The 144,179-nt window shown below is 43.4% G+C and overlaps 1 protein-coding gene and 1 long non-coding RNA gene across 2 annotated transcripts; one reads left to right on the forward strand and one right to left on the reverse strand.

Moving 5' to 3' along the window:
* Positions 1-7,036: 7,036 nt before the first annotated feature.
* LOC130363137 (calpain-14-like) lies at positions 7,037-61,439 on the forward strand. Its single transcript, XM_056568537.1, has 23 exons — positions 7,037-7,394; positions 16,614-16,967; positions 19,268-19,337; positions 20,585-20,703; positions 23,529-23,665; positions 26,965-27,139; positions 29,131-29,196; positions 29,314-29,399; positions 29,893-29,967; positions 31,381-31,541; positions 31,632-31,795; positions 33,565-33,576; positions 35,054-35,259; positions 36,255-36,294; positions 39,108-39,164; positions 39,630-39,687; positions 41,232-41,296; positions 43,138-43,206; positions 45,086-45,164; positions 51,226-51,342; positions 55,436-55,491; positions 56,791-57,098; positions 61,186-61,439. The coding sequence occupies exons 2-22, from the start codon at positions 16,734-16,736 to the stop codon at positions 56,815-56,817; spliced, it is 2,073 nt and encodes a 690-aa protein (XP_056424512.1). The 5' UTR covers positions 7,037-7,394; positions 16,614-16,733; the 3' UTR covers positions 56,818-57,098; positions 61,186-61,439.
* A 47,254-nt stretch (positions 61,440-108,693) lies between these two features.
* On the reverse strand, positions 108,694-119,867 carry LOC130363139 (uncharacterized). The gene is made up of 3 exons (XR_008891737.1): positions 119,763-119,867; positions 111,448-111,607; positions 108,694-108,825 (listed from the first exon to the last, which is right to left on the reverse strand). It is a non-coding gene; the product is annotated as an uncharacterized LOC130363139 (long non-coding RNA).
* Positions 119,868-144,179: the final 24,312 nt, after the last annotated feature.

Consider the following 144,179-nt stretch of genomic DNA (forward strand, 5'->3'; position numbering starts at 1 on the left):
TCGTGAAACACCTGTGGGGTATAAAGGTTCACTTAACCCCTTGTTACGTTCCCCGAGGGGTCTAGTTTCCAAAATGGTATGCCATGTGGTTTTTTTTTTTGCTGTTCTGGCACCATAGGGGCTTCCTAAATGCGGCATGCCCCCAGAGCAAAATTTGCTTTAAAAAAGCCAAATGTGACTCCTTCTCTTCTGAGACCTGTCGTGCACCAGCAGAGCACTTTTCACCCCCATATAGGGTGTTTTCTGAATCGGGAGAAATTGGTCTTCAAATTTTGGGGGGAATTTTTCTGCTATTACCCTTTTCAAAAATGTAAACATTTTGGTAAACCAAGCATTTTAGGTAAAAAAAAAAAAAATTTTCACATATGCAAAAGTCGTGAAACACCTGTAGGGTATTAAGGTTCACATTACCCCTTGTTACGTTCCCTGAGGGGTCTAGTTTCCAAAATGGTATGCCATGTGGTTTTTTTTTTTGCTGTTCTGGCACCATAGGGGCTTCCTAAAGGTGACATGCCCCCCAAAAACCATTTGTCGCTCCTTCCCTTCTGAGCCCTCTACTGCGCCCGCTGAACAATTTACAATTTACATAGACATATGAGGTATGTGCTTACTCGAGAGAAATTGGGTTTCAAATACAAGTAAAAATTTTCTCCTTTTTACCCCTTGCAAAAATTAAAAAATTGGGTCTACAAGAACATGCGAGTGTAAAAATGAAGATTTTGAATTTTCTCCTTCACTTTGCTGCTATTCCTGTGAAACACCTAAAGGGTTAATACACTTACTGAATGTCATTTTGAATACTTTGGGGGGTGTAGTTTTTATAATGGGGTCTTTAATGGGGTATTTCTAATATGAAGACCCTTCAAATCCACTTCAAAACTGAACTGGTCCCTGAAAAATAGTGAGTTTGAAAATTTTGTGAAAAATTTCAAAATTGCTGCAGAACTTTGAAGCCCTCTGGTGTCATCCAAAAGTAAAAACTCATAAATTTTATGATGCAAACATAAAGTAGACATATTGTATATGTGAACCCCAAAATTTTTTTTCTGAATATCCATTTTCCTTACAAGCAGAGAGCTTCAAAGTTAGAAAAATGCAAAAATTTCATTTTTTTCATCAAATTTGGGGATTTTTCACCAAGAAAGGATGCAAGTTACCACAAAATTTTGCCACTAAGTTAAAGTAGAATATGTCACGAAAAAACAACTCGGAATCAGAATGATAACTAAAAGCATTCCAGAGTTATTAATGTTTAAAGTGACAGTGGTCAGATTTGCAAAAAACGCTCTGGTCCTTAAGGTGTAAAATGTCCTGGTCCTTAAGGGGTTAAGATGCAGAACACACACGAGCATAGGCGCTCTAGTGCAAAGATCATTGCAGCTTTGATGTAGGTTAAGGAAATATTCTATATGTGATCACTCAGAGCGCGTACAGTACTGTAAGTGACTATCACTTTATGGCATTTTTTATTTTATTGCTTATGATATCTATATTTATTTACCTATACATATTAGTGATATAAAATTATTATCAATATTATACTTTTACTGTAATTCTATTACAATTTTTGTTTTTTACTATTTTGTTGTATTGCTAATGATATCTATATTTCGGTAAATAAATACAGATATCATAGGAAATACAACAAAATAGTTTAAAAAAAATTGTAATAGAATTACAGTAAAAGTATAATATTGATAATAATTTTATAATATTACAGTAATTACAGTAAAAAAATGTAATATTGATAATAATTTAATATCACTAATATATAGGTAAATAAATATAGATATCAACAAAATAGTAAAAAAATAGTAATAGAATTAGAGTAAAAAAATATAATATTGATAATAATTTAATATCACTAATATATAGGTAAATAAATATAGATATCAACAAAATAGTAAAAAAAAATAGTAATAGAATTACAATTTTTTTATCATTTCATACAATTTTTTTTATATCTATGATAATTTTATATCTATCTATCTATCTATCTATCTATATATATATATATATATATATATATATATATGTGTATGTATTGGCAGTTGTAATCCTTAAGAGACACATAATTATTTACTTGAGTTATTATATCTTAGCATATATTTTGCTATATTATAATATTCTTTTTTATATGTGCCTATATATTTTATAAATATAAAATATATATAAATTAATTGAATATTATATTTACTACTATACTACTATTACTTTTTTCTTACCATTTTATACTTATCACTTTTTTTTGCTTGTGTTATTAGTGTGATAAATTAGTATTGGTTTTTATTTTATTTTTATTATCATTTTATGAATTTTTTACAATTGAATTTTTATTATTTCATGCTTAGCTACTGTTACGCCGAGCGCTCCGGGTCCCCGCTCCTCCCCGGAGCGCTCGCTTCTCTCTCGCTACCGCAGCGCTCCGGGCAGCTCCACTGACCCGGTGCGCTGCGATACCGTCTCCAGCCGGGATGCGATTCGCGATGCGGGTAGCGCCCGCTCGCGATGCGCATCCCGGCTCCCGTACCTGACTCGCTCTCCGTCTGTCCTGTCCCGGCGCGCGCGGCCCCGCTCCCTAGGGCGCGCGCGCGCCGGGTCTCTGCGATTTAAAGGGCCACTGCGCCGCTGATTGGCGCAGTGGTTCCAATTAGTGTGTTCACCTGTGCACTCCCTATTTATACCTCACTTCCCCTTCACTCCCTCGCCGGATCTTGTTGCCATCGTGCCAGTGAAAGCGTTTCCTTGTATGTTCCTAGCCTGTGTTCCAGACCTCCTGCCGTTGCCCCCGACTACGATCCTTGCTGCCTGCCCCGACCTTCTGCTACGTCCGACCTTGCTTCTGTCTACTCCCTTGTACCGCGCCTATCTTCAGCAGTCAGAGAGGTTGAGCCGTTGCTAGTGGATACGACCTGGTCACTACCGCCGCAGCAAGACCATCCCGCTTTGCGGCGGGCTCTGGTGAAAACCAGTAGTGACTTAGAACCGATCCACTAGCACGGTCCACGCCAATCCCTCTCTGGCACAGAGGATCCACTACCTGCCAGCCGGCATCGTGACAGCTACCTTTTTTATATTCATTTCTATATTACTTTTTTTTTTATATTTTCTTCAGTATATGTGTGTGTGTGTGTATATATATATATATATATATATATATATATATATATATGTACACTGCTCAAAAAAATAAAGTGAACACTTAAACAACACAATATAACTCCAAGTCAATGACCCTTCTGTGAAATCCCACTGTCCACTCAGGAAGAACACTGCTTGACAATCAATTTCACATGGAACAGACAACAGGTGGAAATTATAGGCAATTAGCAAGACACCTGCAATAAAGGAGTGGCTCTGCAGGTGGTGACCACAGACCATTTCTCAGTTCCTATGCTTCCTGGCTGATGTTTTGGTCACTTTTGAATGCTGGTGGTGCTTTCACTCTAGTGGTAGCATGAGACAGAGTCTACAACCCACACAAGGGGCTCAGGTAGTGCAGCTCATCCAGGATGGCACATCAATGTGAGCTGTGGCAAGAAGGTTTGCTGTGTCTGTCAGCGTAGTGTCCAGAGCATGGAGGCGCTACAAGGAGACAGGCCAGTACATCAGGAGACATAGAGGAGGCCATAGGAGGGCAACAACCCAGCAGCAAGACCGCTACCTCCGCCTTTGTGCAAGGGGGAGCAGGAGGAGCACTGCCAGAGCCCTGCAAAATGACCTCCAGCAGGCCACAAATGTGAATGTGTCCACTCAAACGGTCAGAAACAGACTCCATGAGGGTGGTATGAGGGCCCGACGTCCACAGGTGGGGGTTGTGCTTACAGCCTAACACCGAGCAGGACGTTTAACATTTGCCAGAGATCACCAAGATTGGAAAATTCCCCACTGGCGCCCTGTGCTCTTCACAGATGAAAACAGGTTCACACTGAGCACATGACAGACTTGAGAGATGCTGTGGAGAACGTTCTGCTGCCTGCAACATCCTCCAGCATTACCGGTTTGGCGGTGGGTCAGTAATGGTGTGGGGTGGCATTTGGGGGCCGCACAGCCCTCCATGTGCTTGCCAGAGGTAGCCTGACTGCCATTAGGTACCGAGATGAGATCCTCAGACCCCTTGTGAGACCATATGCTGGTGCGGTTGGCCCTGGGTTCCTCCTAATACAAGACAGTGCTAGACCTCATGTGGCTGGAGGGTGTCAGCAGTTCCTACAAGAGGAAGGCATTGATGCTATGGATTGGCCGCCCGTTCCCCTGAATCCGATTGAGCACATCTGGAACGTCTCGCTCCATCCACCACAGACTGTCCAGGAGTTGGCGGATGCTTTAGTCCAGGTCTGGGAGGACATCCCTCAGGAGACCATCCTCCACCTCATCAGGAGCATGCCCAGGCGTTGTAGGGAGGTCATACGGGCACGTGGAGGCCACACACACTACTGAGCCTCATTGGGACTTGTTTTAAGGACATTACATAAAGTTGGATCAGCCTGTAATGTGGTTTTCCACTGTGATTTTGAGTGTGACTCCATATCCCGACCTCCATGGGTTGATACATTTGATTTCCATTGATAATTTTTGTGTGATTTTGTTGTCAGCGCATTCAACTATGTAAAGACGAAAGTATTTTATACGATTAGTTCATTCAGATCTAGAATGTGTTATCTTAGCGTTCCCTTTATTTTTTTGAACAGTATGTATATCTATATATATATCTATATATATAAAACTCAACGTGTATGTGTGTATGTATGTATATATGTATATATGTGTGTGTATGTATATATGTATATATGTGTGTATGTATATATGTATATATGTATGTATATATGTGTGTATGTATGTATGTATGTATGTATATATGTGTGTATGTATATATGTATGTATGTATATATGTGTGTATGTATATATGTATGTATGTATATATGTGTGTATGTATATATGTATGTATGTATGTATATATGTATGTATATATGTATATATGTATGTATGTATATATGTATGTATGTATGTATATATGTATGTATGTATGTATATATGTATGTATATATGTATGTATGTATGTATATATGTATGTATATATGTATATATGTATGTATGTATGTATATATGTATGTATATATGTATATATGTATGTATATATGTATATATGTGTGTATGTATGTGTGCATGTTCCACAAAAACTTTCAAACGGCTAAAGATATTAACATGAAACTTGGCCACATGTTACTTATATGTCACCAAAAAACATAGGATAGGTAATTTAACCCTTACTCACCCCTATTTGCCAGGGTCGGGGTTTATGTTTAAAGTCCCATACAAGTCTATGGGAAATATATGTTACTGCATAACTTCCAAACGGCTGGAGATATTTCGATAATACTTGGTCACATGTTACTTATATGTCCACTTAAAATATAGGATAGTTAATTTAACCCTTAACTACCCCCATTTGTGAGGGTCAGGTTTTTTGTTTAAAGTCCCATGCAAATCAATGGGAAATGTATGTTCCCACATAACTTCTGTACGGCTGGAGATATTTCAATACCTGGCACACATATTACAGGTCAGGATATGAGGACGGGATAGGAGGTTGGGATAGGTGGTCGAGATATAAGGTCGCGATAGGAGGTTAGGATGGTTGGGTAGGAGGACGGGATAGGAGGACGGGATAGGAGGACGGGATAGGAGGTCTGGATAGGAGGTTTGGATAGGAGGACAGGATAGGAGGTCAAGATAGGAGGTCGAGATATGAGGACGGGAAAGGAGGACGGCAAAGGAGGTCGGGATAGGAGGACGGGATAGGAGGTTGAGATAGGAGGTCAAGAAAGGAGGATTGGATAGGAGGTCGGGATAGGAGGTCAGGATAGGAGCTCGAGATTGGAGGACGGGATAGGAGGTCGGGATAGGAGCTCGAGATAGGAGGACGGGATAGGAGGATGGGATAGGAGGACGAGATAGGAGGACGAGATAGGAGGTCGGGATAGGAGGACAGGATAGGAGGAGGGGATAGGAGGACGGGATAGGAGGACGGGATAGGAGGTCGGGATAGGAGGTTGGGATAGGAGGACGGTATAGGAGGATGGTATAGGAGGTCGGGACAGGAGGTCGAGATATGAGGACGAGATAGGAGGTCGGGATGTGGGGTCGGGATATGACAACAATATATGAGGACGGGATATGAAGTCAAAAGCTTCCTCCTTTGTTTATTTTCCTCCCCAACAAGGATTAGGAAGGAAAAACCGGGAAACGCCGGATACTCAGCTAGTCTGTTTTAAAGAGTGTCTTCACATCTGTATCCACACCAAAATATAAAATCTGACACATGGGAATAGACCCTAAGGAATTGCAAGGAATTCTGCACAGATCCTGCCTTGCAGCACAATAACATTAATTCTAATGGGATTTTGTTGTCCAAGCATGCTGGGAGATGTAGTTTTGCAACATCTGGAGGACCACAGTTTGGAGACCACTGGTCTACATGAAAAGATCTGTTATGTATGGATGCCAAACACAAATACTTACCTAGTCATATTAAGTTCAATGTATAAATCTAAATGTTCATAGCTCCCCCTGGTGGTGGCTGCAGGCAGACAGAATTTTAGCATTTACAGTAGCTCTATGCAGGGGATTTAGAACTTTAAGAAATTTCATAAACACAAAAAGCAGAGATTCACTTTAAAGGGGTTTATCCAGGACTGGGGGAAAAAACCATAGCTTACTTTCTTGCACAAACAGCACCACCCTTGTCCTCAGGTTGTGTGTGGTATAGCAGCTCATTTCTTTTGAAGTGAACGGAGCTGAGTTGTAATACCCCACACAACCTGAGGACAGGCGTGGCGCTGTTTTTGGAAAAAATAGCTCTTTCACTATAATGGATTTGAGCTGTAATACCACACACAACCTGAGGACAGAAGTGGCGCTGTTTTTGAAAAAAAAAACAACAACTGGTTTTCTAATCTTGGCTACTTACCATATAGTGGGATGTTGCACTTATTTTTGCTGATAGTTGTTGCCGAAATCTTCTGCACTCCTTAATTGCAGGTAACAGTATGGCGGTATGTACCAATGCATAACTCGCCAAACACCTGAACAGTAAAGCTGCACTATGATCTAATCAGATATCTGGTATGTCCAATGAAAGTGATGCTGTGAGTACTGTGTGTCCCGCAGGTTGAAGCATGCTACAGAACAGGGCGGCCTGTCAGCACCGGGGGGCGGGTTTATACCTGTACCTGACTGTCAGGAAGAAGCAGCATTCTGAGCAGGTGACTGACAGCAGAGGTGGAGCCGCCGCACGTCACCGGATCCTTATAAGCTGTGACTAAGGGATAGGGAGCAATTCACTGCCAGAGACACCAGGACTTAGCTGAGAGGACGACAACTTCACACTGCAGGTCTGTGACTACTCCTGACGTCCTAGACATGGACGATATTATAGAACGGACATTATTAGCCATATTATATTGTATTTTGTAATGTTATTGATATTATTATTTATTTTTATTATATTATTATTTGGTTTATATTATATTAAAGCATATATTTTATTAATATTATTATAATAATTATTTAATTTATATTATATTTAACACATTTAATGTATGTTCTCCTGATGTCCTAGACATGGATGATATTATAGAATGGACATTATTAGTTTATATTGTATTTTGTAATGTTATTGATATTATTATTATTATTTATTTTTATTATATTATTATTTGGTTTATATTATATGAAAGCAGATATTTTATTAATATTATTATAATAATTATTTAATTTATATTATATTTAACACATTTAATGTATGTTCTCCTGATGTCCTAGACATGGACGATATTATAGAACGGACATTATTAGTTTATATTGTATTTTGTAATGTTATTGATATTATTATTATTATTTATTTTTATTATATTATTATTTGGTTTATATTATATCAAAGCAGATATTTTATTAATATTATTATAATAATTATTTAATTTATATTATATTTAACACATTTAATGTATGTTCTCCTGATGTCCTAGACATGGACGATATTATAGAACGGACATTATTAGTTTATATTGTATTTTGTAATGTTATTGATATTATTATTATTATTATTAATTTTTATTATATTATTATTTGGTTTATATTATATTAAAGCAGATATTTTATTAATATTATTATAATAATTATTTAATTAATATTATATTTAATACATTTAATGTATGTTCTCCTGATGTCCTAGACATGGACGATATTATAGAACGGAGATTATTAGCCATATTATATTGTATTTTGTAATGTTATTGATATTATTGTAGCGGCAAATAAGCAGGGTACTCGGCACCACTTTATGTTCCGGACTGGTAGATGGCTTGAAAGTGTGTATGTCCCCTTTAACTGCTATGAGAGCTGTATATGTGGTGCTTACATGCTGGGAGTATAGCAAGTCACAATGTATCATAGAAGATAAAAGAATGCGGAGCACTCACCCAAGCTTCTTCTGCAGTGGTAGTTTATTGCAAAACTTACAACATCGGGGTACACGGGTAGGGGAGCTGTGTAGGAGGACGCGGGGGTATCGTCTCGGTGACGGACCGTTGCGCGCTTCTGCGCTTCGTCACACCGGGAATATTGATATTTATTGATAATTATTGATATTATTATTTATTTATTTTTATTACATTATTATTTGGTTTATATTATATGAAAGCATATATTTTATTATTATTTATTTTATATTATATTTAATATATTTAATGTATGTTCTCCTGATGTACTAGACATGGACGATATTATAGAACGGAGATTATTAGCCATATTATATTGTCTTTTGTGATGTTATTGTATCCTGTATCCTCTGCTACATAGATATATTATCATTATTATTTATTTATTTATTTATTTATTTAATTAATGAATTAATTTATTTTATTACATTATTATTTGGTTTATATTATATTAAAGCATATATTTCATTATTATTAATTTTATATTATATTTAATACATTTAATGTACATGAAGTTATTATATAAATTTAATTTTACATTATTATTATTACTATTTTATATATATATATATATATAATATTTAACTCTGTATTTTTTTTAAGATTATATTTACATTTTTAGTATTACTCTATTGATCTTATTCAAAAAACATAGATATTTATCTATATAGTTTTATTTATATTAAATAATAATGATTATATTTATTACTTTACTACTATTGTGATCATTTTTTAACCATTTTGTTTTGTTAATTGCTATGATTTTTTTTATTAGTATTATAAATTTGTGATATTTTATTTTATTTTTTACTATTTATTCTATTTGATTTATTTGTTTATATTATATATATATATATATATATATATATATATATATATATATATATATATTTAGTATTTCATGCTTAGGCTATGTTCACATCAGCATTGTGGAGCTCTGTTACAACTACTGATAATGTGGCTGGGATGGAGGTTCTGACACCGGACACCAATGGAACCCGACAGGTCCATGTACTCGGAATTGGGCCGGTCAGGTTTCTGTTAGGTGGCGTTATGTTTTTTATGATTTTATTGGAGAAAAAAAATTCAGCGCCACCCCTGTCCTCAGGCTGTGTGTGGTATTGCAACTCAGTTCCATTGAAGTGAATGGAGCGAAGTTGTAATACCGACCCCACTCTAAGAACAGGGGTGGTGCTGTTTTCGAAAGAAATTAGCTGTTTTTCTATCCCCTGGATAACCGCCTTTACATATGACATCATTATGTGTTGATGTTTTATGACCATTGACCGCCAATGTGGTTGATAGTGGTATGATATGGGGCATTATTGTTGCTAGCGTTACAGACTTGCGGGGGGTATTACTGTGTTAAAGGGGTTATACACGATTAGAAAAACAGAGCTGATTTCTTCCAAAAACAGCGCCACCCAAGTCTTCAGGTTGTGTGTGGTATTGCAGCTCAGTTCCAAGTGAATGGAGCCAAGTTGTAATTCCACACACTACCTCAGGACAGGGGTGGCACTGTTTTTGGAAGAAATTAGCTCTGTTTTACTATTCCTGGACAACCCATGGATTAGGTTTATTAACAACAACATGCCCATGCACAGGGAGGGGGGGGGGGGGACTACAACCCCTAGCATGCTGAGAGTTGTAGTTCTTCAATCTCTCGAAAGCTATTGGCTGGAGACGTTAAACAGAGCAGCGTTCCCTAATCTGTGGCTGTCCAGCTGTTGCAAAACTTTAACTCCCATCATGCCCTGACAGCCTTCGGCTGTCAGGGCATGATAGGAGTTAAAGTTTTGCAACAGATGAAGAGCTACAACTGGGGAACACTTTACTTAAAGATGCTCTGATACAAATCCAACACATGATGGGAGTTGTATTTTTGCAACAGCTGGAGTAACGTAGGTTGGGGGACACTTTACTAGAGGATACATTGTCACCAAACCAACACATGATGGGAGTTGTAGTTTTGCCACAGCTGAAGAGCCATAAGTTGAGGAGCACTTTACTTGAAGATACTCTGTTACAAATGCAATGAATGATGGGAGTTGTAGTTTTGAAACAGCTGGAGAGCTGCAGGTTTGGGAACACTTACTAGAGGATAGGCTGGCATAAATACAACACATGATGAGAGTTGTAGTTTTGCAACAGCTGGAGAGCCAAAGGTTGGGAAACACTTTGCTAGAAGATACTCTGGCACAAATCCAAAACATAATGGGAGTTGTAGTTTAGCAGCAGCTGGTGAACCATAGTTTGAGAACACTTTACTAGAGGATACACTGTCACAAATCCAACACCTGATGGGAGTTGTAGTTTAACAACAGCTGAAGAACCACAGGTTGGGAAACACTTTATTAGCGGATACATTAAAACAAATCAAACACATGATGGGAGTTGTAGTTTTACAACAGCTGAAGAGCCATAGGTTGGGGAGCACTTTACTTGAAGATACTCTATTACAAATGCAATGAATGATGGGAGTTGTAGTTTTGAAAGAGCTGGAGAGCTGCAGGTTTGGGAACACTTACTAGAGGATAGGCTGGCATAAATACAACACCTGATGGGAGTTGTAGTTTTACAACAGCTGAAGAGCCACAGGTTGGGGAGCACATTACTTGAAGATACTCTATTAACAATCCAAAGAATGATGGGAGTTGTAGTTTTGAAAGAGCTGGAGAGCTGCAGGTTTGGGAACACTTACTAGAGGATACATCGGCATAAATCCAACACATGATGGGAGTTGTAGTGTAGTAACAGCTGGAGAACAACAGGTTGGAAAACACTTTATTAGAGGATACACTAAACAAATCCAACATCTGATGGGAGTTGTAGTTGAGCAACATCTGGAGAACCATGGGTTTGGTAACACTTTACTACAGGATTCGCTGGCAAAAATCCAACACATGATGAGAGTTGTAGTTTTGGAACAGCTGGAGAACAACCGGCTGGGAAACACTTTACTAGAGGATACTTTGAAAAAATCCAATGAATGATGGGAGTTGTAGATTTCAAACAACTGGAGAGCCGCAGGTTTAGAAACACTGTACTAGAAGATATGCTGGCATAAATCCACCACATGATGGGAGTTGTAGTTTAGCAATGGCTGCGTGATGATACGGAAATATACGGACTATGTACAATAATGTATCAACAAGGTTACTATGTATCATAATATTGAGACAGACATTTACAGCTCTGAAATAACTGTGCAGACCGCTAATCCGTCTATTACTCTGCTCTTTATGGTTTTCTGTCATTGTTGTTTTCACAGACAGATTGGTTATTAGTCATGTGACGGCTCCAACCAAACAGGATCCCAAATTAACCATTAAATAAAAAATCCCTGCTCTACAGCACCACTGCTGGCTGCTATGTGGTACTGCGTGGGCTGACCCAGATATGTGTAATTATCAAAACACAGAGAGAGCATTTCTAGAACGCCAAGTCTCACATTACCGCCGTAACTATGCATTCTGTGAAAAAACTGGTACAGCACCATATCCTGGGACTTGTGGTTCTTTCCTTGTTTTCTTTTTTAAACTATAATACACTTGTTTACCATTCATCCTGGTGCACGTCGCGCAGATGATTGACCGCAATTATCAGAGGCCAAATTATAATTTATAGCCTCACCTTTCCTCTTGGAATCTTTCCACAGGGCAGCGATCCAAGTAGTTCACCCACAGGCTGGCACGATAGTAGTTCCAAAACTACAACTCCCAGCATGCTAAGCAGCAGGTGTCAAAGTCTGGGCAGTGGATGGGAGACCAACGGCAATGCTCAGAGCAGTGTTTCCTAACCAGTGTGCCTCCAGCTGTTGCAAAACTACATCTCCCAGCATGCTAAGCAACAGATATGATGGTCTCAGCAATGGATGGGAGACCTACAGCAATGCTCAGAGCAGTGTTTCCCAACCAGTGTGCCTCCAGCTCTTGCAAAACTACATCTCCCAGCATGCTAAGCAGCAGATATCATGGTCTGGGCAGTGGATGGGAGAGCAACAAGAATGCTCAGAGCAGGGTTTCCTAACCAGAGTGCCTCCAGCTGTTGCAAAACTACATCTCCCAGCATGCTAAGCAGCAGGTATCATGATCTGGGCAGTGGGTGGGAGCCCGTTAGCAATACGCAGAGCAGTGTTTCCCAACCAGTGTGCCTCCAGCTGTTGCAAAACTACATCTCCAAACATGCTAAGTGGCAGGTATCAAGGTCTGGGCAGTGGATGGGAGACCAACAACAATGCTTAGAGCAGGGTTTCCACACCAGTGTGCCTCCAGCTGTTGTAAAACTACAACTCCCAGCATGCTAAGCGGCAGGTATCAAGGTCTGGGCAGTGGATGGGAGACCAACAGCAATGTTCAGAGCAGTGTTTCCCAACCAGTGTGCCTCCAGCTGTTGTAAAACTACATCTGCCAACATGCTAAGCGGCAGGTATCAAGGTCTGGGCAGTGCATGGGAGACCAACAACAATGCTCAGAGCAGTGTTTTCCAAACCAGTGCGCCTCCAACTGTTGTAAAACTACAACTCCCAGCATTCCCGGACAGCCAACGGCTGTCCGGGCATGCTGGGAGTTGTAGCTTTGCAACTACATTGTCACCAGATATTTAGGGACTTTAGATGTGAGGCGCCTTATACCTCTCGCCTCACCTTGTTTCACGTCGATAGGGACATGAAAGTAACCTGACACGTGACGCTCATGTGAGTTTACAGTAAGATTAGAACAATGTTATGACATGGACAATTATGTACAGGAGGAACTTACCGTATTAAGCTTCATGTAATCCAGATTACTAATACATGTCTGTTTTCTGCCAAATATGTATCAGAGCAAGGAAACAAGTGAGGGCGCAGGGCGGACACAGGGAGGCGATACATGACCCCAACAGAGCTGCCAGGGCCGGGACATTCCACAAGGAGAGTGAAAGAAGGAAATGATATTAATAGGATTATAGGAGTGAAGAAAGAATGGATAGAAGTGGGGTATAGAATTCTCATCATATTCCTGCCCAAATGGAGCAGTATTATAATAGTTATATTCTTGTATATAGGAGGCAGTATTATAGTAGTTATATTCTTGTATATAGGAGACAGTATTATAGTAGTTATATTCTTGTATATAGGAGCAGTATTATAGTAGTTATATTCTTGTATATAGGAGGCAGTATTATAGTAGTTATATTCTTGTATATAGGAGACAGTATTATAGTAGTTATATTCTTGTATATAGGAGCAGTATTATAGTAGTTATATTCTTGTATATAGGAGCAATATTATAGTAGTTATATTGTTGTATATAGGAGCAGTATTATAGTAGTTATATTCTTGTATATAGGGACAGTATTATAGTAGTTATATTCTTGTATATAGGAGGCAGTATTATAGTAGTTATATTCTTGTATATAGGAGAAGTATTATAGTAGTTATATTCTTGTATATAGGAGAAGTATTATAGTAGTTATATTCTTGTATATAGGAGCAGTATTATAGTAGTTATATTCTTGTATATAGGAGCAGTATTATAGTAGTTATATTCTTGTATATAGGAGCAGTATTATAGTAGTTATATTCTTGTATATAGGAGAAGTATTATAGTAGTTATATTGTATATAGGAACAGTATTATAGTAGTTATATTCTTGTATATAGGAGAAGTATTATAGTAGTTATATTCTTGTATATAGGAGCAGTATTATAGTAGATATATTCCTGTATATAGGATCAGTATTATAGTAGTTATATTCTTGTATATAGGAAGCAGTATTATAGTAGTTATATTCTTGTATATAGGAGGCAGTATTATAGTAGTTACATTCTTGTATATAGGAGCAGTATTATAGTAGTTATATTCTTGTATATAGGAGGCAGTATTATAGTAGTTATATTCTTGTATATAGGAGGCAGTATTATAGTAGTTATATTCTTGTATATAGGAGCAGTATTATAGTAGTTATATTCTTGTATATAGGAGCAGTATTATAGTAGTTATATTCTTGTATATAGGAGGCAGTATTATAGTAGTTATATTCTTGTATATAGCAGCAGTATTATAGTAGTTATATTCTTGTATATAGGAGCAGTATTATAGTAGTTATATTCTTGTATATAGGAACAGTATTATAGTAGTTATATTCTTGTATATAGGAACAGTATTATAGTAGTTACCGTATATTCTTGTATATAGGTGCAGTATTATAGGACATAGTCTATAGTGTAATTTTTGTCATTCATTGGGAAAACATAGTCGTTGTACAAGCCGTTAGTTACTGTACCTAGTATGACATAAGTATGTGCCCCCTCTGACCTCGGTTGACACCTGATGAGTCATTTATTTTGCTGTCTTACTTTTTGTTGGATTAGTTGGTGACGTCAGGTGAAGTATGGGTAAATATGGGTAAATCTGCCGTGCCACCTCATGTGACCACATAAACACTGGCACGGCCGCCAGGTACACGTGAGTGAACTCTCTGTATTAGGTAGAATAGTGACTAACAGGGCTGGAATCTGCTGCTGTGAGTCCTGACTCATCCCGCATAACAACCGTCCTCGGCATTCCTCTCCGCTCTTCAGTATTAGGATTTCTTACCAACTTCTTATACAGGATCATCCCACCTTGTAAGAGCGAGAATGGAGCCAACCTGAACCTTTAAAGAGAACCTGTCATGATCTTGTTAAATCTTATAATCCTCCCAGGTCACTGCCCCCATCATGATAAACCACCCCCTGCCTTTATTTTTTTATTATTTTTTAGTTTTCTACCTTGATATTACTCTGTATTTTCTGCTCAGTCTCAGTCAGAGTCACAGACTGGGAAGGGGCGTTCCCCAGCAGGTGTGACATCATCTGAAGCCATACAGGGGAGAACTTCCTCCCTCACTCTGCTACACACAGCCCAGAGCAGTTCAGTGTGAGATGAGCTATGATTGGCTAAGGCTGCACACACCCACCTCAGCACTCCAGACTGCATTTCCTGATTTTGGACTTCTGCCAGGTCAGCAGGAGTCCAAATTTCGCACAAGAGATGGGGGGAAAATGTGCTCTGGACAAGTAGGGAGACACCTAGTGGCAGCTTTTTTAAACACAAATAAAAAACAGAAAACATAATTTTTTACATTTATAAACAAAGTACATTAGAAAGATTTTTTATTTACCATAAGGAGTGCAATAGCAAAAATTTGTTTTTATGATAGTGCCCATTTAACTTTGCAGCCATGATGTGATTATCTCTGGGAGAGACAGAAGGAGCTGCTGCACTCGAGATCTGGACACAAAGTAGGAAATCTTGGCACCAACCACATCGAAGCACCAAATCCCACAATGCTTTGCTTTTATAACCCCCTTGGAAGGAGTTAGCCAGGATTAGAAAAACAGAGCTAATTTCTTTCAGCTCCACAGTGCCACACCTGTCCTCAGGAAGTGTGTGGTACTGCAGCTCGTTGCAATACCACACACAACCTGCAGCCAATTCGCAATACCACACACAACCTGAGGACAAGTGTGGCGCTGTTTTTGCAAGAAATTAGCTCTGTTTTTTTTTTTTTATTCCACTTTAAAGTTGAATTTTACTAGTATATGCACGTAATAGATCGTAGTGACTGAGTGTTGTGCGATTTACAAGGTCCTGTAAGCAAATGATGGTGACGGTCAGGGAATTATTTGTGACAGATTTTATAAGAATACAATCATTTTACATCATCTACAAAGTTTACGGGGCTCATGTGATGATGCTTCCATGCATTAAGAAATGTTACGTTCTTAAAGCAACATTCTAAGATATAACATTGCTAGTTGTGTCTCTTACATTAGGACAGTGTTTCCCAACCAGTGTGCCTCCAGCTGTTGCAAAACAACAACTCCTAGCATGCCCGGACAGCCTTTGGCTCTCTGGGCATGCTGGGAGTTGTAGTTTTGCAACAGCTGGAGTCATCTGGTTGGGAAACACTGCTCTGAGCATTGCTGTTGGTCTCCCATCCACTGCCCAGACCATGATACCTGCTGCTTAGCATGTTGGGAGTAGTAGCTTTGCAACAGCTGGAGGCACACTGGTTGGAAAACAGTGCATTAAGAAGTTGTGATGTCCGCCATCTTGGTTGTCGTATTAACATGGATATGTATTTGCAGGAAACTTTAAGAAATTCTACGGATTATCGTCTTGAAGATCCAACTCTCCCAGCCCATTGTTATTGATAGATCCTGATCCCGGTCATTGGAGGTACAAGACCTCGACCGAACCTCTTCAAGATGCCTCGTCTTTCCTTCAGTAGAGGGGGGAAGAAGGCGAAACAAATGCTACGTACTGGAACATTGAGGAAGCCTCGGAAGCTCCAGAGTCAGGATTACCAGACCCTGCTGGAGAAATGTGTGAAGAGCAAGCAGCTGTTCGTGGATGAGGCCTTCCCGGCCAAGATTAGCTCCATCGGCTGCGGGGACCTCTTACGAAAACTCCCCTCCTGTGTGGAATGGAAGAGGCCACAGGTTAGCAACATTGTTTTCTTTACTGTAACAAAGTTTCAGTTAATTGTAATAGTCGCAGTGTCTCGCACAAGTTTACAGGACTCATGTGATGATGTTTTCATGCATTAAGAAATGTTACATACTTTCACCCTGGTTAGGAAACACTGCTCTGAACATTGCTGTTGGTCTCCCATCCACTGCCCAGACCATGACACCTGCTGCTTAGCATGCTGGGAGTTGTAGTTTTGCAACAGCTGGAGGCACCCTGGTTGGGAAACACTGCTCTGAGCATTGCTGTTGGTCTCCCATCCACTGCCTAGACCATGACACCTGCTGCTTAGCATGCTGGGAGTTGTTGTTTTGCAACAGCTGGAGACTCACTGGTTGGGAAACATTGCTTTGCAGGCTAAACAAACTGAAACATAGATTGATACATTGTAACAAACTATCTCTTTGTATTTGTTGTTGGAACTTGCTGACTGGATACATTACTAACAAGAAACTGTAATGTCTAGTGCACACTGAAGGAGTTCAGGCGCCACCATCAGGGTGAATTCTGTCTGGAATGGGTTCAGTGGGATTTCTGTGACTCTGTTCATACAAAGTTGTTTCACTACATGTCAATTCATGGGGTGAAATACGCAAGTAAAATCCCATAAGGTCAATGGGACTTTGTATTTCTGCTTCAAAGTGACCTGTCTGCCTCAAGCAACCTTTTTTGCCTATATCAAGCACATTCACCATCACTAGTCCTACAGCTCTATCTGTTTTATTCCAGCACAGCTGCATCCATGTGTTGCATCACTGTAACTGAGTTATGTGATCAGCAGCCTAAACCCACAGAAAATGTCAGAAGAAGTCATCACTTCTGGATCAGCTGGCTCACAGACTCCTCACTTCTAAGCTCTATCTGTATACTGCTGCTGCCATCTCTATAGGATCAGGATATATAGTAGTTATACCCCTTCCCTCCAGCTCTATCTGTATACTGCTGCTGCTATATCTATGGGATCAGGATATATAGTAGTTATACCCCTTCCCTCCAGCTCTATCTGTATACTGCTGCTATCTCTATGAGATCAGGATATATTGTAGTTACACCCCTCTCCTCCAGCTCTATCTGTATACTGCTGCTATCTCTATGGGATCAGGATGTATTGTAGTTATACACCTCCCCTCCAGCTCTATCTGTATACTGCTGCTATCTCTATGGGATAAGGATATATAGTAGTTATACATCTCCCCTCCAGCTCTATCTGTATAATGCTGCTATCTCTATGGGATCAGGATATACAGTAGTTATACATCTCCCCTCCAGCTCTATCTGCATACTGCTGCTATCTCTATGGGATAAGGATATATAGTAGTTATACACCTCCCCTCCAGCTCTATCTGTATAATGCTGCTATCTCTATGGGATCAGGATATACAGTAGTTATACATCTCCCCTCCAGCTCTATCTGTATAATGCTGCTATCTCTATGGGATCAGGATATACAGTAGTTATACATCTCCCCTCCAGCTCTATCTGTATAATGCTGCTATCTCTATGGGATCAGAATATACAGTAGTTATACATCTCCCCTCCAGCTCTATCTGTATACTGCTGCTGTCTCTATGGGATCAGAATATACAGTAGTTATACTCTTCCCCTCCAGCTCTATCTTTATACTGCTGCCATCTCTATGTGATCAGGATATATAGTAGTTTTACACCTCCCCTCCATCTCTCTCTGTATACTGCTGCTATCACTATGGGATAAGGATATATAGTAGTTATACATCTCCCCTACTGTGTTCACACATTGAGTTTTTTTCTGTGATTTTCCCAAAATGTTAAGGAAGTGCACGTTAAGCATTTATTTATATATTAGTGCAAATGCTCCACATCTACAGGACACAGTGTCATGCATTTGCCTTGTGACATAGTCAATAGTTGAGCCCGGGTTCACAGCCCTGAATGATGCTGTTCCTATCATCCTATAGTTGTACAGTATAAGGAAAGTTCCAACAAGTTTTAGTTCCACTTTTCATTAAATATTCTGTAATATTTTGTATAAATGTTCCAGCTCCGCAGCCTCGGAGGAATGAGTCAGCGTCGGCCGCACAGTTTTTAATATTTACGGCTTTCATTTTTTTCCCCTCACTCTGTACAACCATATACTTAATTAAGGGACTGGCTGTAATTATTGCTGCGAGGACGGAACTCGCATTTATTATGTCAGACCATAAAACTGCGCCGCATCTCTACCGGGCGAAAAAATATCAAAAAAGATAATGAGGAAAATGAAACACTGAGCCGTAATCTCTTCTCTTCCGCAGGAGCTGGTGAAGAATCCGCAGTTCTTCGCTGCAAATGCCAGTCGCTTTGATTTGCACCAGGGACTCACAGGTACTGTCATATTAGGCCTATGTGTTATTTGTCATGTAGTGGTTTGTTTAAATGTCGCAAAACAACAACTCCCAGCATGCCCGGACAGCCTTTGGCTGTCCGGGCATGCTGGGAATTGTAGTTTTGGAACAGCTGGAGGTGCACTGGTTTGGAAATACTGCTTTGAGCATTGCTGTTGGTCTCCCATGCACTGCCTAGACCATGATACCTGCTGCTTAGCATTCTGGGAGTTGTAGTTTTGCAACAGCTGGAGGCACACTGGTTGGGAAATTTAGCTCTGAGCATTGCTGTTGGTCTCCCATGCACTGCACAGACCACGATGGCTGCTGCTTAGCATTCTGGGAGTTGTAGTTTTGCAACAGCTGGGTGCACCCTGGTTGGGAAACACTGGTCTATTGCTTGCTCAGCACTATATCCCTTTGGTTCTACATTTATTACATCATGCTATCAACATAAGTGCAATATATATATATTACACTGTATAAACTGTGATCGAGTGCCCTTTTTAAAGGGAAAGTCCCCTGTATTTCCCCTTTTTTTTTTTTTTTTTTTTTTAAAGTGTTTAGACATATGCTTTACACTTAAACAACAATAGACAAGACCTGTTCCATTCACATGAATTGGAAATGTTACGGGGCATTAACCAGTGCAGAGGTTATTCCATAGTGAGGGGGAGGCTGATCTGTGAGCAATATCTATTTGTATGTACCTCTGTTATCTATACACTAGTTTCACCTATCACTGTAATCTGATGTGTGATGATAAGGAGGAGACCTTTGGGAAATAATCTGTAGTGAATAGGATGTTTTAGCTTTGTTTTAGGCCTAGTCGCCAAAATGGGAACTGCAAGTGTTTTATGATTATTTTTAAAACATAGTGAATCTGAAAATTAATAACAAATTGTGAAAAATTCTAAAAAATATATGGGTAACATAAAAACTTAATTTAAAGACATTTCTGATCACACTTTCTCTTTAACTTCAAATAAACTAAAATATCTACCATATAACTGTTCCTCGGGGGCGGTCCTTTCACAACCTTTACATGTGTTTTAGTTTTTGTACCTTATTTGCCAGAGCGCAGTAAACATATTAAAATTAGTAGTCTTGCCTTATTCTTGCTCATAGATACGGGGCTGGTGTATGACTTTGTACATAAAGTATGTTTGGGGATATGACCATGGCAGATGGGGTGTCACATGACTTCCCAGGGCTTTGGAGGAACTGATCATTTTTACTTTCTTTTAGAAAATTGCTGGTTCCTGGCCGCCCTCGCCTCCGTCACTTTCCACAAAAAGCTACTGAGCATCGTGGTGCCCCGTAACCAGAGTTATGACAAGAACTATGCTGGAATCTTCCACTTCCGAGTGAGTATCACACACATGAGTGTATCAGTCAAGGTGTTATGCCCAATGCAGGGCCCTAGGGGGCAAGGCATGATAGGGTGCCATACCCCTCCCACTTACATTACAGAATATATCAGTTTCTCTTAGCAGGGATCTGAAACATTTCTGTTGTCTAAATGGGATAAATCACCAAAAATCCACTTGTTTTGGGAGTCTTAATCGTGTACTTCCTGGATGAACAGTTGGTCTGTTTTACAATTCCCAGAATGCATTGCTTCTCCTAATCTCTCCATTTAAGCCCTCCCACCCTGCCCACTACCTTCCCACAGCACTCCTGTCAGTTTCCCCCCCAGAGCTGCTGCAGAACATGTCATTTCACAGCAGGCTTTTGCACGGTGTGGCTGCAGCATCAGCTGTGTTCATTCCCTGTCTGCTCCTCTGCCTGTGGCATTGCTCAGTACAAGTCAGCATGCTGTAACCACACGTCATTCTCCCCTATATGTCCCAATAAAGATATTTTATGTATATGTGTATATGACAGGAAGAGGGTGATGTAGCTGTTGGGGCTAGTCAGAGGTGGTGACATCATTCAGGGGGCGGGGCTAGAGCTCAGAGACAAGATGCAGCCATGCCACCTGAAACAGCAGAGAATGATGTTTTGTGTAGAGATGCAAGGCGCTAGGAAGGTGCTTAGACAACACGACACTGACAAAGAGAGGACTTCACAACTTAATGTCAGGAGCTGCAGACAACATCACTCTGACGTTGACGGGGCTACACAACTTCCTGTCTGGGAGGAAGCACACAAAAACATGCTGAAGCCAGTACAATTTTTGATGACACTATATCAGAAAGTTATATGTCTTTGAGTGATAGTCTTATTTAAATACAGTTTTCTGAAACTGGAGTACCTATATATATATATATATTTAAATCAACTGGTTCCAGAAAGTTAAACAGATTTGTAAATGACTTCTATTAAAATATTTTAATCCTTCCAGTACTTATCTGCTGCTGTTAGGATCCACAGGAAATTCTTTTCTTTTTGAATTTCCTTTCTGCCTGACCACAGTGCTCTCTGCTGACACCTCTGTCCATTCTAGGAACTGTCCAGAGTAGGAGCAAATCCCCAGAGAAAATCTATCCTGCTATGGACAGTTCCTAAAATGGACAGAGGTGTCAGCAAAGAGCACTATGGTCAGGCAGAAAGGGAATTCAAAAAGAAAAGAACTTCCTGTACATCATAACAGCAGCTGAGGGAGCACAGTGCTCTCTGCTGACATCACAAGCACAGTGCTCTCTTCTGACATCTCTGTCCATTTTAGGAACTGACCAGAGAAGCATATGTTTGCTCTGGGGATTTTCTCCTACTCTGGACAGTTCTTAAAATGGACAGAGATGTCAGCAGAGAGCACTGTGGTCATGATGTCAGCAGAGAGCTCTGTGCTTGTGATGTCAGCAGAGAGCACTGTGGTCGTGATGTCAGCAGAGAGCACTGTGGTCGTGATGTCAGCAGAGAGCTCTGTGTTCCAAAAAGAAAAGAATTTCCTCTGTAGTGTTCAGCAGCTAATAAGTACTGGAAGGATTAAGATTTTTTAATAGAAGTAATTTACAAATCTGTTTAACTTTCCGGCACCAGTTGATTTAATAAAAAATAAAAAAATAAAAATATATGTTTTCCAGTGGAGTACCCCTTTAAAGCTGTATCCCTTTCTTCCTCTTTTTTGTATATATATATTTTTTTCGTATTTCCAATATAGTGGAGCATACAACCAGCCTGTGTAAAATGTACTTGTTCTTATAGTACAGTGGTCTCCAAACTGTGGACCTCCAGATATTGCAAAACTACAACTCCCAGCATGCCCGGACAGCCATCGGCTGTCCGGGCATGCCGGGGGTTGTAGTTTTGCAACAGCTGGAGGTCTACTGTTTAGAGACCACTGCTATAGAAATCCCCTCTGTGTTTTTCCTCCTATTTTGTTGCCATTGTTGTTTTTTGGCCATTTTTCAGCATTTCTGCCAATTTGGGTGGTGACGGCGCCATCATCATACTCTCCTTGTAGCGCTCTGCTTTATGGCGCTGTCAGTCCCCTCTCCCCGGCGCGGCATCCCATGGCAATCTCTTGGCGTGCAGCAATGTTAATATTTATTTACTGCTCGTCATTACACCGCGTATTACTCAGCGCCAGCCGCTACCTGTTAATAGCCGAGAGCAGGCGGACCGTAAAACGTAATAAGCGTTCATTACCGGGGGTTGTGCGCGACACTAATGGCGCTCTGCGGAGGTGCGAGGCTCTTCGGCGGCTCTGCTCCATTTACTCCCAGCTCTAGTTCTACCGTACCTCACTCCAATAAATAACACCACAATATAGAGGACGCCGATCCCAGCGAATTCTACATCCACATCTCCCGGGTCGCTACTGATGGAGCAAAATTTGGTGTCCCGGGGTGAATATTCCAAATTTATTTTGGGATAAGTGTGAAATTCTACAAATACAGTCATCTGATTGTCATGGAATAAGGCAATTAAATATATATATATATATATATATATATATATATATATATAAATATTATTTATTGTATAATTTATATATCATTATATTTTTATTTTTTTATTGTTTAACTTTTATTTTATTATTATTATTATTAATAATAATAATAATAATAATTATTATTATTATTATAATAATACTTGTTATTATTATTATCATTATTAATAATATTTAATAATTTAAATAATATATATATATATATATATATATATATATATATATATATATATTTATATATAGATATATTCATCATATATTAGTTGTAATATAATCCACTGTTAACCCCTACAGTTCTGGCGCTTCGGTGAGTGGGTGGACGTGGTCGTGGACGATCGCCTGCCTGTGGATAGTGATGGGAAGCTCCTGTTTGTCTCATCCGCAACTAAGAATCTGTTTTGGGGAGCCCTCCTGGAGAAAGCCTATGCTAAGTAAGTGTTGTATTGGTTATGATGTAGCAGAGCTGAGTTTGTCATTGGGACTACAGGGGGGGGGGGGGGGGGGGAAGGTAAAGTTTGTAATTGTTCATTAGATTGTTTTATCCAGTAAAAGGAGCCGCGTCTTCTCCCTGGCACATAGTAGATGAAAGATGACTGGCGGCCTAAGTGCCAGGGCCTGAGTCCTATTTATTACTACATTTACGCAGAGAGTGAAGAGAGAAACTGAAAGGGCTCCTTAAAAGATCACTATTCCTCCAGCGCCGTCTGTTTTACTCCAGCACAGCTGTATCCATGCAGTTTGTTAAAGTGGTCAATCCTGGGTCATCTGACTTTTTGTGAACAACAGGATAATATAATCATCTATCAGATCCCTCCTGCTAGCTCCCAGACCCCTCCCCTCCCAGCTCTATATATATATACTGCTGCTATCTCTATGGGATCAGGATATATGGTAGTTATACACCTCCCCTCCCAGCTCTATCTGTATACTGTTGCTGCTATCTCTGTTAGATCATTATATATATATATATATATATATATATATATATATATATAGTAGTTATACACCTCCCCCTCCTAGCTCTAACTGTATACTGCAGCTATCTCTATTAGATCAGGATATATTGTAGTTATACACCTTCCCCCAGTTCTATCTGTATACTGTTGCTATCTCTATGGGATCAGGATATGTAGTAGTTAAACACCTCCCCTCCAGCTCTATCTGTATACTGCTGCTATTTCTGTGGGATCAGGATATATAGTAGTTAAACACCTCCCTTCCCGCTCTGTCGGTATACTGCTGCAATCTCTATAAGATCAGGATATATATAGTAGTTAAAAACCTACCCTCCAGCTCTATCTGTATACTGCTGCTCCAGTCCCTATGGGATCAGGATATATAGTAGTTATACACCTCCCCTCCATCTCTTTCTGTATACTGCTGCTGCAGTCCCTATGGGATCAGGTTATATAGTAGTTATACACCTCCCCTCCAGCTCTATCTGTATACTGCTGCTATCTCTATGGGATCAGGATATATAGTAGTTATACACCTTCCCTCCAGCTCTATCGCTATACTGCTGCTATCTCTATGGGATCAGGATATATAGTAGTTATACACCTTCCCTCCAGCTCTATCGCTATACTGCTGCTATCTCTATGGGATCAGGATATATAGTAGTTATACACCTCCCCTCCAGCTTTATCTGTACACTGCTGCTATCTCTATGGGATCAGGATATATAGTAGTTATACACCTCCCTTCCCGCTCTGTCGGTATACTGCTGCAATCTCTATGCCAACGGCTGTCCGGGCATGCTGGGAGTTGTAGTTTTGTAACATCTGGAGGGCCGCAGTTTGAAGACCACTGCTGTACTGTATAAGAGAGAAGAAAAAAAATTCTTGGAGTGTTTCTTTAAATGTCATGTTCTGCTCAGCTCTGCTACATCCTATGTCAACATAAGGCTAATTATAGATTTTCCATTAAATTCTCATTACTGTATAGAATGGAGAAGCAGTCAGGCTAAGTGAGAATTGATAACGCGTCCGATTTACGTGTCGGAGAACATGAATTCCCGTTGTGCCTTTGAGGCATCATACACCGGAGAACACGTTCTACAAGATGCAATATTTCATAAAGGATTTTAGGAAGATGCGCGGTCACCAGAGCTGGGGATGGGGAATAGGTGCATATGTGGCTTCCCACAATTCTATGCAATTGAGGGTCCATATATGTCTGGTGATAAGCGCTATTGGTTAATTAGAAGGATATATATATATATATATATATATATATATATATATCAGTGTTTCCCAACCAGGGTGCCTCCAGCTGTTGCAAAACTACAACTCCCAGCATGCCCGGACAGCCAAAGGCTGTCCGGGCATGCTGGGAGTTGTAGTTTTACAACAGCTGGAGGCACCCTGGTTGGGAAACACTGATATATGTATATGAAAAAATAAATTAATTAATTAATTAAATAAAATAAAAAAATAAAAAATAAAATATATATATATATATATTCTGACACAGAAAGACAATGCAAGCAAGAATATCAGTAATTTCATTCTGCCATTTTAATTTAGAATTATGTATTTTTTTTATGCTATATAAGGACTTTCAATACCAAAATACCAAAGTCAATACCAAATTAGCTGCAGTTCAATCATTTGTCCACCAGATGTCAGTAGTGTAACATCTTTCCTATCTCAACCGGTTTGGTTTTATATACCCAAAGCTAAATAAAGTTTACTGTCTCTTAAAGGGGTACTCCGGTGGAAAACTTTTTTTTTTTTATCAACTGGTGCCAGAAAGTTAAACAGATTATGTAAATTACTTCTATTAAAAAAAATCTTAATCCTTCCAGTACTTATTAGCTGCTGAATACTACAGAGGAAATGCTTTTCTTTTTGGGACACAGAGCTCTCTGCTGACATCATGACCACAGTTCTCTCTGCTGACATCACGAGCACAGTGCTCTCTGCTGACATCTCTGTCACTTTTAAGAACTTTCCAGAGTAGGAGAAAATCCCCATGGCAAACATACGCTGCTCTGGACAGGTCCTAAAATGGACAGAGGTGTCAGCAGAGAGCACTGTGCTCCTGATGTCAGCAGAGAGCTCTGTGTCCATGATGTCAGCAGAGAGCTCTGTGTTCCAAAAAGGAAATAATTTCCTCTGTAGTATTCAGCAGCTAATAAGTACTGGAAGGATTAAGATTTTTTAATAGAAGTAATTTATCAATCTATTTAACTTTCTGGCACCAATTGATTTAAAAAAAATTTAAAAAAAGTTTTCCACCGAGTACCCCTTTAAGAGTTGACAATTTTTAACACCCCCCAGAGGGTTTTGCAGCCACTCCTGTGATGCAGCCGCTTAATACAACAGGAAAATTGGTCTGGCAGGAAATCCTCAATTTAGAGTGGTCTCCTATCAATCATGGCATGAATTACCCCTGGCACTGGTAGCCAGATATTGTTTTTTTTTTCGGTTTTAATCAGCGGCATTAAAAATAAAAAATGAAAATAAAAAACATTGGGGCATAATTAGAAACAAGTTTTATTCAGTTTTGAGTTGTTTTAATAATAAAATAGTAATGATAGTAATAGTAATATTACAATTATTTGTATTAGTTTTTGTTGTTCAATAAACGATGAAAGGGGTCTACATAAAAAAGTCACAAAAATTTAAAGGGCACCTGATTCCAATTTCTGCACAAACATCTTTACAAGTCTTTATTGCTCTCTGATGACCCCTGGTGGCCAGATTTACATGACATTCTTCTCTCACAGGCTCTGCGGTTCTTATGAAGACTTACAGATCGGACAGGTGTCTGAAGCCCTGGTAGATTTCACCGGCGGCGTCAACATGACCATCAAGTTAGAGCAGGCACCTCCCGATCTATGGCAGATCATGGTTAGAGCGGCGTACAGCGGCTGTCTGATGGGATGTCAGACCCGATCAGGGGTAAGTCCAATCTCTTCTGGTATACTGATATATTAACAGAATAATTTGTCCTGAAAAAAATAAATAAATAAATAAAATAAAAATAAAATATATATATATATATATATATATATATATATAGTCCTGAATTATATATATATATATATATATATATACATATATATACACGCACATACATATATATACACATACATACATATACACATACATACATATGTATATATATATATATGTGTATATATATATATATATATATATATATATATATATATACATATATATATATGGAACTGGGCTAGAAAAGGTATTAGCTTTGTAGAAACAACTCCCAAAAGTGCAGATTTTTGGGGGGTGGAGCTTAAACATCCTGATTTGACTTAAAGGGGTACTCCTGTGGAAATTTTTTTTTTTTAATTTTAAATGAACTGGTGGCAGAAAGTTAAACAGATTTGTAACTTACTTTTATTTAAAAACTGTAATCCTTTCAGAGGAAATTCTTTTCTTTTTTAATTTCTTTTTTTTTAAATCTTGTCCACAGTGCTCTCTGCTCACACCTCTGTCCATGTCAGGAACTGTCCAGAGCAGCATAGGTTTGCTATGGGGATTTTCTCCTGCTCAGGACAGTTCCTGATACGGGCATCAGGTGTCAGCAGAGAGCATTGTGAGAAATTCAAAAAGAAAAGAATTTCCTCTGTAGCATACAGCTGCTAAAAAGTACTGGAAGGATAAAGATTTTTTAATAGAAGTAATTTACAAATCTATTTAACTTTCTGGCATTAGTTGATTAAAAAAAAAATGTTTTCCATGGGAGTACCCCTTTAATATTCCTGCAGTTTGATTTCTATCATATTTGCCAGTAGTCCCAATTTTAGCAGGAAAATATTGGGAATTGAGCTGCAAAAAGTAAGGGGTTTAGGGAAGTTTTTATTTGGAGTGTTCCTCAGGGGCGGGGTTTAAATATCTAAATTATTACTTTTCTAATGATTGAAAGTATGTAATATTCATGAGGCCTGATAAATATTATACTTGTCAGCCGTTCCAATTTTAGATGGGCAGTCTCCGGAATGGGGCTGCAAAAATATCTAAATATCCCTAGTTCATAGTTTTTTCTGCGTGTTTCTTGGGGGTGGGGCTTAAACATCCTGATTCTGGCTTTTTTTTTAAATGTTGCCAAGTATGTAAGGCCTGGGTTGTTTTTGGAGGTGTTCCTCAGGGGCAGGGACATATTTGTAAAGCCTAATCAATATTCATGTAGCCTGATTAAGATCATACTTGCCAACAGTACGAATTTTGGAAGGACCATCCTGGGAATCTGTGAGGGGTTTAGGCAAGCTTGGGTTTGGGGGAGTTTCTATTTAGTGTGGGGGTGTTCCTCAGGGGTGGGATATAAATATCCCTTTTTTGTCTTTTCTAATGTTGGGGAGTATACAGCATATTTAAAACCTGATCAACATTCATGGGGCCATAGCAAAAATTCCTTAGGCCTCCCAAAGGGGCACTCCGCCCCTAGACATCTTATCCCCTGTAAACCGCTGGGACCCCGGCAATCTCTGAGCAGCACCCTGGCATTCGTTCAGTGGTCATGATATCATGCCACGCCCCCTCCATGCATGTCTATGGGAGGGGGCGTCACACCCCCTCCCATAGACTTGCATTGAAGGGGCGGGGTGTGACATCATGATGGGGGCGGGGCTATGACATCACGAGCTACCCGCGCCGGCTCCAGCGTTCGGAACAGTTTTTTCCAAACGCTGAGCAGCGGAGTAACCCTTTAAATATACATGGAGAATGACCGTCATAAGGATCAACCAATATACACGATGCCTAATTTTTTATTCAGTTATTTTGCTTAATATTTATGAAGTTTATTTATAGAAAGATATTAATTGCAGAATAAAAATTTACAATATTTTTGTTTCTTTTATTTTATTGTATCCTCGTCATTTATTGGCTATTGAGTGATTAAAATTATCTCCGATTAATTGTTTTAGCCCGAGCGGGTCCTGGAGAATGGATTAGTGGCGGGACACGCGTACACTGTGACCGGAATCAGAACGGTAAAATCCGCTTTACCGCGCGCCTGCCCCCCACTCTCTCTCTTTCTCTCCTCTATAAAGTGGCTCTCGCTGTTTGTGTTGCATAAATGAGTAAATTCTTCCATCACTTCTCTCCAGGTGACCTGCAAATCTGGAACAGAAAATTTAGTCAGGCTGAGAAACCCATGGGGAAAGATTGAATGGAAAGGAAATTGGAGTGACAGGTAGGCGAAAAAAAAAAAAATTCTATCTTTATTAACAATTCACAATACTATACTGCTCCCTAGAGGCAAGATGTGACATTACACATTTTATATTTTGTTTTAATTATAATTTAATTAACTAACAATATGATTTTGGAATTCTAGCTAAATAACAAAAAGTAAAATCTGACATAATTCCAACGGGTTAAACTTGTAAAAAAATAAAAAAAATAAAAATAAAATAATTTTCTATGAAAATAATAATAAATAATATTCTTCTTTATTTTCCACTTACATTTCATGTTGATTTATTACATTACCTCCTGCAGCTAAAACGCAGAAATCCGAATTTTTTTTTTGGTGACTGTAAAACAAAATCCCAGCATGTAACTAATTTGAGGCAAGCGAAGCACGGAATCCATTTTTCATGCTTATCCCTGCTGTAATCTGCATAATACATCTCTGTGTCTTCTTTCATTGCATTTATTTCCTTTTATTTATTTTTTTTAACCAGTTCCTCAAAATGGGAACAACTGAGCCTCAAGGAAAGACTACTACTGCGGAAGACCCGAGAAGATGGAGAATTCTGGTATGAAAAACATTGAAAAGTTTTTAAAATGAGCAAATACCTTTATCATTACTATTTCTAGTTCCACAGCATTAGACGTAGAGTTTCTGGCTTCCTGCAGTCACCTCTAGGTGGAGCTCAGGAGTTTTCTGTGATATTATTGAGTTCTTTAATTCTGGCTTCCTGCAGTCACCTCTAGGTGGAGCTCAGGAGTTTTCTATGATGTTATTGAGTTCTATGATTCTGTTTTCCTGCAGTCACCTCTAGGTGGGGCTCAGGAGTTTACTGTGATATTATTGAGTTCTATAATTCTGGCTTCCTGCAGTCACCTCTAGGTGGAGCTCAGGAGTTTACTGTGATATTATTGAGTTCTAAAATTCTGGTTTCCTGCAGTCACCTCTAGGTGGTGCTCAGGAGTTTACTGTGATATTATTGAGTTCTATGATTCTGGCTTTCTGCAGTCACCTCTAGGTGGAGCTCAGGAGTTTACTGTGATATTATTGAGTTCTATGATTCTGGCTTCCTGCAGTCACCTCTAGGTGGCACTCAGGCGTTTACTGTGATATTATTGAGTTCTATAATTCTGGTTTCCTGCAGTCACCTCTAGGTGGAGCTCAGGCGTTTACTGTGATATTATTGAGTTCAATGATTCTGGCTTCCTGCAGTCACCTCTAGGTGGAGCTCAGGCGTTTACTGTGATATTATTGAGTTTTATGATTCTGGTTTCCTGCAGTCACCTCTAGGTGGAGCTCAGGAGTTTACTGTGAGATTATTGAGTTCTATAATTCTGGTTTCCTGCAGTCACCTCTAGGTGGAGCTCAGGAGTTTACTGTGAGATTATTGAGTTCTATAATTCTGGCTTCCTGCAGTCACCTCTAGTTGGAGCTCAGGAGTTTACTGTGATATTATTGAGTTCTATAATTCTGGTTTCCTGCAGTCACCTCTAGGTGGAGCTCAGGAGTTTACTGTGAGATTATTGAGATCTATGATTCTGGTTTCCTGCAGTCACCTCTAGGTGGAGCTCAGGAGCTTCCTGCATACTGTGTGATCATTGAATACATTTTATCCAGTAAAATTAAAATTTAAAATTTTAAGCTATTCCGATGGACTCTGTTGCCTCATGTGATGTGTTCAGTTAAAGGGATTCTCCTCCGTCAGTTCCGAACGCTGTTTTTGCGCTGCGAGGGTCGGCCACGCCCCTCGTGACATCATGGTCACGCCCCCTCAATGCAAGTCTATGGGAGGGGGCGTGACGAAGTCACGCCCCCTCCCATAGACTTGCATTGAGGGGGCGTGACCGTGACGTCACGAGGGGCATGCCCGACCCCCGCAGCGCAAAAACAGTGAACGCTGGCCAGTGGAGTACCCCTTTAAGCCACCACAAAGCTAGAATATGGAAAATAAAGTGAATTTATTTATTATTTTTGGGCACAGGATGTCTATTGAAGACTTTGAGGCTCATTTCGTGGAGCTGGTCATCTGCAAGCTGACCCCTGACCTGATGAGCCATGAGAACGGCAAGGAATGGACGCTGTCAATGCAGATAGGGAAATGGGTGGAGGGCAGCACGGCGGGCGGCAGGATGACCTTCACAGGTATTGTATCTATGACCTATGAGCTGTCATTGGGGATGTCCACCTGACACCAGGCATTGATACATTGTATCCTCATATATATATATGCAGAGTCCTACTGGAAAAACCCTCAGTACCGGCTGAAGATCCTGGTGGGAGACAACATGGAGAAGTACACCAATTCCTGCAACGTCCTAGTGTCGCTGCTTCAGAAACAGAACCATAAACACAGGAACCAGTCCCCTCCCTTCTACATTGGGATGTCAGTCTTCAAGGTGAGAATGTGATGGGTCTTATACTCCAGTCACATCCAGAGCTGCAATCACAATTCTCCTGGCCGTCCTCTCATTATCAACTAAAGGAGTACTCCACTGGAAAACATATTTTTTTTTTTTAAAGGGGTATTCCAGGAAAAAACTTTTTTTTTAAATTATAAATCAACTGGCTCCAGAAAGTTAAACAAGATTTGTCTAACTTCTATTAAAAAATAATCTTAATCCTTTCAGTACTTATGAGCTGCTGAAGTTTAGTTGTTCTTTTCTGTCTAAGTGCTCTCTGATGACACCTGTCTCGGGAACTGTCCAGAGTAGAAGCAAATCCCCATAGCAAACCTCTTTTGTCCATTTTAGGAACTGTCCAGGCAGGAGAAAATCCCCATAGCAAACATATGCTGCTCTGAACAGTTCCTAAAATGGACAGAGATGTCAGCAGAGAGCACTGTGGACATGATGTCAGAGGAAATGCATTTCTTTTTTGGATTTCTCTTTAGTATACAGCCCCTAAAAAGTACTGGAAGGATTAAGATTTTTTTTTTTTAATAGAAGTGATTTACAAATCTGTTTAACTTTCTGGCACCAGTTGATTTAAAAGAAAAAGTTTTCCACGGGAGTACCAGTTTAATGCAGTTCCCCCTGTTGCATTGCATTCTGGGAGATGTGGTTTTCTACATCAGATTACTGTTCAGCGCCTCCTGCTGCATTGTATTCTGGGAGATGTGGTTTTCTACATCAGATTACTGTTCAGCGCCTCCTGCTGCATTGTATTCTGGGAGATGTGGTTTTCTACATCAGATTACTGTTCAGCGCCTCCTGCTGCATTGTATTCTGGGAGATGTGGTTTTCTACATCAGATTACTGTTCAGCGCCTCCTGCTGCATTGTATTCTGGGAGATGTGGTTTTCTACATCAGATTACTGTTCAGCGCCTCCTGCTGCATTGTATTCTGGGAGATGTGGTTTTCTACATCAGATTACTGTTCAGCGCCTCCTGCTGCATTGCATTCTGGGAGATGTGGTTTTCTACATCAGATTACTGTTCAGCGCCTCCTGCTGCATTGCATTCTGGGAGAAGTGGTTTTCTACATCAGATTACTGTTCAGCGCCTCCTGCTGCATTGCATTCTGGGAGATGTGGTTTTCTACATCAGATTACTGTTCAGCGCCTCCTGCTGCATTGTATTCTGGGAGATGGATGTGGTTTTCTACATCAGATTACTGTTCAGAGCCTCCTGCTGCATTGCATTCTGGGAGAAGTGGTTTTCTACATCAGATTACTGTTCAGCGCCTCCTGCTGCATTGTATTCTGGGAGATGTGGTTTTCTACATCAGATTACTGTTCAGCGCCTCCAGCAAACATTACAAGTCCAGGGCTGTAGAAAGAATATTAGGCTGCAGAATTGTGATTGCAGCTCTGGGAGTCAATGGAGTTTGGCTAAATGGGGGCATTTACAATGATGTAGTGCAGTGTTTCCCAACCAGGGTGTCTCCAGATGTTGCAAAACTACAAATCCCAGCATGCCTGGACAGCCTTCGGCTGTCCAGGCATGCTAGGAGTTGTAGTTTTGCAACACCTGGAGACTTTCTGGTTAGAAAACACTGATGAAGTGCAAAATGATGTGCTATACACTCTTACAACCTGTTGGGGGCAGTGTTCCTACCCACTTCCATGAACACTGATCTGAGCTCCAGTGATCTGACTGTGCTGCATTGCATTCTGGGAGATGTACATTTTCTATTATTCATTACATTTTCCTCTTTTGTCTTCCAGGTGCCGCTTGAGGTGAGTGACAACAATGTATCCATTGGAAGAGTTTATTGATACAATGTAGAGCTCTGGCAATAAATCGGCCTCTTATTAGTACACCGCCCCTTTAAGACAAAGGTCGGGATTCTCAAATTAGTAAAGGCCGCTGAGCCGCCGTATTCAACAAATCCTCGCTGCGCTGTGGGCGAGAAGGTTCGCGGAAAAAAGGCTCCGAATAGACGATGAGTTTAACACTTTGTCTTAATTTAATATTCATAATAATAATAATAATAATTATCTGTAATTGTACGGCCGGCTGAGAGTGGAGCGGGGAGGGGGGGAACGGGGCCGAAGAGCGCGACAAAAGAAATCACTGCGAGCCGGGAGGTCAAATGCAGGTTTTATCGAACGGGAAGATTAATGCTGCAGGTTGTGGAGCCGCCACCGCTGCCAGGAACGCCGAGGATAATAAATCCTCATATTGACTGCAACCTACAGCCACGGAATATTCTAAACCCCGGGCGCCAACCAAGGGAGAATATACATCAAGAAATAGATATGAAATAGATAGATATGAGATATAGATATGAGATAGATATGAGATAGATAGATATGAGATAGATAGATATGAGATAGATGGATAAATAGATATGAGAGACAGATAGATATGAGATAGATAGATAGATAGATACATAGATATGAGATAGATAGATAGATACTGGGCTAAATATACAGCAACAGGAGAATACAGCAGCACACTGCTAGCACAAAGATATAGATAAAACATGAGTATATAGATACAACATGAGAAGCTATTCAGCTATGGTGCAGTAATGAAATAGTGAGATACTTAGCTTGCAATTTGGCGGCCAAATAGCTTGAACCGTCCCACCACGGTAAGGTGATCTCATTGGGACGGACCCTACACTATGAATATGCCTCTGTGTGAACAGTACAGCAGGCATTGCAGGATCTGGAACATCCAAATCACCTTATATACACCTGATAGAGGTGGGTGGGGTGCAAGAGCCAACATGGAGGTAGCCACTCCCCTGTATGTGTAATACAAACAAAGAATAAGTTGGCCATCACTATTGATTCCAAACTATTATACGGACCTGGCTTACAGGTGCAGGCTGCTGGGCTAAATATACAGCTAAGTATCTCACTATTTCATTACTGCACCATAGCTGAATAGCTTCTCATGTTGTACCTATATACTCATGTTTTATCTATATCTTTGTGCTAGCAGTGTGCTGCTGTATTCTCCTGTTGCTAGATAGATAGATAGATATGAGATAGATAGATAGATATGGGATAGATATGAGAGATAGATAGATAGATATATAGATAGATATGAGATAGATATGAGATAGATATGAGATAGATATGAGATAGATATATAGATATGAGGTAGATAGATAGATAGATATGAGATAGATAGATGGGAGACGATATTTACTGATAAAGTGACTACCTTGTATATATATATATGTATCTCTCCCATATACAGTATCAGAGTGTGAGGTGTCGGCTGCCACAAGAATTCTTTCTGAACCACCGTCCGGTGAACAATAAGTGCGTGTTCATCAATGAGCGGGAGGTGACCCAGGACTTCCACCTGTACCCAGGGTCCTACGTCATCGTCCCCTCCACCGCAGACCCCGGACAGGAATGTGACTTCATCCTTCGTGTCTTCTCCAGAAAACACATCCTAGAGTAAGTGTAACCTTCTATTACTAGATGATCCATGTCTCCTACTGATACCGCGGATGTATCACTGACCATCGTATATACCGCAGATGTATCACTGACTATCGTATATACCGCAGATGTATCACTGACTATTGTATATACCGCAGATGTATCACTGACTATCGTATATACCGCAGATGTATCACTGACCATCGTATATACCGCAGATGTATCACTGACCATCGTATATACTGCAGATGTATCACTGACTATCGTATATACCGCAGATGTATCACTGACTATCGTATATACCGCAGATGTATCACTGACCATCATATATACCGCAGATGTATCACTGACCATCATATATACCGCAGATGTATCACTGACCATCATATATACCGCAGATGTATCACTGACCATCGTATATACTGCAGATGTATCACTGACCATCATATATACCGCAGATGTATCACTGAACATCATATATACCGCAGATGTATCACTGACCATCATATATACCGCAGATGTATCACTGACCATCATATATACCGCAGATGTATCACTGACCATCATATATACCGCAGATGTATCACTGACCATCGTATATACCGCAGATGTATCACTGAACATCATATATACCACAGATGTATCACTGACCATCGTATATACCGCAGATGTATCACTGAACATCATATATACCGCAGATGTATCACTGACCATCATATATACCGCAGATGTATCACTGACCATCATATATACCGCAGATGTATCACTGACCATCGTATATACCGCAGATGTATCACTGAACATCATATATACCACAGATGTATCACTGACCATCGTATATACCGCAGATGTATCACTGAACATCATATATACCGCAGATGTATCACTGACCATCGTATATACCGCAGATGTATCACTGAACATCATATATACCGCAGATGTATCACTGACCATCGTATATACCGCAGATGTATCACTGAATGATAATGGTTATTATTTACTCATTGCAGGGTTCAAGGAGAGAGTCCTAATATGGTTTTGTGCTGCAAGGTAAGGAAAGATTATCAGAAGATATCATAGATATTGTATATAGGAGCAGTATTATAGTAGTTATATTCTTGTATATAGGAGGCAGTATTATAGTAGTTATATTCTTGTATATAGGAGCAGTATTATAGTAGGTATATTCTTGTATATAGGAGCAGTATTATAGTAGTTATATTCTTGTATATAGGGGCAGTATTATAGTAGTTATATTCTTGTATATAGGAGCAGTATTATAGTAGTTATATTCTTGTATTTAGGAGCAATATTATAGTAGTTATATTTTTGTATATAGGAGCAGTATTATAGTAGTTATATTCTTGTATATAGGAGCAGTATTATAGAAGTTATATTGTTGTGTATAGGAGCAGTATTATAGTAGTTATATTCTTATATACAGGAGCAGTATTATAGTAGTTATATCCTTGTATATAGGAGCAGTATTATAGTAGTTATATTCTTGTATATAGGAGCAGTATTATAGTAGTTATATTCTTGTATATAGGAGCAGTATTATGGTAGTTATATTCTTGTATATAGGAGCAGTATTATAGTAGTTATATTCTTGTATATAGGAGCAGTATTATAGTAGTTATATTCTTGTATATAGGAGAAGTATTATAGAAGTTATATTGTTGTGTATAGGAGCAGTATTATAGTAGTTATATTCTTATATACAGGAGCAGTATTATAGTAGTTATATCCTTGTATATAGGAGCAGTATTATAGTAGTTATATTCTTGTATATAGGAGCAGTATTATAGTAGTTATATTCTTGTATATAGGAGCAGTATTATGGTAGTTATATTCTTGTATATAGGAGCAGTATTATAGTAGTTATATTCTTGTATATAGGAGCAGTATTATGGTAGTTATATTCTTGTATATAGGAGCAGTATTATGGTAGTTATATTCTTGTATATAGGAGCAGTATTATAGTAGTTATATTCTTGTATATGGGGGCAGTATTATAGTAGTTATATTCTTGTATATAGGAGCAGTATTATAGTAGTTATATTCTTGTATATAGGGGGCAGTATTATAGTAGTTATATTCTTGTATATAGGAGCAGTATTATAGTAGTTATATTCTTGAATATAGGAGCAGTATTATAGTAGTTATATTCTTGTATATAGGAGCAGTATTATAGTAGTTATATTCTTGTATATAGGAGGCAGTATTATAGTAGTTCTATTCTTGTATATAGGAGCAGTATTATAGTAGTTATATTCTTGTATATAGGAGCAGTATTATAGTAGTTATATTCTTATATATATAGGAGCAGTATTATAGTAGTTATATTCTTGTATATAGGAGCAGTATTATAGTAGTTTCATTCTTGTATATGGGGGCAGTATTATAGTAGTTATATTCCTGTATATAGGAGCAGTATTATAGTAGTTATATTCTTGTATATAGAAGCAGTATGATAGTAGTTATAGTCTTGTACATAGGAGCAGTATTATAGTAGTTATATTCTTGTATATAGGAGCAGTATTATAGTAGTTATGTTCTTGTATATAGGAGGCAGTATTATAGTAGTTATATTCCTGTATATAGGAGCAGTATTATAGTAGTTATATTCTTGTATATAGAAGCAGTATGATAGTAGTTATAGTCTTGTACATAGGAGCAGTATTATAGTAGTTATATTCTTGTATATAGGAGCAGTATTATAGAAGTTATATTCTTGTATATAGGAGCAGTATTATAGTAGTTATATTCTTGTATATAGGAGCAGTATTATAGTAGTTATATTCTTGTATATAGGAGCAGTATTATAGTAGTTATATTCTTGTATATAGGAGCAATATTATAGTAGTTATATTCTTGTATATAGGAGGCAGTATTGTAATAGTTATATTCTTGTATATAGGAACAGTATTATAGTAGTTATATTCTTGTATATAGAGGCAGTATTATAGTAGTTATATTCTTGTATATATGAGCAGTATTATAGTAGTTATATTCTTGTATATAGGGGCAGTATTATAGTAGTTATATTCTTGTATATAGGAGCAGTATTATAGTAGTTATATTCTTGTATATAGGGGCAGTATTATAGTAGTTATATTCTTGTATATGGGGGCAGTATTATAGTAGTTATATTCCTGTATATGGGGGCAGTATTATAGTAGTTATATTCTTGCATATGGGGGCAGTATTATAGTAGTTATATTCTTGTACATAGGGGCAGTATTATAGTAGTTATATTCTTGTATATAGGAGGCAGTATTATTGTAGTTATGTTCTTGTAAATAGGAGGCAGTATTATAGTAGTTATATTCTTGTATATAGGATCAGTATTATAGTAGTTATATTCTTGTATATAGGAGTAGTAGTATTATAGAAGTTATATTCTTGTATATAGGAGCAGTATTATAATAGTTATATTCTTGTATATAGGAGGCAGTATTATAGTAGTTATATTCTTGTATATAGGAGCAGTATTATAGAAGTTATATTCTTGTATATAGGAGCAGTATTATAGTAATTATATTCTTGTATATAGGAGCAGTATTATAGAAGTTATATTCTTGTATATAGGAGCAGTATTATAATAGTTATATTCTTGTATATAGGGGCAGTATTATAGTAGTTATATTCTTGTATATAGGAGAAGTATTATAATAGTTATATTCTTGTATATAGGGGCAGTATTATAATAGTTATATTCTTGTATATAGGGGCAGTATTATAATAGTTATATTCTTGTATATAGGGGCAGTATTATAGTAGTTATATTCTTGTATATGGGGGCAGTATTATAGGTGAATACCTTTTTGTTTTAACATAGAACATTCTTTGTTTTTCAACAGAAAGTTGCTGATAAACAGGACGATCGGGAAAATTTCATTATCAGATATTTTGAAAAGGTAAATTCACCAGCAATAACATCTGCAATAGGAAACTGTAATTAAGTTAGTGTAATTGAATTGTTTGTCATCACATAAATAAAGCTAGAAACATATAATAGGAACGTGACCAGGTCACATAAACACATTATAATGATGACAACGACAACTGACAAAACTGCTGGCCGTGGTGTAATGGAGTCAGTTTGGGCCCCACAGTGTCTGTGTCCATAGGCTCCTCAGGGGGGCGTCTTACCTGTGGCCCCACGTCCATCCCCCACTGTATACGTCAGTGTTTTCCAACCAGGGTGCCTCCTGCTGTTGCAAAACTGCAACTCACAGCATGCCCGGACAGCCGAAGGCTGTCCGGGCATGCTGGGAGTTGTAGTTTTGCTACAGCTGGAGGCACCCTGGTTGGGAAACACTGGTACATGTCCTGTTCTTTAGAGCATTAAATATACTAATTCTATATATATTATGTTTCAGCACCCGGAGATCACCGTCTCTCAGCTGCAGGTATTGCTGAATAAAGGATCGTGGCCAGGTAGGTCCCATAGACATAACACTGTCAGCTATTTTTGAGAAAATGAAGAGGCTTAAAGGGGGGGGGGGGGGGGGCACTTTGTTATTATTATTATTGTTATTATTTTATTATTATTATTATTATTATATTATTATTATTGTTATTATTATTATTATTATTGTCATTATTATTATTGTTATTATTATTACTGTTATTATTATTATTATTTATGTTATTATTATTGTTATTATTATGATATTATTGTTATTGTTTTTATTATTGTTATTATTATTATTTTTATTGTTATTTAGAGATGAGCGAACTTACAGTAAATTCGATTCGTCACGAATTTCTCAGCTCGGCGGTTGCTGACTTTTCCTGCATAAATTAGTTCAGCTTTCCGGTGCTCCGGTGGGCTGGAAAAGGTGGATACAGTCCTAGGAAAGAGTCTCCTAGGACTGTATCCACCTTTTCCAGCCCACAGGAGCACCTGAAAGCTGAACTAATTTATGCAGGATAAGTCATCAACTGCCGAGCTGAGAAGTTCATGACGAATCGAATTTACTGTAAGTTCGCTCATCTCTAGTGTTATCATTATTATGGTTATTATTTTTATAGTAATTAATATTGGTAATGTTTTTATTATTGTTATTATTATTATTGTTATTGTTATTATTATTATTATCTTTATTGGTATTATTATTGGTATTTTTATTATTATTATTATTGTTATTATTATTATTATTATTATTTATTATTGTTATTATTATTATTATTTTAATAAAAAAAAAATTCTGTCACTTACACAGACATGTGAAAAGTTTTGATCAGTCGGGATTTCTTTGCTGAGACACCCACTGATCTTAGATAGAAAGTCCGGAGTCCAGGCTGTTTAACTCACAGAGCATTGTCTGGACTAGATACAACTGTAGCAAAGCTTAAAGGGGTACTCCGGTGGACAACACATTTTTTTTTTTTTTTAATCAACTGGTGCCAGAAAGTTATACAGATTTGTCAATTACTTTTATTAAAAAATCTTAATCCTTCCAGTACTTATCAGCAGGAAGTTGTGTAGTTCTATCCAGTCAGACCACAGTGCTCTCTGCTGACACCTCTGTCCATGTCATGAACTGTTCAGAGCAGCAGAGGTTTGCTATGGGGATTTGCTTGTACTCTGGACAGTTCCTGAGATGGACAGAGGTGTCAGCAGAGAGCACTGTGGTCAGACTGGAAAGAACAACACAACTTCTGGAGCAGACAGCAGCTGATAAGTACTGGAAGGATTAAGATTTTTTAATAGAAGTTATTTACAAATCTGTTTAACTTTCTGGTACCAGTTGATTAGAATTATTTTTTCCACCGGAGTACCCCTTTAAGTGGTGATATCTCCAGCTTCTCTTCTTAGAGGGGATGAAGAAATACTAGTTTTGGGAAGAGGAATGAAGCAGGTGCTGGTAATCTGATGGACCACTATTCCATCCTTGTGCTGTGTGGGATCCGGGATGTCTCTTTATCTGTCATTGTTTGTGGACTGTCTGATGACGCTGTCTCTCTCCCTCTCGCAGGTGTCAGGCACGCTCCAGTCAGGTTCAGCTTAGACGCCTGTAAAGTCATTATGGCTCAGTTGGACGTATCCTTCTCATATTGCGAAAATACTTTGATTTGTGAACTTCTCCCAATGCCCGAGGGCCCTCTCAGCCATTACCCTGAATCACAGACGCTTTTACTTCCAGCAAATTGCGCACAGCTTTTCATTACGGCCAAGTATTTGCAGGGTTTCGCCTCCGGGATCGTTCATCTGAGCTGAAACCCATAAAACCTTCTCTATTTCAGCCCATAGGCGGATGCAGCGGCATTTAATGGTGATTATCCATTATTCTGTGGGGGCGACCTATACCCTGGCGCTGTACTCATAGTAAAGTAACCGCAGTGCCCGCATTCTATCACACACATAAATATAGTAATGTTATTTAAAGGGGTACTCTGGTGGAAAACTATTTTTTTTTTTAATCAACTGGTGCCGCAAAGTTAAACATCTTTAAAAATCTTAACCCTTCCAGTACTTACCAGCTGCTGTATACTCCACAGGAAGTTGAGTAGTTCTTTCCAGTCTGACACCTCTGTCCATATCAGGAACTGTCCGGAGCAGGAGAGGTTTGCTATGGGGATTTGCTTGTACTCCGGACAGTTCCTGACAGGGACAGAAGTGTCAGCAGAGAGCACTGTGGACAGACTGGAAAGAACTACACAACTTGTGGAGCATACAGCAGCTAATAAGTACTGGAAGGATTAAGATTTTTTTAAATAGAAGTAATTTAAAAATCTGTTTAACTTTCTGGCACCAGCTGATTGAAAAGAAAATAGTTTTCCAGCGGAGTACCCCTTTAAGACATGAGTACATCAGAGCGTCAGTGTGCCATAGGGCCAACCATAGGTTCACAGGGGGTATCGCACAATACCCTGAAAGGGGTATTCCATTGCCCGAGCGTTCGGAACGTTTTGTTCCGAATGCTTGGAGCAGGCAGCAGGGGTCGTGACGTCACGGCCGCGCCCCTCATGATGTGACGCCCCCTCAATGCAAGTCTATGGGAGGGGGCGTGGCATCCGCCACGCCCCCTCCCATAGACTTGCATTGAGGGGGTGTGGTGTGACATCACAAGGGCCGTGACGTCACGACCCCCGCAGCCTGTACCCAGCGTTCGAAGCTAAATTTTCCGAACACTGGGGCAGTGGAGCGCCCCTTTAAAGCTCTGTCAGGTATCAATTTCTCTGAATTTTTTAAGATATTCTTGGTAACATTTATAGGCAGCGGTGATTTCTTCTTTACACAGCTGAGGGTTTGTTACAATGTATCAGTCTAGGAGTTATGCCCAGAAGCAGTACAGAAAGTCTCCTCTATACTAGACTCAGGGCTGATGTCTCTTACCCAAATGGATACATTGTAACAAAGAGTCAGCTGTGTGAGCAGGACCAGGATACAATGTGTCATATTCTCCATCATTCTACCGTATAGTAAGTGTTGGAGGAGGATGTAGAGGCCCCATACAAGAAGAGTACATGGGACCCCTACACCCCAAATTTCATCCCAGAGCTCCCCCATAAGTCGCCCTATCACTCCACCAGTGTCTGTGTCCCCCTCCTCTATGGGGCCCTGGGGGCAACTGCTGGGGTTGCACATATGACTTGTCAGTCCCCAGTACAGAGTTTCCAAACCAGGGAGCCTCCAAAGGTCAAAGGTTGTCCAGGCATGCTGGGATTTGTAGTTTTGCAACAGCTGGAGGTACCTTGGTTGGGAAACACTGCCATAGTAAGTGCTGTAAACTCTACATCTCTGCGTCACATCACTGCAAGGGAGAGCGAATCAGCCTGAGAAGTGCAGAATTGGGATTTCAGCTCTGGATGTGACCGGGGATCAGGGGGGATTGTTCTTTATATTCTGGATATTGTTGTTCGCCTTAACTCCCAATACAGGTCAGCGCATCCGGGACACTCAACGTGATCGAGTTCTACAATCTATGGCAGAGACTCATTTCTTACCAGGTAATAAAATCTATCTATCTCATATCTATCTATCTCTATCTATCTATCTCATATCTATCTATCTATCTCATATCTATCTATCTCATATCTATCTATCTCATATCTATCTATCTATCTCATATCTATCTATCTCATATCTATCTATCTCATATCTATCTATCTCATATCTATCTATCTCATATCTATCTATCTCATATCTATCTATCTCATATCTATCTATCTCATATCTATCTATCTCATATCTATCTATCTCATATCTATCTATCTCATATCTATCTATGTATCTATTTATCTATCTCATATCTCTCTCTCTCATATCTATCTCTCTCATATCTATCTATCTCATATCTATCTATCTATCTATCTATCTATCTATCTATCTCATATCTCTCTCTCTCATATCTATCTATCTCATATCTATCTCATATCTATCTATTTCATATCTATCTATGTATCTATCTATCTATCTATCTATCTATCTATCTCATATCTATCTATCTATCTATCTCATATCTATCTCACATCTATCTATCTATCTATCTATCTCTCTCATATCTATCTATCTTACATCTATCTATCTATCTATCTATCTATCTCATATCTATCTATCTCACATCTATCTATCTATCTCATATCTATCTATCTCATATCTATCTCATATCTATCTATCTATCTATCTATCTATCTATCTATCTCATATCTATCTCATATCTATCTATCTCATATCTATCTATCTGTCTATCTCATATCTATCTATCTCATATCTATCTATCTATCTATCTCATATCTATCTATCTCATATCTATCTATCTCATATCTATCTATCTCATATCTATCTATCTATCTATCTATCTATCTATCTCATATCTATCTATCTATCTATCTATCTATCTATCTATCTATCTCATATCTATCTATCTATCTATCTCATATCTATCTATCTATCTCATATCTATCTATCTATCTATCTATCTATCTCATATCTATCTATCTATCTATCTATCTATCTATCTCATATCTATCTATCTATCTCATATCTATCTATCTATCTCATATCTATCTATCTATCTATCTATCTCATATCTATCTATCTATCTATCTCATATCTATCTATCTATCTATCTCACATCTATCTATCTATCTCATATCTATCTATCTATCTATCTATCTATCTATCTATCTCATATCTATCTATCTATCTCATATCTATCTATCTCATATCTATCTATCTCATATCTATCTATCTATCTATCTATCTCATATCTATCTATCTATCTATCTATCTATCTCATATCTATCTATCTATCTATCTATCTCATATCTATCTATCTCATATCTATCTATCTATCTCATATCTATCTATCTCATATCTATCTATCTATCTCATATCTATCTCATATCTATCTATCTCATATCTATCTATCTATCTCATATCTATCTCATATCTATCTATCTCATATCTATCTATCTATCTATCTCATATCTATCTATCTATCTCATATCTATCTATCTATCTCACATCTCTCCGCTGTTCTCAGCTCACGCTGTATATTAGTGCAGATATAGTATCACTGGACTGATATAACATTATTACGTAACAGATAGGCCCTGACACATTGTAGCGGAGAAGCGGCGCCCGGTGTGATCCGTGTAATTGCTCTCGCCGGCCGGCGCTCTCTCGGGCAGGATTTACCCTTGTATTACACAGAACCATTGAAAGGTCAATTCCCGCTAATCTTCCCGGGCGCATTAGATGATGTTCCGTTCTCTCCGGCTGAAATTGAGATTTATGTGCGCGGCGCCGACTCAAACATTCGGAAATTTATTTATTTTTCGCCACGGAGAGAAATGTAACCTTGTAATCTCATTGTTTCCATAGGAGATTTTCCAGAGGATAGACGTTGATAAATCGGGATATTTGGAGCTGAACGACCTGCAGACCGCGGTGCAAGAGAAAGGTAACGCCGCAGAGATCTGACCTTCACCGCACCAAGGTCAGGGAGACGCCTCCTCTCTGCTGCATCTGGAATGGGGTAGCAGAGCTGAGATTGTCACCGTCCTGAGTGCAGTGTGATGTCAGAGGTTACCTGCAGTCCTATGTAAAAATAAAGGGTTGTAGAATTTTTTGTATAGGGCTGATGCAGCAAAGCTGAACACCTGTATGTGTATTGTGATTATATGTAAGATCATGTGACATCCTATGTAAGTTTGTCGTTAAAGGGGTACTCCGCTGGAAAACATTTGTTTTTTAAATCAACTGGCGGCAGAAAGTTCAACAGATTTATAAATTACTTTTATTAAAAAAAATCTTAATCCTTCCAGTACTTATCAGCTACTGTATGCTCCAGAGGAAGTTGTGTAGTTCTTTCCAGTCTGACCACAGTGCTCTCTGCTGACACCTCTGTCCATGTCAGGAACTGTCCAGAGTAGGAGCAAATCCCCATAGCGAACCTCCCCTGCTCTGGACAGTTCCTGACATGAACAGAGGTGTCAGCAGAGAGCGCTGTGGTCATACTGGAAAGAACTACACAACTTCCTGAGGAGCATACAGCAGCTGATAAGTACTGGAAGGATGAAGATTTTTAAATAGTAATCATTTACAAATCTATTTACCTTTCTGGCACCAGTTGATTAAAAAAAATAATAATAATTCACCGTTACCCCTTTAAAAATCCTGATTCCGCAGAAAGAATAGACATGTCTGTTCTTTTTGAGGATAACGCTTGAAAATGCATTGCCGTCTATAAGACGCATTTCCTAGTGGTCCTTACGCCTAAAACTGCAGATAACATCCAGCTTGGGCTAAATTACAAACCCAGCTCTGTGCATCTGTATCTACAGGCTGTATACAGGAGTATATACTGTGTATAAGGGATGACTCCGCTCATCATCATCAGTCAGCTCTATACATCTGTATCTACAGGCTGTATACAGGAGTATATACTGTGTAGAAGGGATGACTCCGCCCATCATCATCAGTCAGCTCTATACATCTGTATCTACAGGCTGTATACAGGAGTATATACTGTGTATAAGGGATGACTCCGCTCATCATCATCAGTCAGCTCTGTGTATCTGTATCTACAGGCTGTATACAGGAGTATATACTGTGTATAAGGGATGACTCCACCCATCATCATCAGTCAGCTCTGTACATCTGTATCTACAGGCTGTATACAGGAGTATATACTGTGTATAAGGGATGACTCCACCCATCATCATCAGTCAGCTCTGTACATCTGTATCTACAGGCTGTATACAGGAGTATATACTGTGTATAAGGGATGACTCCGCTCATCATCATCATCAGTCAGCTCTGTACATCTGTATCTACAGGCTGTATACAGGAGTATATACTGTGTATAAGGGATGACTCCGCTCATCATCATCAGTCAGCTCTGTGCATCTGTATCTACAGGCTGTATACAGGAGTATATACTGTGTAGAAGGGATGACTCCGCTCATCATCAGTCAGCTCTGTACATCTGTATCTACAGGCTGTATACAGGAGTATATACTGTGTAGAAGGGATGACTGCGCTCATCATCATCAGTCAGCTCTGTACATCTGTATCTACAGGCTGTATACAGGAGTATATACTGTGTATAAGGGATGACTCCGCTCATCATCATCAGTCAGCTCTGTACATCTGTATCTACAGGCTGTATACAGGAGTATATACTGTGTAGAAGGGATGACTCCGCTCATCATCATCAGTCAGCTCTGTACATCTGTATCTACAGGCTGTATACAGGAGTATATACTGTGTATAAGGGATGACTCCGCTCATCATCATCAGTCAGCTCTGTACATCTGTATCTACAGGCTGTATACAGGAGTATATACTGTGTATAAGGGATGACTCCGCCCATCATCATCAGTCAGCTCTGTGCATCTGTATCTACAGGCTGTATACAGGAGTATATACTGTGTATAAGGGATGACTCCGCTCATCATCATCAGTCAGCTCTGTACATCTGTATCTACAGGCTGTATACAGGAGTATATACTGTGTATAAGGGATGACTCCGCCCATCATCATCAGTCAGCTCTGTACATCTGTATCTACAGGCTGTATACAGGAGTATATACTGTGTAGAAGGGATGACTCCGCTCATCATCATCAGTCAGCTCTGTACATCTGTATCTACAGGCTGTATACAGGAGTATATACTGTGTAGAAGGGATGACTCCGCCCATCATCATCAGTCAGCTCTGTACATCTGTATCTACAGGCTGTATACAGGAGTATATACTGTGTAGAAGGGATGACTCCGCTCATCATCAGTCAGCTCTGTACATCTGTATCTACAGGCTGTATACAGGAGTATATACTGTGTAGAAGGGATGACTCCGCTCATCATCATCAGTCAGCTCTGTACATCTGTATCTACAGGCTGTATACAGGAGTATATACTGTGTATAAGGGATGACTCCGCTCATCATCATCAGTCAGCTCTGTACATCTGTATCTACAGGCTGTATACAGGAGTATATACTGTGTATAAGGGATGACTCCGCCCATCATCATCAGTCAGCTCTGTACATCTGTATCTACAGGCTGTATACAGGAGTATATACTGTGTATAAGGGATGACTCCGCCCATCATCATCAGTCAGCTCTGTACATCTGTATCTACAGGCTGTATACAGGAGTATATACTGTGTATAAGGGATGACTCCGCCCATCATCATCAGTCAGCTCTGTACATCTGTATCTACAGGCTGTATACAGGAGTATATACTGTGTATAAGGGATGACTCCGCTCATCATCATCAGTCAGCTCTGTACATCTGTATCTACAGGCTGTATACAGGAGTATATACTGTGTATAAGGGATGACTCCGCCCATCATCATCAGTCAGCTCTATACATCTGTATCTACAGGCTGTATACAGGAGTATATACTGTGTATAAGGGATGACTCCGCTCATCATCATCAGTCAGCTCTGTACATCTGTATCTACAGGCTGTATACAGGAGTATATACTGTGTAGAAGGGATGACTCCGCTCATCATCATCAGTCAGCTCTGTACATCTGTATCTACAGGCTGTATACAGGAGTATATACTGTGTATAAGGGATGACTCCGCTCATCATCATCAGTCAGCTCTGTACATCTGTATCTACAGGCTGTATACAGGAGTATATACTGTGTATAAGGGATGACTCCGCCCATCATCATCAGTCAGCTCTGTACATCTGTATCTACAGGCTGTATACAGGAGTATATACTGTGTATAAGGGATGACTCCGCTCATCATCATCAGTCAGCTCTGTGCATCTGTATCTACAGGCTGTATACAGGAGTATATACTGTGTATAAGGGATGACTCCGCCCATCATCATCAGTCAGCTCTGTACATCTGTATCTACAGGCTGTATACAGGAGTATATACTGTGTATAAGGGATGACTCCGCTCATCATCATCAGTCAGCTCTGTACATCTGTATCTACAGGCTGTATACAGGAGTATATACTGTGTATAAGGGATGACTCCGCCCATCATCATCAGTCAGCTCTGTGCATCTGTATCTACAGGCTGTATACAGGAGTATATACTGTGTATAAGGGATGACTCCGCCCATCATCATCAGTCAGCTCTGTACATCTGTATCTACAGGCTGTATACAGGAGTATATACTGTGTATAAGGGATGACTCCGCCCATCATCATCAGTCAGCTCTGTGCATCTGTATCTACAGGCTGTATACAGGAGTATATACTGTGTAGAAGGGATGACTCCGCTCATCATCATCAGTCAGCTCTGTACATCTGTATCTACAGGCTGTATACAGGAGTATATACTGTGTATAAGGGATGACTCCGCCCATCATCATCAGTCAGCTCTGTGCATCTGTATCTACAGGCTGTATACAGGAGTATATACTGTGTATAAGGGATGACTCCGCTCATCATCATCATCAGTCAGCTCTGTACATCTGTATCTACAGGCTGTATACAGGAGTATATACTGTGTAGAAGGGATGACTCCGCCCATCATCATCAGTCAACTCTGTACATCTGTATCTACAGGCTGTATACAGGAGTATATACTGTGTATAAGGGATGACTCCGCCCATCATCATCAGTCAGCTCTGTGCATCTGTATCTACAGGCTGTATACAGGAGTATATACTGTGTAGAAGGGATGACTCCGCTCATCATCATCAGTCAGCTCTGTACATCTGTATCTACAGGCTGTATACAGGAGTATATACTGTGTATAAGGGATGACTCCGCTCATCATCATCAGTCAGCTCTGTACATCTGTATCTACAGGCTGTATACAGGAGTATATACTGTGTAGAAGGGATGACTCCGCCCATCATCATCAGTCAGCTCTGTACATCTGTATCTACAGGCTGTATACAGGAGTATATACTGTGTAGAAGGGATGACTCCGCTCATCATCATCAGTCAGCTCTGTGCATCTGTATCTACAGGCTGTATACAGGAGTATATACTGTGTAGAAGGGATGACTCCGCCCATCATCATCAGTCAGCTCTGTACATCTGTATCTACAGGCTGTATACAGGAGTATATACTGTGTATAAGGGATGACTCCGCCCATCATCATCAGTCAGCTCTATACATCTGTATCTACAGGCTGTATACAGGAGTATATACTGTGTATAAGGGATGACCCCGCCCATCATCATCAGTCAGCTCTATACATCTGTATCTACAGGCTGTATACAGGAGTATATACTGTGTATAAGGGATGACTCCGCTCATCATCATCAGTCAGCTCTGTACATCTGTATCTACAGGCTGTATACAGGAGTATATACTGTGTATAAGGGATGACTCCGCCCATCATCATCAGTCAGCTCTGTACATCTGTATCTACAGGCTGTATACAGGAGTATATACTGTGTATAAGGGATGACTCCGCCCATCATCATCAGTCAGCTCTGTACATCTGTATCTACAGGCTGTATACAGGAGTATATACTGTGTATAAGGGATGACTCCGCTCATCATCATCAGTCAGCTCTGTACATCTGTATCTACAGGCTGTATACAGGAGTATATACTGTGTAGAAGGGATGACTCCGCTCATCATCATCAGTCAGCTCTGTACATCTGTATCTACAGGCTGTATACAGGAATATATACTGTGTATAAGGGATGACTCCGCCCATCATCATCAGTCAGCTCTGTACATCTGTATCTACAGGCTGTATACAGGAGTATATACTGTGTAGAAGGGATGACTCCGCCCATCATCATCAGTCAGCTCTGTACATCTGTATCTACAGGCTGTATACAGGAGTATATACTGTGTATAAGGGATGACTCCGCTCATCATCATCAGTCAGCTCTATACATCTGTATCTACAGGCTGTATACAGGAGTATATACTGTGTAGAAGGGATGACTCCGCTCATCATCATCAGTCAGCTCTGTACATCTGTATCTACAGGCTGTATACAGGAGTATATACTGTGTAGAAGGGATGACTCCGCCCATCATCATCAGTCAGCTCTGTACATCTGTATCTACAGGCTGTATACAGGAGTATATACTGTGTAGAAGGGATGACTCCGCTCATCATCATCAGTCAGCTCTGTGTATCTGTATCTACAGGCTGTATACAGGAGTATATACTGTGTAGAAGGGATGACTCCGCTCATCATCATCAGTCAGCTCTGTACATCTGTATCTACAGGCTGTATACAGGAGTATATACTGTGTATAAGGGATGACTCCGCTCATCATCATCAGTCAGCTCTATACATCTGTATCTACAGGCTGTATACAGGAATATATACTGTGTATAAGGGATGACTCCGCCCATCATCATCAGTCAGCTCTGTACATCTGTATCTACAGGCTGTATACAGGAGTATATACTGTGTATAAGGGATGACTCCGCCCATCATCATCAGTCAGCTCTGCTGCATCATCCAGATAAGAGATAAAGTGACAGGTGTGAACACGGTTCTAGTAATAATATAATAATTTATCTTTTCTCTCTTGTCGTTTTCCCTCCATTTAATTGGCTGAAGGAATCACATTGAGCCGTCAGTTCTACAGCCTAATGGCGCTGCGATACGGCAACTCCTCTCTGAAAATCAATTTCGAGAATTTCGTCTGCCTCATGCTGAGGATGGAGATCAATGGAGGTACGTCACAGCGCCGAATGTCCGAGGCACCGCGGCAGGAAAAATATCATGACTCGTATACATACATATATATATATATATATATATATATATATGTGTATGTGTGTACATATATATATATATATATATATATATATATATTAGTTAGGAGTACCGATGATTTTGCTTTATATATATATATATATATATATATATATCTGTAAAAGAGTATATGTGTATATATGTATACATTTTTATATATATATATATATATATATATATATATATATATCTATATAAGTTACCAGTTTGTGCCATGCAGCTCCCACTGAGGCCATCACCTAACTGTCCTGGGCTCCTGCAAGGCATGTCCACCTGGTACTACAATGCTGCGGCCTTTGCTGCTGTAGAATTAGGATCTCTTGATCCTTAATTGGCCCCTCTCATTAAAACTAATTTTTTCTATTGCAATCCATATGGTAAATAAAAAATCTTTCTAATGTACTTTGTTTTTAAAAAAATTAAAGGGGTATTCCAGGAAAAAACTTTTTTTTAAAATATATATATATATCAACTGGCTCCAGAAAGTTAAACAGATTTGTATATTACTTCTATTAAAAAATCTTAAAGGGGTACTCCGGTGAAAAGCTTTTTTCTTTTAAATCAACTGGTGCCAGAAAGTTAAACAGATTTGTAAATTACTTCTATTAAAAAATCTTAATCCTTCCTGTACCTATTAGCCGCTGAATACTACAGAGGAAATTCTTTTCTTTTTGGAATGCTCTCTGATGACATCACGAGCACAGTTCTCTCTGCTGCCGTTATTATAATAATTATAATGCTTTATTTATTGTTGTCCTTAGTGGGATTTGAACCCAAGTCCCCAGCGCTACAAGGCAGCAGTGCTAACCACTGAGCCACCATGCTGCCCTTAGCATACATCTGCTATGCATGGTTGCTAAAATGGACAGAGATGTCAGCAGAGAGCACTGTGCTCGTGATGTCATCAGTGTTCCAAAAAGAAAGGAATTTCCTCTGTAGTATTCAGCAGCTAATAAGTACTGGAAGGATTATGATTTTTTAATAAAAGTAATTTACAAATATGTTTAACTTTCTGCCACCAGTTGATTTAAAAGAAAAAAGGTCGGGAACTGCACAGAGTAGGAGAAGTTTGCTATGGTGATTTGCTTCTAAATTGGGCGGTTCCCAAGACACGTGTCATCAGAGAGCACTTAGACAGAAAAGAACAACTCAACTTCAGAAGCTCATAAGTACTGAAAGGATTAAGATTTTTTTTAATAGAATTCATTTACAAATCTGTTTATCTTTCTGAAGCCGGGAGCTCGTGACATCATAGCCCTGCCCCCTCACCATGTCATGCCCCTCCCCCTCAATGCAAGTCTATGGGAGGGGGCGTGACAGCATGAGCTCCCGGCACCGCCTCCAGCTTTCTGAACAGTTTATTCCAAATGCTGAGCCACGGAGTTCCCCTTTAAGAACTGAGTCATCACTAACGGCGGCCATATTGGTTGTCATCCAGAAAGCTGAACTGTTTCAAGATCCCTTTTGATTTGTTTTAATATTTTAGGTACAAATGATTAATTAACCCTATGTATGTTCTCCTTAAAGACACGGCAGCCGAATTAACTCTCTTCCCAGTGTCCAGTTCTAGGTCTGTGCCCTCAGTATGACGGACAGTCTGGTCTTTGCTGAAGCCAAAGGGGTCAACCGTGAGCGATGACCCAATGGGAATTTGCTCCAAGGCCTGCATGGTTCTGCAGGCCGGCACCGGAGGGCTCATAGAGGGGGGCAAGGAGTCAGTGGGGAGTCTGGTACTTCCTGTTGTCTGCAGTTCTTTATGGTAATGGCCGCTGTGCTCCTCCTCCCTCTAGCAGCTCCTCCAAGGCTCCACCGGACAAGGTCAATGCCACCGGCTTCACCAACCTCATCTGGTCCCGGTTTAACCCGTCCCTTCCCCATATTATACCATCGCTACCGCCAGGCAGCGGTACAGGTAGGACGTGGGGAAGGGACGTGCATGGTACAAGTTGGTGCATGCTACATATGGGCAATGGGTGGGCTGGCATGAGGCTGGCAGGGGGGGTAAGTGGCCAGTGGCTGTATACTGATGCAGCAGAGCTGTATACGCTGAATTGCTTTATAGGACTATGTCAACTCTGCATCACTAAAGCCTAAAGAGTTATATAAATAAGTAAATATATGTAATCTTTATATGTATGCATGCATGTGCCAATTTATATTCACATTTAAAGGGGTACTCCAGTAAAAAAATAAAAATAAAAAAAAAATAAAAATTTTTTTTTTACACCCTGGGGGTTTCCCGGTTGGTAAACACTATACAGTAAATGTTAAGCTCAAACAATGTATTTTAATGCTCAAAATATACTTTTTTTGGAAGCAAAATTATTCCGTAAAAACATTTTTACCAAATCAACTGGCTACAGAAGGTTAAGCAGATTTGTAAATTATATATATATATATATATAGGTGCAAAACTAATAGATTTTGAGCTCTGGCGCTTACGGAATCTTTCAGCTTTGTGAATGACTTCTATTAAAAAAATCTTAATCCTTCCAGTACTTATCAGCAGCTGAAGTTGAGTTGTTCTTTTCTGTCTGACCACAGTGCTCTCTGCTGACACCTCTGTCTGTCTCAGGAACTGTCCAGAGCAGGAGCAAATCCCCACAGCAAACCTCTCCTGCTCTGGAGACAGTTCCTGACATGGACAGAGGTGTCAGCAGAGAGCACTGTGGTCAGACAGAAGAGAACAACTCAACTTCGGCAGCTGATAAGTACTGGAAGGATTATGATTTTTTTCTTTTTTTCTTTATAGAAGTAATTGACAAATCTGTTTAACTTTCTGGAGTGAGTTGATATGAAAAAAAAAAAAAAATGTTTTTCACTGCGGTACCCCTTTAAATGAATATTTTCCCATACATATGCATGTGCAAATTTACCAATGATACATTTAAAGGGGCACTAACCAGAAAATACAAGAAGTGAACGTTTTCCCACCGCAAAACTTGTATACCGTGACTGAAATGTTGTTACACATTTTTATTACAATTCAGGTGAATTGTCTGTAAATGGATTTATATATATATATATATATATATATATATATGTATATATTTTATATATATGTATATATATATATATATATATATATATATATATTGCCTTCTTGTATTCGGACTGAGTGCCCCTTTAAGGGTTTATCGAAATGCAGCAGATTTTGGTGCAGTAATTTCGTCCGCTATCCGATTGATATAAATGGGGCTACGGAAATCTATGACCATAGATGTGAATAGGACCGAAATTTCCGCAACAAGTCTGCTACATGTGAATCCGCCCTTATTCCAATAGGAAACGTACCGCTATATTACTGGGCAGTGATGACATCATTGGGGCGGACATATTGCATGTATACTGAGCCATGCTCATCACTCCCTATGGTATTGTTTGCCAACCGGGGTGCCTCCAGCTGTTGAAAAACTACAACTCCCAGCATGCCGGTATATTACTTGACAGTGATGACATCATTGGGGCGGACAAATTGCATGTATACTGAGTCATGCTCATCACTCCCTATGGTATTGTTTGCCAACCGGAGTGCCTCCAGCTGTTTCAAAACCACAACTCCCAGCATGCCCGGACAGCCTTCGGCTGTCCGGGCATGCTGGGAGTTGTAGTTTTGCAACAGCTGGAGGCACCCTGGTTGGGAAGCACTGCTCTATGATTTGGCTGTTGAATATTATAATAATTTGCTTTGCGGTTATTATAACAAATGCTAAGATGGAACATTTTGGAACATTTGCATAAATCTCCCAGCCCCTCTGTTTTTTTTTTTTTTGGGGGGGGGGGGGGTTATTGTGATTTTTTTTTTTTTTTTACCAGGGATTTATCTCATATCTTGTTCCAAGTGGTTGGATATTAGGTTATAAGGTTGAGCAATGTATCCAGGACCACCCTTTATAGGGGGGCTGAGAGAATAATGCAAACCTGAGCTGTCGATAGGAACAAAGGCGGAGACTCTCTGCATTGAGGAATTGTATTATTTTCTCATATGAAGTTTTCTGTCTCTTGTTTCCAGAGGTCTTTCAGAACTTAAGTAAAGATGGAAAAGGAATCTATTTAAATGAAGCGGAGGTAAGATGACTAAACTAATGTCCTCATCCCCCAAGGCTTCTAATCGTGACCGCTTCCATTATAAGAACATAACTAATTCACTACTGAATATTACTACTATAATACTGCTCCTATATACAAGAATACCACTACTATAATACTGCTCCTATATACAAGAATATAACTACTATAATACTGCTCCTATATACAAGAATATAACTACTATAATACTGCTCCTATATACAAGAATATAACTACTATTATACTGATCCTATATACAAGAATATAACTACTATAATACTGCTCCTATATACAAGAATATAACTACTATAATACTGCTCCTATATACAAGAATATAACTACTATAATACTGCTCCTATATACAAGAATATAACTACTATAATACTGCTCCTATATACAAGAATATAACTACTATAATACTGCCTCCTATATACAAGAATATAACTACTATAATACTGCTCCTATATACAAGAATATAACTACTATAATACTGCTCCTTTATACAAGAATATAACTACTATAATACTGCTCCTATATACAAGAATATAACTACTATAATACTGCTCCTATATACAAGAATATAACTACTATAATTCTGCTCCTATATACAAGAATATAACTACTATAATACTGCTCCTATATACACACGAATATAACTACTATAATACTGCTCCTATATACAAGAATATAACTACTATAATACTGCCTCCATATACACACGAATATAACTACTATAATACTGCTCCTATATACAAGAATATAACTACTATAATACTGCCTCCTATATACCAGAATATAACTACTATAATACTGCTCCTATATACAAGAATATAACTACTATTATACTGCTCCTATATACAAGAATATAATTACTATAATACTGCTCCTATATACAAGAATATAACTACTATTATACTGCTCCTATATACAAGAATATAACTACTATAATACTGCTCCTATATACACGAATATAACTACTATAATACTGCTCCTATATACAAGAATATAACTACTATAATACTGCTCCTATATACAAGAATATAACTACTATAATACTGCTCCTATATACAAGAATATAACTACTATAATACTGCCTCCTATATACAAGAATATGACTACTATAATACTGCTCCTATATACACGAATATAGTTATCCTGTACATTCTGTTGGATTTACAGCATATTCTATTAGTGTCACTCGGTGACCGACAATATTCACAATTTAGTCAGTGACTAAAGCAATGTTACAATCTGTAGACATGATTACGTTCCTAACGTTCGCTTTCTTCTTCTTTGCAGTGGATGATGCTGACTCTCTACGCCTGAGGACACCAAAAAAACATTTTTTTAAAGGATATTTGCAGTGATTTTAAGCAACCCATTTTTTTTATTCATGGCGATTTTTTTCAAAATTTAATATTTTTTATTGAACAATCAAGATCAACTTTTTCTCCACTGATAAAGTCCAAAGACATTTCGGACATTTCGTGCCTTATTTGTACTGAATATTTATTTTTCATATATATATTTTTTCTACAATTGTTATTTATTAATATCATTAGTTTGTTAATGGATCTGTCACTTGAGGACTCCCAGCCAATGGAAAGGTAAGGATGTTCTCTAACATATTTACACATTATTTTGATACTTTATTGCAGTGTTTCCCAACCAGGGTGCCTCCAGCTGTTGCAGAACTACAACTCCCAGCATGCTCGGACAGCCGTTGGCTGTCCGGGCATGCTGGGAGATGCAGTTTTGCAACAGCTGGAGGCACACTGGTTGGGAAAGACTGCTCTGAGCATTGCTGTTGGTCTCCCATCCACTGCCCAGACCATGATACCTGCTGCTTAGCATGCTGGGAGTTGTAGTTTTACAACAGCTGGAGGCCCCCTGGTTGGTTTTTAAAGCAGTATTTTCCAACCAGGGTGGCTCTCAGCTGTTGCAAAACCACAACTCCCAGCATGCCCAGACATGCTGGGAGTTGTAGTTTTGCAACAGTTGGAGACACACTGGTTTTGATACACTGCTCTGCGTATTATTGGTCTCCCATCCACTGCCCAGACCATGATACCTGCTGCTTTGCATGCTGGGAGTTGTAGTTTTGCCACAGCTGGAGTCACTCTGGTTGGGAAACACTGCTCTGAGCATTGCTATTGGTCTCCCATTCACAGCCCAGACCATGATACCTGCTGCTCAGCATGCTGGGAGTTGTAGTTTTGCAACAGTTGGAGGCAACCTGGTTGGGATACACTGCTCTGCGTATTATTGGTCTCCCATCCACTGCCCAGACCATGATAGCTGCTGCTTAGCATTCTGGGAGTTGTAGTTTTGCAACAGCTGGAGGCACACTGGTTGGAAAATACCACTTTGAGCATTATTGGTCTCCCATCCACTGCCCAGACCATGACACTGTTGTTTAGCATGCTGGGAGTTGTAGTTTTCCAACATCTGGGTTGGTTAACACTATACAGTAAATGTTAAGCTCAAACAATGTATTTTCTTGCTCAAAATATACTTGTTTTGGAAGCAAAATTAGTCCGTGAAGTGTTTTAGCATTTTTTATTAATTTAATAGTTTTTTTTTATATATATATGTTTAAGCATTTTTTGAGCACATTATTGGAGCTTTTTGTGTTATTTTATGTTTTGTTTTATGGACATTTTTATGCAAATCAGGTCTTTGCAATTTTTGAGTATTTTTTTTCCGATTGTAGCCAGCAGAAAGCACTATATACACTATGAATGAAATTCTAACTTAAAGAGGTACTCCGGTGGGGGAAAAAAATGTTTTCAAATCAACTGGTGCCAGAAAGTTAACGGGGTACTCCGGTGGAAAACTTTAGTTTTTTTTAAATCAGCTGCTGTATGTTCCACAGGAAGTTCTTTTCTTTTTTAATTTACTTTCTGTCTGACCACAGTGCTCTCTGCTGACACCTCTGTCCATGTCAGGAACTGTCCAGAGCAGGATAGATTTGCTATGGGGATTTGCTCCTACTCCGGACAGTTCCTGACATGGACAGAGGTGTCAGCAGAGAGCACTGTGGTCAGACAGAAAAGAAATCCAAAAAGAAAAAAAATTCCTCTGTAGTATACAGCAGCTGTTAAGTACTGCAAGTATTAAGAATTTTAATAGAAGTAATTTACAAATCTGTTTAACTTTCTGGCACCAGTTGATTTGAAAAATAAAAATAAAAATTAAAAAGTTTTCCACCGAAGTACCCCTTTAAACAGATTTGTAAATTCTAATTAAAAACATAATAATTTCCGTACTTATCAGCTGCTGTATGCTCCATAGGAAGTTGTGTAGTTCTTTCCAGTCTGACCCCAGTGCCCTCTACTGACACCTCTGTCCATGTCAGGAACTGTCCAGTGCAGGAGAGGTTTGCTATGGGGATTTTCTTCTTATCTGGACAGTTCCTGACATGGACAGAGGTGTCAGCAGAGAGAACTGGGGTCAGTCTGGAAAGAACAACACAACGTCCTGTGGAGCATACAGCAGCTGATAAGTACTGGAAGGATTAAGATTTTTAAATAGAATTAATTTACAAATCTGGTTTAACTTTCTGGCACCAGTTGTTTTCATAAGACTTGTTTTTTACTTGTTTCCACTGGAGTTCCCCTTTAATATAGGGGGGGGGGGGGTCTACTCTTCTTTTTTTTAGGGTCTCAACCACTTGCTCAGAGTAGGGAACGGTTACAAAGAGCGTCTCTGGCTCTGGAGGACCCGTCCTGTCTTGCATTATACAGATGACTTATTTATCTGACTGGATAATGTGTAATTCTTCACCTCTCCTGTGGTGGCGCTGCAGGAAAAAAACAGCACCACACCGGTTTTCAGGTTGGGTGTGGTATTACATCTCAGCTCCATTCACTTTCAGCGGGTTACCTACGAATAGAAAACCAGAGCTGATTTCTTCCAAAAACAGCGCCACCCCTGTCCTCAGTTTGTGTGTGGTATTGCTGCTCAGTTCTATTGAAGTGAATGGAGACAAGTTGTACTACCACACACAACCTGAGGACAGGAGTGGCGCTGTTTTTGAAAGAAAGCAGCTGTGTTCTGCTAATCCCAGTGAACCCCCTTAAGTACTTAGACTTGAAGCGTCCAGAAATGTGATTGAGCCGTAATAGACTGCGGAGCCTTCACAGAACGTGCGTGGGCTGCCTCCGTTTAGCGAGCCGCGCGCCGCACTTTCCATTTCATCCTACAATTAGCCTGATGCCGCTTCAGCTAATAACATCTGACTTGTTTATTGTTAATCAGCGCGGCGGCGGCGGCGACATCGTCGTGTTTTCTAACAACAAATCCTTTCAGCCTCTACCTGGGTGGAATTAACACAATAGCCGCGGACCTGGCGGAGGTTGTCGCGGCGATAACATCCTGGTTATTATAGTCTTGTATCTGGGTTATTACGGGGGAAGGGCGGAGAGGAGCGCAGTTCATCATTCCGCTAATGTCAGGGCGCAGATCATTGTGGAGGGAACCAGAGGGCGCAATTCCATTTACATTGAAGCTTCATTAACTGTGTGTTACGCGTAATGAGGAGCGACAGCGGGAGAGGGGGGGTGGGGATGGTCGCATGGGGGGCTACAGTGTCATATATAAGTAATTAGGGGAGACACAGCTGTGACGGCACAGATACCGGGGGTACAGGATGATGATACTTGGGGTACAGGATAATAACACTTGGGGTACAGGATAATAACACTTGGGGTACAGGATAATAACACTTGGGGTACAGGATGATAACACTTGGGGTACAGGATGATAACACTTGGGGTACAGGATGATAACACTTGGGGTTCAGGATGATAACACTTGGGGTGCAGGATGATAACACTTGGGGTTCAGGATGATAACACTTGGGGTGCAGGATAACACTTGGGGTACAGGATGATAATACTTGGGGTACAGGATAATAACACTTGGGGTACAGGATGATAACACTTGGGGTACAGGATGATAACACTTGGGGTACAGGATGATAACACTTGGGGTACAGGATGATAACACTTGGGGTACAGGATGATAACACTTGGGGTACAGAATGATGACTCTTGGGGTACAGGATGATGACACTTGGGGTACAGGATAATGACACTTGGGGTACAGGATGATAACACTTGGGGTACAGAATGATGACTCTTGGGGTACAGAATGATGACTCTTGGGGTACAGGATGATAACACTTGGGGTACAGGATGATGACTCTTGGGGTACAGGATGATAACACTTGGGGTACAGGATGATAACACTTGGGGTACAGGATGATAACCCTTGGGGTACAGAATGATGACTCTTGGGGTACAGGATGATAACACTTGGGGTACAGGATGATAACACTTGGGGTACAGGATGATAACACTTGGGGTACAGGATGATAACCCTTGGGGTACAGAATGATGACTCTTGGGGTACAGGATGATAACACTTGGGGTACAGGATGATAACACTTGGGGTACAGGATGATGACTCTTGGGGTACAGGATAGTGGTGTTAATCCAGGATTAGAAAAACAGAGCTAATTTTTCAGGATTTGTGTGTTATTACAGCTCAGTTACATTGAAGTAAAGGAAGCAAAGTTGTAATACCGCACACAACCTAATTACAACAGTGGCGCTCTTTTTTTCTATTCCTTGATTACCCCTTTAAGTGAATCTAGAGTTCTCCTATTAACTCTTTGTGTTCCCTGTACAGGAGCAGCGGACTCCACGTAGACGTAGAGGTGGAGAATGACGCCTCGACACGCCGGAGATTTCTACAGCAGAATCACGATAGAAACAAAGTAGCCAATTATCCATTTGTACATGAAAAATTGGTTCCCATAGTCCGGCGCTCCCCCCTAGTCTGACACGTCGCTGCCTGATAATCTGGAATGACAGCAGAGAAGAGAACCCCGCAGGAGCTGTGACTACAGAGACACTGCTGGTCGGTGTCGCTGCCTCCATGGAGCCGTTTATATTGTCTTAATATATGTTTATATTGTCTTAATATATGTTTATATTGTCTTAATATATGTTTATATTGTCTTAATATGTTTATATTGTCTTAATATATGTTTATATTGTCTTAATATGTTTATATTGTCTTAATATATGTTTATATTGTCTTAATATATGTTTATATTGTCTTAATATATGTTTATATTGTCTTAATATGTTTATATTGTCTTAATATATGTTTATATTGTCTTAATATATGTTTATATTGTCTTAATATATGTTTATATTGTCTTAATATGTTTATGTTGTCTTAATATATGTTTATATTGTCTTAATATATGTTTATATTGTCTTAATATGTTTATATTGTGTTAAAATGTTTATATTGTCATTCCTTTATGTTATTTATTTAAATTATTCATTATTTATTCTGAATGTTTTCTATGTATTTTATATTCACTCTTGTTTTTATATTATTCTGTTGTAAAAAAAAAAAGATGATGATTATTAAGATTTCTAGTAATAAATATATATTTTTTTAAATAAAAATTAATGTTTTCTGTACAGTACTGCAGGTCCTTATCGCTCAACATTCTTCTGTTCTGTGCGATATAACGTTATCTCCATTCTCTTCTTTATAGTGTGAATCAGTGTTTCCCAACCAGTGTGTCTCCAGCTGTTGCAAAACTACAACTTCCACATTGCTAAGCAGCAGGTATCATGGTCTGGGCAGCGGATGGGAGACCTACAGACATGCTCAGAGCAGTGTTTACCAACCAGGGTGGCTCCGGCTGTGGCAAAACTACAATTTCCTACATGCCCAGACAGCCTTCATCCGGTCATGCTCGGGGTTGTAGCTTTGCACAAGGTGGAGGTACCCTGGTTGGGAAACACTGCTCTGAGCATTGTTGTGGGTCTCCCATCCACTGCCCAGACCCTGATACCTACTGCTTAGCAATGTGGAAGTTGTAGTTTTGTAACAGCTGGAGGCACCCTGGTTGGGAAACACTGCTCTGAGCATTGCTGTGGGTCTCCCATCTGTTGCGCAGACCATGATACCTGTTGCTTAGCAATGTGGAAGTTGTAGTTTTGCAACAGCTGGAGGCACAATGGTTGGGAAACACTGCTCTGAGCATTGTTGTTGGTCTCCCATCCATTGCCCAGACCCTGCAACCTGCTGCTTAGCATGCTGCGAGTCGTAGTTTTGCAACAGCTGGAGGCACCCCGGTTGGGGAATCACTGCCATACACACAACCAGGAGGGCTCTGCATGCACTTGTGCCCTACTAGTGGCCAAGGGTATGAACTTCAACAAGTAGCATCCTATGTAAACCACAGCCTTTGGGCGGTCAGGAGGGGGTTAAAACTGCATCAACAGCGTCACCTTTAGTGTCGCTGAAAATTTCACGACCGCAACGTGTGAACGCAAAGCAACTAAGGACGCGCGCCAGTGAATGGCACCGTTAAGTACGAACATTCCAATACCAAGGTGCCGCCTCCAGCTGTTGCAAAACTACAACTCCCAGCATGCCCGGACAGCCAACGGCTGTCCGGGCATGCTGGGAGTTGTAGTTTCGGCAACAGCTGGAGACACACTGCTTTGAATGCGATCGACATGATTCCGTCTCGACCCCTCCCTTCATTCCAGGCAGGGAGGGGGTTAATGATACGACCGTAAGAAAGGTAATGGAGCCTGAAGGAGCCCGCAGAGTCTCCGAGAGCATCTCGGTTTGAAGTGCACCTCCGACTCCGCGCTTTGGTTTCCATTGTGCAATGGTGAAGGAGCAGTAACACTACTGCAGGATGGCGCCGCTTCTCTCCCTTTGCCGATGCCAATTACCGTTTGTTCCTTTTTGGTCATGACAAGAATGGATCAATTATTTAGAAAATAGAAGGAAATGTAAAAGAAAATAAAATAAAGGCGGAGATCCCCTTTATGGTGTATATTAAAAAGCTTCATACGGGGGGGGGGGGGGGGGGACTGCTTTATGCTACGCACAGCAGGGGGGACATCTAATGGATTCCAGCATCACAATCCGATCCCCATTCAATTGAACTATTCATGTGTAGAAGATAGGGAAGCTCAGTAGCGCAAGTACAAGTGGCTTCCATGGGCTCATCCCATAATCCTTCACTCCGGAAGCAACAAGCGCGAGACCCCGCCACAGCTCATATATTTAACTATTTACTCATCTTTTATTACATTCCAATCACAACCAGAGCAGCATTCGAAAGTCTATAGACTCCCTATTATCCTGGTAAGACAATAATATATATATATATATATATATATATATATATATATGTATATATATATATATATTTAGTGCACATATAGGAGCCTGGATAGACATTAGCACAGGCAAGTGTTAGTAGCTGAGTAAAGCAGCTAAGAACTGAACGCAGCTTTGAATGTGATTGGAGAAGAACACAAAATGCAAATTATACGCACATTTTTGCATCCGTATTATGGACGCCGGTCCTGGCCTGACCGCGGGTGTGATGACTCGAACTGACAGTGTGTTAATATTTTGCTATCATGCAGCCGGATATATGATCAAAGAAATGAGTGCGGGGAGGGGATAGGGAGGACTGTGCAGCTGTTACTGTATGACCACACAGTTGTCTATATGATCATAGAGATGAGTGCGGGGAGGGGATAGGGAGGACTGTACAGCTGTAACTGTATGACCACACAGTTGTCTATATGATCATAGAGATGAGTGCGGGGATGGGATAGAGAGGACTGTGCAGCTGTAACTGTATGACCACACAGTTCTCTATGATCATAGAGAGGAGTGCGGGGACGGGATAGAGAGGACTGTGCAGGTGTAACTGTATGACCACACAGTTCTCTATGATCATAGAGAGGAGTGCAGGGAGGGGATAGAGAGGACTGTGCAGCTGTAACTGTATGACCACACAGTTCTCTAAGATTATAGAGAGGAGTGCAGGGAGGGGATAGAGAGGACTGTACAGCTGTAACTGTATGACCACACGGTGCTCTCTATGATCATAGAGAGGAGTGCAGGGAGGGGATAGAGAGGACTGTACAGCTGTAACTGTATGACCACACAGTTCTCTCTATGATCATAGAGATGAGTGCTGGGAGGGGATAGAGAGGACTGTGCAGCTGTAACTGTATGACCACACAGTTCTCTCTATGATCATAGAGAGGAGTGCAGGGAGGGGATAGAGAGGACTGTACAGCTGTAACTGTATGACCACACAGTTCTCTCTATGATCATAGAGATGAGTGCTGGGAGGGGATAGAGAGGACTGTGCAGCTGTAACTGTATGGCCACACAGTTCTCTCTAGGTGGTAGTCGTAGCAGACCACTTTAGGTAGGTAGTAGAAGTAATAGTAACAACACCTTTTAGGAAGTATTAGCAGTAGTAGCAGCAGCTCCCTTTAGGTAATAGTAGTAGCAGACCCTTTTATGTAGAAGTAACAGCCCCCCCCCCCCCCCTAGGTGGCAGTAGTAGTAGCAGACCATTTTAGGTAGAAGTTGAAGTTACAGCCCCCTTAGGTGGTGGTAGTAGTAGTAGCAGCCCACTTTAGGTAGGTAGTAGTAGTAATAACAGCAACACCTTTTAGGAAGTACTAGTAGTAGTAGCAGCAGCAGCCCCCTTTAGGCAGTAGTAGTAGCAGACACTTTTAGGCAGAAGTAACAGCCCTCTTTAGGTAGCATTGATAGCATCCTCTCTTACGTAATAGTAGTAGTAATAGCCCCCTTTAGGCAGTAGTAGCAGCAGAAGCAACAGTATCTATCATACACACACACACATCATACATACATCATACATGCACACATGATTTGTACATACATACATCACACACACATCATTCATATATATATATATATATATATATATATATATATGCACACACATCTATCATGCATACACACATCATACATACATCATACATAAATCCATCTAGCTTACACACATCTATCATACATACACACATCATAAATACATACAAACATCATACATACATAATACACAAACACATACATCATACATACACACATCACATCATATATATACACACATCATGCATACATCTATCAAGCTTTGAAACACATCTATCATACATACATACATCATACATACTCACACGTCATACATACATACATCATACATATACACATCATACACACAATTCAAACACACTTAATACATACACACACAGATCATACACGCATCATTCATACATCGTACATGCACACATCATACATAAACACATCATTCATTCACACACACATCGTACATGCAGCATTCATACACACATTATACAGTACATACACACTTCATTCATACACACACATCATACACAGACCACACATAAACACATACATACATCTGCCCCAACCACATCTACTCGAGTAGAGACAGGCTTGGTGCAAGGATTTTTGCCACCCTAGGCAAAACTAATTTTGCCATCCTTTGACCCCTCCCATTGGCCCTGCCCTTTGATTTGCCCCACATTACTACTGGGGTGACACACTGTAACAAACCTCCTCCTTATATAATTTTCTTACTACTCGGGTGACACACTGTAACAAACCTCTTTATATAATTATCTTACTACTGGGGTGACACACTGTAACAAACCTCCTCCTTATATAATTTTCTTACTACTGGGGTGAAACACTGTAACAAACCTCCTCCTCATGTAATCTCCTTACTACTGGGGTGACACACTGTAACAAACCTACTCCTCATGTAATCAGCTTACTACTGTGGTGACACACTGTAACAAACCTCCTCCTCATGTGATCACCTTACCACTGGGGTGACACACTGTAACAAAACTCCTCCTTAAATAATTTTCTTACTACTGGGGTGACACACTGTAACAAACCTCCTCCTCATGTAATTACCTTACTACTGGGGTGACACACTGTAACAAACCTCCTCCTCATGTAATCTTCTTACTACTGGGGTGACTCACTGTAACAAACCTCCTCCTCATGTAATCTCCTTACTACTGGGGTGACACACTGTAACAAACCTCCTCCTCATGTAATCTCCTTACTACTGGGGTGACACACAGTAACAAACCTCCTCCTCATGTAATCTCCTTACTACTGGGGTGACACACTGTAACAAACCTCCTCCTCATGTAATCTCCTTACTACTGGGGTGACACACAGTAACAAACCTCCTCCTCATGTAATCTCCTTACTACTGGGGTGACACACTGTAACAAACCTCCTCCCCATGTTATCTCCTTACTACTTGGGTGACACACTGTAACAAACCTCCTCTTCATGTAATCTCCTTACTACTGGGGTTTGAGCTTCATGGGGACGATCTGTCTCTATATCAGAAGCTGTAAACTACAAGTGAAGGTGACTCCGACCTCTCCAGCCATCAGAGGTCCCTCCCCATAGAGAAGAATGGGAACAACTCACAGGACTAAAGTCACTATACAGAGGGGAGATGAGGATAGATAGATATGAGATAGAGAGATAGATATAGATATGAGATGGATAGATAGATAGATATGAGATAGATAGATAGATAGATAGATATGAGATAGATAGATAGATAGATAGATAGATATGAGATAGAGAGATAGATAGATAGATATGAGATATGAGATGGATAGATATGAGATAGATAGATATGAGATAGATAGATATGAGATAGATAGATATGAGATAGATAGATAGATATGAGATAGATAGATAGATATGAGATAGATAGATAAATATGAGATTAGATAGATAGATATGAGATAGATAGATAGATATGAGATAGATAGATAGATAGATATGAGATAGAAATATATGAGATAGATAGATGTGAGATAGATAGATAGATAGATAGATAATGTTTCCTCCTTGTATACATTTGGCCCCTGTCAGTTTTCATGTTGTTATTCTTTGGATTCTGACTTTTAGTTTAAATGAAATTGAGTCAGAACCGCATTTTCTCAGCGGCGCCAATTCTTCTACCCGGAGAAGCCATGACTGCGCCCGGTAACCATGACAACCTTCTTCTCACCTTTGACTTGTAAAATATTATCAACACAATGTGGCAATGATATGTGGGGGGGGGGGGGGGATATCTGAAACAACAAAACCTGCTTCTAGTCATGTGACCGACGATCAGACGAGGGCGGAAGATTCCATTACAGCGACTCCTGTAGTGAGGATCATCAGTGAGGGCTCAGCTCCCTATATACTGCCCATCAGCTGAATGAGGGAGATACAGGACCCCAGCAACGACACAGACCCCAGAACGTTTAACTCCCCTAGGACCACCCAGGGACAATCCCGAAACACAAAAAGCCCAGGAACATCCAAGCCCCACCCAATCTTCTCTGTCTCTGCCCAATCTTCACTTCTATCTCTGCCCCCGCCCAATCTTTATCTCTGTGTCTGTCCCCGCCCAATCTTCTTTTCTATCTCTGCCCCCGCCCAATCTTTATCTCTGTGTCTGTCCCCGCCCAATCTTCTTTTCTATCTCTGCCCCCACCCAATCTTCTTTTCTGTGTCCGCCAGCCAATCTTGTTCTGTGTCCGCCCCCGCCCAATCTAGTTCTCTGTTTCTGCCCCCGCCCAATCTTCTTCTCTGTGTCTGCCCCTGCCCAATCTTCTTTTCTATCTCTGCCCCCACCCAATCTTCTTTTCTATCTCTGCCCCTGCCCAATCTTCTTTTCTATCTCTGCCCCCACCCAATCTTCTTTTCTAGCTCTGCTCCCACCCAATCTTCTTTTCTGTGTCCCCCAGCCAATCTTGTTCTCTGTGTCCGCCCCCCTCCCAATCTAGTTCGCTGTTTCTGCCCCCACCCAATCTTGTTCTCTGTGTTCGCCCCCGCCCAATCTTCTTCTCTGTGTCTGCCCCACCCAATCTTCTTCTCTTTCTCTGCCCCCGCCCAATCTTCTTCTCTGTCTCTGCCCCCGCCCAATCTTCTTCTCTGTCTCTGCCCCCGCCCAATCTTCTTCTCTGTCTCTGCCCCCGCCCAATCTTCTTCTCTGTCTCTGCCCCCGCCCAATCTTCTTCTCTGTCTCTGCCCCCGCCCAATCTTCTTCTCTGTCTCTGTCCCTGCCCATTTTTCCATGGGTTGCAGCTCTAAATTTATTGTTTGGTACACACGGCTTAAATGAGACTGAACTGCAGTACCAGGTGCAGCCATAATACAATATATGGCGCTATGTCACATTGTTGAGCTGATCAGCAGGGGTGTTGGGGGTTGGGCCCCAATGATTAGATATTGATGACCTATTCTGAGTATAGAGCAGTGGTCTCCAACCAAGGTGCCTCCAGCTGTTGCAAAACTACAACTCTCTGCATGCCCGGAAAGCCTTTCTGACTTCTATAGATAAGGGTTTGCTTTACTTGTCTACGTTATATTGTCATTTTTCTTTAATCTTCATTTATTTTTCTCTTATTTTTTCTATGACATTTTGAAGACTTTGGAACCAATTACTGGTTTTCTATAGAATTATCTTCTCAAGATACAATGGATTCAACTTACAATGTTCACCACGGAACTAATTCATGTTGTAACATTAGGGGGCGCTGCAGTTTGGATACATTATGTTACCTTTTGTATCCAGCTTTCTGACAGAAATCCCTGTGCGCTGTCCCTGGTGCTGAAATCCTCTTCTCTTTTGGCCAGTGTTTTCCAAACAGTGTGTCTCCAACTGTTGCAAAACTACAACTCCCAGCATGCCCGGACAGCCGTTGGCTGTCCGGGCATGCTGGGAGTTGTAGTTTTGCAACAGCTGGAGACACACTGTTTGAAAAACACTGCTTTTATGCTGCATTATCCTTCAAGCCATGTCCCAAGTGCTGTGGCCCTCCAGATGTTTCGAAACTACAACTCCCAGCATGTCAGGACATGCTGGGAGTTGTAGTGGTGCAATATCTTGAGGGCCACGGTTTGGTCACTATCCCAGGTGTATTCTATTTGTTATTTTTGCAATCCAGTTCGATTACGTTGATACCAAATTTATATGTTTGTGTGTTTAAAAAAAAAAATCTAAAATACTTTTAAGATATAAAGAAAACCTAAAGCTTTCCTTTCAACAGTTTAGATTTTTCCCATAATGCAGCGTATAGTATGTTATCCTGTCATCATATCTTTTTCCTTTGCTTTCTTTGTGTTTTTTGACCCTTTTAACTGCTTCGTATAGGCAGGTCTGATGCAAGGATTTTTGCCACCCTAGGCAAAAGCTAATTTTGTCGCCCTCTTGACTCTACCCATTGGCTCTGCCCTTTGACATGCCCCACCTTGCCAGGGGGGTGATACAATGTAACAAGCCTCATCCTCATGTAAACACCTTACTACTAGGGTGACACACTGTAACAAACCTCCTCCTTATGTAATCTCCTTACTACTTAGGTGACACACTGTAACAAACCTCCTCCTCATATAATCTCCTTACTACTGGGGTGACACACCGTAACAAACCTCCTCCTCATGTAATCTCCTTACTACTGGGGTGACACACTGTAACAAACCTCCTCCTCATGTAATCACCTTACTACTGGGGTGACACACTGTAACAAACCTCCTCCTCATGTAATCTCCTTACTACTGGGGTGACACACTGTAACAAACCTCCTCCTCGTGTAATCTCCTTACTACTGGGGTGATACACTGTAACAAACCTCCTCCTCATGTAATCTCCTTACTACTGGGGTGACACACTGTAAGAAACCTCCTCCTCATGTAATCTCCTTACTACTGGGGTGACACACTGTAACAAACCTCCTCCTCATGTAATCTCCTTACTACTGGAGTGACACATTGTAACAAACCTCCTCCTCATGTAGTCTCCTTACTACTGGGGTGACACACTGTAACAGACCCCTCCTCATGTAATCTCCTTACTACTGGAGTGACACACTGTAACAAACCTCCTCTTCATGTAATCTCCTTACTACTGGGGTGACACACTGTAACAAACCCCCTCCTCATGTAATCTCCTTACTACTGGGGTGACACACTGTAACAAACCTCCTCCTCATGTAGTCTCCTTACTACTGGGGTGACACACTGTAACAGACCCCTCCTCATGTAATCTCCTTACTACTGGAGTGACACACTGTAACAAACCTCCTCCTCATGTAATCTCCTTACTACTAGGGTGACACACTGTAACAGACCCCTCCTCATGTAATCTCCTTACTACTGGGGTGACACACTGTAACAGACCCCTCCTCATGTAATCTCCTTACTACTGGGGTGACACACTGTAACAAACCTCCTCCTCATGTAATCTCCTTACTACTGGGGTGACAGAATGTAACAAACCTCCTCATGTAATCTCCTTCCTAGTGGGGTGACACACTGTAACAAACCTCCTTCCCATGCAATCTCCTTACTACTGGGGTGGCACACTGTAACAAACCTCCTTCCCATGTAATCTCCTTACTACTGGGGTGACACACTGTAACAAACCTCCTCCTCATGTAATCTCCTTACTACTGGGGTGACACACTGTAATAAACCTCCTTCCCATGTAATCTCCTTACTACTGGGGTGACACACTGTAACAAACCTCCTCCTCATGTAATCTCCTTACTACTGGGGTGACACACATCAGAGGGGGGGGGGGGGACTTTATGGTGGTGCTGTTGGCTGAGCTGGTTGAGTGAGTGGTTGAGATAGTGGCTGTCTAACTTTCTTGTGGTGGGCAGAGCGGTGTCCCCATCAAGAGGGCACTCTAGGCAGCTGCCTATTTTGCCTATAGGTATAGGTGCTTAGCTCTGCTGCTGTCTTGTATTTGTCAGGGGGGCTTCCCCTCCTTCTGTGACATAGGTCAGAAAAAAAAGTAGGGGTACTTTGAAAAAGGGAGACCAAACGGAATTTAACCAATGTTTTTAGAATCAAAAGTCTAACATGTTTCGAGACCAAGGTGTCACATCATCAGATTCAAATTCGGAATTCACGTGCATAAACCGAACAAACACTTAAAGCCAAATGGTGACCTGGGACCTCAATATTAATGTATTATTATGTTCTTGTTTAACATTTCTTACAGCGTGAACAGAGTGTTATTAAAGGGGTACTCCAGGCAACTGAACTTATCAGACACTTGTCCCCTATCCACAGCTGGGGTCCATCTGCTGCGGCCCCCTGCGATCTCTTGCACAGGGCCCGTCCTGCATTCCCATCCTCGACGCTCTCTGGCCTGCACCTTTCTAGACGGGGGAAAGCGATGGCCACGGACTCAGTAACATAACGCGTCAGTCGATGAGTGGCTGTGTGGGTCTTAACTTTCCCACGTCCAGTTAAGGTGGGGGTCTGAGCAAGCCACAGACGGGTAAGTAGGATGGGTCCCTTACAAGAGTTCGTGGGGGCCTCAGAAGTTGGCCCCTCATGATAAATTAAGTTCTCCTCACAGGTTGTTTGGTGCGCTTTTTTGCTTCAAATGTTTGTATGAATTATATATATGTATTGCCAGATATACACGATGAAGAGGCATCTTGGCCTGGAAATGCGTTATAGTTTGGCTTCTATTTTATAAAGTGGAAAAACATGGTGAAACTCCATTTGATCCCTCAAAGTGGTTGGTATTGGTACATATTCATGGGGTACAGTGTGTGGTTGGGTTATATTCAGAGGGATCTGTGTGGCAGCATTATATTCAGGGGGCACAGTATGTGGCAGGGTTATATTCAGAGGGATCTGTGTGGCAGTATTATATTCATGGGGTACAGTGTGTGGCAGGGTTATATTCAGAGGGATCTGTGTGGCAGTATTATATTCAGTGGCACAGTGTGTGGCAGGGTTATATTCAGAGGGATCTGTGTGGCAGTATTATATTCAGTGGCACAGTGTGTGGCTGGGTTATATTCAGAGGGATCTGTGTGGCAGTATTATATTCAGGGGGCACAGTGTGTGGCAGGGTTATATTCAGAGGGATCTGTGTGGCAGTATTATATTCAGGGGCACAGTGTGTGGCTGGGTTATATTCAGAGGGATCTGTGTGGCAGTATTATATTCAGGGGGCACAGTGTGTGGCAGGGTTATATTCAGAGGGATCTGTGTGGCAGTATTATAATCAGGGGCACAGTGTGTGGCAGGGTTATATTCAGAGGGATCTGTGTGGCAGTATTATATTCAGTGGCACAGTGTGTGGCAGGGTTATATTCAGAGGGATCTGTGTGGCAGTATTATATTCAGTGGCACAGTGTGTGGCAGGGTTATATTCAGAGGGATCTGTGTGGCAGTATTATATTCAGGGGGCACAGTGTGTTGCAGGGTTATATTCAGAGGGATCTGTGTGGCAGTATTATATTCAGGGGGCACAGTGTGTGGCAGGGTTATATTCAGAGGGATCTGTGAGGCAGTATTATATTCAGGGGCACCGTGTGTCGCAGGGTTATATTCAGAGGGATCTGTGTGGCAGCATTATATTCAGGGGCACAGTGTGTGGCAGGGTTATATTCAGAGGGATCTGTATGGCAGTATTATATTCAGGGGCACAGTGTGTAGCAGGGTTATATTCAGAGGGATCTGTGTGGCAGTATTATATTCAGTGGCACAGTGTGTGGCTGGGTTATATTCAGAGGAATCTGTGTGGCAGTATTATATTCAGGGGGCACAGTGTGTGGCAGGGTTATATTCAGAGGGTTCTGTGTGGCAGCATTATATTCAGGGGGCACAGTGTGTGGCAGGGTTATATTCAGAGGGATCTGTGTGGCAGTATTATATTCAGGGGCACAGTGTGTGGCTGGGTTATATTCAGAGGGATCTGTGTGGCAGTATTATATTCAGGGGGCACAGTGTGTGGCAGGGTTATATTCAGAGGGATCTGTGTGGCAGTATTATATTCAGGGGGCACAGTGTGTGGCAGGGTTATATTCAGAGGGATCTGTGTGGCAGTATTATATTCAGGGGGCACAGTGTGTGGCAGGGTTATATTCAGAAGGATCTGTGTGGCAGTATTATATTCAGGGGGCAGAGAGTGTGGCAGGGTTATATTCAGAGGGATCTGTGTGGCAGTATTATATTCAGGGGCACAGTGTGTGGCAGGGTTATATTCAGAGGGATCTGTGTGGCAGTATTATATTCAGGGGGCACAGTATGTGGCAGGGTTATATTCAGAGGGATCTGTGTGGCAGTATTATATTCAGTGGCACAGTGTGTAGCAGGGTTTTATTCAGAGAGATCTGTGTGGCAGTATTATATTCAGGGGGCACAGTGTGTGACAGGGTTATATTCAGAGGTATCTGTGTGGCAGTATTATATTCAGGGGCACTGTGTGTGGCAGGGTCATATTCAGAGGGATCTGTGTGGCAGTATTATATTCAGGGGGCACAGTATGTGGCAGGGTTATATTCAGAGGGATCTGTGTGGCAGTATTATATTCAGTGGCACAGTGTGTAGCAGGGTTTTATTCAGAGAGATCTGTGTGGCAGTATTATATTCAGGGGGCACAGTGTGTGACAGGGTTATATTCAGAGGGATCTGTGTGGCAGTATTATATTCAGGGGCACTGTGTGTGGCAGGGTCATATTCAGAGGGATCTGTGTGGCAGTATTATATTCAGGGGCACAGTGTGTGGCAGGGTTATATTCAGAGGGATCTGTGTGGCAGTACAGTGGTCCCTCAACATACGATGGTAATTCGTTCCAAACGACCCATCGTTTGTCGAATCCATCGTATGTTGAGGGATCCGTGCAATGTAAAGTATAGGAAGCTGTACTCACCTGTCCCCGCCGCTCCGGACCGCGTCCTCACCGCTCCCAATGCTGTCCCAGGGGCTCCCGATGCTGTCCCGCTGCTCCGGTGTCTTCTTCGCGATCCTCCGGTGTCTTCCGCATCTTCTGCAGGGTCCGGGCCTCGCTTTCTGGTGACGTTATTACACTGCTGCGCCGGCGTGGTGTGCGTAGTGACGTAATAACGACGCAGGAAAGCAAGGCCCGGACCCTGGAGAAAATGCGCAAGACACCGGAGGATCGCGAAGAAGACACCGGAGCAGCGGAAATAGGTAAGCGAACCTGCCAGGGATGCTTAAACTGCTATCCGACAGCAGCTTAAGCATTTTGTGCTGTCGGATAGCAGTTAATGCGATGGCCCCGACATATAAAAGCATTGTATGTTGATGCTGACATCGACATGCGATGGCCTCTGAGAGGCCATCGTATGTCGATTTTATCATATGTCGGGGCCATCGTAGGTCGGGGGGTTACTGTATTATATTGAGGGGCACAGTGTGTGGCAGGGTTATATTCAGAGGGATCTGTGTGGCAGTATTATATTCAGGGGGCACAGTGTGTGGCAGGGTTATATTCAGAGGGATCTGTGTGGCAGTATTATATTCAGGGGCAAAGTGTGTGGCAGGGTTATATTCAGAGGGATCTATGTGGCAGTATTATATTCAGGGGCACAGTGTGTGGCAGGGTTATATTCAGAGGGATCTGTGTGGCAATATTATATTCAGGGGCACAGTGTGTGGCAGGGTTATATTCAGAGGGATCTGTGTGGCAGTATTATATTCAGGGGCAAAGTGTGTGGCAGGGTTATATTCAGAGGGATCTGTGTGGCAGTATTATATTCAGGGGGCACAGTGTGTGGCAGGGTTATATTCATAGGGATCTGTGTGGCAGTATTATATTCAGGGGCACAGTATGTGGCAGGGTTATTTTCAGAGGGATCTGTGTGGCAGTATTATATTCAGGGGGCACAGTATGTGGCAGGGTTATATTCAGAGGGATCTGTGTGGCAGTGTTATATTCAGGGGGCACAGTATGTGGCAGGGTTATATTCAGAGGGATCTGTGTGGCAGTGTTATATTCAGGGGGCACAGTGTGTGGCAGGGTTATATTCAGAGGGATCTGTGTGGCAGTATTATATTCAGGGGCACCGTGTGTGGCAGGGTTATATTCAGGGGGCACTGAGTCTGGAAACATTATATAAATTCTTATCTTCATATATAGAATGATCTGATGAAATAGTGAGGAGACAATGAAGCCAATATACAAATCCCATGTCTCCATACCACAGGTGTCCGTCACGCAAAGTAGGAAATAAAAATGTAACCTCCCCCCATCTCATGAACACCATGCAGATCATAAAGGGGCTGTTAACTTTTTTAAATTACCTAAGACTGGTCTGAGAACAGGTGGTGAACTCATTTCTTCATATAGTATGTATGTAAATTTATGTAAATGTATGTAAATATGCAAAGCATGCCCCATTGCAGCTCTTCTAGAGACTGGCTCTTTATATTAGGAAATGAGAGGAGACGCTTTGTTCTGTTTAGTTAATAGAAAGTTAATAGAAAGTTAATGTTCCCCCACTTTCTTTACTGTAACATGTAGATGGAGGGTGTGTATGTGTATATGCATGTGTGTGTATGTATATGTATGTGTGTGTATGTATATGTGTGTGTATGTATGTATATGTATGTGTATGTGTATGTATATGTATGTATGTGTATATGCATGTGTGTGTATGTATATGTATGTGTGTGTATGTATATGTGTGTGTATGTATGTATATGTATGGGGGTGTGTATGTATATGCATGTGTGTATGTGTATGTATATGTATGTACAGTATATGTATGTGTATATGTATGTGTGCGTATGTATATGTGTGTGTATGTATATGCATGTGTGTGTATGTATATGTGTGTGTGTGTGTATGTATGTGTGTGTATGTATATGTATGGGGGTGTGTATGTATATGTATGTGTGTATGTATATGTATGTATGTGTATATGTATGTATATGTATGTGTGTGTATGTATATGTGTGTGTGTATGTATATGCATGTGTGTGTATGTTTGTATATGTGTGTGTGTGTATGTATATGTATGGGGGTGTGTATGTATATGTATGTGTGTATGTATATGTATGTGTATATGTATGTATATGTATGTGTGTATATGTATATGTGTGTGTGTGTATGTATATGTATGGGGGCGTGTATGTATATGTATGTGTGTATGTGTATGTATATGTATGTGCATATGTATGTATATGTATGTGTGTGTATGTATATGTGTGTATGTATATGTATGGGGGCGTGTATGTATATGTATGTGTGTATGTGTATGTATATGTATGTGCATATGTATGTATGTATGTGTGTGTATGTATATGTGTGTATGTATATGTGTGTATGTATATGTGTGTGTGTATGTATATGTGTGTATGTATATGTGTGTGTATGTATATGTATGGGGGTGTGTATGTATATGTATGTGTGTGTGTATGTATATGTATGTGTGTGTATGTATATGTGTGTGTATGTGTGTGTATGTATATGTGTGTGTATGTGTGTGTATGTATATGTATGTGTGTGTGTATGTATATGTATGTGTGTGTATGTATATGTGTGTGTATGTGTGTGTATGTATATGTGTGTGTATGTGTGTGTATGTATATGTATGTGTGTGTATGTATATGTATGTGTATGTATATGTGTGTGTATGTGTGTGTATGTATATGTGTGTGTAAATGTATGTATGTATGTATGTATGCATATGTATGATACAGGAATGTGGGTGCACTACTGTGGTAGATGTATACAATGACATTGGCTAATCCCTCAACACTGATGTTAAAATTGAGACATTCGCCAGTGTATCCTTATATGAAGGACACCTGAGCCCGCACACCAACGCCAAGGTTTCTCAAGTGGCACGGGGCCAATGTCATTGTTTACATCTACCACAGTAGTGCACTTAAATTCCTGTATTATTCTAATTGTTACACATCCACACCGTTTATCTGGTGTAGGATTCTATTGTGGCACTTGTAGTCCGCTGCAGGCATCCTCCATTGTATGCATTTTTATGCTGGGGATCGCCTCTAGCAACGGACTACAAGGGCAGGATCTGCTCCTCCAGTATAAGTGTACAACCGCATGTGGGGTTGAGCACCTCCTGCCATTTGAGACCACGTCTTTGTTGTTGTTTATATGTATGTATGTATGTATGAGTATATGTGTGTGGTGTGTGTGTGTATGTATGTGTGTATATGTATGTGTGTATGTATGTGTATATGTATGCATGTATATGTGTGTATGTATATGTATGTGTATATGTGTGTTGTGTATGTGTGTGTATATGTATGTGTATATGTGTGTATGTATATGTATGTGTATATGTGTGTATATGTGTGTGGTGTATGTGTGTGTATGTGTATGTATGTGTGTATGTGTGTGGCGTATGTATATGTATGTGTATATGTATGCATGTATATGTGTGTGTATATGTGTGTGTATGTATATGTATGTGTATATGTATGCATGTATATGTGTATTTATATGTATGTGTATATGTATGCATGTATATGTGTGTGTGTATATGTATGTGTATGTATATGTGTATATGCATGCATGTATATGTGTATGTACATGTATGTGTATATGTATGCATGTATATGTGTGTGTATATGTGTGTATGTGTATGTATATGTATGTGTATATGTATGCATGTATATGTGTGTGTATATGTGTGTATGTGTATGTATATGTATGTGTATATGTATGCATGTATATGTGTGTGTATGTGTATGTATATGTATGTGTATATGTATGCATGTATATGTGTGTGTATGTGTATGTGTATATGTATGCATGTATATGTGTGTGAGTATGTGTTTGTGTATGTATATATGTGTGTGAGTATATGTTTGTGTATGTATATGTGTGTGTGTATATGTATGTGTGTCTATGTATGTGTATATGTATATGTGTGTGAGTATATGTGTGTGTATGTATATGTATGTATATATGTGTGTGAGTATATGTATGTGTATATGTGTGTGTATGTATATGTGTGTGGTGTATATGTATGTGTATGTATGTATTTATATATGTGTGTGTATGTATATGTATGTGTGTCTATGTATGTGTATATGTATATGGTTGTAATGGGGGGGTGTCCAGTTCTTTATCAGAAAATCTAAGCTCTGATCGCTATAAAGATTTATGAATCCGTACAGGACACTGGGCGACACGGTGTTATTTTGCGGACATTGTGTCGCATTGTGTCCCCCTGTATCACGTAATTGGTTTCCGTTCTGAAATACTGCGATTATTCGCCAATGGCTTCGCTCCCCGTATCCGTCCCTTCATCTCCTCTGTATTTGTATCTCTGTGATAGAAGACGAGTGTAAATTACCATAATATTCTCCTAAGCGCAGATTGACGCCGCTTCATTTCCGGAGACACGCCATCTATTTTATTACATATTTTAACAGAGCTTTTTATTTCCCACTGATCATGTTAATTGAATTTTATGTAAATTCATTCTGAACGCTTATTTCTACTAATGAGGAGTTCTTCCTCTGCCGAGCGCTGTCAGCGGAGTCCGCATCATTGACCAAAGTATCCAACTCACCCTGCATGTATCTAAGCCAATCATGTGTCCCAGTGCCCGCTCAGCCCGTGTATGTATGGCTACTGTACATCATGTGTGATACAGTCTGCGTATCTAAGCTTGTTGTGTGTGATACTCCTTACTGATATGTATATGTAGGCGTATTGCATGCAACATTGTTCACTGGGATGTGTATAGAAGCCAGGGCCGGCTCCGCCTATAGGCAAAATAGGCAGCCGCCTAGAGCGCACTCTTGATGGGAGCTTCACCCTGCACGCAGCAATAAAGATAACCAACACCCGAAACCCCCGCCCATCCAGCAAAACGTTGCCACCCCAGTCTTAAGGAGATTACATGAGGAGGAGGTTTGTTACAGTGTGTCCCCCCCCAGTAGTAAGGAGATTACATGAGGAGGGGGTTTGTTACAGTGGGCCACCCCAGTAGTAAGGTAATTACATGAGATGTAGGTTTGTTACAGTGTGTCACCCCAATAGTAAGGAGATTACATGAGGAGGAGGTTTGTTACAGTGTGTCAGCCCAGTAGTAAGGTGATTACATGAGGAGGAGGGTTATTACAGTGTGTCACCCCAGTAGTAAGGAGATTACATGAGGAGGAGGTTTGTTACAGTGTGTCACCCCAGTAGTAAGGAGATTACATGAGGAGGAGGTTTGTTACAGTGTGTCACCTCAGTAGTAAGGAGATTACATGAGGATTGGGTTTGTTACAGTGTGTCACCCCAGTAGTAAGGAGATTACATAAGGAGGAGGTTTGTTACAGTGTGTCACCCCAGTAGTAAGGAGATTACATGGGGAGGAGGTTTGTTACAGTGTGTCATCCAAGTAGTAAGATGGGGCATGTCAAAGGCGGAGCCAATGGGCGGGGTCAAGGGTTGGCAAAATTAGCTTTCTCTTAGGGTGGCAAATTTCTTGCACCAGGCCTGATGTAAGCATATTTATAAGTTGTCTAGTTTAACATCCCTATTAGGGATTTCTGAATTGATAAAGGCTGGGTTCCCCATTAAAGGCCTTCATAGAGTGGAGGAGAGTTTAATTAACACCAAGGTCTTGACACTTTATTCCAAGACAACTCATTGATTTTCAAATAAACTGGTGCCAGAACGTTAAACAGCTTTCTAAATTACTTCTATGTAAAATCTTAATCCTTCCAGTACTTATAAGCTGCTGTATGCTCCAGAGGAAGTTGTGTAGTTCTTTCCAGTCTGACCACAGTGCTCTCTGCTGACACCTCTGTCCGTGTCAGGAACTGTCCAGAGTAGGAGCAAATCCCAATAGCAAATCTCTTCTGCCTCGGACAGTTCCTGACACGGACAGAGGTGTCAGCAGAGAGCACTGTGGTCAGACTGGAAAAACTACACAACTTCCTGTGGAGCATACAGCAGCTGATAAGTACTTGAAGGATGAAGATTTTTTTTTTAGAAAGAAGTAATTTACAAATCTGTAGAACTTTCTGGCACCAGTTTATTTTAAAACACTTTATTTTCACCGTAGTACCCCTTTAACCCCTTAAGGACGCAGGGTTTTTCCGTGTTTGCATTTTCCTTTTTTCCTTATCACCTTCTGAAAATCCTAACGCTTTAAATTTTGCACCTAAAATTCCATATGAAGGCTTTTTTTTTTGCGCCACCAATTCTACTTTGCAGTGACATTAGTCATTTTACCCAAAAACCCACGCAAAATTGCAAAAAAATTCATTGTGCGACAACATTGAAGAAAAAACGCCATTTTGTAACTTTTGGGGGCTTCCGTTTCTAAGCAGCGCATTTTTCTGTAAAAATAACACCTTATCATTATTCTGTAGGTCCATACGGTTAAAATGATCCCCTACTTATATAGGTTTGATTTTGTCGTACTTCTAAAAAAAAATCATAACTACATGCAGGAGAATTTATACGTTTAAAATTGTCATCTTCTGAGCTCTATAACTCCTTTATTTTTCTGCGTATGGGGCGCATAAATGATATAAAAAGTGACCAAAAATACGCTATTTTGGACTTTGGAATTTTTTTGTGCGCACGCCATTGACCGTGCAGTTTAATTAACAATTTTTTTTATAGTTCAGACATTTCCACATGTGGCGGTACCACATATGTTTATTTTTAATTTTTAGTTACACTGTGTTTTTTTTTAAATGGGAAAAGGGGGGTGATTCTTACTTTTATTATGGAAGGGGTTAAATGATCCTTATTAACTTTTTTCTCCACACTTTTTTTTTTTGCAGTGTTATAGCCCCCTCTAGTGGCTATAACACTGCACACACTGATCTGCTACACAGATCATTGCTGTGCATTGACACGGCAAAGATCAGTGTTATCGGCGGTCGATTGCTCAAGCCTGGATTTCAGGCTTGGAGCAATCAATCGCCGATCGGAAGCGACGAAGGCACGTAAGGGGACCCCCGCTCTTGTTCTAGCTGATCTGGACACTGCGATGGTCCTGATCAGCCCAACTGAGCTGCCGGGAAGCTTTCACTGTCATCTTAAACGAGGCGATCAACTTTGAACACCGCGTCTAAAGGGTTAATAACGTGCTGCACAACAATCGGTGCCGTATGCTATTAGCCCAGGGTCCTGGCTTTCATTAGCCGACATGACCGACCTGATATGACAAGGGGTCACGGTGTGACCCCGCATTATATACCGGGACCGGGCGCAGGGCGTACAGGTACGCCCTGCGTACTTAAGAGGTTAAATATCCAGCTTTTGCTCCCCGTAATTCCTGCGGCTCCTCTTCAGTATAAGTGACGGATGTCTCCACTCGTTCGTTCTCGTGTAATTAATGAGCGCCATTTACATTTTTGGATTATCTGATCCCTTTCGGGCCACCAGAGGGAACGTATTCCGCCATTAGGTGAGTGATATCCGGTCTCAGCGGATAGAGATTAAATTGATGCTAAGTGACTGAGGCCCCGGGAAGAACAATGGATCCATCATAGAACCTGGAGCGATCCCTCCTGGCGGCTGAGGCGAGCGGACGCATTACACACGACTCCTCACTCCATTAAAATAATGCAGACGTTTTATACTTCACAGGAACTTTCCCCAGCAATTCCCCTTGATGGAGCGGTTTAATATGAGCGGCGCCATTAGTTTACTGAGAAAATGCGGGAACGTTTTTAGAGCAATTTGTTTTTTATATGCAAAATCTGGAGTTGTTGCCTTTTTCTGCTATGTCTGCCTGACTTAAAGGGGAACACCACTTTTAAATGCTATGTTTGTGCTTCTCTTAAAGGGCTACTCCACTGTCTAGTGTTCAGAACATTTTAAATGCGTGACGACTACGCGCATAGACTTGCATTGAGGGGATATACTTGAGGGGATATACACGCGCATAGACTTGCATTGAGGGGATATGGCGTGATGTCTTGAGGGGGGCATGGCCGACCCCGCAGCGCGCACACAACATTCCGAACTAAATGTTCTGAACACTAGCCAGTAGAGTACCCCTTTAAGAGAAGTATAAATATAGAATTTTAAAGTTTATATTCGTCACGCCCCCTACCATAGACTTGCATTGAGGGAGCATGGCGTGATGTCTTGAGGGGGGCATGGCCGCCCCCGCAGCGTGCACACAGCGTTCCGAACTAAATGTTCTGAACACTAGCCAGTGGAGTACCCCTTTAAGAGAAGTACAAACAGCATTTAAAAGTTTATAGTCGTCACGCCCCCTCCCATAGACTTGCATTGAGGGGATATGGCGTGATGTCTTGAGGGGGCGTGGCCGACCCCTGCAGCACGCATACAGCGTTCCAAACTAAAAGTTTTGAACACTAGCCAGTGGAGTACCCCTTTAAGTAGCAGGGTCTATGCGAGAACATTTAGGTCCCACTGCAGCCTCCACACAGCCATTAGGCACAAGAATTGGGTTGTTAATTTTGCAGTAGAGACTGGGACAGAATGAACAGAGTCATCTCATTATCACGAGAGAATTGGGGAATTTTATGCCATCAGAGGCATCAGCGTACCCCCTCTCCATTCCAAATACACGAATGCCTGGCCAAGTGGCCTAAATGGCCAGATGGAGAATGATCTGACAGCTATTGACAGTCTTTGTCCACATTTACAGGAGCCATTAAGCACAAACCACAGCTTTACTGTGTATATAGACGAAGCATGAAGAAAGGGTGTATCTCCATTATGGCCACCCTTGGCCCCATAGCTATAAGTTTACATAGCTCTAATGATGTAACCATCCTCTAAGCTCCCATAATCCTTCTGTTCTGTCCATGTTGTGAAGATAAGAATTCTACAAAATTCCTCATCCCCGAGAGGGAGAATATAATCTAAGTCAGAGAGGAGAAGGCTGAACAAGGGCCTCTTTGCATTAAACTTTCTCTTCGTCTGGTGACAGTCTGAGTTAGTTCTGCTTGGCTACCACAACATGAAGATTTCCCTTGATACATCTTTCGGTGTACTTTGTGGCAGGACCATAGTTGTTCGAGTAAAGAGACTTCTACATATTTCCCCACGGTGTGCCAACCTGTGCAGATCCTCAACAGTAGTTTTCGTAATTTTGGACTGGGAACTTGACAACCTGAGAAGGTATACATCTGCATTAGACATGACACGTACACATGGTAAGAAGCACCACAGAGATTGCTAAATTCAGTAAAGCTGATGAAACACTTAAAGGGACAGTGACCTAATATCTATTCTTCGGGCTAGAAAGCTGTATCATTCTAAGCTGTATCAAAGCAACTGAATTTTGTTGAAATCGCACCAGAAGGAACTGGATTAAGGTTGTTCAAGTTGTTTCACTGAATCCTAGTATCCAGAGGTCTCATTCCTGCACAGCTTCCTTGACCAATGGTTTTGGTTGAGTCAAAGGGAACACCGGGTTGGCTGCATTACCCTGCCATGTGACATATCAGTTAAATTACTACAACTCCCAGCTAGCCTGCATCTTACCCAGTATCACACCACCTATTATGTTATAATAAACATATTACTAGGAAAAGACAGCACATTAGAAGTTGTATCTCTATTTAGTGATGATGGGCGGACCTGTGATGACGGGCTGTCACCCTTAAAGAGTACCTGTCTCCAAACAAAACTTTTAAGATATTGTTCCTTGTGCAATTCTAAGACACTTTGCTATTTACTTGCTGTTAAAATTCTTAACCTTTATATGTTTTAAATGTGATTGAAAAAACAGCCACTAGGTGGCTCTGTTCTGTTCCCTGTGCAATTCAAACAGTTAGTTTGGTCTCTTCCCGGCCTGGCAGGAGACCAAACTCAGGAAGTGCATGTGCAGGCTTCAGTGACATCGCACCTGCTGGGGAAAGCCCACTTTCTCCTGCCGGGAGCTCACACAATATGAGCAAGGTATGATACAGAGATTTTTAAATCTTGGAAAAAAATGTAAGGGCAGGAGGGGTGTTAGGAGTAGTTGGGGAATAGAATGTGAGTTAGTTTAGAAAATATGGTTTGATGACAGGTACTCTATAAAGTCAGAATTCTGTAATTTAGTGTTTCCCAAAATATTTTAGCTCTGGGCACATCATCCCATGGTGTTATATTTAAAGCAGGGCACACTGACAAACCTCCCTTCTGCAGTTTGCCCCCTGTAAGTAGTTCTACCCTCCCATCCCCCTCCCGGATGTAGGACCTCCTGTAGACAGTTTTCCCCCAGTTGTGGGACTCCTTGTATCTACACTGCTCTAAAAAATAAAGGGAACGCTAAGATAACACATCCTCGATCTGAATGAACTAATCGTATGAAATACTTTCGTCTTTACATAGTTGAATGCGCTGACAACAAAATCCCACAAAAATTATCAATGGAAATGAAATGTATCAACACATGGAGGTCTGGATATGGAGTCACACTCAAAATCACAGTGGAAAACCCCACTACAGGCTGATCCAACTTTATGTAATGTCCTTAATACAAGTCCCAATGAGGCTCAGTAGTGTGTGTGGCCTCCACGTGCCCGTATGACCTCCCTACAATGCCTGGGCATGCTCCTGATGAGGCGGAGGATGGTCTCCTGAGGAATGTCCTCCCAGACCTGGACTAAAGCATCCGCCAACTCCTGGACAGTCTGTGGTGGATGGAGCGAGACGTCCCAGATGTGCTCAATCGGATTCAGGTCTGGGGAACTGGCGGCCAGTCCATAGCATCAATGCCTTCTTCTTGTAGGAAGTGCTGACACACTCCAGCCACATGAGGTCTAGCATTGTCTTGCATTAGGAGGAACCCAGGGCCAACCGCACCAGCATATGGTCTCACAAGGGGTCTGAAGATCTCATCTCGGTACCTAATGGCAGTCAGGCTACCTCTGGCAAGCACATGGAGGGCTGTGCGGCCCCCCAAAGAAATGCCACCCCACACCATTACTGACTCACCGCCAAATCAGTCATGCTGGAGGATGTTGAAGGCAGCAGAATGTTCTCCACGGCGTCTCCAGACTCTGTCAGGTCTGTCACATGTGCTCAGTGTGAACCTGCTTTCATCTGTGAAGAGATCAGGGCTCTAGTGGTGAATTTGCCAATCTTGGTGTTCTCTGGCAAATGCCAAACATACTGCATGGTGTTGGACTGGAAGCACAACCCCCACCTGTGGACGTCGGGCCCTCATACCACCCTCATGGAGTCTGTTTCTGACCGTTTGAGTGGACAGATGCCCATTTGTGGCCTGCTGAAGGTCATTTTGCAGGGCTCTGGAAGTGCTCCTCCTGCTCCTCCTTGCACAAATGAGGAGGTAGCGGTCCTGCTGCTGGGTTGTTGCCCTCCTACGGTCTCCTCCACGTCTCCTGATGTACTGGCCTGTCTCCTGGTAGCGCCTCCATGCTCTGGACACTACGCTGACAGACACAGCAAACCTTCTTGCCACAGCTCGCATTGATGTGCCATCCTGGATGAGCTGCACTACCTGAGCCACTTGTGTGGGTTGTAGACTCCGTCTCATGCTACCACTAGAGTGAAAGCACCGCCAGCATTAAAAAGTGACCAAAACATCAGCCAGGAAGCATAGGAACTGAGAATTGGTCTGTGGTCACCACCAGCAGAACCACTCCTTTATTTGGGGGTGTCTTGCTAATTGCCTATAATTTTCACGTGTTGTCTGTTCCATGTGAAATTGATTGTCAATCAGTGTTCTTCCTGAGTGGACAGTGTGATGTCACAGAAGTGTCAGTGACTTGGAGTTACAATGTGTTGGTTAAGTGTTCCCTTTATTTTTTTGAGCAGTGTAGTTTACACCCTGTATGTAAAACCCAACTGTAGGTAGTTTGCCCCTATGTGTAAGACTCTCCTGTAGATAGTTTGCCACATGTAGGTAGCTTTCCCCCTGTACATAGCATGTGTCTCCATCTATAGGATGTGCACAATGATGTCATCATGCACATCCCAGAAGAAGTGATGCTCCCGGCCTCTAGTGGCTGCAGGCGGTGTCACTAGAGGTCAAAAGTCCCTGGAGACCTCAGAGCTAGGACAAGCTAAGACCCCTGTGGCCATGATATGCCACAGGGGTCCTAGCACATCTGGTCGCCATCTTCCCCACTGGACTGTGGCGGCACAACGCTTGGAAACACAGATCCCCTACTAGAATTCACAGCAGCTTGAGGCACTCAGGACATGCTGGGAGTTGTAGTTTGACAGCAACTAGACAGTCAGAAGTTGGGGGATCTTTGTTGAATAACAAATTTTCTGATCATGCAACGTGCAAAAGCCTATAGGTAAATCAAGGCTTCATTACTATAGCCCAGTGGTCTCCAACCTGCGGACCTCCAGATGTTGCAAAACTACAACTCCCAGCATGCCCGGACAGCCGTTGGCTGTCCGGGCATGCTGGGAGTTGTAGTTTTGCAACATCTGGAGGTCCGCAGGTTGGAGACCACTGCTATAGCCTATAGGTAAACCAAGGAATGGTAAGAGCCTTAGGGTGAAGTTCCCCTTTAAGGACCGCTTCCTAATTCACCACACATGTGATTCCTACTGTCTGCGGTGTTTGGAACCGTTCTTCTTCCCGGCCCCTGTCATCCTATTTCGAGGCTTTGTACAGTAGATTACAGCTTTGTCGCATCCTCCACCCGGTAACATATAATCTTCTGCGGTGACACACTGTGACAGGACATTATTTTGGTTTTATCCGAGGCGATTTGTCCATGCTTGGGGGGAAATCCAACACATCAATCTTCCTGGCGGGGTCCTGTGTCACTCTCTCGCAAGGGCCTGTAAGTGACAGCTTGTATTTTACTAGAAAGGAAACGTGGAAACAGATATAAAGGATGCAGCCGAGCGGAGTCTGTCATTTGGGATCTGTCCTGGTGATTTAATGTAACGTTAAAGCAGTGTTTCCCAACTAGGGTGCCTCCAGCTGTTGCAAAACTACAACTCTCAGCATACCTGGACAGCTAACGGCTGTCCGGGCATGCTGAGAGTTGTACTTCTGGAACTGCCGGAAGCACCCTGGTTGGTAAACACTTCTCTAAGGATGCTGTTGGTCTCCCATCCACTGTCCAGACCATGATACCTGCTGCTGAGCATGCTGGGAGTTGTAGTTTTGCAACAGCTGGAGGCACACTGGTTGGGAAACACTGCTCTGAGCATTGCTGTTGGTCTCCCATCCACTGTCCAGACCATGATACCTGCTGCTTAGCATGCTGGGAGTTGTAGTTTTGCAACAGCTGGAGGCATCCTGGTTGGGAAACACTGCTGTGAGCATTGCTGTTGGTCTCCTATCCACTGCCCAGACCATGATACCTGCTGCTGAGCATGCTGGGAGTTGTAGTTTTGCAACAGCTGGAGGCACACTGGTTGGGAAACACTGCTCTGAGCATTGCTGTTGGTCTCCCATCCACTGTCCAGACCATGATACCTGCTGCTTAGTATGCTGGGAGTTGTAGTTTTGGAACAGCTGGAGGCACACTGGTTGGGAAACACTGCTCTGAGCATTGCTGTTGGTCTCCCATCCACTGTCCAGACCATGATACCTGCTGCTTAGCATGCTGGGAGTTGTAGTTTTGCAACAGCTGGAGGCATCCTGGTTGGGAAACACTGCTGTGAGCATTGTTGTTGGTCTCCTATACACTGCCCAGACCATGATACCTGCTGCTGAGCATGCTGGGAGTTGTAGTTTTGCAACAGCTGGAGGCACACTGGTTGGGAAACACTGCTCTGAGCATTGCTGTTGGTCTCCCATCCACTGTCCAGACCATGATACCTGCTGCTTAGCATGCTGGGAGTTGTAGTTTTGCAACAGCTGGAGGCATCCTGGTTGGGAAACACTGCTGTGAGCATTGCTGTTGGTCTCCTATCCACTGCCCAGACCATGATACCTGCTGCTGAGCATGCTGGGAGTTGTAGTTTTGCAACAGCTGGAGGCACACTGGTTGGGAAACACTGCTCTGAGCATTGCTGTTGGTCTCCCATCCACTGTCCAGACCATGATACCTGCTGCTTAGCATGCTGGGAGTTGTAGTTTTGCAACAGCTGGAGGCATCCTGGTTGGGAAACACTGCTGTGAGCATTGCTGTTGGTCTCCTATCCACTGCCCAGACCATGATACCTGCTGCTGAGCATGCTGGGAGTTGTAGTTTTGCAACAGCTGGAGGCACACTGGTTGGGAAACACTGCTCTGAGCATTGCTGTTGGTCTCCCATCCACTGTCCAGACCATGATACCTGCTGCTTAGTATGCTGGGAGTTGTAGTTTTGGAACAGCTGGAGGCACACTGGTTGGGAAACACTGCTCTGAGCATTGCTGTTGGTCTCCCATCCACTGTCCAGACCATGATACCTGCTGCTTAGCATGCTGGGAGTTGTAGTTTTGCAACAGCTGGAGGCATCCTGGTTGGGAAACACTGCTGTGAGCATTGTTGTTGGTCTCCTATACACTGCCCAGACCATGATACCTGCTGCTGAGCATGCTGGGAGTTGTAGTTTTGCAACAGCTGGAGGCACACTGGTTGGGAAACACTGCTCTGAGCATTGCTGTTGGTCTCCCATCCACTGTCCAGACCATGATACCTGCTGCTTAGCATGCTGGGAGTTGTAGTTTTGCAACAGCTGGAGGCATCCTGGTTGGGAAACACTGCTGTGAGCATTGCTGTTGGTCTCCTATCCACTGCCCAGACCATGATACCTGCTGCTGAGCATGCTGGGAGTTGTAGTTTTGCAACAGCTGGAGGCACACTGGTTGGGAAACACTGCTCTGAGCATTGCTGTTGGTCTCCCATCCACTGTCCAGACCATGATACCTGCTGCTTAGCATGCTGGGAGTTGTAGTTTTGCAACAGCTGGAGGCATCCTGGTTGGGAAACACTGCTGTGAGCATTGCTGTTGGTCTCCTATCCACTGCCCAGACCATACCTGCTGCTGAGCATGCTGGGAGTTGTAGTTTTGCAACAGCTGGAGGCACACTGGTTGGGAAACACTGCTCTGAGCATTGCTGTTGGTCTCCCATCCACTGTCCAGACCATGATACCTGCTGCTTAGTATGCTGGGAGTTGTAGTTTTGGAACAGCTGGAGGCACACTGGTTGGGAAACACTGCTCTGAGCATTGCTGTTGGTCTCCCATCCACTGTCCAGACCATGATACCTGCTGCTTAGCATGCTGGGAGTTGTAGTTTTGCAACAGCTGGAGGCATCCTGGTTGTGAAACACTGCTGTGAGCATTGTTGTTGGTCTCCTATACACTGCCCAGACCATGATACCTGCTGCTGAGCATGCTGGGAGTTGTAGTTTTGCAACAGCTGGAGGCACACTGGTTGGGAAACACTGCTCTGAGCATTGCTGTTGGTCTCCCATCCACTGTCCAGACCATGATACCTGCTGCTTAGTATGCTGGGAGTTGTAGTTTTGGAACAGCTGGAGGCACACTGGTTGGGAAACACTTCTCTGAGCATTGCTGTTGGTCTCCCATCCACTGTCCAGACCATGATACCAGCTGCTTATTATGCTGGGAGTTGTAGTTTTGGAACAGCTGGAGGCCCCCTGGTTGAGAAACGCTGCTCTGAGCATTGCTGTTGGTCTCCCATCCACTGCCCAGACCATGATACTGGGAGTTGTAGCTTTGCAACACTGGTTGAGAAACACTGCCCTAAACAGTTAAATTACACATTCAGTTCTGCTACATCTGTACTGTAACTTTAAGGTTATGCTCGCACACTGTACTTTCAGGCTAAAAATACACTTAGTTTGCAAGTGAAATGACATTTTTATTTATTTATTTTTTATATGTTTAAGCATTTTTTACAGAACATTACTGGAGCTTTTTGAGGCATTTCTTGTGTCTTTTATTGGCATTTTATGCAAATCAGGTATTGGCAATTTCCAGCTATTTTGAATCACTTACACATATACCAAAGATGTGTCAAAAACATATTGTATAATTTCTAAACAATGCTCTGTAAGCTAAACAGCCTGGACTCCAGACTGATACATTTTACATAACTAGTCCTGCTCTCAGCTGAGAAGTGATACAATTGTATCCAGTGTAGACAATGCTCTGTGAGCTAAACATCCTGGACTCCAGACTGATACATTGTACATAACTAGTCCTGCTCTCAGCTGAGAAGTGATACAATTGTATCCAGTGTAGACAATGCTCTGTGACCGAAACATCCTGGACTCCAGACTGATACATTGTACATAGCTAGTCCTGCTCTCAGCTGAGAAGTGATACAATTGTATCCAGTCTAGACAATGCTCTGTGAGCTAAATCCTGGACTCCAGACTGATACATTGTACATAGCTAGTCCTGCTCTCAGCTGAGAAGTGATACAATTGTATCCAGTCTAGACAATACTCTGTGAGCTAAACATCCTGGACTCCAGACTGATACATTGTACATAGCTAGTCCTGCTCCCAGCTGAGAAGTGATACAATTGTATCCAGTCTAGACAATGCTCTGTGAGCTAAACATCCTGGACTCCTGACTGATACATTGTACATAGCTAGTCCTGCCCTCAGCTGAGAAGTGATACAAATGTACCCAGTCTAGACAATGCTCTGTGAGATAAACATCCTGGACTCCAGACTGATACATTGTACATAGCTAGTCCTGATCTCAACTAAGAAGTGATACAATTGTATCCAGTCTAGACAATGCTCTGTGAGCTAAACATCCTGGACTCCAGACTGATACATTGTACATAACTAGTCCTGATCTCAGCTGAGAAGTGATACAATTGTATCCAGTCTAGACAATGCTCTGTGAGATAAACATCCTGGACTCCAGACTGATACATTGTACATAGCTAGTCCTGCCCTCAGCTGAGAAGTGATACAAATGTACCCAGTCTAGACAATGCTCTGTGAGATAAACATCCTGGACTCCAGACTGATACATTGTACATAGCTAGTCCTGATCTCAACTAAGAAGTGATACAATTGTATCCAGTCTAGACAATGCTCTGTGAGCTAAACATCCTGGACTCCAGACTGATACATTGTACATAACTAGTCCTGATCTCAGCTGAGAAGTGATACAATTGTATCCAGTCTAGACAATGCTCTGTGAGATAAACATCCTGGACTCCAGACTGATACATTGTACATAGCTAGTCCTGCTCTCAGCTGAGAAGATACAATTGTATCCAGTCTAGACAATGCTCTGTGAGCTAAACATCCTGGACTCCAGACTGATACATTGTACATAGCTAGTCCTGATCTCAACTAAGAAGTGATACAATTGTATCCAGTCTAGACAATGCTCTGTGAGCTAAACATCCTGGACTCCAGACTGATACATTGTACATAACTAGTCCTGATCTCAGCTGAGAAGTGATACAATTGTATCCAGTCTAGACAATGCTCTGTGAGATAAACATCCTGGACTCCAGACTGATACATTGTACATAGCTAGTCCTGCTCTCAGCTGAGAAGATACAATTGTATCCAGTCTAGACAATGCTCTGTGAGCTAAACATCCTGGACTCCAGACTGATACATTGTACATAGCTCATCCTGCTCTCAGCTGAGAAGTGATACAATTGGATCCAGTCTAGACAATGCTCTGGGAACTAAACAACCTGAACTGCAATACATTTTTACCTGCTTTGATACATGGAAGCAATCAAAAAAGGTAAAGCATTTTTGTTTGGCTCACAGAGGATTGTTTAGACTTTATTTATCTAAATATAAGATTATTATGGTGAAGCGAATATTTATGGGGAATTCACAACATCATCTTCTCTTGGATGAAGCAATGTTGTCTACCCGTCTGATCTTCTATTTCCCTATGGCAGAATTTCCCAGCCAGGGTGCCTCCAGCTGTTGCAAAACTACAACTCCCAGCATGCCCGGACAGCCGTTGGCTGTGAGCTGTTGGCTGTGACTGCTGTGAGCATTGCTGTTGATGTGCCATCCACAGCCCAGACCATGATACCTGCTGCTTAGCATGCTGGGAGCTGTAGTTTTGCAACAGCTGGAGGCACCCTGTTTGGAAATATTGCTCTGAGCATTGCTGTTGATCTCCCATCCACTGCCCAGACCATGATACCTCCTGCTTAGCATGCTGGGAGTTGTAGTTTTGCAACAGCTGGAGGCACACTGCTCTGAGCATTGCTGTTGGTCTCCCATCCACTGCCCAGACCATGAAAGCTGCTGCTTAGCATGCTGAGAGTTGTAGTTTTGCAACAGCTTTAGGCACCCTGGTTGGGAAATATTGCTCTGAGCATTGATGTTGGTCTCCCATCCACTGCCGAGACCATGATTTCTGCTGCAAAGCATGCTGGGAGTTGCACTTTTGCAACAGCTAAAGGCACACTGGTTAGGAAACACTGCTGAGAGCCTTGCTGTTGGTCTCCCATTCACTGCCCAGACCATGAAACCTGCTGCTTAGCATTCTGGGAGTTATAGTTTTGCAACAGCTGAAGGCACACCATTTAGGAAACCCTGCTCTGAGCATTGCTGTTGGTCTCCCATCCACTGCCCAGACCATGAAACCTGCTGCTTAGCATGCTGGGAGTTGTAGTTTTGCAACAGCTGGAGGCACCCTGGTTGGGAAATACTACTCTGAGCATTGCTGTTGGTCTCCCATCGACCAGGTAGTGCTGCTGTCCAGCGGCCACTTATCCTCCGTCCTCCAGAGATTTCACCTGATAATTGTACAACGAGCTATTCTAGAGGAAAAACTCATCTCTGCTGCATCGGCATTAGACTTAGTCTAAAATAAACTAACAACATTCCAGTTCTCTGCAGTTATTTTGGCTCCGCTGTTCATACAGGGTCTGCGGGGTTAGGGCAGAGAAAATATAGCATGTCTCTTTCCATTTTTGCGGTTCGCGGCCTTTAAGTGCAGCAATAATTTATATATAGGCACCTGGGAGGGTCGTCCTCGCAGAACATGAGGGTTTAGGGCACAGATTTTATTTATAATGAGATCATTTATTTTTGCTGCCCTGAGCTATGAAATAATTGTCCAGAGAAACTGCTGTATGGAATCTAGGGAGAGTGCACGGAAAATCCGAAATCCACATCTATTAATGAATATAGCATTGGGGCGGTTATATGAAACAAAAACAAAACCCTTCTTTAAAGAGTTCCTCTCACAATCTTGTTAAATTTTATAATCCCCCCCAAGTCACTGCCCCCATCATGATAAACCACCCCCGGCCTTTATTTTTATTATTTGTTAGTTTTCTACCTTGATATTGCTCTGTATTTTCTGCTCAGTCTCAGTCAGATTCACAGACTGGGAAGGGGCATTCCCCAGCAGGCATGACATCATCTGAAGCCATACAGGGGAGAACTTCCTCCCTCACTCTGCTACACACAGCCCAGAGCAGTTCAGTGTGAGATGAGCTATGATTGGCTAAGGCTGCACACTCCAGACTGCATTTCCTGATTTTGGACTTCTGCCAGGCCAGCAGGAGTCCAAAGTCTGTGCAAGAGATGGAGGGAAATGTGCTCTGGACAAGTAGGGAGACACCTAGTGGCAGCTTTTTTAAACACAAATAAAGCATAAAAAACTTTATTCTTACAAAGTACATTAAAAAGATTTTTTATTTACCATAAGGAGTGCAGTAGTATTACCATAAGGAGTGTAGTTGTATTAATGACAGGGGCGTCGCCGGGGGGGGGGGGGGTGGCTAATGGGGCTATAGCCCCGGGTGTAACCCTAATAGCCCTGGGTCTCGGTGCAGCTGCTACTCACTGTTTTAAAGCGGCCACTGTGCAATAGCACAGCGGGCACTTTAAGACAGTGAGCCTGCCGTTCGGTGTGGGTCTCATGAGGGTCATCGCACAAGTGATGCTCCTCCGCAGACCCGCGCAGGAGGACGTCAGTGATATCACTCGTCAGACCGCCGCCGGAGAAAAGAAGCACTGCCAGGTGAGTGTGTCTGTGTATGTGCCTGTGTGTGTGTGTGTTTTCTGTCAGGGGGGGAAAGACTATGCTTACTATTGTGGGGAATCTATGCTACCTAATGTGGGGAATCTATGCTACCTAATGTGGGGAAACTATGCTCCTAATGTGGGGAATCTATGCTACCTAATGTGGAGAAACTATGCCACCTAATGTGGGGAAACTATGCTCCTAATGTGGGGAAACTATGCCACCTAATGTGGGGAAACTATGCTCCTAATGTGGGGAATCTATGCTACCTAATGTGGAGAAACTATGCCACCTAATGTGGGGAAACTATGCTCCTAATGTGGGGAAACTATGCCACCTAATGTGGGGAATCTATGCTACCTAATGTGGGGAAACTATGCCACCTAATGTGGGGAAACTGCTACCTAATGTGGGGAAACTGCTACCTAATGTGGGGAAACTGCTACCTAATGTGGGGAAAATGCTACCTAATGTGGGGAAACTATGCCACCTAATGTGGGGAAACTATGCTACCTAATGTGAGGAAACTGCTACCTAATGTGGGGAAACTGCTACCTAATGTGGGGAACTATGCTGCCTATCTAATGTGGGGTAACTATGCTGCCTACATTGACCCACATGATGAAGAGGTGGGGTAGAGGTGTTGGCCATACCACAACCCAACCGTCATCTTATTTCCATCTGTAGATATAGAAAACTACAACTCTCAGCATGCCCAGATTAGCCTTCTGGGAGTTGCAGTTTTGCACCATCTAGAGGCACCTTGGTTGTAAAAAAATACTGCATGAAAGGCTTCCAAGATAGTTTTCCACAACCAGGGTGCCTCCAGGTGTTGCAAAACTCCCAGCATGCCCAGACAGCCAAAGGATGTTTAAGCATGCTGAGAGTTATTGTTTTGGAACAGCTGAAGGCATCCTGGTTGGAAAACACTCACCTACTGTCATACTGGGCTACCTAACTTATCTGCATACCTAACTGCCTGGCTACATACCTGACTACCTACCGCCTTACCTAAAAACTGGCTACCTAACTACCTGGCTAGTTACCTACATACCTGACTACATGCCCATTTTTACTGAGCGGGACACCAAGGGGGCATTTTAGAGTGTAGAGGAGGGCACTGGCACTGGACGGCGCTGAAAAAATTCACATGTTTGTCCTGCAGATGCCTGAGAGATGAAGTTTTGGCTGGTCTCCATGTTGGTCTGATCCGAATGGAAAGAGAAAAGGAAAGAGGACGCTACTGATCACAAAAGACATCTGTGAGTCCCTAGATGGAATTTTATGTCTACGTTCACACATGCGAATTTTCTGCTGCAGATTTGCTTTAGTAGATTTTGCTGCCCACTATCTCTATATGGTCCTGTATATGATCACTTAAATGGTATACAGATCTGGTGTACAACTGGTATATACCTCTATATGGTCCTGTATATAATCACTTATTTGGTATATAGATCCTGTGTACAGCTGGTATTTACCTCTGTATGGTGAATGTATTTGGGAATATGGAGGGGCATTTACTAAGGGGTTTAGTTATTTTTTTCTGACTATTTTTGGCGCAAAATTGTCGCAATTGCGCCTACCCTATAAATTGTGCGACTTTCCCTAGCAAGAGCTAGAAAGTCAAAAAAAAAATTCCCGCTTAATTTACGCAAGTTTTCAGTTTTTACTTGCAGTGGTCAGGAATTTATTAACTGAGACAGTCGCAGTTGCGCAATAAACTGTCGCAACGGCCATAAAAATTGACTAAATTTACTCCAGCTCCAACATGGAGCAGGAAAAGCTACTGCCGCCCGGGCTCCGACATACTTTCTCCCCGCTACCCTCACTGCGCTACCGGGACACTGCAGTGATTTACATCCCACCGTCTCACCTGCCAGCGCCACACAACTCCCATCTGTCTGCTGTTGCAAGACTACAAGTCCCAGCATGGCCTTACAGTGAGGACACGCTGGGAGTTGTAGTCTTGTAGCAGCGGGAGCTGAGCGGCGCGGGCGGGAGACAAGGGGGGGGGGGGGGGGGTTTGGGGTAGCGGGGAGGCCGTGAGGAGCCCGGGCGGGAGACAAGGGGGGTAGCGGGGAGACCGTATGAGGAGCCCGGGCGGCTGCACTGTAATCTCAGCCCGGGCTCCTGCCCTGAGAGCCATAGGCTTTGGCTGTCAGGGCATGCTGGGTGTTGTAGTTTTGCAACAGCTGGAGGGCCACAGTTTGCAGACCACTGGTGTGTGGTCTGTAAACTGTAGTCCTCCAGCTGTTGCAAAACTAAACAGCTGAAGGGGACCGGCGAAGAAGTTCACTTACCCTTCCGAGGCTCCAGCGACGATCGCTGACGGAGATCGTCGCGCGGCAGTGTCGTGCAGCGCTGGATCCTACGGAAGCCGGTAAGTTGCGCAAGCTTCCCAACCAGGGTGCCTCCAAATGTTGCAAGACTACAACTCCCAGCATGCCTGGACACCCTTTGGCTGTCCGGGCATGCTGGGAGTTGTAGTTTTGCAACAGCTGGAGGGCCACAGTTTGCAGACCACTGGTTTGTGGTCTGTAAACTGTAGTCCTCCAGCTGTTGCAAAACTAAACAGCTGAAGGGGACCGGCAAAGAAGTTCACTTACCCTTCCGAGGCTCCAGCGACGATCGCTGTCGGAGATCGTCGCGCGGCAGTGTCGTGCAGCGCTGGATCCTACGGAAGCCGGTAAGTTGCGCAAGCTTCCCAACCAGGGTGCCTCCAGTTGTTGCAAGACTACAACTCCCAGCATGCCTGGACAGCCTTTGGCTGTCCGGGCATGCTGGGAGTTGTAGTTTAGCAACAGCTGGAGGCACCCTGGTTGGGAAACACTGGCCTAAAACAGTTGGGAAACACTGGCCTAAAACAGTGTTTCCCAACAAGGGTGCCTCCAGATGTTGCAAGACTACAACTCCCAGCATGCCTGGTCAGCCAAAGGCTGTCTAGGCATGCTGGGAGTTGTGGTCTTGCAACATCTGGAGGCACCCTGGTTGGGAAACACTGTTTTAGGCCAGTGTTTCCCAACCAGGGTGCCTCCAGATGTTGCAAGACTACAACTCCCAGCATGCCTGGACAGCCAAAGGCTGTCTAGGCATGCTGGGAGTTGTAGTCTTGCAACATCTGGAGGCACCCTGGTTGGGAAACACTGTTTTAGGCCAGTGTTTCCCAACCAGGGTGCCTCCAGATGTTGCAAGACTACGACTCCCAGCATGCCTGGACAGCCTTTGACTGTCCAGGCATGCTGGGGCTTGTAGTTTTGCAACATCTGGAGGCACCCTGGTTGGGAAACACTGTTTTAGGCCAGTGTTTCCCAGCTAGGTTGCCTCCAGATGTTGCAAAACTACAACTCCCAGCATAACTAGACAGCCTTTGACTGTCCAGGCATGCTGGGACTTGTAGTTTTGCAACATCTTGAGGCACCTTGGTTGGGAAACACTGTTTTAGGCCAGTGTTTCCCAGCCAGGTTGCCTCCAGATGTTTCAAAACTACAACTCCCAGCATGCCTAGACAGCCTTTGACTGTCCAGGCATGCTGGGACTTGTAGTTTTGCAACATCTGGAGGCACCTTGGTTGGGAAACACTGTTTTAGGCCAGTGTTTCCCAGCCAGGTTGCCTCCAGATGTTGCAAAACTACAACTCCCAGCATGCCTAGACAGCCTTTGACTGTCCAGGCATGCTGGGGCTTCTAGTTTTGCAATATCTGGAGGCACCCTGGTTGGGAAACACTGGCCTAAAACAGTGTTTCCCAACCAGGGTGCCTCCAGATGTTGCAAAACTACAAGTCCCAGGTTGGGAAACACTGTGCCCGGCCTCCGCCCCACCTTACTGTAAGGGCATGCTGGGAGTTGTAGTCCTGCAGCTGGGGGCGGGGGACAAGATTGTCACTTGCCCACACATCTCCTGCACCACACAACTACAACTCCCAGCATGTCCTTACTGTAAGGGCATGCTGGCAGTTGTAGTCGTGCGGGGCGGGAGATGTGTGAGCAGGTGATAATAAATGTACTAACCCATTTTTTTTGTTTTCTTCTCATTTCAGATCCGTGTATCCTGTGGACTCCTTCGGATTCGGTGGACTACTTTGATGACCAGCGTTTTTCTTTGTTTGATTTTAATAAAATGGTTAACGAGGGCTTGTGGGGGAGTGTTTTTTGTAATAAAATTTTTTTAAAACCTGTTGTGTTTTTTTCTTACTTTACTAGACAGGCTTAGTAGTGGAAGCTGTCTTATAGACAGAGTCCATTACTAACCTGGGCTTAGCGCTAGCCACAAAAACAGCTAGCGCTAACCCCCTATTATTACCCCGGTACCCAACGCCACAGGGGTGCCGGGAAGAGCCGGTACCAACAGGCCTGGAGCGTCAAAAATGGCGCTCCTGGGCCTAGGCGGTAACAGGCTGGCGCTATTTAGGCTGGGGAGGGCCAGTAACAATGGTCCTCGCCCACCCTGGGAATGTCAGGCTGTTACTGTTTGGTTGGTATTTGGCTGAGAATGAAAATAGGGGGAACCCTATGCGTTTTTTTTTTTTAAATAAATAATTAAATATATTAAAAAAACGCATAGGGTCCCCCTATTTTAATTCTCAACCAAATACCAACCAAACAGTAACAGCCTGACGTTACCAGGGTGGGCGAGGACCATTGTTACTGGCCCTCCCCAACCTAAATAACGCCAGCCTGTTACCGCCTAGGCCCAGGAGCGCCATTTTTGACGCTCCAAGCCTGTTGGTACCGGCTCTTCCCGGCACCCCTGTGGTGTTGGGTACCGGGGTAATAATTGGGGGTTAGCGCTAGCTGTTTTTGTGGCTAACGCTAAGCCCGGCTTAGTAATGGACTCAGTCTATAAGACAGCTTCCACTACTAAGCCTGTCTAGTAAAGTAAAATAAAAATAAAACAACAGGTTTAAAAAAAAATTTATTACAAAAAACACTCCCCCACAAGCCCTCGTTAACCATTTTATTAACATCAAGCAAAGAAAAACGCTGGTCATCGAAGTAGTCCACCGAATCCGAAGGCGTCCACAAGATACACAGATCTGTAGAAGTAACCAAAAAAAAAAAAAAAAGTGTAAGTACATTTAGGGAGAAAAAAACTGTGTTAAAAAAATGTAATAAACACACACACACACACTAAACGCTGTTTACCACTTCTGAGCCATGACTACAATTTACAGTGATCCCTCAACTTACAATGGCCTCAACATACAATAGTTTCAACATACAATGGTCTTTTCTGGACCATCGTAAGTTGAAACCAGACTCAACATACAATGCTACAGACAGTCCAGATCTGTAAAACGTGTCAATGGCTGGAAGAACCAACCAATCAAAATGGGCATTCACTGGTAAAACCCCTGTATTACTGAAGTGTATGCACTGACTGGTGTCTGGTATTACATGTTCTGTACATTTTACCTGTATCAGGGTTAGCTGCTCTTTTGGACACCAGGTGAGGGCGACTCCATTACTTGTTTGGGACATTGCCTGTACTGTACAGGACCCCTGAAGAAGCTCCTGTCCTCTACATAGACCAGTGTTTCCCAAGCAGGGTGGCCCCATCTTTTGCAAAACTACAACTCCCAGCATGCCCGGACAGCCTTTGGCTGTCCAGGCATGCTGGGAGTTATAGTTTTGCAACAGCTGGAGGCTCCCTGCTTGAGAAACACTGACATAGACAGTGATTACAGCTCCCAGTAGATCTTTATTACTTTTATATGTAAGGATTTGCTTTATCTATATTAGTTATCTACTTATTTTTCTTTGTCACTTTTTCCTATTTTGGATGACATTTTGGTGCCTTTAGAACCAATTACCACGTTTCCATAGAGTTATGGTCTCAACATACAATGGTTTCAACTTACAATGGTTTTCCTGGAACCAATTAATATTGTAACTTGAGGGACCACTGTAGTTATTGAATTATTTAGATGTGGTGAAAAAGCTAAAAAAAAAAAAACCTCAAAAACAAAAGATCCAGAAGGAAACCAGCAGCCAAACCTATTCAGACAGCAGGAAAAAGGAACAGACTATTTTTTCTACTACATGAAGTAAATTTCCCACTTTTGCCTATGTGTGCCAAATTTATTAATGCCGTGCAACAATTTAGTAAATTTGTCGCACATAGTCAAAAATGAAGTAGAAAAAAACAGGGTAAAAAACAGACTACATAGTAAAAGATTAGTAAATGCCCCTCATGGTCTTTTGTATAGTTTATTTTATTCAGTAACAAATATAGTGCTATTAGTCAGTGGTAATGGTGGTGGTGGCCATTGTATGGCAGTATTATTTGTCCCTACTGGTAACACACAAAACTAGCAGTGTGCACATGTGCACGTGTTTCATTTGTTTGGAGATCCATGAATTCTTGTTTTTTTGCACTGGTATTATTGGTAATATTGGTCTTAGTTTTGGCTAGATATGGTCACTAACAGTATGGCGGGAATATGTATGGTGATAATTCTCCTTGTATACTGGTAAACTGTGCGCGATTGGGTGTGAATTAGGGCGTGGTTAGGGGTGTGGTGTGGTTAGGGGCGGGGCTTGGGCTATGCAACGCCCCTGATGACAGCAACGCCCCTGATGAAAATGCCCAGGACTACACTACCCCCTCCCTTCCCCACTGATCGAATATAGTGATCAGGGGAACGTAGTATTACGTTCAAATAAACGGCCAAGGGGTTCCCACAGGTTTTCAATAGGGCTGTAGTTGGTCCAGTAAAGATGAAGACGACAAAATAGATAATGTAGACGAAATAGGTAATGTAGCCAGATGACAAAGTGTTAACTTTCTTTTACTTTTCCAATAAAAAAGGAGGTAGGTAACAAAGTTCCACAGTTAGGGTGAGTTCACACTGCGGAATCTCCGCTCACTGAATTCCGTGAGTGGAGATTCCGCCTGGCAGCCGCCGCCAAGGATACTTTGGCGCTAGGGCCGCGGGGCACTGAGCCGTCACCATTGAGCAGTGCTCGCGTAATCCGCGCAAAGAATGAACATGTTCTTTCTTTGCGCGGAACAATTTCAGCAGCGGAATTGTCCGCCGTGGAAATTCCGCAGTGTGAACGGGTCTCCCGGAGACCTATTCACACTAATGTTAAGTTCACACCGCGGCGTTCCGCTTGTGGAATTCCACGGGAATTCCATAGTGTGAACGCACCCTTATTGCAGGTGATCCAAATATCCAAATATCAGGATACATGACAGTCTGAGGCTTAGCAGGCAAGGCCCTACATTTTGGGATATATGAGGGTCTCTACGTGCTGCCAGGACCCCTGCTCGTTCTATAAAGAGATAAGTGTCCCCACAGTCTCATGTCTCTCTCCTCTAAAGGGTTATAGGTCATTCACGGTTTGGCTCCTGGTGAAAACTCCTGATTCTTATTGTTTTACAGATGCCGAAGGCTGTCCGGGCATGCTGGGAGTTGTAGTTTTGGCGGAACATTTGTTGGAAAACACTGATCTGGGCAGTGTATGGGAGACCAACAGCAATGCTCAGAGCAGTGTTTCCTAACCAGCGTGCCTCCTGTAGCTGCAAAACTACAACTCCCAGCATGCTAAGCAGCAGGTATCATGGTCTGGGCAGTGGATGGGAGACCAACAACAATGCTCAGAGTAGTGTTTCCCAACCAGGGTGCCTCCAGCTGTTTCAAAACTACAACACCCAGCATGCTAAGCAGCAGGTATCATGGTGTAGGCAGTGGATGGGAGACCAACAGCAATGCTCAGAGCAGTGTTTCCCAACCAGGGTGCCTCCAGCTGTTTCAAAACTACAACTCCCAGCATGCTAAGCAACAGGTATCATGGTCTGGGCAGTGGATGGGAGACCAACAGCAATGCTCAGAGCTGTGTGTTTCCCAACCAGGATGCTTCCAGCTGTTTCAAAACTACAACTCCCAGCATGCTAAGCAACAGGTATCATGGTCTGGGCAGTGGATGGGAGACCAACAGCAATGCTCAGAGCTGTGTGTTTCCCAACCAGGGTGCCTCCAGCTGTTTCAAAACTACAACTCCCAGAATGCTAAGCAGCAGGTATCATGGTCTGGGCAGTGGATGGGAGACCAACAGCAATGCTCAGAGCTGTGTGTTTCCCAACCAGGATGCTTCCAGCTGTTTCAAAACTACAACTCGCAGCATGCTAAGCAGCAGGTATCATGGTCTGGGCAGTGGATGGGAGACCAACATCAATGCTCATAGCTGTGTGTTTCCCAACCAGGGTGCCTCCAGCTGTTTCAAAACTACAACTCACAGCATGCTAAGCAGCAGGTATCATGGTCTGGGCAGTGGATGGGAGACCAACCGCAATGTTCAGAGCAGTGTTTCCCAACCAGGGTGCCTCCAGCTGTTTCAAAACTACAACTCCCAGCATGCCCGGACAGCCGAAGGTTTTGCAACAGCTAGGGGCACTTTGGTCTTGAAAACACTGGGCTAGACTGTAGAGAATCCCCCCTTGATGTATAACGAGGGTGTAATTCAATTTAAAAAAAAAAATAACCTGACAAATGCTGGTTAAATAATTCAAAAGTATCAATTATGCATTTTTAGTTTTTGAACATTATGTCCCACCATTAAAAAAAATCCTTTAAAAAAAAAACCTAATCTGTATATAGTGTCCTTACAATCAGAGAAAGACGGTTAGTATCCGCGCCTGCCAACGATGTGCGCGGCTTACTCCCATTTTTTTTTTTTGTGAGTTCAGCATTTTGCAACAAAATCTATAATCACGGCTGGGAAAAAGTTTCAGAGATGGATTAAAAGCTTCTTGGCATCTTAGAAATGAGATACTTTCCTCTTTTTTTTCATAAGCAGAAAACAACATTGAAATCCCTTTATTGTGCCAACGTTTTTGTCACGATGCCGGCTGGCAGGTGGTGGATCCTCTGTGCCAGAGAGGGATTGGCGTGGACCGTGCTAGAGGATCGGTTCTAAGTCACTACTGGTTTTCACCAGAGCCCGCCGCAAAGCGGGATGGTCTTGCTGCGGCGGTAGTGACCAGGTCGTATCCCCTAGCAACGGCTCAACCTCTCTGGCTGCTGAAGATAGGCGCGGTACAAGGGAGTAGACAGAAGCAAGGTCGGACGTAGCAGAAGGTCGGGGCAGGCAGCAAGGATCGTAGTCAGGGGCAACGGCAGAAGGTCTGGAATCACAGGCAAGGAACACACAAGGAACGCTTTCACTGGCACTAGGGCAACAAGATCCGGCGAGGGAGTGAAGGGGAAGTGAGGTGATATAGGGAAGTGCACAGGTGTAAACACTAATTGGAACCACTGCACCAATCAGCGGTGCAGTGGCCCTTTAAATCGCAAAGACCCGGCGCGCGCGCGCCCTAGGGAGCGGGGCCGCGCGCGCCGGGACAGAACTGACGGGGAGCGAGTCAGGTACGGGAGCCGGGGTGCGCATCGCGAGCGGGCGCTACCCGTATCGCGAATCGCATCCCGGCCGGAGGTGGTAACGCAGCGCCCCGGGTCCGTGGAACCGACCGGGGCGCTGCAGTGAGGGAAGTGTAGCGAGCGCTCCGGGGAGGAGCGGGGACCCGGAGCGCTCGGCGTAACAGTACCCCCCCCCTTGGGTCTCCCCCTCTTCTTGGGGCCTGAGAACCTGAGGATCAGACTTTTGTCCAGGATATTGTCCTCAGGTTCCCAGGACCTCTCTTCTGGACCACAACCCTCCCAATCCACTAAAAAAAAAGTTTTTCCTCTGACTTTTTTAGAGGCCAAGATTTCTTTGACAGAGAAGATGTCCGAGGAGCCGGAAACAGGAGTGGGAGGAACAGATTTAGGAGAAAAACGGTTGAGGATGAGAGGTTTAAGAAGAGAGACGTGAAAGGCATTAGGGATACGAAGAGAAGGAGGAAGAAGAAGTTTGTAAGAGACAGGATTAATTTGAGACAAAACTTTAAAAGGACCAAGATAGCGTGGTCCCAACTTATAGCTCGGGACACGGAAACGGACATATTTAGCGGAGAGCCATACCTTGTCTCCAGGGGAAAAAATGGGAGGAGCTCTTCTTTTCTTATCTGCGAATCTCTTCATGCGAGAAGAAGCCTGTAAGAGAGAATTTTGGGTCTCTTTCCATATGGTGGAAAGATCACGAGAAATTTCATCCACAGCGGGCAGACCAGAGGGCAAGGGGGTAGGGAGGGGGGGAAGAGGGTGACGGCCGTACACCACGAAAAACGGAGATTTGGAGGAAGATTCAGAGATTCTGAAATTATACGAGAATTCGGCCCAAGGTAGAAGATCTGCCCAGTCATCCTGGCGGGAGGAAACAAAATGTCGTAAATAGTCACCCAAGATCTGGTTAATTCTCTCTACTTGTCCATTGGATTGAGGATGGTATGCAGAAGAAAAATTTAATTTAATCTTGAGTTGTTTACAGAGAGCCCTCCAGAATTTAGACACAAATTGGACGCCTCTATCCGAGACGATCTGTGTAGGCAACCCGTGAAGACGAAAAATGTGTACAAAAAATTGTTTAGCCAACTGAGGCGCTGAAGGAAGACCAGGAAGAGGGATGAAATGTGCCATTTTGGAGAATCGATCAACGACCACCCAAATAACAGTGTTGCCATGGGATGGGGGTAAGTCAGTAATAAAATCCATACCAATCAGAGACCAAGGTTGTTCGGGGACAGGTAGAGGATGAAGAAAACCAGCGGGCTTCTGGCGAGGAGTCTTATCCCGGGCACAGATAGTGCAGGCTCGCACAAAGTCCACCACATCAGTCTCTAGAGTCGGCCACCAATAGAAGCGAGAGATGAGTTGCACAGATTTCTTAATGCCCGCATGACCTGCGAGATGGGAGGAGTGACCCCATTTGAGGATCCCAAGGCGTTGGCGTGGAGAAACAAAGGTCTTTCCTGGAGGAGTTTGTCTGATGGAGGCTGGAGAAGTGGAAATCAGGCAGTCAGGAGGAATGATGTGTTGAGGAGAGAGTTCAATTTCAGAGGCATCTGAGGAACGAGAGAGAGCATCGGCCCTAATGTTCTTATCAGCAGGCCGAAAGTGAATTTCAAAATTAAATCGGGCAAAGAACAGAGACCACCTGGCCTGACGAGGATTCAGCCGTTGGGCAGACTGGAGGTAGGAGAGGTTCTTGTGATCGGTGTAAATAATAACTGGAAATCTTGATCCCTCCAGCAGATGCCTCCATTCCTCAAGTGCTAATTTAATGGCTAGAAGCTCTCGATCCCCGATGGAGTAGTTCCTCTCCGCCGGAGAGAAGGTCCTGGAAAAAAAACCACAAGTAACAGCATGCCCGGAAGAGTTTTTTTGTAGAAGGACAGCTCCAGCTCCCACTGAGGAGGCATCAACCTCCAATAGGAAGGGTTTAGATGGGTCAGGTCTGGAGAGCACGGGAGCCGAAGAAAAGGCAGACTTGAGTCGTTTAAAGGCGTCTTCCGCTTGAGGAGGCCAAGACTTGGGATCGGCATTTTTTTTTGTTAAAGCCACAATAGGAGCCACAATGGTAGAAAAATGTGGAATAAATTGCCTGTAATAATTGGCGAACCCCAAAAAACGTTGGATGGCACGGAGTCCGGAGGGGCGTGGCCAATCTAAGACGGCAGAGAGTTTATCTGGGTCCATTTGTAGTCCCTGGCCAGAGACCAAGTATCCTAGAAAAGGAAGAGATTGGCATTCAAACAGACATTTCTCTATTTTGGCATAGAGTTGATTATCACGAAGTCTCTGAAGAACCATACGGACATGCTGGCGGTGTTCTTCAAGATTGGCAGAAAAAATCAGGATATCGTCCAGATATACAACAACACAGGAGTATAGGAGATCACGAAAAATTTCATTAACAAAGTCTTGGAAGACGGCAGGGGCGTTGCATAGACCAAAGGGCATGACCAGATACTCAAAGTGTCCATCTCTGGTGTTAAATGCCGTTTTCCATTCATCCCCCTCTCTGATGCGGATGAGATTATAAGCACCTCTTAAGTCCAGTTTGGTAAAAATATGGGCACCTTGGAGACGATCAAAGAGTTCAGAGATGAGGGGTAGGGGGTAGCGGTTCTTAACCGTGATTTTATTAAGACCGCGGTAGTCAATGCAAGGACGTAGAGAGCCATCTTTTTTGGACACAAAGAAAAATCCGGCTCCGGCAGGAGAGGAGGATTTACGGATAAAGCCCTTTTTTAAATTTTCTTGGACGTATTCAGACATGGCAAGAGTCTCTGGGACGGACAGAGGATAGATTCTGCCCCGGGGTGGAGTAGTGCCCGGGAGGAGGTCAATGGGACAATCATAAGGCCTGTGAGGAGGTAGAGTCTCAGCTTGTTTTTTGCAAAAAACGTCCGCAAAGTCCATATAGGCCTTAGGGAGACCGGTTACATGAGGAAGCACAGGGACACGGCAAGGTTTACTGGGAACCGGTTTTAAGCAGTCCTTGGAACAAGAGGGCCCCCAACTCTTGATCTCCCCAGTGGACCAATCCAGGATTGGGGAATGGAGTTGAAGCCAGGGAAGTCCAAGAAGGATTTCAGAAGTGCAATTGGGGAGGACCAACAGTTCAATCCTCTCGTGATGAGATCCGATGCGCATTAGAAGGGGCTCCGTGCGGAAACGTATAGTACAGTCCAATCTTTCATTGTTTACACAATTGATGTAGAGGGGTCTGGCGAGACTGGTCACCGGGATGTCGAACCTGTTGACGAGAGAGGCCAAGATAAAATTTCCTGCAGATCCAGAGTCCAAGAAGGCCACAGCAGAGAAGGAGAAGGCAGAGGCAGACATCCGCACAGGCACAGTAAGACGTGGAGAAGCAGAGTAGACATCAAGGACTGTCTCACCTTTGTGCGGAGTCAGCGGACGTCTTTCCAGGCGGGGAGGACGGATAGGACAATCCTTCAGGAAGTGTTCGGTACTAGCACAGTACAGGCAGAGATTCTCCATGCGGCGTCGTGTCCTCTCTTGGGGTGTCAGGCGAGACCGGTCGACCTGCATAGCCTCCACGGCGGGAGGCACAGGAACAGGTTGCAGGGGACCAGAGGAGAGAGGAGCCGGGGAGAAGAAACGCCTCGTGCGAACAGAGTCCATATCCTGGCGGAGCTCCTGACGCCGTTCGGAAAAACGCATGTCAATGCGAGTGGCAAGATGGATGAGTTCATGTAGGTTAGCAGGGATTTCTCGTGCGGCCAGAACATCTTTAATGTTGCTGGATAGGCCTTTTTTAAAGGTCGCGCAGAGTGCCTCATTATTCCAGGATAATTCTGAAGCAAGGGTACGGAACTGTACGGCATACTCGCCAACGGAAGAATTACCCTGGACCAGGTTCAACAGGGCAGTCTCAGCAGAAGAGGCTCGGGCAGGTTCCTCAAAGACACTTCGAATTTCCGAGAAGAAGGAGTGTACAGAGGCAGTGACGGGGTCATTGCGGTCCCAGAGCGGTGTGGCCCAAGCCAGGGCTTTTCCAGACAGCAGGCTGACTACGAAAGCCACCTTAGACCTTTCAGTGGGGAACTGGTCCGACATCATCTCCAAGTGTAATGAACATTGGGAAAGAAAGCCACGGCAAAACTTAGAGTCCCCATCAAATTTATCCGGCAAGGATAGTCGTATTCCAGAAGCGGCCACTCGCTGCGGAGGAGGTACAGGAGCTGGCGGAGGAGATGATTGCTGGAGGTGTGGTAGTAACTGTTGTAGCATAACAGTCAGTTGAGACAGCTGTTGGCCTTGTTGCGCAATCTGTTGTGACTGCTGGGCGACCACCGTGGTGAGGTCAGCGACAACTGGCAGAGGAACTTCAGCGGGATCCATGGCCGGATCTACTGTCACGATGCCGGCTGGCAGGTGGTGGATCCTCTGTGCCAGAGAGGGATTGGCGTGGACCGTGCTAGAGGATCGGTTCTAAGTCACTACTGGTTTTCACCAGAGCCCGCCGCAAAGCGGGATGGTCTTGCTGCGGCGGTAGTGACCAGGTCGTATCCCCTAGCAACGGCTCAACCTCTCTGGCTGCTGAAGATAGGCGCGGTACAAGGGAGTAGACAGAAGCAAGGTCGGACGTAGCAGAAGGTCGGGGCAGGCAGCAAGGATCGTAGTCAGGGGCAACGGCAGAAGGTCTGGAATCACAGGCAAGGAACACACAAGGAACGCTTTCACTGGCACTAGGGCAACAAGATCCGGCGAGGGAGTGAAGGGGAAGTGAGGTGATATAGGGAAGTGCACAGGTGTAAACACTAATTGGAACCACTGCACCAATCAGCGGTGCAGTGGCCCTTTAAATCGCAAAGACCCGGCGCGCGCGCGCCCTAGGGAGCGGGGCCGCGCGCGCCGGGACAGAACTGACGGGGAGCGAGTCAGGTACGGGAGCCGGGGTGCGCATCGCGAGCGGGCGCTACCCGTATCGCGAATCGCATCCCGGCCGGAGGTGGTAACGCAGCGCCCCGGGTCCGTGGAACCGACCGGGGCGCTGCAGTGAGGGAAGTGTAGCGAGCGCTCCGGGGAGGAGCGGGGACCCGGAGCGCTCGGCGTAACAGTTTTATAGCCGTATGGCTGTTTTTCTGGATGCAGATCGTTCATGAATATTCATGAGATGGCGTAATTAGAATATGTAAAACCCCGAAGATTTTTTATTTATTTTTTATTTAATTAATTTATTTATTTTTTCAGCTCTGCTGTATTTAACAGGCAGAAAATTCTTCCTCAGGGTGTAGAAGTGCGTCGGGCCTGCCCCCACAATCACCCATCCTCGAGAAGATGGTGAGATCCGGTGCCAAGTCTCCTGCCGTGTCACCTGCACCACCCTGGATCTGACGACTTTTCACATCATCATCTTCCCCGCTGAATTACAGGGCTGTAAATATATACAGTAAACAGGATGTAATTAGGGAATATTATCATCTATGGGGCCTGGAGATGATGAGTCTCATTTGCATATGAAATGAGGATTAGCATCTGGAATGATCCAGAATTAGTGTGTGTGTGTTTTTTTTTTTTTTTGTCTTGTCCTAAAATTTCTGTAATGTGTTTTATAATTCTCTAAAATATTAATTATTCAATTGCTTTTCGTTTGTATTCATTTGTTCTCAGCGATTGTCCACCAACATTTGGTGCTGATGACTTTCTTGCTCTGTTTTGTCTGATTTCCTGCATCAGACTGAATTATAAAATTTTATCCACCTTTAGCCACCACTAGGGGGAGCATAAGAGCTTACTGCAGTCAATTTTATAATTGAGTTCAATGCTTTTGCTGAATTCAGTAAACTTCTAAACTCCCTCTAGTGGTGGATAAAGGCAGATAAAATTTTATAATGCAACTTTAAAGGGTTTATGCAACTAATAACACTTATTCCCTAGCCACAGGATAGGTGACTGATTGCAGTCCCTCCCACCCCATGGGACAACTCCCCGTGATCTTTAGAACGTCTGTTACCTCTGAGCACTCCGGCTTCCACCTTTCGAGACAATCTGGTATCGGCAGTGACAGCCCGCTGAGCCCATGAGGTGGGACACTACTGCGCCCAATGATTGGCTGAGCTGTCCATCATTGCCTAGACTAGTACGTCTCGGAAAGTGAGGGCCAGAGCCCTCAGAGGTTTAAAGCAAGCCCCATTCTGAGATTACGAGGGTCCCAGTGGTTGGACCCCCTGTGATCAGACACTTTTCATCTTTAAGTAGATGCTAAGGATTTAGAGCTGTGTTTCAGAGCTCAGAGATGTGTTTCATGAGTCAAAAACAAATTTCGGGTTCCTTAGAGGGGTACTCTGCTACCCCAGCATTCTGAACATTTTGTTCCGAATGCTCAGAGCTGGCTGTAGGGTTGTGAAATCACAGCCACACCCCTCATGATGTGACGTCACGCCTCCTCAATGCAAGTCTATGGGAGGGGACGTGGTGTGCTGTCATGAGGGGGGCGTAGCAGTGGCGTCCCGACCCCACCGCCCGCACCCAGCGTTCTAAATGAATGCCAGATGCTGCACAGAGATCACGGGGTTCTCAGCGGTGGGACCCCCGCAATCAGACATCTTATTTCCTATCCTTTGGATAAGATGTCTAGGGGCGGAGTACCCCTTTAACGGAAAAAATGGTTGATATTCATTTTGACCCATTCTAACTATTGACAAATATTTACTGTATGCCATAATGCTTAGAAGGGAGTATATAGCCGGCTCAGGATCTGAACCTGCTCCATATATGATACATGCTGGTTGTATTATACAGTTCACAGCTGACTCCTACTGCAAAAGTGATGGCTATTGCCAGCAGTTGGGACCAGAGAAAACTCTTTTTGCCAGCAGTGGGGACACCAATTGCCTGCAGTCAGGACACCTATTACCAGCAGTCAGGACACCTATTGCCAGCAGTGGGGACACCAATTGCCTGCAGTCAGGACACTTATTGCCAGCAGTCAGGACACCTATTGCCAGCAGACAGGATACCTATTGCCAGCAGTCAGGACACTTATTGCCAGCAGTCAGGACACCTATTGCCAGCAATCAGGGCACCTATTGCCAGCAGACAGGACACCTATTACCAGCAGTCAGGACACCTATTGCCAGCAGTGGGGACACCTATTGCCTGCAGTCAGGACACCTATTGCCAGCAGTCAGGACACCTATTGCCAGCAGTCAGGGCACCTATTGCCAGCAGTCAGGGCACCTATTGCCAGCAGTCAGGGCACCTATTGCCAGCACTCAGGGCACCTATTGCCAGCAGTCAGGGCACCTATTGCCAGCAGTCGGGGCACCTATTGCCAGCAGTCGGGGCACCTATTGCCAGCAGTCGGGGCACCTATTGCCAGCAGTCGGGGCACCTATTGCCAGCAGTCGGGGCACCTATTGCCAGCAGTCGGGGCACCTATTGCCAGCAGTCGGGGCACCTATTGCCAGCAGTCGGGGCACCTATTGCCTGCAGTTGAGACTAGACAAAACACCTTTTGTCAACTGTCCAGACATGAGATAACTCTGATCCTGACTGTTTAACCCCTAATCAACTGCAAGTGTGGACTGCCTGCTTAGCCAATCACTAGCTGCAGCAGGGACCTGTCTTGGCCAGTGATTGGCTGAGCCAGCAGGTCCTGCACCAAGCAGGAAGAAGAGAGAAGATTGGTGAATCAGATGGAGGTGAACAGGAGCTGGGTGAGTATGGGTTTCTTTTCTATTTCTTCCCATCCCCAGCAGGATATTAAAGGTGTAATTCAGGATTAGAAAAACAGAGCTAATTTCTTCCAAAAACAGCACTACCCCTGTCCTTCTGTTGTATGTGGCATTAGAAATGAGCTCTATTCACTTCAATGGGATTGAGCTGCAATACCGCACACAACCTGAGGACAGGTGTGGCACTGTTTTTGGAAGATATCAGCTGTTTCACTTATCCTGATAACCCCTTTAACTATACATAAAGCAGCGACATATAACACAGTACAGTGCGCAGAACTTAAATACCAATAAATGAAAAGAAATAAAATAAAACATACTAACAACTTGTACCAGCGCAGATGATGTTTGCTCTACAAGTCATTTTCGGTAGTTGAACATTTTAATGTTGGAGCCAAATTAGCGCGTAATGACGGTCGCTCTGGAAACTCGCTGTAAAAAATGTAACAAACACTCAAATTGTTCTGGTCTGAAAATGTACTAAAAAAAACAACAAAAAAATATATAATTATATTTCAGTTTTAATGTATGTAACATATCATCTGTGAAAAGTACTTATTACATTTTTCTTTTATAAAAAAAATTTTAATAAAGTTTTCTTTTCTTTGAATCTGAAAAATAAATTTTTGTGGTTTTAAGATGCATTTTCAAAATGATTTTGGATATACATATCATCATTACTTCTACATATTATTACATTTACAGTCTTAACTGGGCACTGTACTTAAAAAAAAAAAAAAAAACTTTTAAAATATTGTAGAGTAGTGAGACTGTTGAGACCCAATTAGCTCCTAGCAGGCTATAACTACCCCTCCCCCTTATTACAATAATTAATTAAATAATAACTGACATAACAACAATTCAACTTTTCCGTGGGTGGGGATCGGCCACAGCTTTATTTATAAAGTTACTTATATAAATAACAATTTAACTGTAACAAAGACACCGATTGGCTTCTTACCAATCCGAGAGGTGCTGCCACACCGTCCTGTGTGGAGGTCTACCCCGTGTTGATCCCGCTTTCACCGTCTTCTTACCGCCATGGAGGAGACCAGCTAGCCCTACACTGGGCTCCGACCCCCACCCAAGAGATACTGGATAGCCAACACCTGGAGCCACCTCAGCCCCCCGGACACACCCAAAACATTTCCTCTCCAGGAAATCCGCCCAACACATTTCCTCTCCAGGAAATCCGCCCAACACATTTCCTCTCCAGGAAATCCGCCCAATACATTTCCTCTCCAGGAAAACCGAGGTACCTGCCGCCAGGACCTATTTCTTTTATTTATTTGTATTCATTCATTTTATTTATAAATTATTATTATTTTTTTTAATAACTCTTGTGCGAACTCATCTCTCAGACTCGCCCATACACCGAAGAGAGCCGCAGCACTCGCACCACCTTGCGGAAAACTGCTCGCAAAACATAACACATATGGGAAACATCAAACTGGGCGAAAATAGCAACGCAACATGCAGATCGCCAGCGCCCCACGCGCTGTGCTACCCTCTCCGGAAACCAAGCCATCTCTGCCGGCCCCGATACAAAAGAGGGCGAATCTCAAACTCACAACACCCCATCCTATCAAAGAAAAGCAAAACCCAAAACAGACAAAAAACTCGAAACTGAATAATCGGGGGCGGGGAGCAAAAAAGAAAAAAAGGGGGGGGGGGGCGCCCCACAGCCGCCCAGTCAAGCAATAGGACAACAACCCGAAAAAGCAGTCATTCGCTGACCCCCATGCAGCACAAGCTGCGTAACCTGGATCGCCGAAGCAGTCTCGGACAAAAAAGGGGCCCTTTTATTTTAAATTATTTTTTTTGTAATTTTTTTTCTTTATACATATATATATATATATATATATATATATTTATTTATTTTATTTTTTTTACTGTTTGGCAAAATGCACAAAATAGGCACCCAAAAAACAGACACCCCAGTCCCAGTTGAGGAGAAAGGAAGTGCCCCATCCACATAGCCCCGAAAAAAGCCAGCGCAAACCTCGGATGAGCAAAACGACGCAAAAGCGACAACCAAAAATCCGACCCGCCGCTGCCACCAAGTGACCCAAAGCTGATAGGAAAAACCGGTCGCCGACAGCAAGGCCACCCACTCGCGGGCCCAGCCCCTAGGTATACATCAACATCCCACCAACCGCAAAGTAGAAAAGAAAAAATTACCCCCCGCCATGCGCCACGGAGAACACAGCCCAAATCTCGAACCTCCTTGGAGAGGTGACACAGCAGTTAACTTCCGTCATCACATCCTATGAAAACGAAATAGGAATAAACATCAGAGCCCGGAAGGTTACTACAAAGGGCATTCCAGGTACGAAAAACAAATCCCATATTCACAGACACATTTGGAACCTCCAGGACCCACCTCCACTGTAGACATCCCGGCCTCCACACCACCAACCACTCGCAAACGCCTTACCGTGAGTGTTACCAGGTCGCAGGAGCCACTAAAGCGGACCAAGAAATACACACCACACTCCACGATGACCCACGGGCCAGCCACACAAGCAAACCTTCCGACTCTGCCCGAGGGAGCAACCTCCGGAACCACTGCCAGAGAAAAACGGGACAAAGCATCAACACCCAATACCGACCCCAGGGAGCACAGCCCCAAAATAAATCGTAACTCCAAACAGCGAAGCACTAGGTGCAACAAGCCGAGCACAGGAAGAAATCCGCAAGAGTAATATCAGTGACAACTCCCCGAATGTCAGACCGACAACACGCCCCACGATCACTCAAATCACACCCCAGAAAAGAAGATAAGTAACACCAAATTAGAGCGCTACCAAGCACAGGGGCCAAGCCAACCCACATAGTATCGTTAAAAGTCCAGAACATGAGCTGCCGAAGCAAGCACCCAAAGTCCCACAACCAATACCAAGGCAAAAGCGCAAACAAAACCCAAGAATGGCAGAAACCCACTGACTACCAAGACCCAGGGCTAAACCACCCAGCAGCACCATTGGGAAACCAAACCACACCAACAACCAACCAAACCGGCCACATCCGGAAACAGAGCGAGCTCCCCGTGAGCTGCAAAGGGGGACAGAAAGCAGGCCTGTCCACTGCACGACACATGAAAAAACCCCAACCAGCCGAAACGTCAGCCCTTAGCGCACCCGGGGCACATATGCGGGGGCACAGATACCACACACCCTCGGCGGCCAGAGACAACCTGCAGGAAAAAACTCTGCCCGGAACCATATTACACGTGGAACAATCAGGAAACCAGCAAGGACCGTAACCAGGGCACCTAGCGAGCCCCGAAGAAACCAAAACAGAGAAAACGCAATCACACCCTGACCACAGGAAAGCAGCAGACCAACGCCAACGCGGCATGCGGAACCCATGCTAATCTACTCAGTATTGTTCCAATTTTAACATATGTGCTGCCGAAGCGAGCACCAAATATGGAACGCTTCACAATTTGCGTGTCAGCCTTGCAACAACAAACCACACCCCCACAAGCGTAGAGCACAGGAGAATCACCCTCCGGAATACCACCACGAACAGAAGAACTCACAAGGCAAGGCAAACAGAGACTCAAGCGAACCTACCCCCGGAGACTCAAGCGAAACCTACCCACCGAACACATCAGCTAAAGCACCCAAAACGACATACAGAAGTCCCATGCCTACCAAAGATTGGGAAAATACGGAGAGATAAACCAAACAAAAGGGGGAGAAAACCAAAAGAAACAAAACCGTAACTGGGCGGCACCCACCGAATCAGGATAAGGAACAAGCCTCAGGAGCCAAGTCCGCCAAACCCCGGCCACCCAGAGAGTAAGGCCAAAAGAGCACTCACCCAAGCGCGCACCGCAGAAAACGATACCCTACCAAAGCACCCTGCCAAGAAGAGACGTACCCAACTCCCAACCAGAGACCAAACTCAACATACACACAGAAACAAAAGGATGAACACTGCACAGAACGCAGCCATAAGCACACTAACCGGGGAAGGGGCCAAGCCCCGCATCAGAACACTCACCAATTCCAGAAGATGGAGAAGCCAACAGATGGAAGAACCACTTCACCACCGCCGCAGGCGTGGGACAAGGCACGCTGGAGACCGCCGGGTCGCAGGCACTCCGCCACCACACTCACTACCCCTCCAGAGAGGGGAGGTGCCAGTGTGGGCGGGGTGAGGAGCTGGGTAAATGAGAGGGGACGATATGAGAGCTCAAATAGTTTGCGCCGTAATCCAAAGTAGTCCGCAGTACCCTTGCCGTTTTCTCAGATTTTTTTTTTTATTTATTAATTTTTTTTTGAACGCCGTTTATTAATACATACGGTAGAAAAATTGATCGAATATGCTAAACAGAACTGTCATATGTGTATTAAATTACCAATATTATTTATTATGTATTTCACGTGTATAGTGAAATTTTATATTTATTTATTTATTTTAATTTCAATTTTTTTTATTTGATTTATTCATTTATTTATATTTGTGTGTACACCATAGATGGAACACTTCAAACGACAACATATTGTTATACCCCAGACATGCACGCATGCGGAGATACCACATATGTGCATGTCTGCAACACACAGAATTTTTTTTTTCAGTTATACATATATACATGCACACATACATACATACACACACATGCACACAAACATACAGACATACACATATACACACTATTATTTATTTATTTATTCATTTTATTTTATTTTATTATTTATTTATTTTTTTATATAAATTTATTTTTATTTATTTATTTATTTATTTTTTGGGATGGGGAAAAGGGGGCAAACCAAACTTTTATTATTGAAGGGTTAAATGACCTTTATTGACTTAACTTTTTTTTTTTTGCAATGTTATAGCTCCATAGGAGCCATAACCCTGCACACGCTGCTCCTAACACTGATCACTTGCCATGTATTAACATGGCAATGATCGGTGTTATCAACGATTGATTGCTCAAGCCTGAATTTCAGGCTTGGAGCAATCAATCAACGAGCGGACGCGCAGGAGGCAGGTAAGTGACCCTCCTGCTGCGTCCTAGCTGACCGGGACAACGCGATTAGATGGCGATTGTCCCGGTCAGCCCGACTGAGCAGCCGGGATGCTTGGAATTACACCTTCAGACACAGCGATGAACTTAGATCGCCGCGTCTAAAGATGCAATGCCGGACATCTGCCCGATCGGCGATGTCCGGCGTAGCATGGGTCCCAGTTGCTAAGAGCAACTGGGACCCACGGATATAATGCGCGCTCACCTTGTGAGCACGCATTATATCTGAAAGAGCGCAAATGGACGTTAATAGGCGCCCATTTGCGCATAGGGAGTTAAAACAACAGCAGCCCCCCAGGGGCTGCTGCCTCCAGAGCCAGAGGGGAACAGGGGGAGGGGGGGGGGGGGGAGAGACGGAGGGGACCGCAAAAAGGAAAAGGAGACGGAGGGCATAAGGAGGGGGACAAGGAAAACGGCAGAGCATGCTCATAAGGAGCACGCCCTGAGGGAGGGATACAGGCACAGGCAGGGGAGAGGGCTTTGGCCCCGGACAGGGAAGAGAGCAAAAGGAACGGGCGGGACAGGGCTCACAGGGGCCATAGTGGGTAGGAGAGCGGGACTGTGAGAGGTCCGCCAGCCTCCCAAACCCGCCCTGGGTGCAACAGGAGGGGAGGCCAGCTCAGCCACAAGGGAGCATGCCAGCCCTCACCCTCCTGCTCCATCCGGGCCATAAATAAGGGGCAGACACTCACCAACCGGCAGCCAAAACTCCGGGTCCTGGGCAGATTGAAGGGGGAAGGGAGGCACTGAAAGGTTCTCTGTCTACTCAGTACCCCTGGTACTAGGTCCAATTTGGCTTAAGGCTTGTACTGGCCAGGAGAGCGTCTTGTCAGGTGTGGAAAAAATACATGCACACAGGATACCCTCTAAGTACGCTCTGTTTTACTATTTGCCAACGTTCATATATATATATATACCATGTTGCTTAATAGTTACAAGTCAGCAGAACCCAAATACAGGATGTACGTGCACAACAGTTAGGAATCAGCAGTTGAGAAAACGAGAAGTACGGTACGAGCCTTGCGGTTACAAAAGGCAGAATCAAGATATATCATACAGTATTACAGAATTAAGATATACATCATACAAGATTACAGATCTGTATTATTCTATCAAGACCCTTGTATCCTTCAGGCACCACAGCTATAAATACCCAGGGGAGGGCCCCTGAAAGCCCGGGGAAACTAATAAACCCCTGATTGGTGCACTCCTTCCCCCCACCCATGGGACATACCACTATAGTTACCAACAAGTTTTACAGGCGGGGGAGGGGGCTAAAAACCTTGCCTGTATATTTCTTAACCCCTTAACTGCTCACCAGTCAGGGGGCAAGCTAGTTATGCACAGCTTGCCCCTCCATTTCCTGCTGCTTCCTGCCTCCAGCTGCTCAACACTACAACTCCCAGAATGCTAAGCAGCAGGTATCATGGTCTAGACTGTGAATGGGAGACCAACAACAATGCTCAGAACTGTGTTTCCCAACCAGGGTGCCTCCAGCTGTGGCAAAACTACAACTCCCAGCATGCTAAGCAGCAGGTATCATGGTCTGGACAGTGGATGGGAGACCAACAGCAATGCTCAGAGCAGTGTTTCCCAACCGGGGTGCCTCCAGCTGTTTAAAAACTACAACACCCAGCATGCTAAGCAGCAGGTATCATGGTCTGGACAGTGGATGGGAGACCAACAGCAATGCTCAGAGCAGTGTTTCCCAACCAGGATGCCTCCAGCTGTTTCAAAACTACAACTCCCAGCATGCTAAGCAGCAGGTATCATGGTCTAGCATGCTGGGAGTTGTAGTTTTGCAACAGCTGGGGGCACTTTGGTCTTGAAAACACTGGGCTAGACGGTAGAAAATTCCTCCCTTGCTGTATAATGAGGTGGGGTGTAATTCTATCTAGAAGTAAAAAAAATAAATAAAAAAAAAGAACCCTGATAATAAATGTTTGTTAAAGGGGTATTCCAGGAAAAAAAACACTTTTTTTTTATATATCAACTGGCTCCAGAAAGCTAAACAGATTTGTAAATTACTTATATTAAAAAAAAGCTTAATCTTTCCAATATTTATCAGCTGCTGAAGTTGAGTTGTTCTTTTCTGTCTGGCAACAGTGCTCTCTGCTGACACCTCTGCTTGTCTCGGGAACTGCACAGAGTAGAAGAGGTTTGCTATGGGGATTTGCTTCTACTCTGGACAGTTCCCGAGACACGTTTCCTCAGAGAGCACTTAGACAGAAAAGAACAACTCAACTTCAGCAGCTCATAAGTACTGAAAAGATTAAGATTTTTTTCATAGAAGTAATTTACAAATCTGTTTAACTTTCTGGAGCCAGTTGATATATAAGAAATGTATTTTTTCCTGGATAACCCCTTTAATAATTTAAATCATTCAACAGTATCAATTATGTATTTTTTATTTAAATTTGAAAAAATCCTTTAAAGAAAAAAAAAACAAAAAAAACAGTGTTTCCCAACCAGTGTGCCTCCAGCTGTTACAAAACTACAACTCCCAGTATGCCCCGAGAGTCAAAGTTGTAATTTTGCAACAGCTGGAGGCACACAGTTTGGAAAACACTGTTGTAGCGATATGTAAACAGTATTGATTGGTTGGAGTCTGAGTGTTCAGACCTCCGACCAATCACTTGAATTTCTCCCCAAGTCTGTGCCATGTGACCGAGACAAACTTACAATGTAAGTCTATGGGACTGTCTCAGTCATCAGGACGGAGAGCAGGGAGAGGAGCCCTCAGTCATGCGCTTCTCTCTCTCTCTGCCCGTTTTAGTAATTGGTCGGACCGTTCAAAACTTTTGACACGTCTCCAGAACATAGTAAAAGTTTTTTAAAGTGACAGGAACACTTTATAATTGGTGAGGACTGAAAACACTACAAGGCTGGAATTCCACTTGTTTGTTTTGTTGTTGTTGAAAAAACACCAAGAAAAACGCCAATTCTGCCGCATGGCGTCTTTTCGGCCAAAAAATGCTCCGGCCAGATGTTAGCTGTAAATCAATGAGAAATTGCTAAATTCTTTTTCCACTTTATGTTTTTCAGTTTGGCTTTTTATTTTTTATTTTTTTTTAACTTTTTTCTGTTTTTCCACTCTTTTGTTGCGTTTTTAAGCTCCTTGGGGGTTTTGCAAAATCGCAGCATGAGGAGCCTATGGCTTTTTTTCCCCCTGAAATCGTGGCGTTTTACTCCCATAGAAGTCTGTGGGAGTAAAAAAAGCCAAGAAGAACGACATGTGGGTTTTAACCTTGGCGTTTTTGCAGGCGGTTTTTATTCTTTTTCCAAAAAAGTTATGAAGGAACCTTTTTTAATAAAATTTCGTAGGGTACCAATAAATACATTTTATTTAAAAACAAAAAACATACAGTAGTGATGGAAAAAATTGTATCTATCAAAATGTATCTTTTAAAAAAAATTTTTTATACATTTTTCAAAACAGGGATCAATTTATGTGGGCGTGCAGGGCGCTAAAAATGTAGCCGACAAGAATAAAAATGTATTGTGTGTGTTTTTCACTTTTTTTTCTTTATTTTTAATTTTTTTTAGATAGTACTACTGGAACACACTGTTCCATGATGGGAGTAGTAGTACCTGTACTTCTGACACCCGTAGTGATCCTCCTGTACATTGTATAGATGCGGCCGGCCGCTCTTCTTTGGTCCCACTGTAGTATGAGTGTGTTCCATGCTGAGAGTATTAGTACTACCTAAAAAATATTAAAAAGATATATAAAAAAAGTGAAAAACACACACACACACACACACTACATTTTTAGAATTGTTGCCCACATAAATTGATATCTGTTTAAAAATTTCTAAAAATTTTGTTATAAAAAAGATGATAAACCCGGCAAGAGGATGATAATCTGAGATTTGTTACATCATACAACAATCAGTGGAACCGGATACGTGGACTCCTAGGTAAACATTGGGGCATACTTGCATCGGATCCCAAGATTGGGAATTTGATTACACCTACTCCAGTTTTGACTGCGAGACGGGCTCGCAATTTGAAGGATACCCTCATGAAAAGCCATTTCTCCAAATTTCCGCAGAAGCAAAGTCAATATGTGGGCTCGTTTCCATGTGGCGAGTGATCGATATGTCAGTTTATGGAGCCGACAAAAGAATTCCTTAACCCAGGTGATGAATCTCGGCATAAACTTCGTCAGTACATCAACTGTAAGTCACGAAATGTTGTGTATGCTATCCTTTGTTCCTGTCAACAGGTGTACATCGGGCAGACAACACAGGAGTTACGTAAGCGAATTCAGAAACACTTGTCAACAATCTCCTTGGCTGAGAGGGACTTTGGAAGAGACAGGACATTAACATCGGTGGCAGCACATTTTCGAAAGAGACATCAAGGTCTCGTGACTTGAGGGTTGTTGGGTTGGAAAGACTGTCATGTGGCATACGTGGTGGCGACATAACGAACCGACTGCTCCAACGTGAGTCCAAGTGGATCTTTGATCTGAACACTGTTGCGCCACACGGTCTAAATGAGGAGCTAACATTTACTGTTTTTTTGGGATAAATTACTTTATATATATAAAATTATAATTTTAATTTAAAAAAAATAAAAAAAATTATAATTAATTTATTTTTTTATTTTATTTTTTTCTCCTCCTCTTTACACTTCATGGCCACTTGTCCCCAGTGGCACACTTGTTAATTTAGTACTCACACATTTCACATTTTTACTTTCACTTATTCACACATTATTATACATCACATACCCATGGGTCTACACATTATACACAGTGTCACCTTTTACATTACTCTTTAGCACGTTTTCATCACATTGTTTTCATACATAATATATCTCAATATTATTTTATTTACAATATCCTTTAATTTTTTTATTTATTTTTTTTCTTCTCACTGTTTGCTGGGTGTTATGTGGTTTGGTTTGTAGTTTACATTTATTTATTTAATTTTTTTCATTTAATATTATTATTTTCTTTATAATTTATTTATTTTTTATAATATTATTGTTTTTTGCTCCATTAGAACTCCGCCTACAACTCATGCTGCGATAACAGTGTTTGCCTGGATATTTGGGGAGGAATGTTTGGATAAAGTTTGGATCTGTACGATGACCGGGCTCTACTAAGAAGCCCCTCCACATAATAAGGAGAATTGGAGAGATCAACAATGGGATATGCTGGACTCTGACCTTGATTGGGGGGACAAGCCATCGACACTCACCTGGAACAAGGGATGTCATTGGGACTCATTTGGTCCATGGGACTTTTTTGATACTTACCTGGTCTATGGATCATCTTTATATTTGGGGCTAGGCATCTACCCGTTTAGGGTTGGATACTAGCCCTCTGGGATTGTGAGGTCCAATTTTCACAAGGACCCATATATATCCACATAATTAATTGGTTAATATCATTGAATATTGTTCATGTTATAGGTGCGACTTATTGACGCACCTTGGGGATGCATCCTCTATTCTTATTATTTGGTAAATATATTCGGTTTGTGCTGTGGAGTGGGGGGGTTTGTTTTCTCCCTATAATGTACGGGCTATTGTCCGGCTATTTTTCTGCACCCTGATTGTTGTCCTCCTATGTGTCACTCATCTGACTTGAACTCGTGACCCATTGGGCATCCAGCATTGGAGCGTGGTGCTGAGACCTGGCACACATGCTCGGTGCTGGGAGTGAGATAACTTTCTTCTCTCTTGCAGTCTACGTCCGTGCAGTCTAGTGACTGCGCCGGCGCAGACATCGGGTATGATGCGGCCACTCCTGATGCGCCTTGCTTTATTTCTTGCATATGCGCAGTGGGCTATTTTGTGCGCACACGTGATTATGACAGAGGTCTGCCACACTTCCGGCAGCCCTCACTCTCTTTGATCCGCCCCATTTCCGGCGGAAGACTTGCACACGATGTGGGGAGGAACAAACACACACCATGCTGGGTATGTACATTTAATTTAAGCGTGACTATAGGTGATATTTAATTGGGATTGGACATAAAAAGCATTGAGGGGGAGCAGGTGATCACTCCTGAGGAAGCCGCCGTAGTGGGTGGCGGAACACGTGGAGCAAGCTGTCCCCCTATCTCGCGGTGGAAACTGTCCTATGCCTGTGCACCCTTATATGTTTTCTATGGGTCCAATTTCTGGCATATATTTTTTCAGTTATTTTCTTTATTTAATACTACACATTTCTTCTTTGGTTAGGAGTATAGGCTTGTTATATATACATATTTTCCGGTGCCTTCAGCACTCTGGCGTTATGTTGTTAAGTATATAGTGGCACTGTATTAATTATTGTCCAGGATCATTATTTAAATATTATATATATATATATATATATATATATATATATATATATACACTTTCTCTTTTGGTCACATTCTTGGTATATTTTTTGTGTGAGGGCATTGCTTATATTATATTTATTTGCTATGCATATTGCTGTATACATTCTTTGTGGACTTGGCAGGGTTTATTTGTATTGATCTTGTGGATAGTTTTCCACCGATACGCTATTTAGCGTCGGTTAGGGGGTTGAGGTAGGGTTACATCCCTTCTCTCTGTACATTTATTTGTGTGTTTTTAAGTGTTTTTAAGACGGTCTCTCCCTTTGTGGTTTTTCTAATAAAGTAATATTTATATTTATTTGTACATATGGTGGTGTGCATCTTTTGTGGTTGCCAGTCTTTTTCTTCTTTTTTCAATTGTGTAATGTTTGGGCAACCTCCTTGCACCCACGTTCATTATTTCAGCGGTGCCCTTCGCTTTCTTTAGTGCAGTTGGATTGGTTGGTACCATTGGAGTGTTCATGAATAAATTTTTTCCATTACTACTGCATCCTATTTTATTTTTTTTTTACTCAACAAATTTTGAAAAAACGTCAAAGGGGCTAAAAATGCAATTTCTACTCAAAGGCAAAAAACGGCATAAAAAACGCAAGAAAATCCGCAAAACACAGGAAGATGCTATGGCGTTTTTTCTGGCGTTTTTTTTTTTTGCGTTTTTTTGGGCCACAAAAAAAACAAGCAGAAACTTAGCCTAACCAATGAAGTCTTGTGAATGATCTCAGCAGCAGGAGAATGGGAGGCCATAGACTGGGAGTTATATAGTGGACGGATTGGGGTCCGATCACTGGGCTTCAGCAGTTTAGTGTTACTTCCAGGACACCAATTTCCTTCCAGAAACTCCCAGAGCTAGTCTCCTCTGGGGACAGGGCCTCCCAAAGCTCTTCAGTACATGGAATGCCTCCTAATGCTCGGTCCGTGACTAACTTTCCATGATGATTGTCATCCCTTTGTGCTCAGCACTGCTCTAGTACTTCATGTATTTGGGGCCCCTGACATGATCCTGGGCGAACTTCATTTGGGCTCCAGTTCTCCAGCACTCTGACATTGGAAAAGACACTGACCTCAAGCCCACCAACATTCTTATAAAGGACAATACATTAACCTCAGGCCCACCAACATTCTCATAAAGGACAAGACACTGACCTCAGGCCGACCAATATTCTCATAAAGGACAAGACACTGACCTCAGGTCCACCAACATTCTTATAAAGGACAAGACACTGACCTCTGGCCCACCAACATTCTTATAAAGGACAAGACACTGACCTCAGGCCCACCAACATTCTCATAAAGGACAAGACACTGACCTCAGGTCCACCAACATTCTCATAAAGGACAAGACACTGACCTCAGGCCCACCAACATTCTTATAAAGGACAAGACACTGACCTCAGGCCACCAACATTCTCATAAAGGACAAGACACTGACCTCAGGCCCACCAACATTCTAATGAAGGACAAGACACTGACCTCAGGCCACCAACATTCTTATAAAGAACAAGACACTGACCTCAGGCCCACCAACATTCTCATAAAGGACAAGACACTGACCTCAGGCCCACCAACGTTCTTATAAAGGACAAGACACTGACCTCAGGCCACCAACATTCTTATAAAGGACAAGACACTGACCTCAGGCCACCAACATTCTTATAAAGGACAAGACAATGACCTCAGGCCACCAACATTCTTATAAAGGACAAGACACTGACCTCAGGCCCACCAACGTTCTTATAAAGGACAAGACACTGACCTCAGGCCTACCAACATTCTCATAAAGGACAAGACACTGACCTCAGGGCCACCAACATTCTTATAAAGGACAAGACACTGACCTCAGGCCACCAACATTCTTATAAAGGACAAGACACTGACCTCAGGCCCACCAACATTCTTATGAAGGACAAGACACTGACCTCAGGCCCACCAACGTTCTTATAAAGGACAAGACACTGACCTCAGGCCTACCAACATTCTCATAAAGGACAAGACACTGACCTCAGGCCCACCAACATTCTTATAAAGGACAAGACACTGACCTCAGGCCCACCAACATTCTTATAAAGGACAAGACACTGACCTCAGGCCCACCAACATTCTTATAAAGAACAAGACACTGACCTCAGGCCCACCAACATTCTCATAAAGGACAAGACACTGACCTCAGGCCTAACAACATTCTCATAAAGGACAAGACACTGACCTCAGGCCCACCAACGTTCTCATAAAGGACAAGACACTGACCTCAGGCCCACCAACATTCTTATAAAGGACAAGACACTGACCTCAGGCCCACCAACGTTCTTATAAAGGACAAGACACTGACCTCAGGCCACCAACATTCTTATAAAGGACAAGACACTGACCTCAGGCCACCAACATTCTTATAAAGGACAAGACAATGACCTCAGGCCACCAACATTCTTATAAAGGACAAGACACTGACCTCAGGCCCACCAACGTTCTTATAAAGGACAAGACACTGACCTCAGGCCCACCAACGTTCTTATAAAGGACAAGACACTGACCTCAGGCCGACCAACATTCTTATAAAGGACAAGACACTGACCTCAGGCCCACCAGCGTTCTTATAAAGGACAAGACACTGAACTCAGGCCCACCAACATTCTCATAAAGGACAAGACACTGACCTCAGGCCCACCAACGTTCTTATAAAGGACAAGACACTGACCTCAGGCCCACCAGCGTTCTTATAAAGGACAAGACACTGACCTCAGGCCCACCAACATTCTCATAAAGGACAAGACACTAACCTCAGGCCCACCAACATTCTTATAAAGGACAAGACACTAACCTCAGGCCCACCAACATTCTTATAAAGGACAAGACACTGACCTCAGGCCCACCAACGTTCTTATAAAGGACAAGACACTGACCTCAGGCCTACCAACATTCTTATAAAGGACTAGACTCTGACCTCAGGCCACCAACATTCTTATAAAGGACAAGACACTGACCTCAGGCCCACCAACATTCTCATAAAGGACAAGACACTGACCTCAGGCCCACCAACATTCTTATAAAAGACAAGACACTGGCCTCAGGCCCACCAACATTCTTATAAAGGACAAGACACTAACCTCAGGCCCACCAACATTCTTATAAAGGACAAGACACTGACCTCAGGCCCACCAACGTTCTTATAAAGGACAAGACACTGACCTCAGGCCACCAACATTCTCATAAAGGACAAGACACTGACCTCAGGCCCACCAACATTCTTATAAAGGACAAGACACTGACCTCAGGCCCACCAACATTCTTATAAAGGACAAGACACTGACCTAAGGCCCACCAACATTCTTATAAAGGACAAGACACTGACCTCAGGCCACCAACATTCTCATAAAGGACAAGACACTGACCTCAGGCCCACCAACATTCTTATAAAGGACAAGACACTGACCTCAGGCCACCAACATTCTTATAAAGGACAAGACAATGACCTCAGGCCACCAACATTCTTATAAAGGACAAGACACTGACCTCAGGCCCACCAACATTCTTATAAAGGACTAGACACTGACCTCAGGCTCACCAACATTCTTATAAAGGACAAGACACTGACCTCAGGTCCACCAACATTCTTATAAAGGACAAGACACTGACCTCAGGCCACCAACATTCTTATAAAGGACAAGACAATGACCTCAGGCCAACCAACATTCTTATAAAGGACAAGACACTGACCTCAGGCCCACCAACATTCTTATAAAGGACAAGACACTGACCTCAGGCCACCAACATTCTTATAAAGGACAAGACACTTGTCACGATTCGGCTGGCTGGAGGTGGATCCTCTGTGCCAGAGAGGGATTGGCGTGGACCGTGTTGGTGGACCGGTTCTAAGTTGCTACTGGTATTCACCAGAGCCCGCCGCAAAGCGGGATGGTCTTGCAGCGGCGGTAGCAACCAGGTCGTATCCACCAGCAACGGCTCAACCTCTCTGACTGCTGAAGATAGGCGCGGTACAAGGGAGTAGACAAGAGCAAGATCGGACGTAGCAGAAGGTCAGGGCAGGCAGCAAGGATCGTAGTCAGGGGCAACGGCAGGAGGTCTGGAACACAGGCTAGGAACACACAAGGAAACGCTTTCACTGGCACAATGGCAATAAGATCCGGCAAGGGAGTGCAGGGGAAGCGATGTATAAATAGGGAGTGCACAGGTGAACACACTAACTAAACCTGCTGCGCCAATCAGTGGCGCAGTGGCCCTTTAAATTGCAGAGACCCGAAGGAGCGGAGCCGCGCGCGCCGGGACAAGACCGACGGGGAGCGAGTCAGGTACGGAAGCCGGGATGCGCATCGTGAGCGGGCGCCTCCCGCATCGCGAATCGCATCCCGGCTGAGAGAGACATTGCAGCGCACCCGGTCAGCAGGTCTGACCAGGGCGCTGCAAATGCGAGGAAGTTGCGAGCGCTCCGGGGGGAGGAGCGGGGACCCGGAGCGCTCGGCGTAACAGTACCCCCCCCCTTGGGTCTCCCCCTCTTTTTGGAGCCTGAGAACCTGAGAATAAGACTTTTGTCTAGGATGTTGTCCTCAGGTTCCCAGGATCTCTCTTCTGGACCACAGCCTTCCCAATCCACCCCAAAAATTTTTTTTCCTCTGACTGTCTTGGAGGCCAGAATCTCCTTCACGGAGAAGACGTCAGAAGAACCGGATACAGGAGTGGGAGAAACAAGTTTGGGAGAGAAGCGGTTAATGATGAGTGGTTTAAGGAGAGAGACATGGAAGGCATTGGGAATACGAAGAGAAGGAGGAAGAAGGAGTTTGTAAGAGACAGGGTTGATCTGGCACAAGACTTTGAAAGGACCAAGATAGCGTGGTCCCAGTTTGTAACTGGGGACACGAAAGCGGACATATTTAGCAGAGAGCCATACCTTGTCTCCGGGAGCAAAAATGGGGGGAGTTCTTCTTTTCTTATCGGCAAATCTTTTCATTCGGGATCAAGCCTGTAAAAGAGAATTTTGGGTCTCTTTCCATATGGTGGAAAGATTACGAGTCACTTCATCCACAGCGGGCAAACCAGAGGGCAAGGGAGTAGGGAGGGGGGGAAGAGGGTGACGGCCGTACACCACCAAAAATGGGGACTAAGCAGAAGATTCGGAGACTCTGAAGTTGTATGAGAATTCAGCCCATGGTAGAAGATCTGCCCAGTCATCCTGGCGGGAGGAAACAAAATGCCGTAAATAGTCACCCAGGACCTGATTAATTCTTTCTACTTGCCCATTGGATTGGGGATGATAAGAAGAAGAGAAGTTTAATTTAATCTTCAGCTGTTTACAGAGGGCCCTCCAGAATTTAGACACGAATTGGACGCCTCTATCCGAGACGATATGCGTGGGCAATCCATGAAGGCGAAAAATGCGTACAAAAAATTGCTTTGCCAACTGAGGCGCTGAAGGAAGACCAGGAAGAGGAATAAAATGTGCCATCTTGGAAAATCGATCAACGACCACCCAAACAACTGTGTTGCCACGGGATGATGGCAAGTCTGTAATAAAGTCCATACCAATCTGTGACCAAGGCTGTTCGGGAACGGGCAGAGGATGAAGGAGGCCAGCAGGCTTCTGGCGAGGAGTCTTATCCCGGGCACAGACAGTACAGGCCAGCACAAAATCAACAACATCCGTCTCCAGAGTCGGCCACCAATAAAAACGAGAGATGAGTTGCAAGGATTTTTTGATGCCCGCATGGCCTGCGAGATGGGAGGAGTGTCCCCATTTGAGAATCCCGAGACGCTGGCGTGGAGAAACGAAGGTCTTCCCTGGAGGAGTTTGCCTGATGGAGGCAGGAGAAGTGGAGATCAGACAGTCCGGAGGAATGATGTGTTGCGGAGAGACCTCTACTTCAGAGGCATCAGAAGAACGAGAGAGGGCATCGGCCCTAATGTTCTTGTCAGCAGGGCGAAAATGAATTTCAAAGTTAAAACGGGCAAAGAACAACGACCACCTGGCCTGGTGAGGGTTCAGTCGTTGGGCAGACTGAAGATAGGAGAGATTCTTGTGATCAGTGTATATGATAACTGGAAATTTTGATCCCTCCAGCAGATGCCTCCATTCCTCAAGCGCCAATTTAATGGCCAGTAGTTCTCGATCCCCGATGGAGTAATTTCTCTCCGCTGGAGAGAAGGTCCTAGAAAAAAAACCACAAGTAACAGCATGCCCGGAAGAATTTTTTTGTAGAAGGACAGCTCCAGCTCCCACTAAGGAGGCATCTACGTTCAATAGGAAGGGTTTAGATGGGTCAGGTCTGGAGAGCACGGGAGCAGAAGAAAAGGCAGACTTGAGACGTTTAAATGCGTCTTCCGCTTGTGGAGACCAGGACTTGGGATTGGCATTTTTCTTGGTTAAAGCCACGATAGGAGCCACAATAGTGGAAAAGTGTGGAATAAATTGTCTGTAATAATTGGCAAACCCCAAAAAACGTTGGATAGCACGGAGTCCGGAGGGGCGTGGCCAATCTAAGACGGCAGAGAGTTTATCTGGGTCCATTTGTAGTCCCTGGCCAGAGACCAAGTATCCTAGGAAAGGAAGAGATTGACATTCAAAGAGACATTTCTCCATTTTGGCATAAAGTTGATTGTCCCGAAGTCTCTGAAGAACCATGCGGACATGCTGGCGGTGTTCTTCTAAGTTGGCAGAAAAAATCTGAATATCGTCCAGATAAACCACAACACAGGAATATAAGAGATCACGAAAAATTTCATTAACAAAGTCTTGGAAGACGGCAGGGGCGTTGCACAGGCCAAAGGGCATGACCAGATACTCAAAGTGTCCATCTCTGGTGTTAAATGCAGTTTTCCATTCGTCCCCCTCCCTGATGCGGATGAGATTATAAGCACCTCTTAAGTCCAGTTTGGTAAAGATGTGGGCACCTTGTAAGCGATCAAAGAGTTCCGAGATAAGAGGTAAGGGGTAGCGGTTTTTTACCGTGATTTTATTAAGTCCGCGGTAGTCAATGCAAGGGCGTAGGGAGCCATCTTTTTTGGACACAAAAAAAAATCAAGCTCCGGCAGGAGAGGAGGATTTGCGGATAAACCCCTTTTTTAAATTTTCCTGGATGCACTGTTACGCCGAGCGCTCCGGGTCCCCGCTCCTCCCCGGAGCGCTCGCTACACTCTCGTTACTGCAGCGCCCTGGTCAGATCCACTGACCGGGTGCGCTGCGATACCGCCTCCAGCCGGGATGTGATTCGCGATGCGGGTGGCGCCCGCTCGCGATGCGCACCCCGGCTCCCGTACCTGACTCGCTCTCCGTCGGTCCTGTCCCGGCGCGCGCGGCCCCGCTCCCTAGGGCGCGCGCGCCGGGTCTCTGCGATTTAAAGGGCCACTGCGCCGCTGATTGGCGCAGTGGTTCTAATTAGTGTGTTCACCTGTGCACTCCATATATATACCTCACTTCCCCTGCACTCCCTCGCCGGATCTTGTTGCCCTTGTGCCTAGTGAAAGCGTTCCCTTGTGTGTTCCTAGCCTGTGTTCCAGACCTCCTGCCGTTGCCCCTGACTACGATCCTTGCTGCCTGCCCCGACCTTCTGCTACGTCCGACCTTGCTTCTGTCTACTCCCTTGTACCGCGCCTATCTTCAACAGTCAGAGAGGTTGAGCCGTTGCTAGTGGATACGACCTGGTCACTACCGCCGCAGCAAGACCATCCCGCTTTGCGGCGGGCTCTGGTGAATACCAGTAGTGACTTAGAACCGATCCACTAGCACGGTCCACGCCAATCCCTCTCTGGCACAGAGGATCCACCTCCTGCCAGCCGGCATCGTGACAGTAGATCCGGCCATGGATCCCGCTGAAGTACCTCTGCCAGTTGTCGCTGACCTCACCACGGTGGTCGCCCAGCAGTCACAACAGATAGCGCAACAAGGCCACCAGCTGTCTCAACTGACCGTGATGCTACAGCAGCTACTACCACAGCTTCAGCAATCATCTCCTCCGCCAGCTCCTGCACCTCCTCCGCAGCGAGTGGCCGCTTCAGGCCTACGACTATCCTTGCCGGACAAATTTGATGGGGACTCTAAGTTTTGCCGTGGCTTTCTTTCACAATGTTCCCTGCACTTGGAGATGATGTCGGACCAGTTTCCTACTGAAAGGTCTAAGGTGGCTTTCGTAGTCAGCCTTCTGTCTGGAAAAGCTCTGTCATGGGCCACACCGCTCTGGGACCGCAATGACCCCGTCACTGCCTCTGTACACTCCTTCTTCTCGGAAATTCATAGTGTCTTTGAGGAACCTGCCCGAGCCTCCTCTGCTGAGACTGCCCTGCTGAACCTGGTCCAGGGTAATTCTTCCGTTGGCGAGTACGCCATACAATTCCGTACTCTTGCTTCTGAACTATCCTGGAATAATGAGGCCCTCTGCGCGACCTTTAAAAAAGGCCTATCCAGCAACATTAAAGATGTTCTGGCCGCACGAGAAATTCCTGCTAATCTACATGAACTCATTCATCTTGCCACTCGCATTGACATGCGTTTTTCCGAAAGGCGTCAGGAGCTTCGCCAGGATATGGACTTTGTTCGCACGAGGCGTTTTTTCTCCCCGGCTCCTCTCTCCTCTGGTCCTCTGCAATCCGTTCCTGTGCCTCCCGCCGTGGAGGCTATGCAAGTTGACCGGTCTCGCCTGACACCTCAAGAGAGGACACGACGCCGCATGGAGAATCTCTGCCTGTACTGTGCCGGTACCGAACACTTCCTGAAGGATTGTCCTATCCGTCCTCCCCGCCTGGAAAGACGCACGCTGACTCCGCACAAAGGTGAGACAGTTCTTGATGTCTACTCTGCTTCTCCACGCCTTACTGTGCCTGTGCGGATATCTGCATCTACCTTCTCCTTCTCTACTATGGCCTTCTTGGATTCCGGATCTGCAGGAAACTTTATTTTGGCCTCTCTCATCAACAGGTTCAACATCCCGGTAACCAGTCTCGCCAGGCCCCTCTACATCAATTGCGTTAACAATGAAAAATTGGACTGTACCATACGTTATCGCACGGAGCCCCTTCTAATGTGCATCGGACCTCATCAAGAAAAAATTGAGTTCTTGGTCCTCCCCAATTGCACTTCCGAAATTCTCCTTGGACTACCGTGGCTCCAACGCCATTCCCCAACCCTGGATTGGTCCACGGGGGAGATCAAGAGCTGGGGTATCTCTTGTTTCAAGGACTGCCTTAAACCGGTTCCCAGTACTCCCTGCCGTGACCCTGTGGTTCCCCCTGTAACCGGTCTCCCTAAGGCCTATATGGACTTTGCTGATGTGTTTTGCAAAAAACAAGCTGAGACTCTACCTCCTCACAGGCCTTATGACTGTCCTATTGACCTCCTCCCGGGCACTACTCCACCCCGGGGCAGAATTTATCCTCTCTCCGCCCCAGAGACTCTTGCTATGTCTGAGTACATCCAGGAAAATTTTAAAAAGGGGTTTATCCGCAAATCCTCCTCTCCTGCCGGAGCTGGATTTTTCTTTGTGTCCAAAAAAGATGGCTCCCTACGTCCTTGCATTGACTACCGCGGCCTTAATAAAATCACGGTAAAGAACCGCTACCCTCTACCTCTTATCTCTGAACTCTTTGATCGCCTCCAAGGTGCCCACATCTTTACCAAACTGGACTTAAGAGGTGCTTATAATCTCATCCGCATCAGGGAGGGGGATGAATGGAAAACGGCATTTAACACTAGAGATGGACACTTTGAGTATCTGGTCATGCCCTTTGGCCTGTGCAACGCCCCTGCCGTCTTCCAAGACTTTGTTAATGAAATTTTTCGTGATCTCTTATATTCCTGTGTTGTTGTGTATCTGGACGATATTCTGATTTTTTCTGCCAACCTAGAAGAACACCGCCAGCATGTCCGCATGGTTCTTCAGAGACTTCGTGACAATCAACTTTATGCCAAAATGGAGAAATGTCTGTTTGAATGTCAATCTCTTCCTTTCCTAGGATACTTGGTCTCTGGCCAGGGACTACAAATGGATCCAGACAAACTCTCTGCCGTCTTAGATTGGCCACGCCCCTCCGGACTCCGTGCTATCCAACGTTTTTTGGGGTTCGCCAATTATTACAGACAATTTATTCCACATTTTTCCACCATTGTGGCTCCTATCGTGGCTTTAACCAAGAAGAATGCCAATCCTAAGTCCTGGCCTCCTCAAGCGGAAGACGCCTTTAAACAGCTCAAGTCGGCCTTTTCTTCTGTTCCCGTGCTTTCCAGACCTGACCCATCTAAACCCTTCCTATTGGAGGTTGATGCCTCCTCAGTAGGAGCTGGAGCGGTTCTTCTACAAAAAAATTCTTCCGGGCATGCTGTTACCTGTGGTTTTTTTTCTAGGACCTTCTCTCCGGCGGAGAGGAACTACTCCATCGGGGATCGAGAGCTACTGGCCATTAAATTAGCACTTGAGGAATGGAGGCATCTGCTGGAGGGATCTAAATTTCCAGTTATTATTTACACCGATCACAAGAATCTCTCCTATCTCCAGTCTGCCCAACGGCTGAATCCTCGCCAGGCCAGGTGGTCTCTGTTCTTTGCCCGGTTTAATTTTGAAATTCACTTTCGCCCTGCCGATAAGAACATCAGGGCCGATGCTCTCTCTCGTTCCTCGGATGCCTCGGAAGTAGAGCTCTCTCCACAACACATCATTCCTCCTGACTGCCTGATCTCCACTTCTCCAGCCTCCATCAGGCAAACTCCTCCAGGGAAGACCTTCGTCTCTCCACGCCAACGCCTCGGAATCCTCAAATGGGGTCACTCCTCCCATCTCGCAGGCCATGCGGGCATCAAGAAATCCGTGCAACTCATCTCTCGTTTCTATTGGTGGCCGACTCTGGAGACGGATGTTGTTGATTTTGTGCGGGCCTGCACTGTCTGTGCCCGGGACAAGACTCCTCGCCAGAAGCCTGCTGGTCTCCTTCACCCTCTGCCTGTCCCCGAACAGCCTTGGTCTCTGATTGGTATGGACTTTATTACAGACTTACCCCCATCCCGTGGCAACACTGTTGTTTGGGTGGTCGTTGATCGATTTTCCAAGATGGCACATTTTATTCCTCTTCCTGGTCTTCCTTCAGCGCCTCAGTTGGCAAAACAATTTTTTGTACACATTTTTCGTCTTCACGGGTTGCCCACGCAGATCGTCTCGGATAGAGGCGTCCAATTCGTGTCAAAATTCTGGAGGGCTCTCTGTAAACAACTCAAGATTAAATTAAACTTTTCTTCTGCTTATCATCCTCAATCCAATGGGCAAGTAGAAAGAATTAACCAGGTCCTGGGTGATTATTTACGGCATTTTGTTTCCTCCCGCCAGGATGACTGGGCAGATCTTCTACCATGGGCCGAATTCTCGTATAACTTCAGAGTCTCTGAATCTTCTTCCAAATCCCCATTTTTCGTGGTGTACGGCCGTCACCCTCTTCCCCCCCTCCCTACTCCCTTGCCCTCTGGTTTGCCCGCTGTGGATGAAATAACTCGTGATCTTTCCACCATATGGAAAGAGACCCAAAATTCTCTCTTACAGGCTTCATCACGCATGAAGAAGTTTGCTGATAAGAAAAGAAGAGCTCCCCCCATTTTTTCTCCCGGAGACAAGGTATGGCTCTCCGCTAAATATGTCCGCTTCCGTGTTCCCAGCTACAAATTGGGACCACGCTATCTTGGTCCTTTCAAAGTTTTGTGCCAGATTAATCCTGTCTCTTACAAGCTTCTTCTTCCTCCTTCTCTTCGTATTCCTAATGCCTTTCATGTCTCTCTTCTTAAACCACTCATCCTCAACCGTTTCTCTCCTAAACTTATTTCTCCCACTCCTGTCTCCGGTTCTTCGGACATCTTTCCTGTAAAGGAGATACTGGCCTCCAAAAAGGTCAGAGGGAAAACCTTTTTTCTGGTTGACTGGGAGGGCTGTGGTCCTGAAGAGAGATCCTGGGAACCTGAGGACAATATCCTAGATAAAAGTCTGGTCCTCAGGTTCTCAGGCTCAAAGAAGAGGGGGAGACCCAAGGGGGGGGGGGGGTACTGTTACGCCGAGCGCTCCGGGTCCCCGCTCCTCCCCGGAGCGCTCGCTACACTCTCGTTACTGCAGCGCCCCGGTCAGATCCACTGACCGGGTGCGCTGCGATACCGCCTCCAGCCGGGATGCGATTCGCGATGCGGGTGGCGCCCGCTCGCGATGCGCACCCCGGCTCCCGTACCTGACTCGCTCTCCGTCGGTCCTGTCCCGGCGCGCGCGGCCCCGCTCCCTAGGGCGCGCGCGCGCCGGGTCTCTGCGATTTAAAGGGCCACTGCGCCGCTGATTGGCGCAGTGGTTCTAATTAGTGTGTTCACCTGTGCACTCCATATATATACCTCACTTCCCCTGCACTCCCTCGCCGGATCTTGTTGCCCTTGTGCCTAGTGAAAGCGTTCCCTTGTGTGTTCCTAGCCTGTGTTCCAGACCTCCTGCCGTTGCCCCTGACTACGATCCTTGCTGCCTGCCCCGACCTTCTGCTACGTCCGACCTTGCTTCTGTCTACTCCCTTGTACCGCGCCTATCTTCAGCAGTCAGAGAGGTTGAGCCGTTGCTAGTGGATACGACCTGGTCACTACCGCCGCAGCAAGACCATCCCGCTTTGAGGTGGGCTCTGGTGAATACCAGTAGTGACTTAGAACCGATCCACTAGCACGGTCCATGCCAATCCCTCTCTGGCACAGAGGATCCACCTCCTGCCAGCCGGCATCGTGACATGTACTCTGACATGGCAAGAGTCTCTGGAGCAGACAGAGGATAGATTCTGCCCCGGGGTGGAGTAGTACCCGGGAGGAGGTCAATAGGACAGTCATAAGGCCTGTGAGGGGGTAAAGTCTCAGCTTGCTTCTTGCAAAAGACGTCAGCATAGTCCATATAAGCCTTAGGAAGACCGGATACAGGGGGAACCACAGGGTCACGGCAGGGAGTACTGGGAACTGGTTTAAGACAGTCCTTGAGACAAGAGGTACCCCAGTTCTTGATTTCTCCTGTGGACCAATCAAGGGTTGGGGAATGGCGTTGAAGCCACGGTAATCCAAGAAGAATTTCAGAAGTGCAGTTGGAGAGGACCAAAAATTCAATTTTTTCGTGATGAGGTCCGATGCACATTAGGAGAGGTTCCGTGCGGTAACGCACGGTACAGTCCAATCTTTCATTGTTAACAGAATTGATGTAGAGGGGTCTGGCGAGACTGGTCACAGGGATGTTGAACCTGTTGATGAGAGAGGCCAAAATAAAATTTCCTGCAGATCCGGAATCCAAGAAGGCCATAGCAGAGAAGGAGAAGGTAGAGGAAGATATCCGCACAGGCACAGTAAGGCGTGGAGAAGCAGAGTTGACATCAAAAACTGTCTCACCTTTGTGCGGAGTCAGCGTACGTCTTTCCAGGCGGGGAGGACGGATAGGACAATCCTTCAAGAAGTGTTCGGTACTGGCACAGTACAGGCACAGATTCTCCATGCGGCGTCGTGTCCTCTCTTGAGGTGTCAAGCGAGACCGGTCAACTTGCATAGCCTCCACGGCGGGAGGCACAGGAACGGATTGCAGAGGACCAGAGGAGAGAGGAGCCGGGGAGAGAAACCGCCTCGTGCGAACAAAGTCCATATCCTGGCGGAGCTCCTGACGCCTTTCGGAAAAACGCATGTCAATGCGGGTGGCCAGATGAATAAGTTCATGCAGGTTAGCAGGAATTTCTCGTGCGGCCAGCACGTCTTTAATGTTGCTGGATAGGCCTTTTTTAAAGGTCGCGCAGAGGGCCTCATTATTTCAGGATAATTCGGAGGCAAGAGTACGGAATTGGATGGCGTACTCGCCAACAGAAGAATTACCCTGGACCAGGTTCAGCAGGGCAGTCTCAGCAGAGGAGGCTCGGGCAGGTTCCTCAAAGACACTTCGAATCTCCGTGAAGAAGGAGTGTACAGAGGCAGTGACAGGGTCATTGCGTTCCCAGAGCGGTGTGGCCCATGACAGAGCTTTCCCAGACAGAAGGCTGACTACGAAAGCCACCTTAGACCTTTCAGTAGGAAACTGGTCCGACATCATTTCAAAGTGCAGGGAACATTGTGAAAGAAAGCCACGGCAAAATATAGAGTCCCCATCAAATTTATCCGGCAAGGATAGTCGTAGGCCGGAAGCGGCCACTCGCTGCGGAGGAGGTGCAGGAGCTGGCGGAGGAGATTGTTGCTGGAGTTGTGGTAATAGCTGCTGTAGCATCACGGTCAGTTCAGACAGCTGGTGGCCTTGTTGCGCTATCTGTTGCGACTGCTGGGCGACCACCGTGGTGAGGTCGGCGACAACTGGCAGTGGGACTTCAGCGGGATCCATGGCCGGATCTACTGTCACGATTCGGCTGGCTGGAGGTGGATCCTCTGTGCCAGAGAGGGATTGGCGTGGACCGTGTTGGTGGACCGGTTCTAAGTTGCTACTGGTATTCACCAGAGCCCGCCGCAAAGCGGGATGGTCTTGCAGCGGCGGTAGCAACCAGGTCGTATCCACCAGCAACGGCTCAACCTCTCTGACTGCTGAAGATAGGCGCGGTACAAGGGAGTAGACAAGAGCAAGGTCGGACGTAGCAGAAGGTAAGGGCAGGCAGCAAGGATCGTAGTCAGGGGCAACGGCAGGAGGTCTGGAACACAGGCTAGGAACACACAAGGAAACGCTTTCACTGGCACAATGGCAACAAGATCCGGCAAGGGAGTGCAGGGGAAGTGATGTATAAATAGGGAGTGCACAGGTGAACACACTAATTAAACCTGCTGCGCCAATCAGTGGCGCAGTGGCCCTTTAAATTGCAGAGACCCGGCGCGCGCGCGCCCTAAGGTGCGGGGCCGCGCGCGCCGGGACAAGACCGACGGGGAGCGAGTCAGGTACGGGAGCCGGGATGCGCATCGCGAGCGGGCGCCTCCCGCATCGCGAATCGCATCCCGGCTGAGAGAGACATTGCAGCGCACCCGGTCAGCAGGTCTGACCGGGGCGCTGCAAATGCGAGGAAGTTGCGAGCGCTCCGGGGAGGAGCGGGGACCCGGAGCGCTCGGCGTAACAACACTGACCTCAGGCCCATCAACATTTTTATAAAGGACAAGACACTGACCTCAAGCCCACCAACATTCTTATAAAGGACAAGACACTGACCTCAGGCCCACCAACATTCTCATAAAGGACAAGACACTGATCTCAGGCCCACCAACATTCTTATAAAGGACAAGACACTGACCTCAGGTCCACCAACATTCTCATAAAGGACAAGACACTGTCCTCAGGCCCACCAACGTTCTTATAAAGGACAAAACACTGACCTCAGGCACACCAACATTCTTATAAAGGACAAGACACTGACCTCAAGCCCACCAACATTCTCATAAAGGACAAGACACTGACCTCAGGCCCACCAACATTCTCATAAAGGACAAGACACTGACCTCAAGCCCACCAACATTCTTATAAAGGACAAGACACTGACCTCAAGCCCACCAACATTCTCATAAAGGACAAGACACTGACCTCAGGCCACCAACATTCTTATAAAGGACAAGACACTGACCTCAGGCCCACCAACATTCTTATAAAGGACAAGACACTGACCTCAGGCCCACCAACATGCTCCCAATGGCAAAGCCAAGGTCTACTCTCTCAGACTACATCAGGTTCTCCACATGGTCCCTTACGTGATACCTTACGTGGTTCAACCATACACACACTCTCCTTCTTGTGCTAAATAGTCTCCTATTAGTGCCCATCTTAGCATTAAACTTTTATTGGGGCCTCTACCAGTACCTCCTCTTGCAAGTTGACAGTCAAGAAAACTACCACCCCTGCTGTCCGATGACTCAGTGTACCATGGTGTGCTATGTCACTGTTACTCAGTGTTTAAGGTTGACTACCTACATAGCTACTTAGCTACCTATCTGGCTACCTATTTACCTACCAACCTTCCTTCCTATCTACCTACCTACTTGACTAACTATTTACCTACCTTGCTACCTGGCTACTTATCTAAGTACCTAACTACTTAGCTACCTAGCTACCTGGCTACCTACCTACTTACCTACAGGTCTACTTTTATGTAAGGGGTAGGAATAATTTTTGCCACTGTACAAGATGTTAAGTTAGAGGGCACTTTGATAGAAGAGAAAGGAGGACTTAAAGGGGTTCTCCCCCCATAAGGTGATTTTAGTACGTACCGGGCAGACAGTAATGGACATGCTTAGGGAGGATCTGCGCTTGTCTTGGGGCTAAATGGCTATGTTGTGAGATTACCATAACACTGTGGCTAGCTTTTTGTGAACTGTTATTTCCTGTTTAAGAGCCGACAAAAGGCCGCCCCCTTTCTTAGCTGGGTGAGTGCCATCTATTTTTCCACTTTATTGCTGCGTGAATAATGATGGCGGCAGATAAAGCACAAAAATGAACATGTGAGTCTGAAGAAATGACATACCGTATTTTTCGCCATATAAGACGCACTTTTTCTTCCTCAAAACTGTGTGTGGGGGGGGGGATAAGTTGGTGCGTCTTATAAGGCGAATACACCCCTATCGGGTCGGTCCCTGCGGCCATCAACGGCCGGGACCCGCAGCTAATACAGGACATCACCGATCGCAGTGATGCCCTGTATTAACCCTTCAGACGCGGCGATCAAAGCTGACCGCCACGTCTGAAGCTAAAGTGACACTAACCCGGCTGCTCAGTCGGGCTGTTCGGGACCGCCGCGGTGAAATCGCGGCATCCCGAACAGCTTACAGGACACCGGGAGGGAACTTACCTGCCTCCTCTGTGTCTGCTCCGTGTCGGGATCCCCTGCATGGCCGGCGCTCTCCTTCGTCGTCATCACGTCGTGGCGCACGCCGTCCCGTCATCCAATAGGAGCGGCGTGCGTAGCAACGTGATGACGGCGACATGATGACGGCGACGGAGAGCGTGGATCCCAGGGAAGAAGACGTCCGGAGCGTCGGGGACGCGGCGACAGCGATGGAGCGACATCCAGGGCAGCGGTGACGAGCGGTGACGGGTCCGGAGCGGCGGGGACACGTGAGTATAACCTCCTATACCAGTGGTCTTCAACCTGCGGACCTCCAGATGTTGCAAAACTACAACTCCCAGCATGCCCGGACTGTCCGGGCATGCTGGGAGTTGTAGTTTTGCAACATCTGGAGGTTACGCAGGTTGAAGATCACTGTTGGGTGCAGAATCTTTTTTTTTTCTAGATTTTGCACCTTAAAAATTGGGTGCGTCTTATATGCCGGTGCGTCCTATAGGGGGAAAAATACGGTAGATTTTTTTTTTTTTCTCGAAACTCGAAGAAAACCACATAAAAGCCCAAAGGAATTAATCAAAAGAAGGAATTGTTCCAGAACAAAGACAATGAAGGGAATTAGTACACAGCGCGCATCTGAGAGAATTAACGTCCTATTGACTCTATATCCTCCCCGCGCCTGTGTCTACACGATGTCAAAGGGAAGGCAAACCCCCTCGAAGAAGACACGCTCTACGGATCGAAACAGTTTAAACGAAATCATTAAACTCCAAAGCCAAGTAATTGCATTTATTTATGTGTATTTTGGCCCAATTTATCGAAAAGATTTGTAAGCCCATTCATCACAACCAGAAGAAGAATTTAATGGCGAGGCGCATTGGCGATCATAAGATTACAAGAGCAAATAAACCAAAGGATGGGAAACAATAAAGCTGCGGGAAGCCGAATGTGGTCCCGACGTGTTTCACTCTCATAAAATATATTACTCTCAGTAAAGGGTCAATAGATCAGGCGATGTAATATTTGCCTTCACTTTCTATATATGCTGCGGCAGATTGAGCCCAACGTATAATTCTTGCAGGGAAAATTAAACGTAAAGGATTTGTGCGTAACCTGTGATTTACACAATATCAGGGTTTCAGTGCTATAAAATGACAGGATTCATTCTGGAGGCTGTAAAACCCGATAATATCAGATATTTTTTATGATTGCTTTCTTTTCTTTCGGTTATTTATTTATTTATTTTCAGCAGCACGTCAGGTAATTTCGACCTAGAATTTAATTTAGAAAAATCGCTTTTTGCAAAACGTCTACTTGAAATATGACATTCAGCCGAAGGAATGTGATTGAATAATGATCCAAATGGTACAATGGAATGTAACAAGATTGGAGCGGGTGGAGGGCTGCGTTCTCTCACAGGACTCCAGTATATGATTGTTTCCAACCACCGGAAAAGCGCCAAACAATTCGTGGGTGGAGTCAGGAGGAGGCAAGTAATTATTGGGTGGGTTTGTGTGAAGACAAACAATTGGTGGATGGAGTTATGTCAAGTGAAATGATTCGTGAACGGGTTTATGCAAATGAAGTATAATTCATGTGAAGACAAGTAATAGGTGGAGTTATGGGAAGACAATGGGTGGAGTTATGTGAAGACAATTCATGGGTGGAGTGATGTGAAGACAATTCATGGTTGGAGTGATGTGAATACATTTTATGGGTGGAGTTATGTGAAGACAATTCATGGTTGGAGTTATGTGAAGACAATTCATGGGTGGAGTGATGTGAAGACAATTCATGGTTGGAGTGATGTGAAGACAATTCATGGGTGGAGTTATGTGAAGACAATTCATGGTTGGAGTTTTGTGAAGACAATTTATGGGTGGAGTTATGTGAAGACAAATTATGGGTGGAGTTATGTGAAGACATGATTCATGGGTGGAGTTATGTGAAGACAAATGATTCATGGGTGGAGTTATGTGAAGACAAATGATTCATGGGTGGAGTTATGTGAAGACAAATGATTCATGGGTGGAGTTATGTGAATAAAATTCATGGGTGGAGTTATGTGAAGACAAATGATTCATGGGTGGAGTTATGTGAATAAAATTCATGGGTGGAGTGATGTGAAGACAATTCATGGGTGGAGTTATGTGAAGACAATTTATGGTTGGAGTTATGTGAAGACATTGTATGGGTGGAGTTATGTGAAGACAATTTATGGGTGCAGTTATGTGAAGACAATTTATAGGTGGAGTTATGTGAAGACAATTTATGGGTGGAGTTATGTGAATACAATTTATGGGTGGAGTTATGTGAAGATATGATTCATGGGTGGAGTTATGTGAAGACAAATGATTCATGGGTAGAGTTATGTGAAGACAATTCATAGGTGGAGTTATGTGAAGACAATTCATGGGTGCAGTTATGTGAAGACAAATCATGGGTGGAGTTATGTGAAGACAAATCATGGGTGGAGTTATGTGAAGACAAATAATGGGTGGAGTTATGTGACACAATTCATGGATGGAGTTATGTGAAGACAATTTATGTGTGGAGTTATGTGAAGACAATTCAAAGGTGGAGTTATGTGAAGACAATTCATGGGTGCAGTTATGTGAAGACAAATAATGGGTGGAGTTATGTGATGACAAATAATAGGTGGAGTTATGTGACACAATTCATGGGTGGAGTTATGTGAAGACAAATGATTCATGGGTGGAGTTATGTGAAGACAATTCATGGGTGGAGTTATGTGAAGACAATTTATTGGTGGAGTTATGTGAAGACAATTCATGGGTGGAGTTATATGAAACAATTCATAGGTGGCATTTTATGAGAATAAACAATTCTTGGGTGTACATATGCAAATACAAATAATCCATTGTTGGAGCCAATATTGGAAGGCAAAACATTTATGGACGACATTTTGTAAAGAAATCATGGGTGGAGTGATGTGAAGACAACAATTCATGGGTGGAGTGATGTGAAGACAAGCTATTCATGGAGTTTAGTGAAACAGATAATTCATGGGTGGAGTTATAAGAAGAAAATTCATGGGTGACATTTTGTAAGAATAATTCTTGGGTGTGCATATGCAAATGAAAATATTCCATGGTTGGAGTCATTATTGGAAAACAAATAATTTATGGACGACATTTTGTAAAGAAATTATGGGTGGAATGATGTGAAGACAACAATTCATGGAGTTATGTGAAGACAATTCATGGGTGGAGTTATGTGAAGACAATTCATGGGTGGAGCCATGTGAAAACAATTCATGGGTGGAGCCATGTGGAAACAATTCATGGGTGGAGCCATGTGAAGACAATTCATGGGTGGAGCTATGTGAAGACAATTCATGGGTGGAGCTATGTGAAGACAATTCATGGGTGGAGCTATGTGAAGACAGATTAGTCATGGGTGGAGCTATGTGAAGACAATTCATGGGTGGAGCTATGTGAAGACAATTCATGGGTGGAGTTATGTGAAGACAATTCATGGGTGGAGCCATGTGAAAACAATTCATGGGTGGAGCTATGTGAAGACAATTCATGGGTGGAGTTATGTGAAGACAATTCATGGGTGGAGCTATGTGAAGACAATCCATGGGTGGAGCTATGTGAAGACAATTCATGGGTGGAGCTATGTGAAGACAATCCATGGGTGGAGCTATGTGAAGACAATCCATGGGTGGAGCTATGTGATGTCAACTTATTCATGCAGAGTTATTTACAAAAATCCACTTGATCTTTAGGGGTTGTCCAGGATTTCTATATTTTAATTGAAATGATGTTTGTAACCGGGATTTATTCAAACGGATTCCTCCCCCGATCCCAGTATGTAAATATTATGACTAGTAATTGCCTCGTAAGTGGATGTCCATATCGGGCTTCTGGTCCTCGAGAACCCTATTAATTAACTTTGTATCCAAATTGTGGTTGTATTAAAAGATGACAGCGATTAAGTCTTCCACATGGATTCCTGGATTAGATCGTAATATAATGTGTTTGTATATGAGCTATAGCCCTGACCCAGCCCCTCCCCCTCCAGAGGTGTCACAGGTAACACAATAGTTCTCCTCCATTCTAGGGAAGGTTTTGTATAAATTACCGCGTTGTGATTTTATAAACAATGGCGTATCCCCAATCTACCTACTTTATTATATCAGATCTCTGTTCTCCGAGCATTGAAAGCCTTGACACATTCCCTAACCCGTCTCCTACTCATTCATTCTGCCGCTTCACATGAAATGATAGAGAATATTATTCTTTCTTTAATTATTGATGTCTCTCCAGCACTTGTTCTGTAACATGTAACAAATGTGGACGACCTGCTTATATCTGTAATAAGAAAACCTGAGAAAGTGACGTATTCACTGTAACTACAGACTGCAGAAGGTAATGTCTGCGAAAGGGTTAAAGTGAATATTTAGCTTCACCCATCAATTTACATATGGAATGAACCTACATAAAGAGCCGAGTCATATCACCTGACTTATATTATACTCATGGTATATTACATCATAATACCAGTGTATTATTATACTCCAGAGCTGTACTCACTATTCTGCTGGTGAGGTCACTGTGTACATACATTACATTACTTATCCGGTACTGATCCTGAGTTATATCCTGTATTATACTCCAGAGCTGCACTCACTATTCTGCTGGTGAGGTCACTGTGTACATACATTACATTACTTATCCTGTACTGATCCTGAGTTATATCCTGTATTATTATACTTCAGAGCTGTACTCACTATTCTGCTGGTGAGGTCACTGTGTACATACATTACATTACTTATCCTGTACTGATCCTGAGTTATATCCTGTAGATCTTTTATTAAAAAATATAAAACATTACAAAAAGAACGAACATCACCATAACAATAATACAAACAACATACACCTGT

The sequence above is a fragment of the Hyla sarda genome, chromosome 3 (assembly GCF_029499605.1).
Source record: "Hyla sarda isolate aHylSar1 chromosome 3, aHylSar1.hap1, whole genome shotgun sequence".
NCBI lineage: Eukaryota > Metazoa > Chordata > Amphibia > Anura > Hylidae > Hyla > Hyla sarda.

Bases quoted from the DNA above. Each gene is read 5' to 3' on its own strand.
- LOC130363137 (XM_056568537.1), top strand. From the start codon at position 16,734: ATGCCTCGTCTTTCCTTCAGTAGAGGGGGGAAGAAGGCGAAACAAATG. The intron at 20,704-23,528 runs GTGAGTATCACA...TAACCCCTACAG, and splicing joins CTGGAATCTTCCACTTCCGA to TTCTGGCGCTTCGGTGAGTG. The intron at 29,400-29,892 runs GTAGGCGAAAAA...TTTTTTAACCAG, and splicing joins AAAGGAAATTGGAGTGACAG to TTCCTCAAAATGGGAACAAC.